Source organism: Pleurodeles waltl, chromosome 2_2, assembly GCF_031143425.1.
Source record: "Pleurodeles waltl isolate 20211129_DDA chromosome 2_2, aPleWal1.hap1.20221129, whole genome shotgun sequence".
NCBI lineage: Eukaryota > Metazoa > Chordata > Amphibia > Caudata > Salamandridae > Pleurodeles > Pleurodeles waltl.
This window is the reverse complement of record NC_090439.1, coordinates 557,043,300-557,187,478: the sequence shown is the minus strand read 5'-3', so window position 1 is coordinate 557,187,478 and position 144,179 is coordinate 557,043,300.

Below are 144,179 nucleotides of genomic sequence, written 5' to 3'. Positions count from 1 at the left end.
CACTGCCGGAGTCAGTGCCCAGGAGGGCCCAAGTATTGTCACTGGTCAGGAGACCACCGCCACCGCCGGAGTCATTGCCCAGGAGGGCCCAAGTATCGTCACTGGTCAGGAGATCACCGCCAGAGTGATTGCCCAGGAGGGCCCAAGTATCGTCAATGGTCAGGAGACCACCGCCACCGCTGGAGTCAGTGCCCAGGAGGGCCCAAGTATCGTCACTGGTCAGGAGACCACCGCCACTGCCGGAGTCATTGCCCAGGAGGGCCCAAGTATCGTCACTGGTCAGGAAACCACCGCCACCGCCGGAGTCATTGCCCAGGAGGGCCCAAGTATCGTCACTGGTCAGGAGACCACCGCCAGAGTCATTGCCCAGGAGGGCCCAAGTATTGTCAATGGTCAGGAGACCACCGCCATCGCCGGAGTCAGTGCCCAGGAGGGCCCAAGTATCGTCACTGGTCAGGAGACCACCGCCACCGCCGGAGTCAGTGCCCAGGAGGGCCCAAGTATTGTCACTGGTCAGGAGACCACCGCCACCGCCGGAGTCATTGCCCAGGAGGGACCAAGTATCGTCACTGGTCAGGAGACCACCACCAGAGTCATTGCCCAGGAGGGCCCAAGTATCGTCAATGGTCAGGAGACCACCGCCACCGCTGGAGTCAGTGCCCAGGAGGGCCCAAGTATCGTCACTGGTCAGGAGACCACCGCCACCGCCGGAGTCATTGCCCAGGAGGGCCCAAGTATCGTCACTGGTCAGGAGACCACCGCCACCGCCGGAGTCATTGCCCAGGAGGGCCCAAGTATCGTCACTGGTCAGGAGACCACTGCCAGAGTCATTGCCCAGGAGGGCCCAAGTATCGTCAATGGTCAGGAGACCACCGCCACCGCCGGAGTCAGTGCACAGGAGGGCCCAAGTATCGTCACTGGTCAGGAGACCACCGCTACCGCCGGAGTCAGTGCCCAGGAGGGCCAAAGTATTGTCACTGGTCAGGAGACCACCGCCGGAGTCAGTGCCCAGGAGGGCCCAAGTATCGTCACTGGTCAGGAGACCACCGCCGGAGTCATTGCCCAGGAGGGCCCAAGTATCGTCACTGGTCAGGAGACCACCGCCACCGCCGGAGTCAGTGCCCAGGAGGGCCCAAGTATTGTCACTGGTCAGGAGGCCACCGCCGGAGTCAGTGCCCAGGAGGGCCCAAGTATTGTCACTGGTCAGGAGACCACCGCCAGAGTCATTGCCCAGGAGGGCCCAAGTATCGTCACTGGTCAGGACACCACCGCCACCGCCAGAGTCAGTGCCCAGGAGGGCCCAAGTATCGTCACTGGTCAGGAGACCACCGCCAGAGTCATTGCCCAGGAGGGCACAAGTATCGTCACTGGTCCGGAGACCACCACCAGAGTCATTGCCCAGGACGGCCCCGGCAGCCACAGCCCCGCTGGGCAATGAGGGACCGTCATGCCACACACCAATGTCCAGTCCAGAGAACGTCATGCCACACACCAATGTCCAGTCCAGAGCCGGCCATGACTAAGCACCGCTGAACAGTCCAGAACCGCCATGGCAAAGCACCGCTGAACAGTCCAGAGACCGCCATGGCTAAGCACCGCTGAACAGTCCAGAACCGCCATGGCTAAGCACCAGTGAACAGTCCAGAACTGCCATGGCTAAGCACTGCTGAACAGTCCCGAACCACCATGGGTAAGCACCGCTGAACAGTCCAGAGACCGCCATGGCAAAGCACCGCTGAACAGGGCATGCACTGCTGAAGAAGGAAAAGACCGCCACATCAAGCATCATTATCCCATGTGCAGCTGGGACAGTGACGGGACAGGAACTGTCACGGGGAGACTAATCCAGTCTGGGCACCAGTCCCCCTCCAGAACCAGTGGTGGCTGTTATCTACTTGAGAGACTGTGGCTTTGCACTCCCCAGGATGCTACAGTGGGCAAACCAACCACTGTAGAGACTTGTGAGACTGTGGCTTTGCACGCCCCAGGATGGTACAGTGGGAAAACCACCCACTGTAGAGACTTGTGAGACTGTGGCTTTGCACTCCCCAGGATGGTATAGTGGGAAAACCACCCACTGTAGAGACTTGTGAGACTGTGGCTTTGCACTCCCCAGGATACATCAATGGGCATGGAGCCCCGTCGTGGATCTGCCTTTGCACTCATCCGGCTGAGGTGCCCCCCCCTGCCCTTCCCCCTGAGGTGCCTGTTGTATTTCTCTCTGATGCCCCGGCAGTGTTCTCTCCGTTTGTGGACAGGTATCTTGTGTGGGCCTCACCCATGCATTTTTGGACTAGTGGTGCACGGACATTGATATGTGCATATCTGCACTGCTTCTCGTAATGTATATACTTTTGAATGATTTTATCATATTTCTGTATATATTTGAGACATGTATATTGAAACATTACAATGTTTGAACTGATTTCGTTTTGTGTTTGCATTCTTCCGGGGGGGTTGTGGGTTGTTACTGTGATGTTTGTGAATGCATTGGTGTGTGTGTTGTAGTGGGTGAGGGTGGGGGTGGGGGTGGGGGTGTTTCGTGTGTGTCCCCCTTACTTTTGCCTCCCCCCTCCCCTATGTCGTAGGTGCAGTACTCACCGTTGTCTTCGCCGGCGCTGGCGTTGCTCTTCGTAGATGAGTAGGAATACAAGGGCCGGTAGGATTTGTAATTACGGATCCATGGAGTCCTCCTTCCTCGTGGGATGTGTTCAGGTGAGCGTTTTCCCATTGCAGAAACTGTTTCCGCCGTATTTTTATCCACGGTGAATCCGCCCCGGAAAAGGTGGCGGATTGGCAGATTGTGATACTATGGGCGGTACATTGTCTTCCTCCTGTCTGTTGGCAGTGACCGCCGCGCTGCTTGTCTGTACCGCTGTGGCGGGCGGGGTGTTAAAGTGGCTGTCTTTATTGGCGGTTTCCACCAGGGTCATGATTCCCTTTTTTGGTCCGCCGGCCTGTTTGCGGTATTACCGCACCTTTAACACCGTCTGCCAGGGTTGTAATGACCACCTATGTCTAACCCACTACGGGTGACACCTGTCGCTCCAATCCGGGTTTTGCTCCGGCTTACTAGCAGTGCCTCATCTCTACCCAAGGATAGTGATGACTGGGCAGCCTAGCGCATTACATACTTGGCTTCTCAGTGAAGTTGTGGTCACTCAGGTCTCATCCATTTCTCTCATTTACAATTCAGTCTCATATATAAATGACAAACAGAAGCAGTATATATTTCAATAATGAGTTTAATAAAATGACTGCATCTTAGATAGCAAAGCGTGAGCTGCAATAACCAGGATGACACAACATGACAGTATTAAAATTGTGACAAGAAGAGTGAAGCATAAAAACAACGTTATCATATTGTCACTATTGTCGATGGACTAATTCCTACCTAGGTTATGATTGGGCAAAGCATGTTAAGCTCTTATTCTGCCCTTCAGGTTCCCCTGGGAAGACATCAACCCCCATACCTGAGCAATTCTCTGTAATTCTCCAGTGCCCTAACCAAGAAGAACAAGTATTCGCGTTATTGGTTTGTGGAGCCAGTGGGATGTTCCTAGATGAGAAATGGGCTAAGGAAAAAGGAATACTTCATGTTCCTAAAGAGATCCCTGAACATGTTCAAACAGTAGATGCCTCTCCTTTAACTTCCGGACCAGTGGTGGATACTACTCCTACCCTTTGCCTGCAATTTGGAAGACATAAGGAATACGTTGCCTTTGACTTGATATCTTCTCCTAACCATACTGTGATTCTGGGTATTCCTTGGCTAACACTACATAATCCATTTATTAATTGGGAAGCATGGACTAAATCACTCTCATCCCACTTTTATCAATTACATTGCTATTCCACAGATTCCTATTGGTCTCCGAAAGGGTCAATTTTCTCTTCCAATAAAGCAAGCAGTACTATTAATCTGATTCAAGGAATACCCAGATGCTATCAAGGATACTCCGATGTGTTCCAGAAACCTCAAAAACCCATTTTGCCTCCTCATCTGGATTATGACTGTGCTATTCCTTTGATACCTAGGGACGTAGTTCCATTCGGAAGAATGCATTCCTTATCAGAGCAGGAAAGAAAAGTACTTAAGGAATACATAGATGAAAACATGCAAAGCGGATTGATTGTTCCCTCTTCATCACTCCTGCCAGGGCCCATCTTTTCTCTGTACCAAAGGAGACTAAAGATATCCGCCCCTGTATTGACTTTCGAGAGTTGAATAAAATTACCATAAAGAATAGGTATTCCCTACCTCTTATTAATGATATTTTGGAAGCAGTCAAAGGAGGCAAGATATTCATTCACCAAGTTAGATCTACGGGGTGCTTATCATCTTTTATGGATTAAGGAAGGTGATGAATAGAAGACCGCTTTTCATTCTCCATTAGGCCATTTTGAATACCGCATCATGCCTTTCGGTCTGACTAATGCACTTTCCATATTTCAAAGATTTATAAATTTGGTTTTCTCTGATCTTTTGAACCAAACTGTTGTCATCTATCTAGACGACTTTCTGATATATTCTCGATGTCCTGAACACTATACTAAGCATGTTCTTCAGGTACTGGAAAGACTCTAACAAAACAATCTGAACTGTAAGCCTATAAGTGCGAGTTCAACAAGACCGAGGTTCAATATCTTGGTTTCCTTATCAACCAAGTGGGCATCGCCGTGGACCCAGAAAAGGTACAAGCTATCATAGATTGTCCTTCTCCTGCTTCTGTTAAGGACACACAGTGCTTTCTAGGGTTATCCAATTTCTATAGACAATTTGTAAAGGACTTTGCCCAACAACTAAGTCAGATAATCCAGACCATCATAAAAGAAAGTCTAAAGAAGGGTTTCATTTGGACAGAAGAAGCAGAAAGAGCCTTTCAGAGTCTAAAACTCCGATATTATGTCATCCTGACACTACAAAGAAATTTATAGTGGTCACTGATGCTGACGCGTGGGCTCTCATTATCCTAAATGAGACTACTGGATTTCTAGGTAGCAGGATCATTCACAGTGTGGGGGACTGAGTCGGACCCACTTGGAAGGACCTCTGTCACCCTAAATCTGGTTTTGCTCCGGCTAACTAGCAGTGCCTCATTTCTCCAAAAGGGAAGAGATGATTAGGCAGCCGAGCGCATGACATCTTTGGAACTTCTCAGGGAAGTCGTGGTCACTCAGATCCAAACCAACTCTCTCATTTACAGTATGATCTCATATACAAATGACAAAGGCAGTGTAAGTTTTATATAATGTTTTAATAAAACGACTGCATTTTAGATATTAAGGCGTGAGCCGCAATAACCAGAACCATACAACACAGTAGGATTGAAATAGTCACGAGGAGAGTGAAACATAAGAACAACGCTATCATGGTGTTTAACAATTTCTACTCTCCCTTAGCTAGTTCTATTTCGAGCACAGCATGTTAAGCTTCTAACTCACCTTTCTGAATCCCTGGGGAGACATCAGCCCTCATACCTGAGCAAAGGCCTGTGATCTGGTTCAGTATCTGCAACGAGGCAGTCAGCGTCTAGTTGTGGTTCCCTGGTCGGAATTTCCCTCTCTCGTGTATTGGGACAAGGAAGTGTTTTTATAACTAACATGTCAGCGTGATCACAAAATGTCCCTACGCAGGAATGCCAAAGACTAAACTCTTACCACGTCTATTGGCAATGTACCAGACTGTATCCTTGACTGAAGCACAGAGTGAACAGGAATGTGTTATGGAGAACTTCAGTGCTGAAGTAGTCTAAACAGTGTGATATGAAATATAAAACAAGACCGTAGAACTGGCTATTTGAAAAATAACAGTAGGAAGCCGAATAAAAGCATTTAGAGCAAAGTGCACAGAGGCTCTAGGCTGGGCACAAAGGCCTAAAGCCCGAAGCTAATGCGCAAAGGATACGTAAAACTGACCACACTACACCCTCCCCTTGTCGGTAGCAAGTGGTTCTAATGATATAAAAGTATGCCCCAGATATAAACAAGACATAAAATATACATTTCGACAAGGTCAGAGGACAACAAAGTCATAAATTTGGGAAGCATGTGACGATAAAGCCAAATTCAATATAATGTCAATTTTTCTTTTATTTAAAAAAAAAATCCAATCGTCAGACAGAAGCAACAGAAAGCAGGAGTTCCTCCACTTCGATATATGTCAATATCGGAAGATCCACGCCAAAACGTACCATGGAGCAGGTGTGTTCCAATGCCCCAAAATCATTCAGGGCGGCACCCCGTGCAGGGCCTATGAATGAGACAATACCATCTTCCTCCAGGAAGGGAATCTCATAAACTGCCTCACGAAGCAAATGCAACCGCAGTGCACAAGTCTGGGAATGAGCCCTTATCGGGAACATCAACAGATCAGCATCGACCACCGGGGGGCGCTGCAGTGAGAGACAAAGAGCCAGTGCATGTTCAAACGAGCACCAGAGGCACCGAAACACGGGTTGCACACAATCCAAAACCGGTCGGAATGTCAGAGACTAGTCACACTCCAATTTTTCAATATTTAACATAACATATGTCGCTTCCTTTTTAGCCATCAGCTGTTGTTGACGAGTCAAATTAAAGGAAATAAAAATCTCCCTGGTACGAATGTGCTGCCATGGAACGCGACCTGCCTTCAAGGTCTCTACAGTCCAACCCAGCTGCATGATGGACCGCGTCTGACTCTGCCCATGATATAAAGAAGACATATCCGATTTAATAATGTCTATAGCAGAGGAAACGATGTTGTCAATTGTATAAACACGGTCTGAAAGGGTATGCATCCCATTATCCACAACAGACAAAGCCTGTATCAAATTTTCCTGATCAATTTGTCTCAACCGGGCCGCTGCCGCTTGTTGTGAAAGTTTCCAAATTTCATTATATACTTCATATAGAAAACGCTTCTTCCGCGGCATTCGTGGTCCTGACAAAAAATCTTGTAAGTCAGTATCATTAGACAGTAACGTGAGATGTGACTTAACTGCATCCAGCGTGGATGATTTCAACCATTGCTGACAAAGCTTCCCCACGCTGTATGTAGTAATGATATCAGCATGTTCTGGTGATATGTAGCGAGGGTCTGCCCTACTAGTCCTGAACCCCCCTGAAGAGGTCACAAAACGCTGATGACACCCATTAGTGTCTATGGGCCATAATAACCACCCGCCCGGATGTATCAATGAAGTGTTAAGCGTACCATTCTGGACCCAGTGTGTAAGCTCACTAAATGTGGCATTAACATATCGCTGCCAATTGTTCAATTTGGAAGGGACAGGAATACCAGTCAAATTCAAATTTCCAATCGTTGCTAAGCCCAAACAACTAGTCTGTTGCACAGTGTCATTGAGGAAAATCATTTGGACAGGAATAATACATGCCCTAAATAAAGTGTCCCTGCCTCGCATTTGCCAATTTTTCGTTCCCCAGACACTTTTCAAGTCAACAGTCTTAGACCAATATTCATACCCCTCAACCGAAAGTTTAGATACAAACAAATTTGAATACAGTATCGGTCAACAACATTTGCTTATTAGCATACGGAGTAATTTTAAAATAGTAAGACTTAGCATTCTGTTGATTATGCCCAGAAAAATATGCAAATTTATCATAATACGTTTTAGAACTCCCCTGTGGAGGAGTCGGGCAATGTTCCCATTGCACATATTCAAATATCGATTTAGGGCTACTCGCTTTATGAATAAAGTGGTGTTTATAATAATTGTAGCAAAACATGTCACCATGATTATCTCTAAATAGGTAAGCATCTTCATCGTCATAGACAGTATAATATTGTAATTCTGTCAGCATAGAATCTACTGTCTTCACATCACAATCATCAGAAACAATGCCTGGTATAACGATATCATTCATTGATAACTTGAGAACATACGGTATTTGAATCAATTCAGTGGGACCATATATATCAAACATCACTTTATCCCACACAATCCCATCCGGAATCGGTATTGCAGAAATGTTCACATAGGACAAGTCTCTTCGAACCATATGAGACAAAAAATGTGGTCTCAACACCGTCTCCACGTGCTCAATGTCAGATCGTTCAGGAAGAAAATGACCATGTATTACCAAAAAAAAGGTAACCACAAATCCCAACCACAAGAAAATAGTCATTACAGTCATAAAAAGCCACAAATAGTTCCAAGGAAAAACAAAATATGTGCATTTAAGCCAACACAGCAGCTTACGTGGACCGTGGGCTGAAGATAGAGAGGACGTGGAGTCAGACCCGATAACATCAGTGTCGTTGAAGCAGCCAGAGGCAGTTCGTGCAAAAGGTGCAACCGTGAACAAAGAAGCAGATGGTGGCTCTCGCCTTGGCACACTATAAACCACATGTTCAGACATATCATTAGAACGTACAGCCACTTGATCAAAAGATTCCAAATTAATCGTCGTCTGTGGAACAATCGCAAGATCAGCTTCCACCCTCCCCAAGCTCGGAGAGGAAACAGCATCAGTGCAAATCACCTGCAGCGGGACTTCTTCCCCAGTAGTGAGAGGGATTCCGGAACTACTGGGTGTCCCTCTTGGTCTGCTGTGCAGAATCGGCCACATGTTGTAACTTGACATTATCAATGGAAACAAAGCGATTTCCTTTGGCCCCGTGCACCGGCGGTAAAATTACAGTTCTCGTGCCGCTAACCCCTAATACAGGGACTGGTGCTCAATAAGAAGGACCAAATTCTTTCTTAACTGCGACCTTTTCACGCACAAGATCCCCAATCCTGGGTATCCAACCAGTAGGCGTTACTGGCTCATCCTTAATTCCTGTGGAGGCAGCACTCGCAGAAGAGTTATCTTCACGGAATTGTTGTAAATCCTGCAAAACAGTGACATGATCATTTATGTCAAAGGGCGTATCTGCCGTCTCCACACCAGGACCATCTAGATCAGGAACATACATTTGTGTTCCAAACAGGCACTCATATGAAGTACGACCCCCCAGGGACCATCTAGGCAAGTTATTAAGTGCTCTCTGTACTCCATACAGGTGGGCTAGCCAACTACGACCCGTACCTATAACTCTGGCCGTTAAGGATTGATTTAAATCACGATTTAAACGCTCCACAACAGAATTTCCCTCAGGATGAAATTGAGACGAGAATTGGAGTTGGACCCCCAACAAAGCCATGGTGTCCCTGAATACCTTAGAGGCAAAAGCAGGGCCCTGCTCCAAATGAAAAGCCGCAACTGCAAATGTATCGACAAAGATGCGCAAATCTTTAATAACAGTCCGAGCGTCAGCTGAGCGCTGTGGCCAGACCCACACAAATCTGGAGCACGCATCTACAGCAACCAATATATATTTGTATGCACTATCTGGCGTCAGTGGACCACAATGATCCAGGTACACACACTGTAAAGGTTTATTTGAAATCAGAAGGGGCGTCTGCGGCGGGCGTCTAGCCGTTGAAACTTTAATTTATTGACAGACATCACAACAAAGGACATACTGCTTCGTCTCTTTATAGAGACCAGGCCACCAGTAACGAGCCTGTAAGAGCGAAATCGTGGCAGCCACACCAGCATGTGCAGATGCCGGCCCCTCATGTGCTGCAGATATTACTCGAGGTCTCTCAACTTTATTGGGCACTTCACGTACACCAACGCCTGGGATTTTAACTACAGCGTTTAGCATACCACCCATGCAGTAACTATATTTAGAAGGGAATCCTTTAGGAAATGGGGTGCCATCAGCCGTAGCCTTTATGGCAGCCGAAATCTCTGTGTCTGGTTTGGAACTCAAACGAGTCACTGCGGCCACAGTGGCAACCACCACTGCCGATTTCGCGGCTTCATCAGCCAAAGAATTTCCAGCAACGTGTATTCCAACGCACTGGTGCCCAAGTGTATGTACAACATGGACTTTAGGAAGCGTTATTTTCAGATTCGCAACCTTCCCCCACAGCAATTTGTGTTTAATGGTGTTGCCTTTAGAATCTCTGAAGCCATTCAACCTCCAGTAGTGTAAATATTCATTGAAAAACTGAACACAGTAGTAGGAGTCACAGACCAGCAAGGTTAGTATCACCGGATCCGCGTGTTCCAAGGCTTACAATAGAGCTTTGAGCTCAGCCAACTGTGCTGTACAATCACCCAAGGTCTGCGTATAAGTATGTTGGGGGCAGAACACTTCCCCCTCCATAGTGCCGCTCACCACCGCACATGCAGCAGAATACTGTTGTTTAGTCCCAACCGCTGGTTGCGCAGAGCCATCGGTGTACATGACCACCTGATATTGATCAATAGGCAATGTGCCAGCGGGAACTTGGTACTCCATTTCATAGTGAAGAAATTCTTGAGTCTGCAGTTTAGGGTCAAAGATGTAATCTACATCAGTGGCTGTCAAAGACGTAGCCCATTGTATCCATCGCAGGTGTAAAGCTTTCGAATTAGGAACACTCGCTTTAGTAACAGCCTCTAAGGCCGGAATCGGGGAAACGACAATGATGCGTTGGCCCTGGGCCAGAGGTCTTTCTTTAATCACAGCCATCTGTACAGCAGTTAGTATTTTCTCAGTTTGTGCAAATCGTTGTTCTGCAGCAGAATACAAGTGGGACTTGTATGCTATCGGGACTGTCTCACCCTCATTAAAGGTGACATATGTAAACCCAACGGCACCAGGTATCACCCTGATGACCAGATGCGTTTTATTGTCCCTAGTGTGTAAATGTTTAACAGCTAAGAGATCAGTTTGTAGATCTCGAAGAATATGTGTATGCTCAATCGTTCAAAACCTACTCGAAAAATTTGGGCGAATCAACTCGTATAAGGGTTTTATACTCATAGCATAATCAGGAATGTAAGTTCTGCCAAAATTCAGAAACCCGAACAATGACTGGAGCTTCCGAACCGTATTAGGAGGCTGCAATTGAGCACATTTCTCCAAAAAATGTGGCGCTAAGCTCTTGCCCTCATTCGACAACTCATATCCCAGGAAAATGACGCTGAGGAAGGCAATCTTCGATTTCTTAAAATTAAACTTATAGCCAATTTCAGCAAACCCCACAACAATGCGTGCTACACGCCTTAGATGTTGCAGAATTTCATCGTCTGTCAAACATATGTCATCAACATATGATAACGCTTCAGGGTCCAACTCGTGCAGAATTTCAGTTACACGAGCCGAAAATAGTCCTGGGCTATTCTTATACCCCTGAGGCAAACGACAAAACTTTTTCTGAGAGCCAAACACACTGAAACTGGTATAGTCCCGACTTTCGGGCGCTATATTTTGGCAGAAAAATCCATTCAAGATATCTAATGTTGTTTTGTATTTTTTACGCACAATATTATTCATAAGCGCTGTGCTGTGTGAATTCTGTATTGCATATGTGCGTGTATGTCCATTTAAGTGTCTGTAATCCACCACTATCCTATATGAATAGTCCGGTTTAGCAACTGGAAATAAGGGATTATTCATCGGCGAGACACAGGGTTCAATTACACCCTGGTACTCCAATTGTGTAAGAATTTTCCTAACCGATGCCCTTGCCTCAAATTTGATAGAATACTGCGGCTGCGGCTGAGGTTTGCCCTTTATTGGAATTACATGATATTGTGATTGTCTATCCCACCCCACATTATTTCTATATAGGGCGGGGGCCTGTGCTAGAGCCCATGATTTACTATAGGACTCCGCTAGTTCTCTCGGAACAAGTGGTGAGAACGAAGGTGTAATAACCTCCTCCCCAACCGGACAGTCGCGAACAAAGTCAGGCGGGCAATCTTGTTCGGCCAGCAGAACGTCATACAATTGTACCATATGGTCCCAACAGATGGCCTGTACAATGCGGTCAATGTCCCCTTCTAATTGCAAAGTTACTTTATATACTCTATCGGGATCAGAGACACGCATATCTGCCATTTCGACTTGTATGAAGTCATCAGCTCTAGAAGACTCTGGCGAACTATTGTGACCTCTGCCACGCTGTCTAACAGTGCTAATGCCCATGTCTTGTTCGTCAAGAGAACTCTCTTCTTGAGCGGCATGTCTAACTGAGACTGCTGCCACTTTCTTCTTTTTAAATTGTTGCTTTTGTTGGAGCGGTTTCTCTTCCTGTTTAACAGAAACCTCCGTTGAGCGTTGTGATTCCTGTCTCGGTTTCACGTACTCAGTTCTCCGCTCTGACCGCCCACCTCTCTCACTTCTTTTGTCCGAGGAGTCCTGAAAGGAACGAGATTGGCGTGTATCAGTATTTTGATATCTATCAGGCGTTTTCAAATTATCCCTATTCCTGAGATTATACCTATTCTGCGGGGTCTCTGGCTCTTTCTTAGGTGTCTGTTGCTTTTTCTCCCAGCGCTTCTTAGTACCCTCAGGCTGCTGATTTTTAGCATTATCTTTACTATTTTTACCCAGTAATTGGGGTTTTTGTGGTCTAGCCCCTAGGCTATCACGACCAATACTGGAATATGTTTCTGCTATTATTCTCTGGAGTTCCCGCTCTTGATTAAGTTGTGGAACGTCTCGAAGACGCAAACGCACGGCAAACGCCACTGCTTCTCCCTTGAGATTACTCAAAATAATAGAAGAAACTGCGGCAAAATTGCCCATCAGCTGCATGCCTAAATCTAAGGCTGGGGCAGCCCCATATTCATCTTGAATTTGTTTAAGCACTTCCGGTAGATTATTAGCCAATGTTGGTGTACCGTGTGCTGTAGTGTAGAGCGCGGCAAATACCGTGCCCCAGGTATTACAATGGTCCACTGTGGGAACCATTCCATACGGCAAACACATCGTCAATATTCTATGTTTATCCTGAGGTCCCGTATGGGGAAACACTGCTTCCCGCGTATTAATTTTTTGCGCCAGCCAAAATGGAGTTTCCTCACGTTTAGCCGGTACCTTACCCATAACTGAGTGTACAGTGGCCGGATTGATACCCAGAACCACTGCCTGTGGGTGTGCCGGAGCAGCACGCGCTGCATTAGTATTTAAAGTCTGCATTACAAACTGAACCAGTCTTCTGTATGTAGTTGCTAAGTCTATATATAAACAATGAACGTCAGCCACTGCCAAGTTAACAACCGCAGGATATGGTGTATATGTAGCCAATAAAGGCCAGGTAGGACCATCATTACTCAGTGGACCTAACCTAACTTGTGCTACTGTGTGTGGGAGGGCGCCATCAAGCCAATTATGGTGTTCTTGATAAGATAAAGGTATTTCTAAGTATGCATATGCCCTGTACTGACCAGGGACATTCGCAACAGCGTAATCGGGAAAAGTGTTGGTACCCCCATCAACTGCTGGAAATACGACCCAAGAATAAAAAAGCTATGTCCTATAGGCTGCATGGGCGTCCACCACAAATGTGACAGGACCCCCCTGGACCGTCAGTCCATGTGCTATCAGATGTCCCGTGAGCGGTTGGCGCATATTAAGCGCTATGTTTACTACTTGAGGATTCGCCATTATAAAATAGCACTAGGGCAGAGAAGGCACACCAATAACGGGGTTTTCCTTTCAAAGTTCAAGCTTGAACAACCAACCGCTATTAACAGGATCTACCTATATTGCGATGGCGGAAGTCCTCAGTGCCACGGACGTCTCCGTATACGAAACGAGGAGTCAATATATATATGAGACCGAGAGAGTCAGCCGGACCCGAAAATTAGAGCCAGACCAATCGTTGGCGGCACCATGTTGCGTGGGCTCTCATTATCCTAAATGAGACTACTGGATTTCTAGGTAGCAGGATCGTTCACAGTGTGGGGGACTGAGTCGGACCCACTTGGAAGGACCTCTGTCAACCTAAATCCGGCTTTGCTCCGGCTAACTAGCAGTGCCTCATTTCTCCAAAAGGGAAGAGATGATTAGGCAGCCGAGCGCATGACATCTTTGGAACTTCTCAGGGAAGTCGTGGTCACTCAGATCCAAACCAACTCTCTCATTTACAGTATGATCTCATATACAAATGACAAAGGCAGTGTAAGTTTTATATAATGTTTTAATAAAACGACTGCATTTTAGATATTAAGGCGTGAGCCGCAATAACCAGAACCATACAACACAGTAGGATTGAAATAGTCACAAGGAGAGTGAAACATAAGAACAACGCTATCATGGTGTTTAACAATTTCTACTCTCCCTTAGCTAGTTCTATTTCGAGCACAGCATGTTAAGCTTCTAACTTGCCTTTCTGAATCCCTGGGGAGACATCAGCCCTCATACCTGAGCAAAGGCCTGTGATCTGGTTCAGCATCTGCAACGAGGCAGTCAGCGTCTAGTTGTGGTTCCCTGGTCGGAATCTCCCTCTCTCGTGTATTGGGACAAGGAAGTGTTTTTATAACTAACATGTCAGCGTGATCACAAAATGTCCCTACGCAGGAATGCCAAAGACTAAACTCCTACCACGTCTATCGGCAATGTACCAGACTGTATCCTTGACTGAAGCACAGAGTGAACAGGAATGTGTTATGGAGAACTTCAGTGCTGAAGTAGTCTAAACAGTGTGATATGAAATATAAAACAAGACCGTAGAACTGGCTATTTGAAAAATAACAGTACGAAGCCGAATAAAAGCATTTAGAGCAAAGTGCACAGAGGCTCTAGGCTGCGAGCAAAGGAATAAAATACATCCAGGGCAAAATGCACAAAGGCCTAAAGCCCGAAGCTAATGCGCAAAGGATACGTAAAACTGACCACACTACAATGCATCAGATAGAGCTATTGGAGCCGTGTTACTACAAAGACAAGATGATGATGGCCTCGAACATCCTTTGTTTTATCTATCCCATGTGTCAGATGCTGAACAAAACTATTTTGTGTTGAAGAGGGAATTACTAGCATTAAAAGCTGCTTGCAAGGAATGGAGACATTTTCAAAGGGTTCACAGGAAACTTTTGAAGTTAGAACAGATCATCACAATCTACAATGCCTCCCCAGTTTTCAATGCCAGAACAGTCGGCAAGCCAGAAGGGCTTTCTTTTTTAGCCAGTACTATTTTCTAGTAACATACATACCTGGATCCCAAAATGTTGTAGCAGATGCTTTATCCCGCCGATATCCGGAGAGCACAAATACTACTTATCCACACAACATAGAGCCATGTCGAATAGTGGGAGTCGGGCAATCCTTTCTTGACCATGTGAAAGCAGAGTATCAAAATTTACCCATGGAAGAATGGAACACTTTAAGTTCCCACTTACAGAAGTATCAGGAGTATTACTATCATAAAAACACCTTCTTTTTGCCTACTAAGATTGTGCAAACTGAAGCCATGCAAATGTGTCACGACTCCCCTATTGCTGGACATCATGGAATTAGGAATACACAGGAACTGCTCCTTCACTCCTTTTGGTGGTGCCACATTGAAATCTGATGCTGAAACATATGTAAGATCTTGCCCAGTACGTGCTCGAACTAAGACACCTCGGACTAAGCCAGCAGGTTTATTCATGCCCTTGCCTGTGCCATCCGTTCTATAGCATACGTTGACCACAGATTTTATATGTTCATTGCCATCCCCTGCGGGTTATCAGGTCATAATGGTAACGGTTGACTCTTTTACTAAGATGGCTCATTTTTCTGCCCTAAAGAAATTACCCACCACTGAGGAAATTAGTCAAGTCTTTCTACAAGATATATTTCGATTGCATGGCCTCCCTCAAGTAATCATTTCGGATCGAGAACCTCAATATGTGTCCCATTTTTGGAGAACATTTTGTACGTTTTTATATATTCAGGTGGCTCTATCGTCCAGGTTCCATCCTCAGACCAGTGGTCAAACAGAATGCCTAAATTAAGGATTACAACAATATCTACGCCGCTTTTGTAATGCAATTAAAAGTAATTGGTCTTCATATCTACCACTGGCTGAATTTTCCTGTAATAATACAGTCCATAGTGCAACAAAGCCCACACCTTTTTTTGGACATATGGTTTACTGCTACGTACCAATCTCTCAGCTACAAAACGTTACATGAAGAAGATAGTTGATACTCGGCATAGTCCTGCACCATCTTACCAGCCTGGGAACAAGGTCTGGCTTTCTTCTAAGTTTTTGCCTTTTCACCTGAGCCAGAATAAGTTCGAACCCCGTTACTATGGCCCTTTTAGAATCCTGCAAGTATTAAACCCAGTCTCATTTCAACTTCGTCTACCAGTGTCTTGGAAGGTTCATCCTATTTTTCATGTAGCTCAACTCAAACCTTTTGTTCCTGGTCCCTACAAGAGAAATGCTGATTGTTCTCTGCCTCTTTTGGTTGATGTCCATCCTGAGTATGAAGTAGAAGAGATATGGGATTCTCAAATTTTTCGGAATCGTCTCCAATTCTTGATTCACTGGAAAGGATACCACATTAGTGATTGTTTATGGGAGGATGCTTCCTCAGTCCCTGTTCCTCGCTTTGTCCAAACATTTTTTCAGCATTTTCTAGACAAGCCTGAGACCGGCGGCCTCCCACTCGCATCTCGGACGGCTGTTTCTGCCACGGGCCGCATTTCCACCTGAAACTTTCTCTTTGGCCTCTGTTTCACACTGTGCCCACCTTTTACCCCCCTAGTTTTACTTACCTGTTTTTTTACTGTTTTTCTTCTTTTCTTCTTTTTTCTCTTTTTCTTTTTTTGTTTCTTCTTGGCCATATTTTCTCTTTCCCAGGAGTCTGTGTTTCCTTCCCTGCATGCCTTGCTCCCTACTTTTTATACTACGGCTATTTTTCCATTTGCATTAATGTTGCTTTTCCCAATCCAAGATGGTGCCTTCATTAATTCCTGCATGTAACTTTCTGTTTGTCACTATATCTTCTGTTTCTTTCATTGCAAACACTTGTGTTCCAGTTGTGCTCCTCAAGCCTGTATCATGTGACTTTGGACTTCACCTGCTCTTCCCTGTCTGCAGTTTTTGTTCCAGACTTTTTGTGCCTTAGTTTTTTTCTTTTATTTATATTTTTTTCAGGAGTTCCTTGATCTGAGGTTTTGCCCAAGTTTGTTTTTATTTCCTTTGGTACTCCTTCTGGAGGTTACGGCCTGCTTGGTGTTCTATTATCAGCAGTACCGGGGCTACTGGAAAGGGGCGCCCCTACCTTGATCAATCCAGAACAAGCTAAAAACCTGGTGGTGCACAGAGACTGGCAAATTACAGCAGTAAGAAGCGTTCAGGTCGTGACAGAGGGTGAGTGATGGTTCAATATATAAAATATTATTATCAAGAGATTTCACAAAAACGAAATGCACTGTTTATAATTGAAAGGTCAAAAAACTGTACCAATGACTCACAGCGCGTAAGCTGTAAAGTTGTGACAAGCACCAACCGCATTACAGGTCATTCACACTCCTTTCATACTTGACACACACAAGACCATTCACACCGCCAGGCAGGGGCCCAGCCCATTACAACATTCACAACAAGAGACAAATGTAGAGACAATGTACACCCTGGCAGAGAAAGACAATTATTACTGCACAACCATATATTCATCAAGGACACATACATACTGGTTGGATTTGGCACGAGGGTGAGTGATGGTTCAATATATAAAACTTTATTAACACGCGTTTTCACAAAAATGAAATGCACTGTTAATAGTTGAAAGGTCAAAAAACTAAGCCAATGTCATACAGTTGAGGGTTCTACATAGAGCATATTACTCTAGATCACTCTTGCATGGAATGGGCCGTACTGAATCTGACCTGTGTACACAAGTTTGTGACGCAGTGGGATCCTTTTTTCATACTATGTGGGGATGTTCGGTGATTCAGGATTATTGGAGAAAAGTGATAAAAACCATTGGTAAAGTAACCTGGGCTACACATACCACTTTAGGCAAAATGGTTGCTCCTGGGCATTACGGGAGACAAAGGGTGGCCTCAACATTCAAAGATTTGGCTACAATTAGCGGCTGGCATTGCTAAGCAAAATGTTGCACAGGGGTGGGGAGGGAGAGACCCTCCGTAAATTTCAGACTTGGAGAGGGACCTGGACTGGTGCCAAATGGCGGAACAGGTGATATATAAGAGCAGGGGATTTATTCAGAAATACGAGAAAATATGGTCAAAATGGGTGGCATACAGAGACACAGTAAGATAATAAAGGAGGAGCGGGTCACCATTCCAGACCCTTGGGAGGGGCAAGGGGAGAGGACAGGGGTCTTGTAATGTTGGCTAGTTTCCAAATATTATTGTGAACTAGGTATGAGCGTTTATTGAAACTAATTTGTGCTCCAACTGCATGATGAGATTTGTTTGTAATAAAAAAGAACTTAAAAAAAGAAAACTGAGCCAATGACTCACAGCTCATAAGCTGTAAAGCTGAGTCAAGGCTGCTTTACAGTCCATTCACAAACCTTTCATACCTGACACACACAAGACCATTCACGCCGCCTGCCATACGCCCAGCACATTTCAACACTCACATAAACAAACATCGCCATTCAAGGGTCTATCACTTTCATACACCTATATGCCTGACACAGAAATCGCACTGGCTGAGGGAGTGTGTGGACTGGGGTTTGGTTAGCAGTGTGTGTAGTGACCAGCAGCAAGTCACTACTCACACACTGCCAGCCAAGTACCAGCTCACACACACTGCCAGCCAAGTGCCAGTGCACGCACGCTGCCAGCCAGGCGCCAGTTCAAGCACACCGCGAGTCAAGCACCAGTTCACACACACAGCCAGCCAAGCTCAGCTACACAGACACCGCCAGCCAAGCACCAGTCCACACACACGGCCATCCCATTTTTTAAAGAAAAAATAAAACACAAACTAATTGTAAGTAAATAAAAAACAACAAACACAAAAGCTCTAACTAAATGCATGACATTAATGCCAACCTTGAACCTGAACAAAAAATATATAACAACAAACAACATACAACAGGCAATTCACTTTTATGCTCATGCTGGCTCCCAAAAATTATTTTGGGTGTGGTACATTCTGAAACAAGTGGGCACACACAGACTAGGATTAGAAGGACTGGGGCAGTCCATATGACTCTCCTTCCACACATCTCTTTGGATACAGACTACATCCCCTACTGGGAAAGTCTTTTTTGGGTATGGGAGGAATGTGATCAGGAAAGTGGTGATCTTTCAACCTAGTCACATCTTCCACTAATCCAACTCTAGGAATACTTGCCTGTTTCACCACAACAATGCTGCCTATCACATACTCCTGAATCTGAACAAATGTCATCTTGGACTCTGGAGAACAATCCTTAAATACTACAAACGTATTAATGGTACTTTAGTAGAAAAGATGGATAGCCAACTTCTTATACCAAATGCAAGCCTTACGAACAGCAGTGTAACGTTCCAATCTCCGATCTACTATATCAACACCACCCATGTGCCTATTATAGTCTAAAATGCACACAGGCTTGTGCACTTTAGCAACCTGATCCCAAACAGTCACAAGTGAAGTACTTTCATCATGGATGGTAGTCAGCATGTAGATATCTCTTCTGTCTGCAAATGTCACAGCTAGATGGTCATCGTTATGCAAAGCACTACATGTCCGCTCTCAAGTTTTTTTTTACAAACAAGCTCTCTTGGGTAACCAATACAGACCAGAATTTGCTACAAGCAATAGTGTCCACTTTGACTAATTCCAAGAACAATTGCACACCAGTGTAGAAGTTATCTACCTATAAACGATGACGTTTGTTAAAAAGTCCTCTACCAAGTTCCCACACAATCTTCTCACTAACTCCAAAAGCGGACGGACAATCAGGGGGTCAATACTAGAATCCCTACCAGTGTACATTGGGAAATTATAGAAATATCAAGTCCTACTCTCAGACAGCATATGCATCTTAATTTCATAGCGTTCTCTCATGTTAGGAATGTACTTCCTAAAAGCCAAACGGCCCTTGAACAGGACCTAAGACTCATCAACAACTATTTCTTTCCCTGGAACATAGATCTCTGAAAACCTGATCTAAAAGCTGGTCAAGGATGGGCTGAATCTCAAAAAGGTGGTCACAATCAGGGTGATCTATTGACAACAGTACAGCATTATCAACAAAATGCAGTATCTGATGCAGAAGCAAATACTGATCTCGACTCATGGTTGCAGGAGATATAGTCGTTGCCATCAAGGGACTAGTAGACCAATATGAAGACAGTGACAGCTTCCTTATGGAGCCTATCAAAAAAGTTAAACCCAAGAATTTCTTTAAGTCATCTAGATTTGTGGGAGTCCACTGGGTAGCTCTAGAGTGGGGCTTAAACCTGGAGCTGTTGTCCTTCAAATACTGTTTAGCATACAAATTAGTTTGCTCAACAAACTCATCCAAAGCTACATCATCCATAAACAACTGTAAGAAATTTATAGACAAAAAGTCTTCAGTATTCACTCTACACTTTGCGACACCAGTAAAGGCAGGCAACGCCAGCTGTACCATGTTTGAGGCAACCCAGAGTTCAGCTCTTCCAGTGGTGAAGCCTTGCAGCCCCAGGCTCCAATCCAGTTGCCTCTCTCTGCATTATTGACACATCAGTGTCCTCCTCTAAAAGAGGCACTTTCTCTAAACTGAGATTGGCCTCATCATCAGATGATTCCTCTTGGACATAAACTTTGCTGCCAGAATCGTGTGCTTCCTCATCTGTCTCAGATGCAGAGTCAGTCTCATAATCATGGTCAGAGGAAGATTAAAAAAGAATACCAACAACCAGCTGAGTGGTCATCTTCCGGCTAGCCATAATCCTTACTAATAAAAATTAATTGACAAATAAATCAACAACAACCAGCACAGTGTAAAATAAGTAATAAACAAAGTGTGGCTTTATCACAAAGACCGATATACTCAAAAACAATACCACTCACTTTCTAAAGACAGCTAGACTCACCAGCACCTACTCTGCACAGAAACAGCAAGCACCAACAATATCCCACTAGAAAGGAAAAACAAAACAAAATGGCACAAAGGACAACACAGTACACAGTGACAAACTCAAAGATAATTTCGCACACAATCAAACAGAAGCTAAATATGGTGTTATGATTACAGCATTTACAAAAAATGCATTTATAGAGGGCAATGATACTCATTTGGATTAAAGAGTACAAAAAAAGTTTTCTTACCAAACACATGCAACTGCAGATCAACTAGTGCCAGATCCACAAGCAGCAGTTGCAGCAAAGGAAAACAAAAGCTTTGCACTAGAAACATGGGAGAAATAAAACATAACAACTACAAATGATGACAAGAAATAAAACAGTTAACAATATAATATAGTCCAGATAACACACATACTCATGGTTTTCTGCCCCCCCCCTAAAAAATGGCAAATCTGCAAAATATGTTCTATCTGCCCCCAGAGGAGGCAGAAAATGGCAAAACCAATTCTCCAATAAAGGGGAGCAACCCTTGCCCAAGGTACCACTCCCCGACATACAACAATAAAATCCCTAGTGTCTAGTGGCTGTCTGCACCCTGTGGGGGCAGACGGGCATAACATTTTGGCCAATCTGCCCCCAGGGGAGGCAGAAAAATGTCAAAATGTTTCCCAATAAAGGGGAGTGACCTTTGCCCAAGGGGCCACTCTTCAACATACAATAATGAAATCCCTGGTGTCTAGTGGCCTTCCACTCCCCCAGATGTTAAAATACATTTAAAAAATGCCCCCCAAGGAGAGGAACCCTTGCCCAAGGGGTCGGTCCCTGCAATCAATAACAATATAAATGTGCCCTGGCTTCTAGTGAATTTTAGCCCCCCGGGTGGCTGAGTGGTCTAAAAATGGCCAAATCAGACCTGGGGGGCATGGGACAAAACTCAGATACATTTTTGCCCCTGGGGATAGACCCTTGCCTAAACGGTAGCTCCCCCAGATATCACAAAAGAAATCACTGATTGCCCAGTCCTGTGGATTCCTTCTCTGTGATCATGGTACAACTCACGATAGTGGAGCAGGAATGAACTGTTTACAAGTGCATGGGGAAAGACCTTTCCCCCCTGCATCTGTAAAACCTAACCCGCCCCACAGGAAAAGAAGTCACCTTTGTGTTCTCTCCCTGGATGTGCTCTTCACCGTTTACCTGGCTGCATGTGATGATGTTGGAGCACTGGGAGCGGGCCAACATCATCAGATTGCCGACAGGTGGTTGGGGGTGCCATCCCCTGTGGGGGGATGAAAGTGGACTACTCACAGTGGAGCATCAGCACTTCCCCCATGGGCAGATGCGAGAACAAATGGCTCCATCCTCAGTATACGCCAACCATTGCTCATGATGGAACCATTATATCATGAGCATTGAAAGGGTTAAATCTTCAGTATATTTCAGATTTGGCCAGGTTAGCTTCACTTATGCTCAAGCACAGTATTTGGACGAACCCAAAGGCTAGCTTGAGTAGGGATATCATCTTAGACTGCCTTAAACTTCGGAAAGGGTTTATGCAGTCCTTGGTTCAAATATGTCTTCAAAATTCTGAATGAACTGAGTTTGCCTGATATGTTTAAGATACCCACCAACCTCACTAAAAGTGATTAACTGAAAGTTAGTAAGGATGAGTCTGGAGCTTACTAAAAGCTCTGGGAAAGACTGTTATATCCATCTGGGTCCAGACAGCTTTGTAATATATTTAATTTTTGCTAGTTCCTGTTGGGAGAGATCTCTTTTGTTTCGTTTTACGGCAGGCATGGTGTTGTATCTTTTTGTGCTTTTACCAAGTCATATGGTACTCTATGCATTCAAGAGGCTTGTCTATGTGATGGGTTGTTCCAGCAAAAGCTACTGAAGTTTATTTTTTTTTGTAAATTGCTAGGTAGTGTTGATGTCTGCCATTGTGTTTGCTCATCCCTTAAAACAGCTGTCAGGAGACGAATATGCATGTAGGTTAGACTTCAGAAAGCAGTGTTGCAATTGCTGTATATTTTGATATATGTTGCTAGTCATCTGGGCATACTTGGCATCGTCATGTATACAGTGCTTACGGGACTGTAAAGTGATTGATATATTTATGCTTGTTGTTTTAAAACTAGCACTTTATAGCTCATTGCACTTCACATTGTTTATGCTACTATTTTGGATGTTATTTTTTACTGTGTGGTGTATTTATGATTCTTTTATGGCCTTCTTGAGCAGAATAAAGTATATTAATTGATTGAATATGATACCATGGGCCAGATGTAGCAACCGGTTTGCATGTCGCAAACTGCGAAAAAAGCAGTTTGCGACATGCAAAACGGCCATTGCGATGCTCATCCTCAAATTGCGAGTCGGTACCGACTCGCAATTTGAGGATGCGACTCGCAAATAGGAAGGGGTGTTCCCTTCCTATTTGCGACTCGCACCGCGATGTAGAATTGCTTTGTGACCGCGGAGCGGTCGCAAAGCAATTCGTAGTTAACACCCACTTGAAGTGGGTGGTAACTCATTTGCAAACGGGAAGGGGTCCTTTGTGAATGTCGCTGAAAATATTTTTTCAGAGCAGGCAGGGGTCCAATGGACCCCTGCCTACTCTGAAAAAATGAAACCAAATGATTTCATTATTTTTCTGAACAGCAACTCGTTTTCCTTTAAGGAAATCGGGCTGCAAAAAAAAAAAAAAAAAACTGCTTTATTAAAAAAGCAGTCACAGACATGGAGGTCTGCTGTCTTCAGCAGGCCACCATCCCTGTGAATGCATGGACTCGCTATGGGGTCGCAAAATGCGACCCACCTCATTAATATTCATGAGGTGGGTCTTTGCGACCCCATAGCGAGTCGCAGAAGGTGTCTGAGACACCTTTCTGCATACAATTTTGCGAGTTGCAAATTGCGAGTCGGTATGACTCGCAATTTGCAACTCAGCAAAAAATGTTTTGCTACATCTGGCCCCATGTTCATTAAAAAACAAAACACAGAGAGACCTTCAGATTTGAATGAAAGCATCCCTATATTTTGCAGCAAAATCATAGCTTTCAAATCTCATAACAACTACAGGGGTAAAATAACAGTGAGGGAAGCTGTCCGGGACAGAGTGGTGGAATTTGACTACCTAGAAAACTTTTGTTTGGTGCAAATTTCACAAAGAACAATTTTCCTGAATCATATATCATCAGCGATACTTTGATTTGTAAGACATGAACCCTGGAAATTGAAATTTAGAGACCCTGGGATGTTAGTGTCGCTTTGGATGATTCTGAGTTTATGGGACCTTACAACAGTGAGGCTCTTGGTAAGGCAGAGAATAACTCATTCCTGATAAGGAAATTCGAATTTAATTTCAATCATTCTTCAACTAGAACGCTGTATATGAAATCCAGATTGGACATTCTTGCATTAGCTTCCTTCGCTTGCATGTTTTCGGCTTCCACACCTGAAAGCAAGTACTACATTGCTTCCTCCCAAACTGAGGAATCAGCATGGCAGGTTTCGATGTTTACCAAAGCTTACTGTGGGCCGAGAGCTGGGAGGATTGTACCACAATGCTGTTCCCTGGGAATAAGGCACTATCAAGATGCAATGCAATATCTCTTTGGTATATCCTGTCTCGAAATATGTGTAGACAGATTGCTCTGAAACTGGGTGAGTCCTACAAGAATTGGCAGCTATGTAACACTGTTTGATAGTGAATTATTAACTTTTGGTTTTATTCAGTTTGATCATGTAAATGTTAGGTTTTTTAAGAAACGTAAGTTTTGATTTTATTGTGTGTGTGCTAATGGATTTTGCTATCATATCTGATAATACGTTTTAGAATAGGTCTTTGTGATTTAATGTAGCCCATTTTAAATGTCAAATTTGTTAACTAAATGAATGAGAAAAACGCTAGATTTTATTAGTTTTGATTGTAGCAATTTACCTTTTCTGCGGGGTTTCCGACTGACTTTCCACCTTTTACAGACATTATTTTGATGCTTTAACGACTCTGTGAACTGTAGCACGGCAATTCAGTGCCACAATGTATGTGTTCTGCCGCTACATTTGTAATTATCGAAACCCAATTAGATTATATACATTTCTGATAAGGCCATTTTTAATTTGGCAAAATAAATGCACCAGTGGTGTGAATTTAACCGTCAAGTATTATCTTCACTGCGTCTTTATACCACATACATTTAGCACTAAAGTACATGGCTCAAGAAAACAGCACCATTTTACTCTTGCTAGACTTAGAATTTAAAACCACTGCAGTGTCACATGTCAGCCGCAAGCAAAATAGTAATGGAAAATATGTCCCCACAGCGTGTAGGTGCAGAGAGCTTTTTGCCACGGTGTAGGTAAATCTAGATTTTCCATGAACAGGAATGGTTATTAAACATCTCATGCAATGGTGAAAGGAGAGTTTTCATAAGTTTAGTGGAAAAGCAACTTTCATAAACTGTACTTTGTGGTACCTGGGAACGAACTAGTTTGCACAAATGCCCTGTTCCAGAAACTGGCAAAGATATCCTAGTGTAGGTGTCAATGGCTGGTCTCTTGGAAGACAACAGAGTTGCCTCTGAGGGAAGAGAAGCTGTGTGGTGTCCACAATAATGACTTGACAGGGATCTTAGAGTGGAATAAAAACAGATGGCAACAGAAAGGGCTGATTTAGCTACCTTAACGTCTATCCCTTTAACAAGAACTCAAACTCCAAATGGGGATAGCTAGAAAGGAGGGAAAGGCTTTTGAAGCGGGAGAAACCCGGAGCCATTTTGGCTGATGGTTTTTAGTAAGTTGTGGTAAAAGTGCTAAAAAAGGAGATGCGGTTTCCATGGGAAAATTGGCATGATTAATTGTAGGAAATTCTAAATCATTGGCTAGGGCAAGCTATAAGACTAACTACTCATTGCAACCTTATCAAAATATTCATGATTCTTGGAAAAAAAACATTTAGGTAAAAAAAGATAATTCCTCCTGAATGGTGAGTAAAGGAGACTGAAACACTACTGACATATTTTGTCACCCAGTGAGTGGAACTATTCTTAAATAGTCAAGAGATTGCTGTTACAGAGACATATATGGCAGAGGGGCTCCATGCTCTAAAGAAGTTCAGAGCGACTGCTTGGAACCGGACAAGGAGCGTGTCTTGGATAGTTGCCAGAAGTCAGTTCTTTTTTTGTTGTTGTAATTATTTTTATTGGTAACAAAAACTCTAAAGGAAACCAATGGTGACAATGTCATGTAAGACTATCATGGGTACAAAAGAGTTGGAAGATCATTAAAGGCAAGGCATGCATCCCTAACAATCGGGAGTGTAACAAAGTTAACCATGTGGGGACGACATGAGTGATGGATGGCACAGACGGAGAAGACGAGAGAGAGAGAGAGAGTAGAGAGGGAAGAGGAAGGAGAGAGAAAAAATGGTGCAAGATCAGTGGAAAGAGGGGGAGGTCGGGGGCAGGGGACGGGTGGGCTGTGGGGGCAGGTGGTATGTGCAGATGACCAGGTGGGAAGGAGAGGACGAGAAAGAGAAAGGTGAAGCGTTCAGGAGGGAAGGAGAGGGAAGGAGGGATCGGACTCAAAGTACCTGAGGAGAAGGACAGGGCCTGATTAGTCCTCCCCCAGGAATGTGTACCATAGAAGGAGAAACAGGTTAGGTTTATCCATCAAGTGGTTGTAGATTATTCTTTCAAAGGAGGTGGTCTTATACATGACTGCGAGCCATTCACATTGCATTGGCAGTTGCAGTGAATGCCAATGTTACAGGATGCATACCTTGCCTGTCGCAAGGGAAGTGGTGAGTAGGCAGTGAGCATGATGTGCCAGCTGGGGAAGGTTCTTCATGTTGTGTAGGATCAGTGGGATCAGTGGGCCCAGGAGAGGCATAGGTACATCCTTGGATTCTCAAAACTTGGATCCCACTGTGGGGAGAATGGTGGGGCATTTGAATAGGATATGGACTATGCCACAGGACACTCTGTTGGACAAAGAGTCAGGTAGCAGTCCTGCTACAATGGTGTCCAGTGCCAACCATGGAGGATTTTAAAGAGTCTAAATTTATTTTAACACAAGCTTTGTTCGGTCGTAAACCATCAAAGCAAAGAGAAAACACATAGGCCCTCATTACAACCCTGGCAGTAAATCCCGCTGACTGCCGTGCCGACGACCGCCAACATACAGTGTCCGCAGCGGAAATCCACAACGGGTATTATGACCCACACTGAGAATTCTGCCACTATACAGACACCCACACAAGTCCGCCACACCAAAAGTCAGTGATGAACTGCTGATTGCAAAACCCACACCGTTATGCCATCAGGAATACGCCCACAGTATCACGACCCACGAATCAACGTGGCGGTCATTCAACCGCGGTAAACCATTGGCGGTACACACATGTTAGAAATGGGGTCTTTGGTTGACAGTCCGGTTAACCCCTGTTCAAGTAAGGACCCTCACTCTAGTCAGGGTAAAAGAAAATCACCCTCAGCTAACCCCTGCTTACCCTCTTGGTAGCTTGGCAGAGCAGTAGGCTTAACTTCAGAGTGCTAGGTGTAAAGTATTTGTACCAACACACACAGTAACTTAATGAAAACACTACAAAATGGCACAACACCAGTTTAGAAAAATAGGAAATATTTATGTAAACAAAACAAGACCAAAACGACAAAAATCCACCATACACAAGTCAAGTTATCAATAAAAATGCAAAAAGAGTAGCGTGAAATTGTAACTGGTGTGTGTCAAAAATAACCCCGCACTGGCGGGTGTGCGTCAAAAATAACCACGCACGGTGGTACGTGAGTCGGAAATCCAGCTGCACGGTGATCCAAAAACCCCACAGCGCAGGTTGTGATCTCCCAGCCTCCGTCAGGAATGCTGCATGTCGTTTCTCCTGCTCTGTGCGTCGATTCTTCGGTTGCGTTTCCTGCGAGCGTCGTTTCTCAGCTGCGGAGCCGGCGGTGCATCGTTTTTTCAACCGCAGATCGGAGTTGCGTTAATCTTTTCCCCGCACGGCGCTCTGTGCGTGGATTTCCTTGTCTTTAGGCTGCCAGCTTCTCCTTTCAGGGTCCCAGGAACTGGATGGGCACCACAGGGCAGAGTAGGAGTCTCTCAAGAGACTCTAGGTGCTGGCAGAGAGAAGTCTTTGCTGTCCCTGAGACTTCAAACAACAGGAGGCAAGCTCTAGATCAAGCCCTTGGAGATTTCTTCTCAAGATGGAAGGCACACAAAGTCCAGTCTTTGCCCTCTTACTCTGGCAGAAGCAGCAACTGCAGGATAGCTCCACAAAGCACAGTCACAGGCAGGGCAGCTCTTCTTCCTCAGCTCTTCAGCTCTTCTCCAGGCAGAGGTTCCTCTTGATTCCAGAAGTGTTTCTAAAGTCTGTGGTTTTGGGTGCCCTTCTTATACCCAATTTCTCCTTTGAAGTAGGCCTACTTCAAAGTAAAGTCTCTTTTGAATGTGAAATCCTGCCTTGCCCAGGCCAGCCCCCAGACACTCACCAGGGGGATGGAGACTGCATTGTGTGAGGGCAGGCACAGCCCTTTCAGGTGTGAGTGACCACTCCTCCCCTCCCTCCTAGCACAGATGGCTCATCAGGATATGCAGGCTACATCCCAGCTCCCTTTGTGTCACTGTCTAGTGTGAGGTGCAACCAGCCCAACTGTCAAACTGACCCAGACAGGGAATCCACAAACAGGCAGAGTCACAGAAATGGTATAAGCAAGAAAATGCTCACTTTCTAAAAGTGGCATTTTCAAACACACAATCTTAAAATCAACTTTACTAAAAGATATAGGGGGTCATTCTGACCGCGGCGGACGGCGGTCGCCGCCCGCCACGCGGTTCCCGCCGAAAGACCGCTCCGCGGTCAAAAGACCGCGGCGGTCATTCTGGCTTTCCCACTGGGCTGGCGGGCGACCGCCGAAAGTCCACCCGCCAGCCCAGCGGGAAACACCCTTCCCACGAGGACGCCAGCTCAGAATTGAGCTGGCGGTGTGGGAAGGTGCGACGGGTGCAGTTGCACCCGTCGCGAATCTCAGTGTCTGCTAGGCAGACACTGAAATTCTTTTTGGGGCCCTCTTACGGGGGCCCCTGCAGTGCCCATGCCACTGACATGGGCACTGCAGGGGCCCCCAGGGGCCCCGCGGCACCCCCTACCGCCATCCTGTTCCCGGCGGGAGAACCGCCAGGAACTGGATGGCGGTAGGGGGTGTCAGAATCCCCATGGCGGCGGAGCGCGCTCCGCCGCCATGGAGGATTCTCAAGGGCAGCGGAAAGTCGGCGGGACACCGCCGACTTTCCGTTTCTGCCCGCGGCTGAACCGCCGCGGTCAGAATGCCCAGCGGTGCACCGCCAGCCTGTTGGCGGTGCTACCGCCGACCTCCACCATGGCGGTAATTACCGCCAGGGTCAGAATGACCCCCATAGTTTTTAAATTGTGAACTCAGAGACCCCAAACTCCACATGTCTATCCGCTCCCAAAGGGAATCTGCACTTTAATCAGATTTATTGGGAGCCCCCATGTTAAGGTATCAGAGGGACAGGCCTTGCAACAGTGAAAAACGAATTTAGCAATATTTCACTGTCAGGACATATAAAACACTTTACTGTATGTCCTACCTTCACCATACACTGCACCCTGCCCTTGGGGCTACCTAGGGCCTACCTTAGGGGTGTCTGACATGTAAGAAAAGGGAAGGTTTAGGCCTGGCAAGTGGGTACACTTGCCAAGTCGAATTTACAGTTAATACTGCACACACAGACACTGCAGTGGCAGGTCTGAGACATGATTACAGAGCTACTTATGTGGGTGGAACAACCAGTGTTGTAGGCCCACTAGCAGCATTTGATTTACAGGCCCTGGCACCTCTAGTGCACTTTATCAGGGACTTACTAGTAAATCAAAATATGCCAATCATGGATAAACCAATCACATACAATTTTACACAGACAGCATATGCACTTTAGCACTGGTTGGCAGTGGTAAAGTGCTCAGAGTTGAAAAGCCAACAGCAACAGGTCAGAAAAAATAGAAGGCAGGGTGCAAAAAGACTGGGGATGACCCTGCAAAAAGGACCATTTCCAACAACACACACTTACAAAAATACACCAAATTGGACAATTCAAGATACACACACCTGACACACATACCCACACCACACCCACACACTCACACCACTATAAAACACACACCCACATTACCCACAACCCCTTACAACGATAGGTTTTGAAGAAGCAGAGAGAGAGAGAGAAAAGCGAAGACCACACCAGCATACAGAGGCACACAACACCATCACACATACACCATCCACGCACATCACACCACACACCCCAACACATCACCTCACACATCACTCACACCACATCATGGCACCTCAAAGGCACCTCAGGTTTTATGAGGAGGAGCTCAGGGTCATGGTGGAGGAAATCATCCGGGTAGAGCCACAGCTATTCGGATCACAGGTGAAGCAGATGTCCATTGCAAGGAAGATGAAGCTATGGCGGAGAACTGTCGACAGGGTCAACGCAATGGGACAGCATCCAAGAACAAGGGATGACATCAGAAAGAGGGGGAACGACCTACGGGGGAAGACACCAGGTAGCCGTACAGAGGACTGGCGGTGGACCCCCACCTCCTCCCCCACAATTAACAACATGGGAAGAGCAAGTCTTGGCAATAATGCATCCTGAGGTCCTCGCAGGAGTAGCAGGAGGTCTGGACTCTGGTAGGTCATATCTTTACTATTATATCCCCCACCCTACCTGCATGCCATCACTTACTCCCACCCTCACCCTTACTCCCATGACTCCACCATCTCCCACACACCCCACCATCACGCCCTACCACTCCCACAACCAAGCCCTGCATGCCACAACAATGCATGGACACCCATCACAGGCATGCAAGGACACCCATCACAAAAGCAAGTCCAATAGAGAGACTCACCGAGGGCACACAATCACCGCTCACACAAGAGCCAAGGCGATAGTGCAAGCACAGTAATAGAGGGAAACACACCCATTGCACAAGATGGCACACACAGATAACATAACAATGCATTTACACCCCAACAGGACTCCTACCCAATGTCAATGGACAGGAGGTGCCAGCTATATCCAGTCCCCCCACAGAAGAGGCCACAGTGATGACAGCATCTCTGCACGCTTGGATCAAGCTGACCAGCCTGGCCCATCAGGGACCTCTGAACAGTCGGTTCCCCTGCCACAGTCTCAAGCCACCATAGAACCTCCCCCCTCATGAAACACCACCACAGCACCCACCCAGCGGGCCCATGCCACTGTTCCCAGGACACGTCAATCAGCAGTGTGTCCACCACTACAGGGACCCCAGGCAACTCCAAAAACCCAGGACGATCAGGGACCTGGGGTCAGTGGCAGTGGTCACACGGTTCAGGGGACATAGGCACAGGACAACAGGGAAGCTGGGAGGACTGCTGTGAGACAGGGGGAGGACAGGCCCAGGGAACCGATCCTCCACGAGGCACTATCAAACATCATGGGGACATACCAGCATTTTCAGGAGTCCATGGGCACGGTATTGGCCAAGTTTCAGGAGACCCAGGGGCTGCAGGAGGGACAATACATGGGGATCAGGGAGGACCTCACCAACATATACATCATCTTGGTCACCATTGCAGGGGTGCTGGCTGACATAGACAAGACCACGAGGGAGGCAGTGGCACAACAAAGGGCCCCTGACACTAGCCAAACCGAGGAACAGCCGTCCAAGTCCACCGGCGCTAGTGGACAGGAGGCCCCACCACAGGAACAACAGCCCACCAGCACCCCATCCCCTGCAGGAGAACCACCCCACAAACGGTCCCTGCGATCCAGGCAGAAGACAGAGAACATTGCCAAGACCCACGCCAGGAAATAGGACCCTCCTGATTATCACCCTTCTGTCCCACTATGTCATCCTGTCCACCTTTAACTGCCATTCCTCCCCTTCCTATGCCCCATTGGACAATGCACCTGTGATATCAAGAGACTGGACTCTACCATGGATCTTCCTCCACTATCACCCAAGCCCCTTCCACATACCCCTATACACATTAGGTCCTAAATAAATACCCTTGAATCACACACCAATCTGGAGTCAGTCTGTTCTTTCACAAATGTATCATTACAACATCACCAACAAATATCTATGTAAATGTTCATTTGCTCATACCAATGTATGACAGTTGTTGGGCAGCAGTACATATAGCAGAAGGCAGAATGAGGTACTCGGATCTGTATAATGGAAAGCCAAAGTGAACTGTCAGTGTCCATAGACAGAGGTGAAGAGGCTGATTTATACAATGTCCTACAGTATACAGAAATGTGAGGAGCAGTGACAGTCTCTTACCTGTGTGTCACTGTAAGTACTGCATGATGATGTTCATTCGCTTGTCAATATCTTCTTCCTCTGCCTCCTCTTCCTCACTGTCCACAGGCTCCACCGCTGCCACAAGACCATCATCAGGCCCATCCTTCTGCAGAAAAGGCACCTGGCGTCGCAATGCCAGGTTGTGCAACATGCAACATGCCACGATAATCTGGCACACCTTCTTCGGTGAGTACTATAGAGCCATCTGTTAGATGTAGGCACCGGAATCTGGCCTTCAGGAGGCCGACCGTCCTCTCAATAATACACCTAGTTCACCCATGTGCCTCATTGTAGCGGTCCTCTGCCCTTGTCCTGAGATTGCGCACTGGGGTCAGTAGCCATGAAAGGTTGGGCTAACCAGAGTCACCTGCAAATATCGAGGGATACCTGTTAGACACACACTAACCCTTAGGACTACCCCATACCCAGACACTTACTCATACTGTGTGGGGACCTTGGGCTCACTTATTAGCCCCACCCGTTGCCTCTGGAATTGGCCCATCACATAAGGGATACTGCTATTCCTCAAAATGTAGGCGTCATGCACAGAGCCAGGATATTTGGCATTCACATGAGAGATGTACTGGTCCGCCAAACACACCATCTGCACATTCATCGAATGGTAGCTCTTTCGATTTCTGTACACTTGTTAATTTCTGGGGGAGGACAAATGCCACATGTGTACCATCAATGGCACCAATGACGTTGGGGATATGTCCCAGGGCATAAAAGTCAGCTTCCACTGTGGGCAAATCCTCCACCTGTGGAAACACGATGTAGCGGTGCATGTGTTCAGCAGGGCAGACAACACTCTGGTCAACACGTTAGAAAACATTGGCTGAGACATCCCAGATGCCATGGCCACTGTAGTTTGAAAGGAGCCACTTGCCAGGAAATGGAGCACTGACAGGACCTGCACTAGAGGGGAGATTTCTGTGGGATGGCGGATAGCTGACATCAGGTCTGGCTCCAATTGTGCACACAGGTCTTGGATTGTGGCACGATCAAGTTTGTAGGTGATAATGATGTGTCTGTCTTCCATTGTCGACAGGTCCGCCATCTCATCATCTACCCCAGCGGATTTGCCCTATGGAGGAGAATGGTGAGCAGAGTGTCATGTACCACATAGGTTGCACAAGTGTGTTTGCAGTAATGTGAGTAAATCAGTGTATTGCGTAGTTTGTCCGTATATCTGAAAAATTGTGCTGTGACGTAGTTAGGTGCCATGCCATGTGCCCCCCTGAAATGGCTGCTGCCTGACCTGCGAGGAGGGACAAGGGGAAATGAAGTAACTGCGCTGGCGTTGTACAGCGTCAAGGTAGGCAGTCGAAGACCACCGCGCAATTCAGCATTGGTTATCATTGGGCCCTATGGGTTCCAGGAGCCAATGACGATGTACACCGGCAGTGACGGTATGCACCGCCGCGGACGTGACTGCCATTTCCTATCTGTTCACTCACTTGATACCTGACCTTCAACAGGAGAGGACCTACACTGCAAGTGCTGCTGTGACCTGAGTCTGGAAGAGACAATGGCTCGAGTGTCTGGGGAAAGGGCCCCTGCCTTCACTGCTGAAGAGTTGGACAAACTGTTGGATCGGATCCTCCACCAGTACACGCTAATCTACGGTCATTATGCGTGGGCAATGCCTCTTTTGGAGTGGTGTGGATGGAAGATACATGTGGGCGGGGGGCCTGAGGCCTGCATGTGAGGATGGTGAGTGTATGTGCGTCAGGGCATGGGTGGGAACTGGTGGTCAATGAGTATGACGGTCCGGATGGGTGAGTAATTTCCTTTCCTCCTGTACCTTTCCTCTAGGTCAGCGCCCACCAGAAGAAAGGTATTTGGTGTGCCATCACCAAGGAAGTGCAGACCCTGGGGCCCTATTATAGACGGAGCACCCACTGCCGCAAGAGATGGCGAGGACCTGTGCTGCTGGAGCAAGAATACGGCGGAGGCCCAGCTGGGGCTGGCCTCCCAACATGGAAGGGGTGCCCGTTGCAACATGACCACCCTGATGTTCTGGATCCTGCCGGTGGCATATCCGGAGTTGGATGGGCGCTTAAGGCCATCACAGCAGCCATAAGGGGGTGAGTACAGTGTCATTAAGCTGACTCTGAGCGCTTTACGAAGTGTCTGGGTGGGGATGTGGGCTGTAGGTTCCCCTAGGCCAGGGTGAACTTGGTAGGGTAGGTCCCTTGTTGGGCAGGCTCTGAGGCACTCCAACCCCAATATTTTTAGTCGGCATCTATAACTGGGCGGGCTCCTGTGGGTTCCAGGTGTGCAGCAAATGGTGTAAGGCATAGTACCCCATGGGCTGGTGAATTTCATACTAACTGGTAGTGCATGGCCTAGTGCATAGGGCTGCTCCCTGTGTGTTGTGTTCGCCAACGGTAGTGGTGTTGCTGGCATTGATCATGTGTGTTTTCTGTCTTTCCCCCTTCATGTTTTGTCACCCTGTCCTTGTGTGCATTAGCATCATATGGCAGAGGAGCAGAGGCACCGTCGACGGAGGGAGCTGCATCCTACATGGCCCTGGAGGGCAAATCTACGGATGGTGAAGGCACCAGTGGGGCGGAGGGCAAGAGGAGCTCCACGACGGGGACAGGAGGGGATACCAGCGACAGCAACTCCTCCTCTGATGGAAGCTCCCTGGCGTGGCAGACACCTCTGTGCCCACCCTAACAACAGGTACAGCTGCCACCCCCTCTACCAGCACCGCCCTCCCAGCAGACCCTCAGCGTGTTTCCCGTGCCCGCTCACCCAGGAGGGTGGGCATCCCCTTCGCCCCAGGCACCTCAGGCCCTGCCACAGTCAGCCCTGCTGCCCTCAGTGAGGAGGCTATTGACCTCCTGAGATCCCTCACTGTTAGGCAGTCAACCATTCTGAATACCATCCAGAGTGTTGAGAGGCATTTGCAAAAAACAAATGCATACCTAGAGGGCATTCATTCTGGCGTGGTGGCCCAACAGAGAGCATTTCAGGCTCTGGCCTCAGCACTGATGGCAGCCACTGTCCCTGTGTCCAGCCTCCCCCTCCAACTTCCTCTACCCAGCCCCAATCCCCTCTACCTCAGCCTATCCCAAGCACACCATCAGACCAGTATGCACACACATCAACACACAAAAGTAGCTCAGGCAAACATAAGCACCACACATCCCACAGGCACTCACACAAGCACCATAGCCATGCACACATACCAACATCCACTTCCTCCACTGTGTCCCCCTCCTCCTCGTCATCCACCTCCCTCCCAGTCTCATCTCCACTCACACCTGCATGCATTACATCATCAGCCACTGCCTCCATCACCAGCACGCCCATCACTACACACCGCTCATGTGCAATCACCTGCCCCACTACCATTCACACATCCCCTGTGTCTTCTCCCAGTGTGTCAGTGAGCCCTCCTCCCAAAGTACACAAACTCTGGCACATACCCACTCAACAGCCATCCACCTCACAACAGCCTCCAACCCATGCACCTTCACCCAAACTCAGCAGACGTACACCTCCTACAACCACTTCCTCTTCCTCCACTCCCACACCACCTCCATCTTCCCATCCCAGTGTGTCAAAAAAACTTTTCCTCGCTAACATTAACCTCTTCCCTACACCCCCCCGTCCTTCCCGTAGGGCCAGGATGTCTAGATCCCAGCTCAGCACCTCAGCCACCAAATCTGTATCTGCTGTGGTCCCTGCTACTCCAGTACAATCTAAAGGGGCACCGTCAGAGCTGCCAGTGTGCCACCGACAGAAAAGAAGGACCACTCTATTCCACCATGTGCAAAGGTCAAAAAGGGGCCGGCTTCCAGCAGGGGACAGTCACACCACCCACCCAGCAAGGCCTCACCCAAACACCGAGTGGACAGTGCCAAGGTCCGTGCAGCGACTGTCAAGATGGGGAAGGGCCACAAGCCAAAGGGCACATAACCTCTGGGCACAATGTCTCCTGGCGAGGGGCTGGTGACCACAATGTCATCAGGGATGGCAGCCACATGCACCACAGTCACCACCGCCGCTCCAACCGCCACCTGCACCGCCACCTGCACCGCCCCCTGCACCGTCACCTGCACTGCCGCTGCCACAACGTCAGTCTGCAGCATCCTCCCCAAAGATCAGCCAGCCGAGGCTGCCGGAGACGTCATGGTGTCTCCATCCACCACAACAGTCACTTGCACCATGGCCAGCACTGGCAGCATCTCCGCTGCATACACCACCACCTGCACCAGCATCAGCACCGCCATGTGCCCAGCCGATGCCACTGTGACAGACGTAAGCCTCATCCCCAGTGTGCAGCCATCAGAGTCTGCAGGTGACTTACTGGGCCCTGGACACTCAACTTGAGACACCACATCCAGCACTGACACGAACCAGCAGTTGGCAGCCTAAGTCGCCGCAGGATGGAGTGCGGCTCTGCCTCCATGTAGTATCATGCTACCTGTTCCAGCTACATTGCGAGGCTGAGACACCCAGGTGAGACTAAGGGGGTCATTCCAACCCTGGCGGTCGGTGATAAAGCGGCGGCCAACCCGCCAACAGGCAGGCGGTCCAAAAAATGGAATTCTGACCCTGGCGGGAACCGCCAACACAGACCGCCACTTTAACACTCCGACCACCACGGCGGGACAGACAAACAGCGCGGCGGTCACCGCCAACAGGCAGGCGGCAGCCAATGTACCGCCCACCCTATCACAACTCACCAATCCGCCACCTTTTCCGGGGCGGGAGCCCCACCGATAAAAACACGGTGGAAACAGACTACGAACGGGAAAACGCTCACCTCTAAACACTCCACGAGGAATCTGGACAGCATGGAACCCAAATTAAACATCCTACCAGCCATTGTCTACCTGCTTATCTACCACGAGTACGAACGCCGGCACAGACGACAACGGTGAGTACTGCACCTACGACATAGGGGAGGGGGGAGGAGGAAGGGTTACGGGCACACGCATACGCGATACACCCACCCCCCCACCCCCCCTCCAAATACCTACACACCATTGCCGAGCAACAAGTCAGAGTCACATCCCCCAAACCCCCAGGAATAATGAAAAGTCAAAATATAATGAACGTTGAAATTGAAGTATTTAATAGCACAAATTAAGTAATGTGAAATATGAAATGAGAAAGATACAAAATAAGGAATGAACATAGTAAAAAATATTTACATATGCAATAAGTCCTGCCCATTCTGTCAAAGTTCCATAGTCCGTGGGCCAATGTGCACAAACACAGGGGCAAAGCCCACACAGGAGACACAAATCCATTGGAGAGAACACTGCTGGGGCATCAGATGACAAAACTACAGGCACCTCAGGGGGAAGGGAGGGGGGGCACCTCAGCCACATGAGTCCACGACGCCAGATCCACGAGGGGCCTCCATGCCCACTGCGCCATCCTGGGGAGTGCAAAGCCACAGTCTCACAAGTCTCTACAGTGGGTAGATTGCCCACTGCGCCATCCTGGGGAGTGCAAATCCACAGTCTCACAAGTCTCTACAGTGGGTGGATTGCCCACTGCGCCATCCTGGGGAGTGCAAAGCCACAGTCTCACAAGTCTCTACAGTGGGTGGATTGCCCACTGTGCCATCCTGGGGAGTGCAAAGCCACAGTCTCACAAGTCTCTACAGTGGGTGGATTGCCCACTGCGCCATCCTGGGGAGTGCAAAGCCACAGTCTCACATCCTGGGGAGAGCAAAGCCACAGTCTCACAAGTCTCTACAGTGGGTGGATTGCCCACTGCGCCATCCTGGGGAGTGCAAAGCCACAGTCTCACAAGTCTCTACAGTGGGTGGATTGCCCACTGCGCCATCCTGGGGAGTGCAAAGCCACAGTCTCACAAGTCTCTACAGTGGGTGGATTGCCCACTGCGCCATCCTGGGGCGTGCAAAGCCACAGTCTCACAAGTCTCTACAGTGGGTGGATTGCCCACTGTGCCATCCTGGGGAGTGCAAAGCCACAGTCTCACAAGTCTCTACAGTGGGTGGATTGCCCACTGCGCCATCCTGGGGCGTGCAAAGCCACAGGCCATCAGATGGATTATTGACTCCACTGTCAATGGAGGAGGCACGGTGCCCAGAGTGCTACGTGAAGCCCTGCTCGACACAGACCCGGCACTGTCAATGGGCCATCGGTGCTTGAGACGGCGTTGCCCAGCGGAGCGGTGCCTGAGACGGTGGTGGCCAGCGGAGCGGTGCTTGAGATGAAGGGCCCACCGGAGAGGTGCCTGAGACGGCGGTGGCCAGCGGAGCGGTGCTTGACAGGAAGGGCCCAGCGGAGAGGTGCTTGACAGGAAGGGCCCAGCGGAGCGGTGCTTGACAGGAAGGGCCCAGCGGAGCGGTGCCTGAGACGGCGGTGGCCAGCGGAGCGGTGCTTGACAGGAAGGGCCCAGCGGAGCGGTGCTTGACAGGAAGGGCCCAGCGGAGAGGTGCTTGAGATGAAGGGCCCAGCGGAGCGGGGCTTGAGATGAAGGGCCCAGCGGAGCAGTGCTTGACAGGAAGGGCCCAGCGGAGCGGTGCTTGACAGGAAGGGCTCGTGTTCAGCGGTTCTTCTCACTGCGGGCCCCTGTTCAGCGGTTCTTCTCACGGCGGGCCCCTGTTCAGCGGTGCTTCTCACGGCAGGCCCCTGTTCAGCGGTGCTTCTCACGGCGGGCCCCTATTCAGCGGTGCTTCTCACGGCGGGCCCCTATTCAGCGGTGCTTCTCACGGCGGGCCCCTGTTCAGCGGTTCTTCTCACGGCGGGCCCCTGTTCAGCGGTTCTTCTCACGGCGGGCCCCTGTTCAGCGGTTCTTCTCACGGCGGGCCCCTGTTCAGCGGTGCTTGTCCTGTGTTTCTAGGGAGCCAGACCTGGCCAAGACTCCCCGCTCACTCGGCATCCGACGGTGCGGTCGCGGGGCCCTCCTGTGATGGAGTCCTGGGCCCGTCGGTGTCGTCCGTCACACCCGGAATGGGGCTGGTGGGGCCCTCCTGGGCAGCTCAGCTGCTGCCTGACTCCTCCGCCCTGCTGCCCTTGACCTCCTTCGCCGAAGCTCTGTGGCCCTTGCCTCCCTTTGATGATGTGGCAGGTGACGGGGCATGGCTACTGTCCTTGGTGGCAGCCGTCTCAGGCTTGTCGCGCCGGCCCTTATTCTTTTTAGTCCTCTTCCCAGGGGGTGGGCTGGCTGTCCCCTTGCTGCTGGGCGATGTTCCTGCCCTAGGAGCTGGTGGACTCCAATAGCCCGGCACTATGGTCACAGTAGATGCAGGGCTGGTGGTGGCTGAGGTGCTCTTTGGACTCTTACCAGGTGGAGGGGGTGGATCAGGTGAGGCAAAGAGGTCAATTTTGGAGAGGAAAAGTTTTTTAGGAGCCATGGGAGGGGTAGGTGCAGTGGGTATGGTAGTGGAGGAAGAGGATGTGGTTGTAGGAGAGTCAAGTGTGCTGTCTTTGGGTGCAGGTGCTTGTGACGGAGGCTGTCGGGAGGTGGATGGCTGTTGGGTGGGTGGCTGCCTGCGTTTGTGTGTTTTGGAAGAGGGGTGACAGACACACTGGGAGAGGACACAGGGGACGTGTAAATGGCAGTGGGGGTGGTGATTGCACGTGTGCGGACTGTAATGGATGGTGTGCTGGTGATGGAAGTACTGGATGATGGTGGTGTGCATGCAGGTGTGAGTGGAGACGTCACAGGGAGGGAGGAGGGAGATGAGGAGGTGGGGGACACAGAGGTGGTAGTGACTGTTGGCATGTCTGCATCTGGATGTTGCTTGGGTGAATGGTTGTGGGATCTGTGGGGCTTATGTCTGGATGAGCTGCCCTTGGGTGTTGAGGTGTGTGCAGGCTGGTCTGATGGTGTGGATGGGACAGGCAGAGGAACAGGAGACTTGGACTGGGTGGAGGGAGTCAGAAGAGGGAGGCTGGAGACAGGGACAATGGCTGCCGTCAGTGCTGAGGCCAGAGCGTTGAACGATCGCTGATGGGCAGCCTGACCCGAATGAATGCCCTCCAGGTATGCATTGCTCCGATGCACCTCCCTTTCTACACCCTGGATGGCATTCAAAAGGGTAGACTGCCCAACAATGAGCGTCCTCAGGAGGTCAATGACCTCCTCACTGAGGGCAGCAGGGGTAACTGGGGCAGGGCCTGAGGTGCCTGGGGCGAAGGAGATGGCAGGCTTCCTGGCCGAGCGGTCACGGGGCGAACGCTGAGGGGCTGCTGGGAGGGCGGGGCTGGTGTGCTGGGTGGCGGCTGTACCTGTTGTTGCGGTGGGCACGGATGTTGCCGCCACCACAAGGGAGCTCCCTTCCGAGGAGGTGTCGGTGTCGCTGATGTCGCCACGGGTCCGCGTTGTGGAGCTCCCCTCGCCCTCCGTCTCACTGGTGTACTCGGATTCTGTTGCATGGCCCTCCGGGGCCATGTGAGATGCAGCTCCCTCGTGCGCCGATGCCACTTCTCCTCCGCCTGATGATGCTAATGCACACATGAACAGGAAGACAAAGAAAATGGGGGGGGGGGAGAAATGAAGACAGGTTGAGTGCCTGCATTGGCGGCACCGTTGGCGGAGAGGACAGACACAGAAGCCCCCTGCACTATGCCGCGCACTCGGGGTACACTACTCAGTTATTATGACTAGGCCTACAGGTCAATGGACGACAAATGCACACATGGATGAGGCCGGACCATGGATAGCTGTACTTGGCACCCTACAGAGGTGGGGGGCGGGGACACAGGGCCATGCCTAACGGAGGGACCTAGCCTACAGAATGCGCCCTGGCCCAGTGATAGCCCCAGCCCTCCTCCCCCACCCAGACACCTTCACTGCGCGCAAAGATAGCAGATTGTGCTAATACTCACCCCCTTGTGTCTGCTGTGATGTCCTCACGCGCCCATCCAAATCGGGGTAGGCCACCGCCAGGATCCGGGACATCAGGGGGGGTCAATTGGCGGCTGGCACCCCTCCTACGTTGGGAGGCCATCCCCAGCAGAGACTCTGCGGTCTTTCTGGTCCTGCGGCGGATGTCCTCCCGCCTCTTTCAGCAGTGGGTGCCCCATCTGTTGTGGACCCCCAGGGCCCGGACATCCTTGGTGATGGCACGCCAAATGTCGATCTTCTGATGGGCGCTGACCTATGTGACATGTACAGGGTTGAAACATAAAAATCATCACTTTTCTGCCTGGTCAATGTGAGTGGCCCCCCCCTCCCCAACCTTGCCATGTGGCACATGCTCTCATCTTTCGTGCGTTGCACTCCTCATTCGCTCCCATCCCCACCATCTTACATCCACCCCACTCAACACAGGCATAGCCCATTCAATGTGCACCCTGTGTACTAACCTGTTGGTCTGGAGGACCGTAGAGTAGCGCATACTGGGGGAGGACCCCATCAACAAGTTTCTCCAATTCTTCAGAAGTGAAGGCAGGGGACCTTTCCCCAGTCGCAGCAGCCATTGTATCTCCCAGACCGAGGTCACAGCAGCACTTGCAGTACAGGCCCTCTCCTGTGGATGATCAGGTCCCGAGTGATTAATCAGATAGAAAATGGCGGTCACGCCCGCAGCAGTGCGTACCACCGCGGTGTGTACCGCGACCGCCGGCGCACATCGTCATTGGCTACTGAAACCCATAGGGTTCAATGTTAACCAATGCGGCTTAACCCCGCGGTCTTCGACCGCCTACCGCCACGGTGTGCCACACCAGCGCATTGAACTCACATCCCACTGTCACACTTCACAGGTCAGGCAGCCGCCATTTCAAGGGCCCACATGGCTTGATTTCTACTGCGTCACACAGGCCTAGGCCTTGCATCAATACTCATACAAGCCTTTCAATGCATAGCAAATCGTGTACTGTGCAAGCTGTGTCAACGAACCTGTGGGTTGCTTGACTGTGTGCTCCATGTTGTCCTTCCTAGGCACCGTCCGCTGGGACTTGCGAGGAGAAGGAGGAATCCTCCCGTGTACCGACCGCTGGTGGACCTGTCGACAATGGAAGAACGACATATCATTCTTACATACCGGCTTGACAGAGCAACTATACATGAACTATGTGCCCAGCTGGAGCCAGACCTGATGTCTCCCATCCGCCAACCCACAGGGATTCCCCCTCTGGTGCAGGTTCTGTCAGTACTTCATTTTTTGGCAAGTGGGTCTTTTCAGACAACAGTGGCCATATCATCAGGGATGTCTCAGCCTATGTTTTCCAAGGTTTTGTCCAGAGTGTTGTCTGCCCTGATGAAATACATGCGGAGCTACATTATTTTCCCTGAGGTGGGCGAATTGGCTACAGTGAAGGGTAATTTCTATGCCCTTGGACATATCCCCAACATCATTGGTGCCATTGATGGGACCCATGTGGCTTTGGTTCCCCCCAGTGACAGTGAGCAGGTGTACAGGAACAGAAAAAGTTATCATTCGATGAATGTCCAGGTGGTCTGTTTGGCTGACCAGTACATCTCCCATGTAAATGCCAAGTTCCCTGGGTCAGTGCATGACGCGTATGTCATGCGAAATAGCAGCATCCCGTATCTGATGGAACAGCTACAGAGACACCGTGTGTGGCTAATAGGTGACTCTGGTTACCCCAACCTGTCGTGGCTACTGACCCCAGAGAGGAATCCCCGGACCAGGGCAGAGGAACGGTACAATGAGGCCCATGGGCGGACTCGGAGGATAATAGAAAGGACCTTCGGCCTCCTGAAGGCCAGGTTTAGGTGCCTGCATATGACAGGGGGATCCCTTATGTACTCACCAAAGAAGGTGTGCCATATCATCGTGGCCTGCTGTATGCTGCACAATCTTGCTTTGCGACGCCAGGTGCCTTTCCTACAGGAGGATGGTCCAGATGGTGGTGTTGTAGCAGCTGTGGAGCCTGTGGAGAGTGAAGAGGAGGAAGACGAAGAGGACGACACAGACAACAGGGATACAGTCATACAACAATATTTTCAGTAGCACACAGGTATGAATCAACCACGCCATTTTACATTTACTTAAGGCCTCATGCGTCTCTACTGTCTGTGTTTCCCCCCAGTTCCAGTTAACTGATTTGTGACTTTCCCTTCCCTTTTCAGAGCTGTATGACCCACTGCGTGACTTCTGCTTTGTTTTCCCATGGACTAAAGCTTATTGAAATTGGTATGTTGTCGTCACAAAGTTACTGGACATTATTGCACCGTTATGTGTAATACATTTGTTGAGAATACACGCAGACTCTTGTTAATTTAAGTGCAATAAGTGATTTATTTGAAGTGCTACATATTCGTACATGATTGTAAAACGGTGATGGGTGGGGGTGGAGTAATGTCCATGGCAGAGTCCTGTTCTCAGTCGCACAGGTGCATTGTCCATATGCCTGTGGAAGGATGGAGCAGGGGCAGTTCAAGGTTGGACAGGGTGACAATGTGGGACAGTGGGATGACATCAGGGGGTATCTTATGCTGGCGGGGGTCTTGGCATCCTACTCTGTCTTCTTGTGAGATCTCAGGTTCCGCTTGCGGGGTGGTTCTTCTTCAGCAGGAGGTGGGGTTCTGGTGGCCTGTTGTTGTGTGGGGGCCACCTGTCCACTAGCGCCGGTGGAGGTGGTAGGCTGTTCCTGGCCTGGGCTAGTGACAGGGGCCCTTTGTGGTGCCACATGGTCCCGCAATGTGGTGACTATCTGGTTAAGGGCCAGGACGATGGTCCCCATTGCGGAACCGATGTTCCTCAGTTCCTCTCTGAACCCCATGTACCGTTCCTCCTGCTGTGCCGGAATCTCCTGGAACCTGGCCAGTACCGTCGCCATCGTCTCCTGGGAGTGGTGGTAAGCTCCCATGATGGAGGAGAGGGCCTCTTGGAGAGTGGGTTCCCTGGGCCTGTCCCCCCCCTCTCGCACAGCAGCCCTCCCAGTTCCCCTCTGTTCCTGGGCCTCTGTCCCCTGGACGGTGTGCCCACTACCACTGCCCCCAGGTCCCTGTTGTTGTTGGGGTGGTGGGTCAACCGGGGTGCCCTGTAGTGGCAGACACACCGCTGATTGACGTGTCCTGGAGACAGAGGCATGGGCCCGCTAGGTGGGAGCTGTGCTGGTGTTCCCAGAGGGGGTTGGGTCTGGTGTAGCCTGTGGCTGTCTGTGGGGAACCGACTGTCCAGAGGTCCCAGATGGGCCGGGCTGCTCATCTGGGTCCAGGGAGACAGAGCTGCTGTCATCGCTGGGGGCCTCTTCTGGGGGTGGGATGGACATCTCTGTACCCTCCGTGGTGGTGTGGTGGCGTTCGGGTCCTGCAGGGGTATGAAGGTATGGTTATTGCTTCTGTGTGTGGCATTTCGTGTGATGGGTGGGTGTCCGTGTACCCAAGTGCAGACATTCCCTTGTGGGGGCTTTTGTGAGGGTGGATTGTGGGGGTGATGTGTGTGCGCAGTGGGCATGCTTTGGTGATGGGTGTCCATGGTTTGGGGACGCATGCAGGGCTAGGTTTCGGGATGGGTGGGTTGTGATGGTGAGCCATTTGCAAGGAGTTGGTGTGATGGGGGTGGGGGTGTGGGTGGGGGTATGATTTGGCATGCAGGTGGGGTGGGGGTGGGAAGAAGTAGTTAAAATTTGCCTTACCAGAGTCCATTCCTCTGCCTACTCCTGCGAGGCCCTCAGGATGCAGGATGTGCAAGACTTCCTCCTCCCATGCTGTGAATTCTGGGGGAGTAGGTGGGGGTCCGCCGCCAGTCTTCTGCACCGCGATGTTGTGCCTTGATACCATGGAACGCACCTTCCCCCATAGGTCGTTCCAGCGCTTCCTAATGTCATCCCGATTGCGTGGATGCTGTCCCACCGCGTTGACCCTGTCCACTATCCTTTGCCATAGCTCCATCTTCCTGGCAATTGTGGTATGCTGGACCTGTGCCCCGAAGAGCTGGCGCTCTACACGGACTATTTCCTCCACCATGACCCTGAGTTCTGCGTCACTGAACTTGGGATGTCTTTGGGGTGCCATGGGGTGGTGTGGATGAGATGTGGGGTGGCGTTTGTGGTGATGAGTGTGGTACGTGTGGTGGTGTGTGGTGTTTGGTGCGTGGATGTTGTGTGGGTGATGGTGTTGTGTGCCTCTGTGTTGTGTGATTGTCTATTCTGTGCTCTCTCTCTAGCCTTCGTCATTAATTTTGGGTCGTAGGGGTTTGTGGGTGATGTGGGTGTGTGTTTTGTATTGGGTGTGTGGGAGTGGTGTTAGTATGTTTGTCAGGTGTGTGTGTTTCAAACTGACCAATGTGGCTGAGTTTTCTATGTGTGTGTGTATTTTGACCGCGGCGGTGTGTACCGTACTTTTGTGGATGTCGGGTTTTTGGCGGTTTGGCAGTAGCGGGTCAGAATGACCGTGGCGGTTTACCGCGGCGGTGTTATGGCGGTCTTCTGACCGGCAGTTAGCGCCTTTTACCGCCGAGGTCAGAATGACCCCCTAAGTCAACTGCCACACCCCAGGTGCAGCATCACTGGGCAAAAAGGCACCTCCAGAACCAGTGGAGAGGTACATCCACTCACCCAGTCCTTGGCAGGATGAAGCACTCTGGGCACAAAGGCACCTCCAGAACCAGTGGAGAGATACATCCACTCACCCAATCCTTGGCAGGATGAGCAACTCTGGGCACAAAACCCCCTCCAGAACCAGTGGAGAAACTGTCGCTTTTCACTCCCCAGGACCAAGCAGTGGGCAGTGAACCCACTTGAGAGACTTGAGAGACTGTGGCTTTGCACTCCCCAGGACCAAGCAGTGGGCAAAGCACACACTTGAGAGACTTGAGAGACTGTGGCTTTGCACTCCCCAGGACCAAGCAGTGGGCATGGAGCCCCCTCAAGGAGCAGTGGCATTGTAACATCATCCGGCTGAGGTGCCCCCCCCTCCCCTTCCACCTGAGGTGCCTGTTTTTTCTTCCACCTGATGCCCTTGCAGTATTTTCTCCGTTTTGAGGCAGGTGTCATGTGTGGGCTTCGCCCATGCTTTTTGGGACCACTGGTCCACGGATATTTCATGGGACAGTGTACGGACTTGTGTACTTGCTGTAAATATTTGTGTATACTGATTATTTGCTGTTCTCTTGGTCTATCTGATTATTCGAATATTACACTGGTTAAACTCATTTTGTTTTGTCCTTGTGTTCTTCCAGGGGGTGACGGGGTGTATCTGTAATGTTATTGGATATGTGTGTGTGTATGTTATTGTGAGTGGGGGTGGGGGTGGGGGTGTTGCGTGCCTCATGTGTGTGTCACTCTCTTTTCCCTCCTCCCCTCCCCTGTGTGCTAGGTGCAGTACTCACCGTCATCGCCGCCGCCTTCTTTCCACTTCGTAGTGTATTAATAGATACAGAAACATGGGTAGGATCTGCAATTCGGGATCCATGGCGTCCTGGTTCTTCGTGGAATGTCGAGAGGTGAGTGGTTTCCCTTCAGAGTACTGTTTCCGCTGTGCTTTTGATGGCGTTGGTCCCGCCCCAGAAAAGATGGCGAGTTGGTGCCTTGTAATAGTGTGGGCGGTACATTGTCTTCCGCCTGTCTGTTGGCAGTTACCGCCACAGTGTTTGTTGTTACCACCGTGTCGGTCTGAGTATTAAAGTGGCTCTCTGTTTTGGCGGTTTCCGCCATGGTCGTGATTCAATTTTTTTTACCGCCGGCCTGTTGGCGGTATTACCGCCACTTTGACACCGACCGCCAGGGTTGTAATTAGGGCCATAATTCATATAAATACATGTACAGTAAAATCCATGAAAAATAAGTAACAACAATAAAACATTATTCATTATTAACAATAAAAAACAATAAAATCTATCAGAGCGTTACCCAGAGCATACCTAAAATAAAACTACAGCAGTTTTAAAAAAATGCATTTGTATATACCATGCAGCCTCAAGAAACTTGCTAACTGTATGAATCAGAGTAACAGAAGTATTGCTCTTTAAAATCCTGAGGACTGTGACAAATTGCCTAAAACCCAACGTCTGACAAGCTGGGCGAATCTACTTGCGACGAGGAAGGGTGTACGCTGAACAGAAGAATATAAAGGGGGTAATTCCAACTTCGGCGGGTGGCAGAGGCCGCCCGCCAATGTTCCCCCGCCAGAAGACCGCAAATGACCGCGGCGGTCATTCTGACTTTCCCGCTGGGCGGGTGGGCGACCGCCAAAAGGCCGCCCGCCCGCCCAGCGGGAAAGACCCAGCAACGATGAAGCCGGCTCCGAATGGAGCCAGCGGAGTTGCTGGGGTGCGACGGGTGCCACTGCAAGCAGACACTGAAAATCATTATGGGGCCCCCCTCATATGGCATGGGCAGTGCAGGGGCCCCCAGGGGCCCCACGACATCCGTTCCCGCCATCCTGTTCCTAGCGGTTAGAACCACCAGGAACTGGATGGCGGGAAGAGGGTCGGAATCTCCATGGCGGCGCTGCGTGCAGCGCCGCCATGGAGGATTCCTATGGCCAGGGGAAAACAGGCGGGAAACCGCCGGTTTCCCTTTTATGACCGCGGCTTTACCGCTGCGGTCAGAATTGGCCAGGAAGCACCGCCAGCCTGTTGGCGTGCTTCCGCGGTCGGGTCAGAATGACCCCCAAAATGTTCAACTGTTTCCGGAACAGTTTTACAACATGGGTATAATCTAGTTTCTGTCGATAGCCTCCTGCTATTAACAAAAGCCAGTAGCGGTAAACACCCATAACGAACATACAAACTCTTCCCCAAAATATTGGGGATGAGATCTAAAAAGGACTCAAACTCAGGGTACCATTTAAAACCAAGAAAGGTATTGGTCAATCGTCAGTGTGATAAAATGAAGATGTAATTATTTCTGGCATAAGACTAATATGTTTTTTTCAAAAACAATCTATGGGCCTTCTCTAAATCCTGTGGGTTCTCCCAATAATTCCTAAGTCCCAGGGTACAAAACCATTCAAAAACATGCCTGAACCATGGGATTGATGTCACATTGGGTCTGTTTAAAAGATCAGAAAGGGAATCCCTGTAGATAACTAGCTGCGGAATAGTCACAATTCTTACCCAAAAGAGTAGTGGTTTCAAAGCTATCACGTCAGAGATGCGATTGAAACCAAGATTTAAAAAAATGGGTATCAAGTGGGTACTGCCCGGGCACGCTAGTAATGCTCCGGCAAAATTGTTCTCACCCACTGCCAATTTAAAAGTCTTACAAGAGCCCCACACTTCAGCGCCATAAATAGCAGCCTTCTGTGCTTTGGCAATATAAATCTTAATGGCCGGACAAACCACTTTTGTAGTTATACTATTATAAAAATGCAGAATGGCCCCAGATCTATGTTGAAGAAGGGATACACTCTTGTTGATCTGATTTTCCCAAAGCAGTTTGTTAGAGATCCTCACACCCAGGTAATCTATTGAATTTACCTCCCCCAGAGGAGCCCCAGCTAAAGTAATAGTGCATCTCTTAGCTGAGCAAGATCTAAGTACCATTAATTTGGTCATACCAACGTTTAGTTCCAGCCCATAATCATTGCAGAAGGTCGTGAACTTGTCCACCAGGATCTGGAGACCCATTGGGGTCTTAGAAATAAGGAGAGAATCATCTGCAAAAAGCAATATAGGAATCTTCTGATTATTCAAGGATGGAGCGTCGTTTTGGCAAAAGGACACAGCTTGTACCACCTCATTTATATATAACGTAAATAAGGGGGGTGCCAAAACACACCCTTGGTAAACCCCCCGTTGAATAGCAATATGGTCTGTCAATTCACCCTGGTTTCCCCACCTCACCTGAGCATATGTGCCCTCATGTAATCTTTGTAAGAGATGGATTATGTTTGGTGGAGTTTTGTATAAAACATCCCATAATTTCCTTCTAGGGACCATATCAAAACAGACCGTAGATCTACGAAGGCAACATACAATTTTTGTTTGGCAAGCGTTACATATTTCCAATATAGGAGTGCCAACCTAAGAACCTGATCCATAGTGCTAGTTTTGGGGCGAAAGCCTGCCTGAAGTGGGGACATCTCGTAACAGGAATCAACCCAATCTGTAAGCCTTCCCAGAAGTTGATTAGCAAAATTATTTTGAAGGTTATCAATAAGGCTAATCGGTCTAAAGTTGCCAGGTGAACTCACCACTCCCTTTTTATAGATAGGAACTATTTCGGTCCCTTTCCATGAACTGGGTATTAAACACCCCCGCTGCTATTGCATTGCATAACATGTTTATATAACTAGACCAAATTACCGGCTCAGACTTACTTAGGTCCCCTGGTATCTTGTCTGGCCCTGGATCTTTAGAGGATTTCAAATAATTAAGTGCAGCTATTGTATCCTCTAAGGTAAAGATTATGCAGTCATCTTGTTTACACTCATCCATCCCCCGATTGCCAAATGTTGAATTCACTACAGCAAGCTGTTGGGAATGGAAATTACAAGGAGAAGAATCACATGGCATAGTAAAAAGTTTAGCAAAATGGTTGACCCAGCTCTCAGGTTGAATGTGTGTGCAAATTATATTCTTGCCCCCTCTCTGTCTATCAGACAGTACTTTCCAAAAGGACATGTTATTATTCAATCCGGCAGCATTCTATAAGTTCTGCCAAGTTAATTCGTCCTGACTTTTCTTGGCCTGTGCTATGGCTTTATAATAGGCTGATCTGGCTGTTCTAATCGCCCCTTGAGAGCGGGACACAATAGCTTGTTTCAATAGGTATTTGGCCTTTGAACAACCTTTGTTAAACCATTCTTTATTCTTTAATATGAGAGCAAATGATTTAGTGGAAGTTCTTTTGTAAAAAAAAAATGGTAGCTAATATATCAATACCTCATGGATGGTAAGAATTGGAATATCAGCAACCTTGTGTGCCTCATAATCTGCCATAACACCAATGAACAATTTATAAACCTCCCTGATCATATATGGGTTGGACAGAACTTTTGGCCAGCTAACACGGGTAAGACTACTGTTCAATTGTGGCTCAGGGACAACAGTATGATGGGTATTCAGAGACCTCCTGAAATCAACACTACATAAAGAATGAAGCAGAGGATTATGATCACTATCATGGCGGAATTCCACTTTCATATCCTCCAATGTTGGCCATAACCTAACGTCCAGTAGAAAATAATCAATAACCCTAGACGATTCCCCTCGTTTAAAGGTAAATGCAATGTCTGTATCAGAAGATGTTCGACCATTACAGTCCCTTAGACCATACTTAAAACACAATTAAGTCAGCTGTAAAGCCACACAAGAACGACTACAAAATTGCTCATTAACCAAGAGAGGAATACCCCATTGCTCGTCCTCTTCATCAGCTAGGTCACTACTTAAATAGGAGGGTTTGAATGTGCAGTTCATATCTCCTGCAACTACTACCTTAGTATTAGGTGTCAGGGTATCAAAATATTCAAATAACTGAGTTATAGTCTGAGATTCCTGTACCCGCGGCACAGACCTTGTGTAAACGTTAATTATCACAATCATAAGACCTCTGTTGAATGCCAGCTGCACACCTCCAGGGAATACATTTTTAAAAGCGAATGGCTGCACTGTAATCTCTTATTAAGAAGTACCAATAAACCTCCTTTGGCACGACCACTATTTCCATCCGCAGGTAGGGCCATCACTTGGTAAGATAGGAACACATCCAGGCAAACAGGGTCCATAGCCCATGTTTCCTGGAATAAGCATATATCCTGTTTCTTTATATAATTAGCTCAATCAGGATCCAGCGGTTTCCTACCCAGCCCAGCCAGATTCCAAGACATAATAGAAAGGCCAGCTTTGGTTCCCATATCGCTAAGCTCAAGGCCTTGAACTTCCCCATGGTCATCAGACTCAATACTCAAATCCTCAAACCAACCTGCTAAACCCCTACTAGGAGTGACCCAGTCAGAGCCAGGACACTGGGATTCCCCATGGCCGACTGAGTTATTACACACCCCCAGCCCACCCACCGAGCTCCAAGTAGATGTTATTATCTTGGTATCGGTGGATAGTCAGTACCCTAAATTAAATCCAAGTTTTTTCCTGTCTGAGTCGGATCACATCTGCGGCTAATGTTAGCCTTCCTGCCATTTGCATCTTCATAATTTGTGAGAGGGCCTACGGAGGGTGGAAAGGATTTGAGTCTAATACCAACTTCACTGGACTCTCTAAAATGACAAGTACGCAATTTGAAGTCAATAAGATTATTCACTAACAACCTGTCCACAAAACAAATAGAGATGAAATCAAATTGATCCAGGCTGACAACGTCGGTCAACCTCCACAATATCTGTACAGATAACAGAAAGACATTTCCACTGGACTCTCAACCACAACCAATATATAACCTTGTTTAACAGGGAATCCCAAGTTTCCACAACCCCTTTGAGACAGTTTGGATACTTTAACCAAAAACAATGTCTCTCCTTGGTTCCCAAAAGCTTGGACCTGCTTCTTGGGTGCAGCCCATTTCATCGCAACCGACTGTGAAGCATCATAAGGTAATTTTTAATGATGAGTTGTTGAAGTGACTGCTCCACTCAACCTGTGGGCCAGTTTCCCCTAATTGGTCCTTATTGTTATCATTAGATGTCATTTTACCAAAACTTCCAAGTCTTCTAGAACCCTGATCTTTAACATTAGTCACACGTTCATGCTGAATAACCGCGGGAAAAGCCTGTCATCCTTCAATATGTGGAGCTGGTGGAATAGAGGTGGAAATAAAGCTCGGTTGTAGAGATTGATTATCTACTTGAAGCCGAGGGTTACATTCAGCTGCAATAGTGGATGTGCCTCTCGTGACAGAATAGGGTGCATCCAATCTTGATTGAGGACAGTTACAACCACATGCCATCCTGGGATCCCTCATCAATAATTTGGTCGATGGCAGCATCAAATTCTTCACCTCATCTAATTCATGGTGAACAGAGGACAAGTCAAGGTTGTCATGCAGTCTCAACGAACTGTCCAAGGCCGGAGGTGGATTAGTACCAACACTGCCTTCCGTGCATGACCCGGTATATTTATGGGTAATAACATTACAGAGTCCTTCATTATTCCCCAGGGGCCCAAACCGATTAGAACATGAAATCATATGTATTACCACAACCTCAGGGCTCAGGGGTAAATGGGGAGCCTCGTCCCCTACTGTGAGGTCACCTGTAGTGTTCACCACTGTATCCGACCCACTACAGGGCATTAGGGGTGATTCCAACCCAGTTGTTGCGATAGTCCTTTTTGGTACAATATCCTTGGCGGAGTTAGGTTGCTGTTGCTTTTTCTTAAATATGTCTGGTATTTTTGTAACAGGGGGGCCTACAGTCTAAATTGCAACCGGGCTTCCTTAACCCTCCTGGCTAGGTTCTCCAGGAGCTCTGTCCAGTCCTCTTCGTCATACTCAAATTGCAGATGGGTATGTCAGGTCATCCTGATGCTCACTGTTTGTGGTTGGGAGTCCAGATGGTGAATCAGGAGGCTGTAGAGTCCTGTCATCCTGCCCTGGAGTTGACCCCAGGTACTGAGGAATGCAAGCACTGAGGAGTGGGGAATGGACCAGAGCTGCTGGCCAAGTTTGCCTGTCAGGCAATGGCGCAATTGTGAGTAACACCACTGCTGTGCAGACAGCAGACCAAATTCATCATGTCACGCCGCAAAGGTTTTAAGTTTGCCTCAAGACATCAGGTGAGCAAAGGTGTTGATCCTCACCGCTCATCAGGAACCCCAGTTGAGCATGTCCCCCAATGCAGATGGCATGATTGTTTCATATGGGTTATTTGTCATGCATCCATCGAGAGGAACTTGGAGGCTTACGCCCAAGTATTCTACATGGCCTGCAACAGGAGGTTTGGAGTCCCAACATTGGAGGCGTGGGGAAGACAGACGGAATAGAGTCCCGGTGGGCTTCCCACAAGTCGGTTCTCAATCGTGACCCACAAAGGGGGTTCCCATACCCGGGTATATATGTACACCAATTGTGCTAGGAGGAGGGCCATGCATAAATGTTCCACAGATGAGAGGCTCATACCTCCATGGAACTATGTGTATGGACCTTCCTGTAGGCCAGGCATGGCCTTATCAACCAGCATATTAAGTTGTTGATAGCTCTGTCTACTACGCGGAGCACTGAGAGAGGTGTCAACAATGGGAGCATGCCCAACACATATGCAAGGGTCACCATCTTCCCTGCCTCGGTCCAACGCCACAGTGAAAGGTTCAGATGGGACCACATCACCAAGTCCAGCTGCATGCCCTTGATGTGTGGGTCCAGATTGTCCGCCACCATGTGCTCAAGGCCCATGTTAACGGGGATGCCCAGGTATTTGAGATGAGTTGTTTTCCAATGGAATGGTTACTCGCCTATGGCTGCGCACGTAGTGACCCTCAATAGAGGGAGCATCTCACTTTTTCCCAGATGGCTTTGTAGCCTGATATGACTGCAAAAGCATTAATTATCTTCAGTACCACGGGGATAGAGGAGGGCAGGGCTGAGCGAGTGAGCAGAATATCATATGCATACAGGTACAATGTCAAGGGAACCCTGGGCATGGCCACAATCTTTTCCGAATGGCGCAAGGCTGCTGCCAGGAACTCCATGGAGAGTTGAAAGGGGGAGAGCAGACATCCCTGGTGTATGCCCCAGCGGACTGGGAAAGGGTCATAGAGGAAGCCAAAGCAGTTAACCTGCATCATGGGAGTGCCATAGAGCCATCATACTCTGGAAATGAAGGGCTCACTGAGGCCAAATCTCCTTAGCAAGGTGACAGATGTTCCCATTCTCTCCTGTCGAAGGCTGTCCAGAGACAGTGCCAAGTCCTCCTCCAACAGGTCTGTCACCATCCAGACTGCATGAGCCAGTGTCTGGATATGGTTACACGATGAGCTGCCCAGGAAGAACCCCACCTGTGTATGGTGGATAAGGGAGGAGAGGACTAATTTGAGAAGAGTCACCAGCATGCTGGCTAGAATCTTAACATTCCACTTAAGAAAAGAAATGGGGTGGAAAAAATTGGATAGGACAGAGTCCTTCCCCAGTCTGAGGAAGACCGATATCAGGGACTCTTTTAGAGAGAAGACCTAGGGAGCCTAAAGGGTCTGCAGCAGTGAAGGCATCTTGGAGGATGTTCACAACCTCGGAGTTAGTACACCTTTAGAATTCTGCTGGGAAGTCATCCCCTCCTGAAGCCTTGTGTTAGGGTGAGTTCAAGATGGCCTGGCCTGCGTGATCTCCTCCTTGGTTATTAATCCCTCAAGCAGTGCCAGTCCCTCATCATTGATGCAGGGTAAGTGAACGCTGCACAGGAAGGTGGCGATTTGTGCCACCTCAGAGCCTATTTTAGGGAGTAGGGAGCCCTATACTAGAAGTCAAAGGTGTCCACAATGCCCTTGGGCTTGGTGACCAGGACCCCCTGTGTCAGTGGTGATGGAGGGTATTACCATCCCCACTTCATGCTGTCTCAGCAGCACTGCCAAGAGCCTGTCCACCTTCTCCCTCTGCTAGTAGTGCCTGTACCTCAGTTTCTGCAGTGCATATTCTGCCTTGGAGGTAAAGAGGTAGCTGAGATACATGTGCACTCTCTATGCTGTATCTATCGGCATCAGTGGGGTTGGTTGTCTAGGCACGTGTGAGACAGGCTATGTCACCTTCCAATGCCTTTTGCCATTCCTCTCTTTGCTTTTTGGAGAGGGCAGCATCTTTTATCAACTGACCTCTGCTGGTTGCCTTCACCACCTCCCACAGGGTCAGGGCTGATCCTACCAAACCCTTATAATGTTCGCAGTGGGAGCAGAAGTGGGATTTGAGTGATTTGTGCATACTGGATGATTGTAGCAGAACAGATTAAGGCACTAGGGCTTCATGATTAGTTGTGCCAGTCCCAGGTCCACCTGCAAGTCGACAAGGGAGTGGTCCAAAAGGGTGTCCACCAGGATCAAGGCTTCACATACAAGGGGGATCAGTTGATGGGTCATCAGACGGGAGTCCAACCATGACTGGCTGCCATGACAAGGGACAGGTGTGTATATTCCCTGTCCATCGGGTGCTGGAGTCTCCCTACATCCTGAAGGCCATAGTCCATTCTAATGTTACCCAGGAGGGCCTGATCTGCATTATTGATCAGGTGAATGGGGCCAGTGCAGTCCAGAATAACATCCCAAGCCAGGTTCCAGTCGCCGTAAAACAAAAGCACAATGTTTACCTTTGTCAGGATCTGGGCCAGCTGCATGAAAAAGGTGCATTTAGGGTCCGTCTGAGCTTTAACAGAACCAAAGCAAATCACCTTCCTACCTACCTTCAGTTTTGAAAACACATATCTGACCTCATGGATGACCCATGTTTTCAGCACATGAGGCAGGGACCTACGTATCAGGATGGACATTTCAGGTTTCCATTTTGAGCCGTTTTCCACTTGGGGAGGGCAGCAACAATGAATACCCTTGCCCACCCAGTTGCCCCAGAGCTTCTCTGTCACTGTGAGGCGCATCTCCTGGAGGAGGGCTAAGCCTGCACGTTTGGAGTTGAGGTATGTTATTACTTTTTTGTGCTTCATATGATGCGTGAGGGCATTAACATTACAGGAGAAGATGTGGAGGGCTGAGTGTAGGAAAGTACCATCTTGCCTGGCATGTTACCCTCATTTTTACTTGTGTGTCAGTTTGTTTTTGCCTGTCTCACTGGGATCCTGCTAGCCAGGACCCCAGTGCTCATAGTTTGTGGCCTGAATGTGTTCCCTGTGTGGTGCCTAACTGTGTCACTGAGGCTCTGCTAATCAGAACCTCAGTGCTTATGCTCGCTCTGTCTTTAAAATTGTCACTGCAGGCTAGGGACAATTTTCACCAATTCTAATTGGCACACCGGAATACCCTAGTAATTCCCTAGTATATGGTACCTAGGTACCCCGGGTAATGGGGTTCCAGGAGATCCCTATGGGCTGCAGCATTTCTTTTGCCACCCATAGGGAGCTCAGACAATTCTTACACAGGACTGCCACTTCAGCCTGAGTGAAATAACGTTCACGTTATTTCACAGCCATTTTACACTGCACTTAAGTAACTTTTAAGTCACCTACATGTCTAACCCTCACTTGGTGAAGGTTAGGTGCAAAGTTACTAAGTGTGAGGGCACCCTGGCACTAGCCAAGGTGCCCCCACGTAGTTCAGGGCAATTTACCCGGACTTTGTGAGTGTGGGGACACCATTACACGCATGCCCTACATATAGGTCAATACCTATATATAGCTTGACAATGGTAACTCCGAATATGGCCATGTAACATGTCTAGGATCATGGACTTGTCCCCCCATGCCAAATATGGTATTGGGGTGCCAATCCCATGCATCCCCGGGGCTCCATCATGGACCCCGGGTACTGCCAAACCAGTTCTCTGGGTTTTTTACTGCAGCTACCCATTCTGCCAACCCACAGACAGGCTTCTGCCCTCCTGGGGTCTGGGCAGCCCAGTCCCAGGAAGGCAGAACAAAGAATGTCCTCTGAGAGAGGGTATTACACCCTCTCCCTTTGGAAATAAGTGTTAAGGGCCTGAGAGGAGTAGCCTCTCTTGGCCTATGGAACAGATGGTGCCCTCCTTGCATAAACCAGTCTACACAGGTTTCTGGATCCCCCAGCCCCTGCTCTGGTGCGAAACTGGACAAAGGAAAGGGGAGTGACCACTCCCCTGTCCATCACCACCGCAGGGGTGGTGCCCAGAGCTCCTCCAGTGTGTCCCAGACATCTGCCATCTTGAATCCAGAGGTGTGAGGGCACAATGGAGGCCTCTGAGTGGCCAGTGCCAGCAGGTGATGTCAGAGACCCTTCGTGATAGGTGCTTACCTCACTAGGTGGCCAATCCTCCTCTGAGGGCTACTTAGGGTCTCTCCTGTGGGCTTCTCTTCAGATAACTAATGTAAGAGCTCACTAGAGTTCCTCTGCATCTCCCTCTTTGACTTCTGCCAAGGATCGACCGCTGACTGCTCCAGGACGCCTGCAAAACTGCAACAAAGTAGCAAGAAGACTACCAGCAATATTGTAGCACCTAATCCTGCCGGCTTTCTCGACTGTTTCCTGGTGGTGCATGCTCTTGGGGTTGTCTGCCTTCACCCGGCACTGGAAGCCAAGAAGAAATCTCCTGTGGGTCGACGGAATCTTCCCCCTGCTAATGCAGGCACCAAACTTCTGCTTCACCGGTCATCTGGGTCCCCTCTCATCGTGACGAGCGTGGTCCCTGGAATACAGGTGCTGGATCCAAGTGACCCCGACAGTCCAGTGGTCCATCTGTCCAAATTTGGCAGAGGTAAGTCCTTGCCTCCCCTCGCCAGACAGTAATCCTGTGTACTGCGTGAACTGCAGCTACTAGGGATTCTGTGCAATTTTGCAATGAATCCTTCATGCACAGCATAGCCCGGGTCCCCAGCACTCCGTTCAGCATTGCTCAACTCACTGAGTTGACCACCGGCTCCATGGGACCCTCTTTTGTAGTGTTGAGATGATAGCTGTGCTCAGTTTTCTTGAACCTGTGTTCAAGTACCTCTGCAGGTGCTGCCTTCTTCTGCATGGGCTCTCTGTGTTGCTGAGTGCCCCCTCTGTCTCCTCTTCCAAGTGATGACCTCCTGGTCATTCCTGTGCCCAGACAGCACCCTTTTTCTTCAACCGCATCCTGTGCAGCTAGCAAGGCTTGTTTGTGGTCTTTTTCCAAAGAAACAGCCTTGCATCCTCCAGCATTCCGTGGGACATCTTCTGTGCAATGGAGAAGTTTCTGTTGTTGCAGAATCTTCAGCTTCTTCCACCCGGAGGCAGCCATTTTGCACCTTTGTCTGGGGTTTAGAGGGCTCCTGCCCCCCCCCCCCGGATGCTTGTGTGACTCTTGGACTTGGCCCCCTTCCTTTGCAGGTCCTCAGGTCCAGGAATCCGTCTTCAGTGCTTTGCAGTCAGTTGTGGTCTTTGCAGAATCTCCTATCACGACTTTAGTGTGTTTCTGGGGAAGTAGGGTCACATTACTCCTACTTTTCAGGGTCTTGGGGTGTGGTATCTTGGACACCCTTAGGCCCATATTTATATTTTTTTAGCGCCACATTTGCATCATTTTTTTACACAAAATCGTCACAAACCTACATAATACAATGGTATTTTGTAAATTTGCGCCGACTTTGCGTCAAAAAACTACGCAAATGAGGTGCTAAAAAAGTGTAAATATGGGCCTTAGTGTTTTCCGACACTCCCAGAGACCCTCTACACAATACACTAAGCCAGGGGTCCCTAAGTGGTTCGCATTCCACTTTCTTAGTATATGGTTTGTGTTGCTCCTAGGCCTATTGCATTCTACAGTGTTTGTACTACTTTTCTAACTGTTTACTTGCCTGATTTTGGTTTGTGTGTATATTTTGTGTATTTTATTTACCTCCTAATGGAGTATATCCTCTAAGATATTTTTGGTACATTGTCACTAAAATAAGGTACCTTTATTTTTAGTAACTCTGAGTATTGTGATTCTTATGATATAGTGCTATATGATATAAGTGATATAGTAGGAACTTTGCATGTCTCCTAGTTCAGCCTAAGCTGCTCTGCTATAGTTACCTCTATCAGCCTAAGCTGCTAGAACACTACTAATCTACTAATAAGGGATAACTGGACCTGGCACAAGGTGTAAGTACCATCAGGTACCCAGTATAAACCAGGCCAGCCTCCTACACTGAGCTAGAGTATATTGGCAGCTGCAGGGCCCAGAGGAGTGGGGCAAGGACCCACAAGGGACTTGGAGGATGAAGCCTGTCGGTCCCCACATCCTGACTCGGTGGGAATGAAACAATGAGGACTGAGGGGTGGGGCTCTCACTGGTTTTGGGTGTAGGGAAGAAAAGGCTGTTGTTGGAGGTCGGCGAGGGGGATGACATACCCATCCGAGGCTAGGTAAAGGGATGAGACTAGAGAAAGGATAGGAGAGGTGGGGGAGGGGAGGGGAAAATAAAATAGAGCCAGTCACACGTGGGCACAACAATGAAGATGAAAACCAAGAGCACTTGTAATATCTAAAGGCAATGCATTCTAAAACTGTAATCAATGGGTCTGAGCCTGGGGTCACCATATCTGCATCTGGAAGCCCAAGGTCACACAAAGAAGGAGAGAGAGCGAGGGAGGGAAGTGGCCGGAGGGGTCATCAGAGAGAAAGGTGGGGCAGTTAGCAGCAAGATGGGATCGAAGAAGAGGGAGTGAGAAGGGGAGAGCCTCGGCCAACAGCGGGAAGATAGGGCTGTATCAGGCCAGAGGGAGCAGACAGAGGAAAGAGAGGAGGTCAAGGGTAGTCCTACCCATAGCTGAGACAATGACAGGCAAGAGAGGATCTGTGGGGTTCTGCAAAACTGGTCACTAGTCTGCTGTTCACAAGGGATATAGAGGGGTTGCAGTGGTGTGCCTGGCAGTGTGACAGCGGGATGTGCAGCAGGGGAGATGGGGTGTGTGGTCCCTTATGGCAGCCCATGTTGCAGACAGGCAAGTCCTATCAACTAACAGCAAGCCATAAGACATTGAGTCAGCAACATCTATAACAAACATGAACATAATAAACATGTAGGCGTTACTCAGCCTTCAGGCCAGGGTTACACTGCCTAACATTTGGGATAGCATCCTTCAGTCAGTAGGTGGCCCCAGCTTCAGTGGTGAGTGAGATCTGTCACACCTAGCCCCCCTGTTTGAGTGTGCTCCACCACTGCTTTCAATGCATTCTCCCTGCCACTCTATATGTGGTGCACTGTGTCCTGATCCCAGGGTCTTGCATCAGAGTCCATGGATGTTGCATGAGAAGACCCACAGCAACACCCATGAAATGCCCCTTTCACACAGAGTAATTCTAGAAAGTGGGCCATATTTACAAGGGCATGAAAGGTCATGCAAGGTGGCTTTGCATGGCCTTGCAAATATGTGCCGGCACACTGAACCACCAGAGCGTCAAAAAAAGTGTTGCTCCGATGATGCTAAGGGCTTGTAAATATGCCCCCTGGAGTCAGACTGAAAGTAATACCCAAGAAAGAAATGGCTGCAGAGTCCTGATTGATGACCTGTACTCTAGGAGAAGTCGGAGACATAAGTAAGTCAGTAAGAACTGAGTGAAATGAAAGTAGGTGGAAGCATATTACACAATTTAGAAAGTAATGAAATTAAGTCTTAATAACAACCTTGCCCAAGAAATCACAATGTAGTTTGCCACATACCAACACAGACTGTGACAGTTGCAATTGACCAGAAATGAAACAAGAAGATTGCTCAGAAAAAAAAATATAATCTGAGGGTGATACTCTGATGCATATCTAGGGAGGACATCAACATGTTACTTGATAAGCAGTGGGAAATTAGTGAGGCTCCTAAACAAAACAAAACCCTGAAAAAACAATCTGTAGATGGATGTTGGGACTAAGGCCCTCATTATGAGTCAATGAAAACTTACACTGGCATTTATCACACCTAATGAAATCTGACACTGCTGGGTCAGAATTCATTGGATGCAATAATTGGCACCCAAATATAAATTTGTCCCAAATAATAGTCAATGACAGTCTGATTTTAGTGCTTACAGCATCAAAAATCATAATGTCCTGGCAATTACCTGATAAATTTCAACAGGTTTAACCTGCTGAAATTTCTCAGGGGGAACTGGGGAGTGTGGTGTTTGTATTTAACTTATAATTCTGGCACGTGGGATAACAGCTGTTAATGCACATACAAGAAATATCTTTGCCACTCATGAAGACTCAGCAGAAGAAGCTTACAACCCAGTACACAAGTGGGTATGCTGTGCCATATATTGTGGTTTTACCATATTAAAGTCCAGATGGTTGAACCTATAGTGGCACACACTTCCTTAAAACCCACGTTTGTCTTGACATGATAGGTATGGGTTGCATATTAAACAACCTACCTATACAAAGTGAAATGCCAGCTGATGAATATACAGGTAGCAATGTGCAACCACAAGAGGACAACACCAACACAGGCTATAATACAGACTCATAGGAGGAATGAATGAAGGACAGGAAATCATGCTGAGATTCTTTACTTGTAAGTAACATAAAGAGAGAGAAACCTTAGCTACTTGTATCACAGTGCAACTTTGGTATCTCTATGCTGTGGCACCTCAATATATCCATAGTAATAACAAAGTACAAAATGAGAAAGAAATAACCGATGAGTATAACATATGTTATGTTATGTTATGTTATGTTATGTTATGTTATGTTATGTTATGTTCTGTAGATTTGTAGAGCGCACTATCACCTGGGAAGATATCCTGGCACTGAGCAGGTATGAGCCTACTCACACCTACCACCTAATAGAACTAATGGAAAAGCCAGATCTTCTGCTTCTTGTGGAATTCCAGAAGTGAGGATGAGGCTCTTATGTGTAGCTGCAGGTAGTTCCATGCTTTAGGAGTTATGTATGCAGTTTGAATGCAGATCTGATTTTCCATATACAATACAGAGCATGCAGCTACTCAAACTGATTTTGCTCCCACTCAAGTTGGTTTTCCACTCGAGTAGCAGCCTTCTAGCTGCAAACAGTCTTGACAGCCTGTGTTACAAAAAAGTCACCAGATGTCCTCTTAGTGACTGGAAATCTCAATAGGGGTGACAAAATCTAGCTTGCACTCACCGACACAGGCTTCTGAAGCCACATGTGAGAAAAGATTACCCCATGCAGTAACTGCACATTACAAGGGCAACACAGAGTCACCAATTTTCAACCAATTCTGTGAGCAGAACGGAATGTACCACCCACCCTAATTTATATTTACTCATCGGAAGTAATTTTACCATCCATGTCACCTATGTCCACATCCTCAACTCTGCAGAGTAATGCTTGTGTCATTGCAGTGAGGCCTTCATAGGTGTCTGGTCTATCGTTTGTTGCCGTCGCCTGTTGCTAGTGCTGCCCTCCGGTTCTGTACAAGGTTTTCATAGGTTTGTCAATTTGTTTAGTGTCACACTTTGTAGTTTCATCCACTATTTCCTTAGTGGGTGCCATGGCTTTAATTTTTCCAAGGATTTCATTTCAGAGAGCAGGCCTACTTTGCAGGAACAATATTGGCCTACACAAAGTGTTTGTTTTGGTGTGTAGCACCTTCATTAATAAGCATGTAAGCCTATGATTTTGTATACATAATTGTATCCTCCCTGTCATCTCTGACCTCAACTTACTGGGTCCTTTTGTGTTCCGGTTTTCACTGGTTTTCAAAATCTGTCATTTTTTGATCCCTGACATGTTCTCTTCATTTAATCCATGTAGGAAAACAGTTCATCATACTTTTGACAGGGTGCAATCCCACAAACTTGTAATTCACACAGTGCAGGATTCTTTGCAAGTCTCCGGGCAATTTTATCAATGCCACGCAACACACAATAAATTTGGCTAAAATGTCAGTTTACCGAACTTGAGGGCGTATTTACCAGAAATGAATCATCATTGCATTGCATGAAAACAGCTTACAATGCCATGGATGTGTCATATTGGCAATACAGAGCACCATGGCATAGGGTCTCAAGGATGCCTCAGCTTCCGCCCAAAAAATGACGCATTGATGAATTTGGGCTTAGAACAAGTGCATCTTCAGCAATGTGTAAAAAAATAGGCACTGTGTCAGTTCTGACGGACGCAAGTACCCTAATGTGTGTGGCCCTATGTAATATACTGTAAAATGGTGGAATAGTCACCTTGTACACTATTACATTGTTCATGGATGTAATGCAGACAAGAATGGAATATAGCTATGTGTCATATAACAGTGCGCATAGACTACTTATGTGATGTAGTTACCTAAGTATGTGTGACATGTGAGTGAATACAGGTATATGATGTAATGTGAAGTGGCAATAATGTGTTTCCTACCTTATGTGTGTACTTATCTGTTGTTTGTTGGAGTATGCTTGGCTTGGGGATCCATTTATATATGGAGATGTGGCAATCTTGGCCTGTCCTTTCCATGGTGTAGACAGTGTCACATTGCATTGCTGCAGTAGATGATGATATCTCAGGTGCCATGGTCCTAGGTTGGTCAAGGGGTCCTAGTACAAAATTGTTACATGTGTAGGCCTCCTACTGGTTGAGGGGGTGTGATTTTATAAGTTATTACTGTGTATAAAGTGACTTCAGCTGGTCAGATTCCTATTAAAAAGCCACTGTGTCATTTTCTATTCCTGGGTTAAAGAGGCATAGGAATTTTGATGCATTCCAGACTAAAAGTGACAAATCTCAAAGATGAGTCACACATTGGAAATATCACAGTGTTAGTCCTAAGTGAGTTTTTACTAAGGGACGCCTAGACTGCATTCATTATAAACTGTGCGGCACAACTGGTTCCAATGCAGGTATTGTTTGACTCATGCCATCAAAAACTGACACATTGGGTCCAGTTCATCATATTGTAAATATGGGGCAACATGGAGCAGAGAATGTGCTGCCAACTCATTAAAAAATTATGCAACTGCGGCACAAGCTCCTTGTAAATATGCCCCTGGGTGTTTATGCCCCAGGAAGAGGTGGGCAGGCAAGTCAACAGATTAACAGGCAGAGACAAGCAAGAGCCGAACCAAGGGTCTGGCTTGAATCTTACAGCCCATGCATGAGCTGAGCCCTGAAAATATTTGCTATGTACCTCACGCAACAAACGACGTAAAACATGATAAAGTCTCTTCCACATTAAAAAAAAAGTGCTTTTCTTTAACATGTGAAAGCTTTGACACTAATGGGGCACATACATAGCACTGCACTGATAAGTATTTACTAAGCGTGTTATTTTTTTAATAAATGTATGTTTAAACTCATATTTTAAAGTGCTTTCATACACCCTAATGAAGGAAAAGAGCTTTAGTGAAATAAATGAGTTGCCTGACAACACAATATAAGCAAAAAAGACACGGTGTATCCAGGTTTTCTAGTGTTACTTTGTACAAATCAGCTAAACAATGGGTATTTCCTTATGCGAAGGCTTTGTTTTCCCCTCAGTGCACTTTTCAAAATATAGCACAAGCTCAACCGAAGGTTCTTGAGTCGCCCTATAAGAGCACCAGTTACTTTACACAAGGTCAGGTGCATTTTTTATGGGCATGGGAAGATAAAGTGATTTGCCCGGAATCACAGGATGTTGAGCAGATGAGAAACTCAAATTCTCGAACCTGGTTCCCCAGTTCCACAGCCAGCAGCTCTGGCCATAAGGCCACATTTTGGGTTCAGGAAGGCAGGAAGACACAACATGAAAGCTAGCTCATAATGGATATGGGCACCTGGTTCCAAAATGACCTCGAGCCAAACCAGAGCCAGGCTTTAGGCATAAGCCTGGCTCGAGCTTTCAGTGACTGTACCCCAGTTTGTATTCTCTGTTTACTAACTGATTAGAACTGGGCATTTAGGGCCAGATGTATCAAAGGGTTTTACCCATTCTGTGTCTATGGGAAATAGTGTTCATACATATGGCCGATAGTACAGTACAAGCATATAGTGGTAAGAATATTGTCTGATGAATATTGTGTCCTAAATATTATTTACCATAGAAAACACAGATTTTTAGGAACAGGAAATCTATACTCAAGGGGCAATATTTTTGGTGAATGATATTTAGAATATAATATTTATGTCAGAGGATATTTCTGTACACAATATTCAGCAATTTGTATTCCTCTCAGAGTATCCCCTTGTTCAGCCTAGGCATATCTGTGACATTCAGAAGTGTCAAGGACAGGGGGATAGCTTCAGGGGGTGTTTGTGGTGTTATACCCCTCTAATAAATGTGTTTTGTGATAGAAAGTTGGATACAGGTGCTTTCAATCAGGTATGGTGAGGTATCTGTTGAACTTCACCAGGCATTTGTACACACAGAGACAAAAACACATGCACACACTCTCCCTCTTTCTGATTGGAATGACTTCAAAAATGTTGGTTATTTCACAAAACAATATGCTTTCTCTTAGTACCTGTGAGAAATTGGGTTTCTGGTTTGCAGAGGTATGCTCCCTGTCCAAGCAGGAACCACAACCCTAGTCAGGAAAAGTCATAGACACACCATAAATAAATCTGTGTTCACCCTCCAGTAGCTTGGCACAAAGGAGGCAGGCTTAACTTAGGAGGCAAAGTGTAAAGTATTTATGTGAGAGCCTCAAAACAGTAGCGCAGTGAAAACACCAAAAAAAAACTCCACAGCAAGTTAGAAAAATGGGTTATGTTTTTGCGAGTAAAACAAGACAAAATTGACAAAAATCCAGTAAGTAGAAGTTGAGATATGAAGTTTTAAAGATTATCTGCAAATATAGTGCTTAGAAGCTTAAAGCATCAACCGTGGCTATCTGGTCATGCTGGACAGGGCCAAATCTGAAAAGTCAGTGACCAAGCTTCTCCCACTGTAAAAGTACCTTTAGATGGAGGATGCGTCTGCGTTGAAGACCTGATGAGAGGAGCAAAGGAGGTGATGCACAGGCAATACATCAGTTCTAATCCATGCAGTCAGGGATGCGTTGTGGGCGAGTCTTTTGGTGATGAAGGCAAAGCGTCATCATCGAGCCATGCAGCTGTGTGTCAATTCCGACTGGGGCAACAGTGGCAATGCTTGGATTTTGCTGGTTCAGTGCAGGGAAACAATCTTCCAAAGGCCCAGGACTGGATTGGCACCACTTGGCAGGGAGGACTCACAGTTGACAGAGGCCAGATGCTGGTGTAGAGTTGCTGGAAATCTGTGTCTTTGTCTTGGATGTCCCTGAGACTTCAGAAAAGGAGGCAGTCACTTTTGGTTCAAGTTGCGTAGGTGAAGTCCTTCTTACCCAGGTTGAGAGGGTAGCAGGCAGGCCAGCAGAGCAAAAAAGCAGTTCTCTCAGAGCAGCAGTCCAGCAGAGTTTCAGGCTAGGTAGCAGCATAGCAGTCCTTCCTGGCAAAGTGTCCACAGATCCAGAGGTGTACTGTTTTGGTAGGGTCAGATGTCCATTTCTTACACCCAGTGGTGACTTTGAAGTGGAGGAGCCTTCCTCCCCTGATTCCAGACACTCTACAAGGAGTTAAGCAGTCCTTTGTGTAGGAGGAGGACACTGCCTATTCAGGTGTGTCAGCTCCTTCCTCCTATCCTGACCAGGATGACTTATCAACATGCAGATGGCACTCAGTCACACCTACCATTCCTTTGTGTGGGGCTGTCTAGATGGAATGCAGAAAAACAGCTTTCACCCCCTCCCAGACATGTATTGGACATAGGCTGAAGGCACACAGAGCTAAGAGTAGGAAAATGCCAACTTTATAAACGTGGCATTTTCACAATCAAATCAAATCAAATCAAATCAAAAAACATTTATAAAGCGTGCTACTCACCCGTGAGGGTCTCAAGGCGCTAGGGGAAGGGGGTTACTGCTGCTCGAAGAGCCAGGTTTTGAGATGCCTCTGGAATGCAGGGTGGTCCTGGGTGGTCCTGAGGTTGGCGGGAGGGAGTTCCATGTCTTGGCCGCCAGGTAGGAGAAGGATTTCCCACCTGCCGTGGTGCGGCGGATTCGAGGGACGGCGGCGAGTGCGAGGTTGGCGGAGCGAAGTTGCCGGGTGGGCGTGCAGAAACTGAGGCGACGGTTGAAGTATTCGGGTCCCTTGTTGTGGAGGGCTTTGTGTGTGTGGGTGAGGAGCCAGAAGGTGATCCTTTTGCTGATGGGAAGCCAGTGCAGGTGTCTCAGGTGGGCGGAGATGTGGCAGTTGCGGGGTATGTCGAGAACGAGGCGGGCGGAGGCGTTTTGTATTCGCTGCAGACGTTTCTAGAGTTTAGCTGTGGTTCCTGCATATAGGGTGTTTCCGTAGTCCAGGCGGCTTGTGACGAGGGCGTGGGTCACAGTTTTTCTGGTGTCGGCGGGGATCCAGCGGAAGATCTTTCGGAGCATGTGGAGAGTGAGGAAGCAGGAAGATGATACGGCGTTGACTTGTTTGGTCATGGTGAGAAGCGGGTCCAGGATGAATCCGAGGTTGCGTGCGTGGTCTGAGGGGGTTGGTGCGGTGCCTAGGGGCGTGGGCCACCAAGAGTTGTCCCAGGTGGACGGGGTGTTTCTGAGGATGAGGACTTCAGTTTTTTCTGAGTTCAGTTTCAGATGGCTGAGTTTCATCCATTCCGCGACGTCTTTCATTCCATCTTGCAGGTTGGTTTTGGCGCCAGTGGGGTCCTTGGTGAGGGAAAGTATCAGCTGAGTGTCGTCGGCATAGGAGGTGATGTTGATGTTGTGTTTGCATACGATGTTGGCGAGGGGGCTCATGTAGACATTGAAGAGAGTCAGGCTGAGCGAGGAGCCTTATGGGATGCCGCAGATGATCTCGGTAGGGTCTGAGCGGAACGGAGGGAGGTAGACTCTTTGGGAGCGGTTAGAGAGGAAAGAGGTGATCCAGTCCAGGGCCAGTCCTTGGATACCGGTGGAGCGCAGGCGGGATGTTAGGGTTCGGTGGCAGATCAAATCAAATCACAAGCATTTATAAAGCGCGCTACTCACCCGTGCGGGTCTCAAGGCGCTAGGGGGATGGGGTTACTGCTGCTCGAAGAGCCAGGTCTTGAGTTGCCTCCAGAATGCAAGGTGGTCCTGGGTGGTCCTGAGGTTGGTGGGGAGGGAATTCCATGTCTTGGCCACCAGGTAGGAGAAGGATTTCCCACCTGCCGTGGTGCGGCGGATGCGAGGGACGGTGGCGAGCGAGAGGTTGGCGGAGCAAACTTGACGGGTGGGCGTGTAGAAGCTGAGGCGACGGTTGAGGTATTCGGGTCCCTTGTTGTGGAGGGCTTTGTGTGTGTGGGTGAGGAGTCGGAAGGTGATCCTTTTGTTGATGGGGAGCCAGTGCAGGTGTCTCAGGTGGGCCGAGATGTGGCTGTTGCGGGGTATGTCGAGGACGAGGCGGGCGGAGGCGTTTTGAATTCGCTGCAGACGTTTCTGGAGTTTAGCGGTGGTTCCTGCGTATAGGGTGTTGCCGTAGTCCAGGCGGCTCGTGACGAGGGCGTGGGTCACTGTCTTTCTGGTGTCGGCGGGGATCCAACGGAAGATCTTTCGCAGCATGCGAAGGGTGAGGAAGCAGGAGGATGATACGGCGTTGACTTGTTTGGTCATGGTGAGAAGTGGATCCAGGATGAATCCGAGGTTTCGTGCGTGGTCAGAGGGGGTTGGTGCGGTGCCAAGGGCTGAGGGCCACCAGGAGTCGTCCCAGGCGGACGGGGTGGTTCCGAGGATGAGGACTTCCGTTTTGTCCGAGTTCAGTTTCAGACGGCTGAGTTTCATCCATTCCGCGACGTCTTTCATTCCATCTTGCAGGTTGGTCTTGGCGCTGGTGGGGTCATTGGTGAGGGAGAGAATCAGCTGAGTGTCGTCGGCGTAGGAGGTGATGTTGATGTTGTGTTTGCGTACGATGTCGGCGAGGGGGCTCATGTAGATATTGAAGAGAGTCAGGCTGAGCGAAGAGCCTTGTGGGACGCCGCAGATGATCTCGGTGGGGTCTGAGCGGAAAGGTGGGAGGTAGACTCTTTTGGAGCGGTTGGAGAGGACGGAGGTGATCCAGTCCAAGGCCTGTCCTTGGATCCTGGTGGAGCGGAGGCGGGATATTAGGGTTCGGTGGCAGACGGTGTAGAAGGCAGCCGAATGGTCGAGGAGGATGAGGGCGACTGTTTTTCCGTTGTCCATCAGAGTTCTGATGTCGTCTGTGGCTCAGATGAGGGCGGTTTCTGTGCTGTGATTGGCTCGGAATCCGGACTGAGAGGGGTCGAGTAGGTTGTTGTCTTCAAGGAAGTTGGTAAGTTGCTTGTTGACGGTCTTCTCTATGACTTTGGCAGGGAAGGAGCGAGATGGGACGGAAGTTCTTCAGGTCGCTGGGGTCCGCCGTAGGTTTCTTCAGTAGGGCGTTGACTTCAGCGTGTTTCCAGCTCTCGGGGAAGGTGGCAGAGGCAAACGAGCTGTTGATGAAGGTCTGGAGATGCGGGGCGATGATGACGTCGGCTTTGTTGAAGATGAAGTGTGGGCAGGGATCTGAGGGGGCACTGGAGTGGATGGAGTTCATGGTGGCTTTGGTCTCTTCCGTGTTGATGTGAGTCCAGGCGTTGAGGGTGGTGGCTGGGGTTGCAGGTTCTGTGGTGGTTGGCTGGGTCTGGTGTCCGAAGCTGTCATGAAGGTCGGTGATCTTACGATGGAAGAAGGTGGCGAGGGAGTTGCAGAGGTCTTGTGAGGGCGTGATGGCGTTGGCGTTGGGGTTGGAGAGCTCTTTGACAATGTTGAAGAGTTCTTTGCTGTTGTGAGTGTTCTTGTCCAGTCTGTCTGTGAAGGAATTTCTTTTGGTGGAGCGGATCAGGTGGTGGTGTTCGTGGGTAGCGTTCTTGAGGGCAGACATGTTCTCTGCGGTGTGGTCCTTGCGCCAGGCTTTCTTGAGGGTGCGGCAGTTTTTTTTAGATTCCTTGAGGGTGTCTGTGAACCAGGGAGGTTTTTGGGTGTTAGTCTGTCTTGGGAGGTGTCTGAGGGGAGCGAGGTTGTCTGCGCAGTTGGTGATCCAATGCGTGAGGCTGAGGGCTGCGTCGTTGGGGTCGGTGGAGAAGGTGGGTTGGTTGTCGCTGAGAGTGGAGAGAAGCTGTTCCGCAGGGATTTTGTTCCAATGTCGGCGTGGGATGGATTGTGTGCGGAGGTGGCGAGTCTCGCGTTGGAAGGTGAAGTGGACACATCTGTGGTCGGTCCAGTGTATTACGGAGGAGTGGCTGAAGGATACGTGGTTGCTGGCGGAGAAGATGGGGTCGAGCGTGTGTCGAGCGATATGGGTGGGGGTGTTCACCAGTTGCTTTAGACCGAGGTTGGCGAGGTTGGCGAGGTTGTCGAGGAGGGCGGTGGTGTTGGGGTCGTTGTTCTGTTCCAGGTGGAAGTTGAGGTCACCGAGGAGGATGTAGTCCGGCGAGGCAAGGGCGTGCGGGGAAATGAAGTCAGTGATAGAGTCGCTGAAGAGGGCGCGTGGTCCAGGGGGTCTGTAGATGAGAGTTCCTCTGAGGGTGGTCCTGGGGTCGGTGTGGATCTGGAAGTGCAGGTGTTCGGCGGCGAGGGGGGTTTCTTCGGTGGAGGTGATGACGTTGATGGAGTCCTTGAAGACGATGGCGATTCCTCCACCGACTTGGTTGGAGCGGTCTCTCCTGGAGATCTTGTAGCCGTAGGGGATGGCTATGGCGATGTCGGGGCCGAAGAGGCGTTCATCCAGGTCTCAGTGATGAAAGCGACGTCCGGTGTAGTGGAGTCTAGGAGGTCCCATAGTTCAACGGCGTGCTTGTGGACGGAGCTTGCGTTGATCAGGATGCATTTGAGGTGGTTGTTGGCACGTGGGCTGGCGGCCGGGGTGGTTTCGCGGTGGAAGGTGAGTTTGCAGGCGAGGCATGCGAAGGGTCCATGGGTGCGTTTAGGGTTGGCTTGGAAGCAGGTACTGGAGCGCTCTGGGTTGAGGGCGTGGAGGGTGTAGGGGTCGTAGCGGTGCTGTGGGGATTGGGAGTGCTGGGGGCCAGGGATCGTGGCGCTGGGCGCGGTCCAGGCGCGGACGGGCGCAGACGGGCGGCCGCCATAAGAGGGAGGAGGGGGGGAGGAGGGGTCAGCTGGGGGTGGGGGGCAGGAGGGGGGCGACGAATGGGAGCAGGGGGGGGTGGGCCGGGCAGGAGGTGGCGGCGGGAAAGCGGATGGTGGGGGGGTCAGGTAGAGGGGAGGGGAGAAAAGATAGGGGAGGGGGGGTTAAAGGTGGAGGGGAGTAAGGAAGAAAGATAGGGGAGGGGGGTTAAAGGTGGAGGCGGGTAAGGAAGAAAGATAGGGGAGGTGGGGTTACAGAGGTGGAGGGGAGTAAGGAAGAACAGAGAGAAGAGTCAAGAACAGAAGAACAGAGGAACAGAAGAGAGAAGAGTCAAGAACAGAAGAGCAGAAGATAGAAGAGTCAAGAACAGAAGAGAGAAGAGCCAAGAAGAACGGTAAAGAAGAAGAGGAGAGAAGAGTCAAGAACAGAAGAACAGAGGAGAGAAGAGTCAAGAACAGAAGAGAGAAGAGCCAAGAAGAAGGGTAAAGAGGAAGAGGAGAGAAGAGTCAAGGAAGAGGAGTCAGGCAGCAGAGGAGAGACCAGAGAAGCAGAGGGGAAAGAAAGAACACGCAGGACGGGGTGCAGGAAGAAAGAAGAACACAGATGAAGAACACAGATGAAGAACACAGATGAAGAACACAGAAGAAGGACAAAGAAGAAGAGAAAACATGCAGGATGGGGTGCAGGGAAGAAGGAGGAATACAGATGAAGAACACAGATGAAGAACACAGAAGAAGGACAAAGAAGAAGAGAGAACACGCAGGACGGGGTGCAGGGAAGAAGGAGGAATACAGATGAAGAACACAGACGAAGAACACAGAAGAAGGACAAAGAAGAAGAGAGAACACGCAGGACGGGGTGCAGGGAAGAAAGAAGAACACAGATGAAGAACACAGATGAAGAAATAAGAAAGAACACGCAGGTCGGGGTGCAAAGGACAAAGAAGAACACAGGTGAAGAACACAGAGAAGAGCACAGAAGAAGACCAAAGATGAAGAAAGAAACAGGAAGAGAACGCGGTGAGGAAGAGGAGCGGGCCGAGGAAGAGCAGAACACGCAGCAAGAGGGCTGCAGAAGAGGAGCAGAGAGCGAAGGGAAGAGGGACAGCAGAGGTGCGGAGAGAGGTTGGAGGAGAGAGGGAAGGCAGAAGACAGAGGTACAGGAGAAGAGAGGTGAGTAGCGCGGGGCTGGGCGAGGGGCTGGGCAGGGGGAGTACTTACTGTTTTTAGCAGGTCTTGCTGGGAGGTGTCAGGAGCCTGGGCTGGTGGAGCTGCAGCGGCAGGGGGAGCGACCTACCCTGCAGACGGTGTCGAAGGCAGCCGAGAGGTCGCGGAGGATGAGGGCGACTGTTTCTCCGATGTCCATCAGAGTTCTGATGTCGTCTGTGACTGAGATGAGGGCGGTTTCTGTGCTGTGATTGGCTCGGAATCCGGACTGAGAGGGGTCGAGTAGGTTGTTGTCTTCAAGGAAATTGGTCAGTTGCTTGTTGACGGTCTTCTCTATGACTTTGGCAGGGAAGGGAGGAGCGAGATGGGGCGGAAGTTCTACAGGTCGCTGGGGTCTGCCGTAGGTTTCTTCAGGAGGGCGTTGACTTCCGTGTGTTTCCAGCTCTCGGGGAAGGTGGCAGAAGCAAACGAGCTGTTGATGATGGTCTGGAGATGTGGGGCGATGATGTCGTCGGCTTTGTTGAAGATGAAGTGTGGGCAGGGGTGCGAGGGGGCACCGGAGTGGATGGAGTTCATGGTAGCTTTGGTCTCCTCCGCGCTGATGTGAGTCCAGGCGTTGAGGGTGATGGCTAGGATAGTAGGTTCTGTGGTGGTTGGCTGGGTCTGGTGTCCGAAGCTGTCGTGTAGGTCGGTGATCTTACGATGGAAGAAAGTATTGAGGGAGTTGCAGAGGTCTTGTGAGGGCGTGATGGAGTTGGAGTTGGCGTTAGGATTGGAGAGCTCTTTGACGATGTTGAAGAGTTCTTTGCTGTTGTGAGTGTTCTTGTCCAGTCTGTCTGTGGAGGAAGTTCTTTTGGTGGCACGGATCAGCTGATGGTGTTCGAGGGTGGCGTTTTTGAGGGCAGACATGTTTTCTGCGGTGTGGTCCTTGCGCCAGGCTTTCTCGAGGGTACGGCAGGTTTTTTTGGATTACTTAAGGGTTTCTGTGAACCATTGAGGTTTCCTGGTGCTGGTCTGTCTTAGGAGGCGCCTGAGAGGTGCGAGGTTGTCCGCGCAGTTGGTGATCCAATGAGTGAGGCTGAGGGCTGCGTCGTTGGGGTCAGTGGAGAAGGTGGGTTGGTTGTCGCTGAGAGTGGAGTGAAGCTGTTGCGTGGGGATTTTTTTCCAATGTCTATGTGGGATGGGTTGTGTGCAGAGGTGGAGAGTCTTGCGTCTGAAGGTGAAGTGGACACATCTGTGGTCAGTCCAGTGTATTACGGAGGAGTGGCTGAAGGATACGTGGTTGCTGGTGGAGAAGATGGGGTCGAGCGTGTGTCCGGCGATGTGGGTGGGGGTGTTCACCAGTTGCTTGAGACCGAGGTTGGCGAGGTTGGCGAGGTTGGCGAGCAGGGTGGTGGTGTTGGGGTCGTTGTTCTGCTCCAGGTGGAAGTTGAGGTCACCGAGGAGGATGTAGTCCGGCAAGGCAAGGGCGTGCGGGGAGATGAAGTCTGCGATGGATTCGCTGAAGAGGGCGCGTGGTCCAGGGGGTCTGTAGATGAGAGTTCCTCTGAGGGTGGTCCTGGGGTCGGTGTGGATCTGGAAGTGCAGGTGTTCGGCGGCGAGGGGGGTGTCTTCGGTGGAGGTGGTGATGCTGATGGAGTCCTTGAAAACGATGGCGATTCCTCCACCGACTTGGTTGGTGCGGTCTCTCCTGGTGATCTTGTAGCCGTCGGGGATGGCTATGCGATGTCGGGGGCCGAGGAGGCGTTCATCCAGGTCTCAGAGATGAAGGCGACGTCCGGTGCGGTGGAGTCCAGGAGGTCCCATAGTTCAATGGCGTACTTGTGGACGGAGCGTGCATTGATCAGGATGCATTTGAGGTGGTTATTGGCACGTGGGCTGGCGGGCAGGGTGCAGTCGCGGTGGAAGGTGAGTTTGCAGGTGCGGCATGCGAAGGGTCCATGGGTGCGTTTAGGGTTGGCTTGGAAGCAGGTTCTGGAGCGGCCCGGGTTGAGAGCGTGGAGGGAGGTGGGGTCGTAGCGGTGCTGCGGGGTTTGGGAGTGCTGGGGGTCAGGGGTCGTGGTGCTGGGTGCGGTCCAGGCGCGGAAGAGCAGAAGAACACAGATGAAGAAAGAACACGCAGGACGGGGTGCAGAGGAGGAGAAGAGCACAGAAGAACACAGATGAAGAAAAGGAAGAAAAGAACACGCAGGACGGCGCGCAGAGGAAGTGCAGAACACGCAGCAAGTGGACTGCAGAAGAGGAGCAGAGAAAGATGGCTACCGGAAGCAGGAAGGAGGTGCAGGAAGCGAAGGGAAATGGGCAGCAGAGGTGCGGAGAGAGGTTGGAGGAGAGAGCGGAAGGCAGAAGACAGAAGTTCAGGGAAAGAGAGGTGAGTGGCGCGGGGCTGGGCGAGGGGCTGGGTGGGGGAGTACTTACGGTTTAGCTGGTCTTGCTGGGAGGTGTCAGGAGCCTGGGCAGGTGGAGCTGCAGTGGGGGAAGCAACCTACCCTATTGTAATAGTAAATCCGACTTTACAATTAAAGGGGATTTGCCACTACATTTCTGAAACATGGCAGGTCTACCTCTTCTCAATCAGGAATTAGACTTTATTAAATTCTGTTCACCTACGAAATGCCCTCTCCTGTTCTTCTGCATCGTGTACTACTCTGACACAAGTAGAGGCCAGGAGGGCACTGCTGCTGTTGAGGGCTGTTGCGAGTGGCGGCATGGCCTCCCTTTACGGAAGGCTTTTTTGTCTTGGTCGGCAATCCTAGCTCTCCGAGCACCGAGGCAATCAGCTATACCAGCCGGCCACGTTTGCCTGTGATAGCTCAACTCTGCCCTCAGCCAGCGCTGTACACAGTGCATCACATGCCATGTAAGGTAGATGTGTGTAGCATGCAGGCCAAGACTGCATACGATTCCTGCAGACCTTGAACAACGAGAACCACTGCTCTGGGTAATGAATTTAGAACTGACGAACCAGCGTGGTATGCACTGCAATAAAGCACGGAGCCACGTATAAGATAGATAGTTCTCTATGGACTTCCGTAATACACGCTGAGCCGGGGCTTGAAATATCACTTGGCCCGAGGAAGTACTTCCAGGCTACTTCAGACGTCAGAACTCTGTACGATTGTACTGCAGGATACGTCTGACATGTAGATCTGAAATTGATTTTTAGTGGGTGTTTCTGACATCACAGTGCAGCTATAATCACTTGATATGCCACTCTGACAAGAATCCCCTCCCCCCGAAATGATAAAAAGCATGTGGTGACGTCAAAAGTAAGCTGGCAAAATACGAGTCGATCTATAAACTAAAAGAATTGCCATGAATCTGTTCCGTTTTTGCTCTGCATCAAGTGGTTAACATTATTTAAACCGGGGAAACATTTCCGGAAGAGTGTTTTTGCTGGCCTCTGTTATAAATGAGGTGCTGGAGGGAAGGTCAAAAGGAGATTCAGTGAGCAGGGGTAGCTTCTTCATATTTCTAATCTATGTTACCTGCTGCTCAAGGACTAACTCAGAGAATTTCCGAGTTCGGGGTATGCTCTATGAACAGAGCAATGTCATTAAATAGCTGTACAGCTCTGACCTGCCCCAATACACATGTAAATGACACGGTAGGTGGAGAGGCAAACACTGCTCTCTCTAGTCGAGCTGTAGCATCTGCGGGTAAAGCACTTACTCTTAGATTTTTCAAGTTAATGATTGTGCTCTAGACTGGCCACTTGCAGGAAAAAAAAATACCGGGACCTGTTCTGAGTTGGCTCCCTGCACTGAATTGGGATAATACAGTCCCCGAATTGTACAAAGTATACAGTAATTTCCCTGTGACACGACAAATATAGGAGCTTTCAGTCATTATATAATGTACCACTTGGTGTGCATAGCTTATTTCCTCTACTACTTAACCGCTGTCTTGCACTTATCAGCATTACTTCAGGCGTGCTGTACATTTATTAAGTAACCTATACATTTATATGACGCAGGGCAAATGCAAATAAAATCCCAAGAATGGCAACTCGCTTATGATAGGTTAAACAGAGCTGTAGATTTCACTCACCCGTCTGCTATGGGAACTTTTACTGAGGAAGTTGAGGGTGGAAGAATTTAATTGTTCTGGGAGCATACCTGACAAACAGATGCAGTTCCACACCACAGTCCCACAATAATTCTTTTACCGGCACACCTAAAATGCTGTTACGTCAGTAGATGTTGTTTTTGTATGGATTACAGAAGTCCAGGATGAGGACGTCGGAAGTAGGGCGTTACTGATTGATAATCTCGCTTGCGACCTTTGCCCTCATGCAATGGATGAAGATAGATACTTCCTCATAGTTTGGCGTGGTTACTAAGCTTTGTTCTACGAATCTGTGTGGAGAAGCATAGAACGTCAAGGGCTGTACCACGATTGACTGTGCAGGCGCAAAGCATAGCCCCTGTTACATGCTCCTGCAATGTGTAAACTGAATTCATTTAACCGGCGGCGGCTCCTCTGCTATGGTCGAGGAGCATCACCCCTCCTCCCCCAGCCAGCAGCAGCAGCTGCAAACCTTTTACAATAAAATGATAAGAAACTATGTTTATTATTGTTTTATTGTAAAAGGGGCGGGCTATGGGGCGTGACAGGGACTGAGGAGGAGTGCACAGAACTCCCCTCAGTTTGCATGTATGTTTAGCCGGCTGTTTTGGGCCGGCAAACACACATGCTCAACCCGGGTTGGAGACAGCAGGTAGAGGCTCCCACTCAGCATCAAAGAGCAAAGCCTGGGCGCTCCAGCCAATCCTAACACTGCTTTAATGCTGCCAGCAACATGAAAGCAGCGTTAAGATTGGCCGGAGGGCAGGCTGGGAGCCTGTGCCTGCTGTGGGGACCGAGAAGCGGAGCGGCGCGTCAGAGGCAGCAAGGAAGGTAAGTTTTTATTTATAATTTTTTTAGTTTGTCCTCGCCCCCATGCGTAACGCCGCCCCTTTCCCCCATCAAGCCACGACTATCCTGCATTTAACCTGACATTTCTCTGAGTTAGTGCTTCATTTTCAGAAAGTGCAACTCTATAACAGTGAGCAAGGTCTGTCTCTTTCGATTCCTGAGCATTGTTGTCTGAAAATAAAGCCCAATGTCGGAGAAATACCGGATTCAATTAATTCACTTTACACCCTCCAGGCACATAAATCAGTGACTTGGCTCTGCACTGTGCCGAGAAAGCTCATCACGATAAGAACTCAAGTCTGTTTCCAACATTTAACACTATAGCCCATTTAATATAATTTTGGCCTAGTTGTGGTCCTTTCCTTGTATACCCTGCAAATCTATGCTACGAACACCTTGTGCAAACCTTTCATTTGTCCTCTATTGAATGGTCTTCCTTCTTCCAGAGAGCTGTTTTATAGCACATTGTGGAATACGCTGTGTCTAAATGAGTCCTAATTACAACAAGTAATTTAATATTGTCTATCATTTAGTTTTAATTATGTGAAATATTCTACAGCTTCTCTCATGAATAATTGTTGCTCGATGGCAACATATTGCAAAACTAATGAAATCGGAAATAAATAGTGAACGGTCTTCTAACTTCCAGAATGTTATCCCTTTTTTCGCCAGTTCACCAAATTTACAATTAATCTGACAATATTTAAAATAGCCATTGTGAAATAATAAATATTTAGTAGAATTTAAGTCTCTAGATGGCATTGCAGGCCCTGCCAAGGACCGTCATGCTAGTGGCCACACACATATTATAATGTTTACTAATGGCTCTCTGGAGGCCCCATATTTCCATGGCAACAAATGAACTATACTAGCGAGATTAATTATTTTTTCATTATCTGTGTACAGTTTGCAGTAAAGCAACATTTTGTTGTTTGGTAATTGCAAATCCGGCGTCGTCCTTCATTACGAGATGATTAGCATAAACACTTAGGACTATGAAGAATGCTTGTAAGAGAGGGGGAACATTGAACTTCATCAGTATAATATTAAAAACGATACCATCAGGGCAATACTCTTCAATCAGTAGAGCACTACACGTACTGTACTCCTTTTTTACATTGTGAGAACCATCAAAGAATAGCACAAATGATCTTTTGATTAATGAAGGGAGGATTGCAAACTGAACGAGGGCCCGTTGAAAATTATTCATATCTCCTCCTGAACAAAGAAGATTCATGTCAATTCCCCTTTCTCGAGAGACACATAGTTTGGAAAGCCTATTGGTGCTGCGAATGTGACACTACCCTTGATCTACACACGTTATCATTTTAACAATAAATATTCACCTTCTTTACACACACTACGTGCGCTGTTGCAGCACAGCAAAATGTCTGCTCAGATCTTAGCGGAGGCGCGGGAAGTCCTTTCTTTGCACGTCTTGAATATTAATGAGACCCTTTCCCATGCATAGTTCTGCAGCAGGTTATCCATTTGCAGCCCTGTCAAGAGGTGTAAATAAGAATTGAAAAATTGCCTGCAAGCATTTTCTTTCTATGCACCCACGTCCTGGAATCCCATATCCATCAGGAAAGCCCAACGCTGCTCCAATTCAGGGAAGAGTTGAAGATTCACCGCATTAAAGAACATTAATATAAGTAGAACCTCAACGGATACTCGTACAACAGTCAGTGCTAGCATAATGGCTCCTAACCGACGTGTCATCTTGCCACAATATCTTCATGCGGATAGTTGAATACTTTCTTTGACTTTACATTGCTTTACTTTCAGTACTATCACCAGCTCTTTGAACAAGATGTATACAAAAAAAGTCATAAATAGTTTGTATTGCATGAGGTCTGTAAAACCCTTGCCCAGTCTCAACATGTCTGTTTTAGCCTGTGCATACAGTACAGGAAAGCTAAAATTAGTGATGCTTGCTGTTATACAAGACTCATCTTCATTGAGTAGGATTAAAGAATCTATGTACTTGTGTTCTTTCAGTTCTATCTGTTAGCTCAATTGTCGGGGGAAACAGCCTTACCAAAGAAGGCTAAGCAACAAGATGCTTTTACAGGGAAAAAACCTTTACCACTGATGTCTTTTACCACAAAAATCATAGTAAATGTAAGTATTTTGCAGGTAAGTAAAAAGTATATATATATATATATCTATATATATATTTTTTGTCACTTCAAAAAACAAAGGTTACAGAGACGTTATAGTTAGGCACACATTTTAAATGTACAAAACCATAGAAATACACCTGTTTAGAAGTTATCTCAAGTAACTATAACTAGTGCCATAAGGGAACTATAACTCACACCCCGCAATGCTCAGTTTTTTGTCAAACATTTTACTGCAAATATTTCATTGATATTATCAATGATGTTATCAAAGATTTCACGAGTGCCATAATTTGTGGGGTAATTAGTAGTGTGTGGTGAGGGTGCGAGTTAAAGCTACCTTAGGTGAATTTGTATGTTTTTTTAGTTCTATTTCCCAACTATAACTTCCCTGTAACATTTGTTTGTTTCAGTGAATTTCTGTGTATTTTTTAATGTATAGTACTTTGTATTACTATACGTTACCCCAACCATCTATGCGCACAGCCAAAAGCAGTGCATGGCTGGGGTTGGCTGCAGGGCCTGGCCTATGGCAAGTCCAGGTGGCCAAACCCTATAACCACCCAACCCAGCAAGGCCCTCCCTCCTCAGGCCGATATCCACCAAGGGGACCCCAACCCCCTCCGGTTCAGCATAAATAATATTTTTTTTTGTGGGGGGCTGCATGCCACCACAGGCCGGTCTCAGCCTGGGGATCATAGCCCCCAGGGCCTGGGCTAAATGTTTCATTTTTTTGTGGGGGGCGTCGTGCCGCCTCCCACCCTAGGCTAATCTTGGCCTTGGGTACCCATTCCTGGGACCCAGGCTAATTTTGTTTTGGGCGGAGTGGGGCCACATGGTCCCCCATCCCGTGGCAGATCTCAGTCCCAGGGACCCCATCCCCCAGGGCCTGGCAATGTGACCTGGTAGCTCCCCAGGGCACCCAGTGACAATGTTGGGGATGGTGGGGAGAGCCGCAAGGTCCCACGGTCCCAGTCCGCTCCCCACCTCCTTTGGGAGCCATCATTGCTGTCACAGAGAGCAGTTACCTCTGTCTACCTGCCTGCATCGTTTCAGGCATGGAGACAGAGGAAACCTCTGTTTGCAGTGAGGGAGATCTGTTTTACATAGCAGGAGCCGGCCCTGTGGACTGGTGGTCCCCAGGTCCTATGTGGGCTCCACGAGGGGAGCCGAATGGCCCCCCTCCAACTAAAATAGCCACAGGGAGGTTGTGTTCCAGGGACTCGGGGGTCCACATCGGACCCCCTTCAGTTTTGTTTGTTTGCCCCCCGGATGAAGTGGTCCCCAGGACTGTGGTGGGCCATGTGCCCCCGCATTGTATAAGATTTTACCCTCAGGGAAGTGGTGGTTACCCGGGCTGTGCAGGGAGCTGTGCGCCCCCCTCCACAATCTATTTGAAAAGAGCCCCAGGGAGGTGGTGGTATCTGGGGCTGCTGGGAGGGCGGGCCTTCAGCAATCTAGTTGAAAAGTATCCGAGAAGGTCGTGGTCACTTGGCCTGCAGGGGGGCTGTGCAGCACCCCTCATTGTGTTAGTCATTAGCCCCTGGGAGGTGGGGGTACCTGGCCCACCCGGGAGCTTGTAAAAAACGCACACAGGAACAAACGCTTCCTATTTTTTTAAAAAAAATCCACTAAATTGTGATACTGGCACAAAATTGTGGCTAAAACTGAAAAAGGTGCTTTTTAGCCCGGGGGGTCCCTCTAGACTCCAGCACCAGGGCTAAGGGGCCAGGGGGAATTTACCTTGGCCCCTTGTCTTTTTAAAAAACATTTTTTGAGGAACTTTTCTGAATCTGAGTCCCAAGATGGCCACCAAGACTTTCTGGTTTGAAGTGTTGGCAACCAATCAGAGCTCTGCGCACAAGCTTTTATTATTTGTAAAGTAATCGACGAGGATCCGTGGCCGTAGATATATACATTTATTTTCCCTTTAATATCTCAAAACCTACTAGATGGGTTTACACCAAATAAGCAAAAGCACCATCCCCATACTGAAAGCTAGCTTTCTGACAAATTTGGTCTAGTTACGTAACATGGGAAACACAGCTTTTTGACTCCCCCACTTTTTCTTGGCCCCCACTTGATGGATCACCCTGAAACTTTCAGTGTGCAGCAATAATCAAGGCACATATTTTTGGGGAAAATGTCGTTAAGATTTGTCCAACAATTCTTAAGATATAGGCAAGTCAAAAATGCTTTTTCTATGGAAACATTGTCCGACCGCTGCTATGTTTTATGTGTATATATATATATATATATATATATAAAACTTGCACACCCATAATGCACTGCTTGTAACCCCCTCCTATGACATCACTCATGACATGGTCAGTGACATCATTATTACACCTAATGTAGGAAGTTGGCTCTGTATATACTATTTCAAAGTAAGAAATAGTGTACAGAGAGTCCAAGGGTTCCCCTTAGAGGTAAGATAGTGGCAAAAGTAGATAATTCTAATGCTCTATTCTGTGGTAGTGTGGTCAAGCAGTAGGCTTATCAGAGGGTAGTGTTAAGCATTTGTTGTAAACACACAGGCAATAAATGAGGAACACACACTCAAAGACTTACTCCAGGCCAATAGGTTTTTATATTGAAAAATATATTTTCTGAGTTTATTTTAAGAACCACAGGTTCAAGATTTACAGTTAATACTTTAAATGTAAGGTACTTCACTTAAGATACTTTAGGAACTTTGAATGAAAACAATATTATGTACAGTCTTTGTAAAGATGGCAATAAGCTATTTTCAAAGTGGACAGTGCAAACATCAACAGTTCCTGGGGGAGGTAAGTAAAGGTTAGATAAGGGGGTAAGTAAAACACTTACAAGTCTCAGTCCTGGGGCATAGGCAGCCCACCATTGGGGGTTCAAGGCAACCCCAAAGTTACCACACCAGCAGCTCAGGGCCGGTCAGGTACAGAGGTCAAAGAGGTGACCAAAACACATAGGCACCTATGGAGAATAGGAGTGCTCCGGTTCCAGTCTGCCAGCAGGTAAGTACCTGTGTCCTCGGGGTGCAGACCAGGGGGGTTTTGTAGAGCACTGGGGGGGACACAAGTAGGTACACAAAACAAACCCTCAGCGGCACAGGGGCAGCCGGGTGCAGTGAGCAAAGAAGGTGTCGGGTTTTGTATAGGTTTCAATGGAGGGACCCGGGGGTCACTCTAGTGGTGCAGGCAGGCACAGGGGGAGCTTCTCTGGACAGCCACCACCTGGGCAAGGCAGAGGGTCGCATGGGGGTCACTCCTGTGTCGAAGTTCGGGTCCTTCAGGTCCTGGGGGCTGCGGGTGCAGTGTTGGTTCCAGGCGTCGGGTCCCTTGTTACAGGCAGTCGCAGTCAGGCGGATCCTCTGTATTCTCTCTGCAGGTGTTGCTGTTGGGGCTCAGGGGGGTCGTCTCTGGTTACTCACAGGCTCGCAGTCGCTGGGGAGTCCTCCTTGAGGTGTTGGTTTTCTGCAGATCGAGCCGGGGGCGTCGGGTGCAGAGTGTAGAGTCTCACGCTTCCGGCGGGAAACGTGAAGTCCTTGGAAATTGCTTCTTTGTTGCGTCGCTGGAGCAGGTTTTCAAAGTTGGAGACAGGCCGGTAGGGCTGGGGCCAAATCAGTTGTCGTCTTCCTCCTTCTCTGCAGGCTTGTAGGTCAGCAGTCCTTTTTCTTTCTTCAGGTTGCAGGAATCTGATTTCCTGGGATATGAGGAGCCCCTAAATATTGAATTTAGGGGTGTGTTTAGGTCTGGGAGGGCATGGCTACTGTCCTTGAGGGTGGCTGCACCCTCTTCATGCCTCCTCCCTGCAGGGAGGGGGGCAAATCCCTAATTCCATTGGGGGAATCCTCCAAACTCAAGATGGAGGATTTCTCAAGACAGGGGTCACCTCCTCTCAGGACACCTTAGGGGCTGTCCTGACTGGTGGGTGACTCCTCCTTGTTTTTCTCATTATCTCTTCCAGCCTTGCCGCAAAAGTGGGGCAGTGGCCGGAGGGGCGGGCATCATCACTAGCTGGGATGCCCTGGGGCACTGCAACAAAAGGGGTGAGCCTTTGAGGCTCACCGCCAGGTGTTACAGTTCCTGCAGCGGGAGGTGAGAAGCACCTCCACCCAGTACAGGCTTTGTTCATGGCCACAGAGTGACAAAGGCACTCTCCCCATGTGGCCAGCAACATGTCTGGTGTGTGGCAGGCTGGCAGGAACTGGTCAGCCTACACTAGAAGTCGGGTAGGTATTCAGGGGGCATCTCTAAGATGCCCTCTGGGTATATGTTACAATAAATTGCACACTGGCATCAGTGTGCATTTATTGTGCTGAGAAGTTTGATACCAAACTTCCCAGTTTTCAGTGTAGCCATTATGGAACTGTGGAGTTTGTGTTTGCCAAACTCCCAGACCATATACTCTTATGGCTACCCTGCACTTGCAATGCCTGAGGTTTTACTTAGGCACTGTAGGGGCATAGTGCTCATGCACATATGCCCTCACCTGTGGTATAGTGCACCCTGCCTTTGGGCTGTAAGGCCTGCTAACGGGGTGACTTACCTATGTCACAGGCAGTGTGAGGTTGTCATGGCACTCTGAGGGGAGTGCCATGTCGACTTAGTAATTTTCTCCCCACCAGCACACACAATCTGTGAAGCAGTGTGAATATGCTGAGTGAGGGGACTCTAGGATGACATAAGACATGCTGCAGCCCTTAGAGACCTTCCCTGGCAACAGAGCCCTTGGTACCAGGGGTACCAGTTACAAGGGACTTACCCGAGTGCCAGGGTTGTGCCAATTGTGGAGACAAAGGTATAATTTAGGAAAAGAACACTGGTGTTGTGGCCCAGTTAGCAGGGTCCCAGCACACTTTCAAATCATGACTTAGCATGAGCAAAGGCAAAATGTTAGGGGGTAACCATGCCAAGGAGGCATTTCCTTACACCTAATATCTAGAAATAGAAGGTGCTTATTGGGGCCACATTTTACTCATAGATCAGAGAATTTTAAAGATAATGCATTTATTTTTAGTAATGGAGTATTAATGAGTCATAAAGCTGTGAGCAATATGACCTAAACTAATGCTGGATGTTAACATTTGATGACTAATTACATTTTAAATGTTTAGTTGAGGCGCTATGGTGTATTGAGTGTCTTTGCTGTTTTTGGGCACTTTACCACTGCTAACCAGTGCTAAAGTGCAAGTGCTCCTATGTAAAATGTATGTGTAAACGGCTATCCATGATTGACATATTTGATTTACTAATAAGTCCCTAGTAGAATGCACTAGAGGTGTGCAGGGCCTGTATGTCAAATGCTATTAGTGGGCCTGCAGCACTGGTGGTGCCACCCACATTAGTAGCCCTCTAATCATTGCCCGACCTGCCACTCCAGTGTCTGTCTGTGCAGTTTTAAACTGCCAATTTGACTTGGCAAGTGTACCTTCATAAGTAAGGCCACAAGGAAGGCCTTTGGTGCCCCTAAGGCAGGGTGCAGTGCAAGTTAAAGATGGGGCATGTACTGATGAGAGTTACGTGTCCTAACAGTGAAATACTGCTAAATTCAGTTTTCACTGTGCAAGGCCTATCTTTCTCATAGGCTAACATTGGGGTTGCCTATAAATATCATTAAAGTCAGTTTCCCTTTGAGAGCAGATAGAGATTTGGAGTTTGGGGTCTCTGAACTCACCATTTAATAATCATCTTTCAGTAAAGATGGCTTTTAGATTGTTAGTTTGAAAATGCCACTTTTAGAAAGTAGGCATTTTCTTGCTTAAACTATTCTGTGATGCTGCCTGTTTGTGGATTGCCTGCCTGGGTCAGTTTGATAGTTGGGCTGTTTGTGAATCCCCTTTAGACAGTGAGACTGGGTTGGGAGCTGGGTGTTGAGCCATCTGTGTTAGAGTGGAGGGAGAAATGGTCACTTACACTTGAATGGGCTGTGCCTGCCCTCTCACAATGCAGTCTCCAACCCCCTGGTGTGTGTCTGGGCCCTTACCTGGGCAAGGCAAGATCTTGTGAACAATAGAGACCTTCCTTTGAGGTACCAAGAGGAACCTCTGCCAAGGAGAAGAGCTGAAGAGGAGTGCTGTTCCTGCCTCTGACTGTGCTTTGTTGGGCTATTCTGCAGTTGCTGCTTCTGTCTGTGAAAGGGGAGATAGGCTGGACGTTGTGGTATATTCCTGCTTGTGAAGAATCTCCAAGGGCTTGAATTGAGCTTGCCTCCTGTTTTGAAGTTAAAGGGCCATCAAAGACTTCCTCTGCTAACATCTGGACTCTCTGCTGAGACTCCTGCCCTGCCAAGTGGTGTCCTATCCAGTCCCGGGGCACTTGAAAGGTGAATTTGTCAGGACAAGAGCTGAAAATCCATGCACACAATGCCGTACTGGGAAACATTCGACACACCATCTGCAGCACGCCTGAAAAATGAATTAGTGGCTAAAATTGATGCTCCACCTGTATTGTGGCTCGGAGATCGGTGCATCGTGGCTGGAGAAACGATGTTCAACACCAACTTGTGGCTGATGATAATGACGCAAACCCCATGCAGCGCAGTTTTTTAACACAGCGTAATCGGATTTTCCATGCATCGTTCCTGGGTGTCAAAGTCAACCTGACTCTGCGCTGATCCGAAGTGCCCCATCCGAAAATTGACCCATCGCTGTCTTGCGAGGGAGAAAAACTACATATCCCCGACCTGACCTTAGAAGAAACGATGCACCTCCTTCCTTGCGAGGAAGAAATCAACTCAGCACTGCCTTTTCCAACGCACGCTTGCCAATGCAGCTTTATTTTTGACAGTAACCAGGTACTTTGTCAGCGTTTCCATTGTTTTCTATTGAGTAAGACTCTTATTCTTTTGAAAATTTATATTTTAACTGGTGTATGTTGGGTTTTTGTCATTTTGGTCTTGTTTTATTTAGACAAAAAATTGCCTAGTTTTCTTAACTGGTGTTGTGTCCATTTTGTAGTGTTTTCACTGTAATACTGTTGTGTTGGTACAAAAACTTTACACATTGCTTCTGGGATAAGCCTGCCCCCTTGTGCCAAGCTACTAAGGTGGTGAGTGGAGGTTAACCAGGTGTGTTTCTCCTTTGCCCTGACTAGATTGAGGGTCCTTGCTTGGACAGGGGGTAACCTCACTGCCAACCGAAGACCCAATTTCTAACATTGGTGATCAGCTATGAGGATTGGACTTGTATTTGTACTTGACATACAGTGATTAAGGTCCTCATTTTAAGAACAGCGGTAAATACCGACTACCGCTGCAGCGACGACCATCAAAAGACCATCGCCGCAGCTACCAGCTGTCCACCATATTATGACCACAGCTGGATTCCTGCCGCAAGAATGACAGAAATCCGGCTGTGCCCATACTTGTGGTTGGTGGCAAGGTGGCGCTGCTACCACTAGCAGCGCTATGCCAGAAGACCGCCGCCAGCCGTATCATGACACAGGATACGGCCTGGCGGTGCTCTGCTGGCAGGCGCTGCTGGCGGTAGCAGCTCCCAGTCCTGTCTCCTGCCGGAGGAGCCCCTGGTTCCAGGTAAGTCGGGTCTCCGACAGGGGAGGGGGAGGGAGTGTTGTGTGTGTTTGTGGGGGGGTGAATGTATTTGTGTGCATGAATGAGGGTGTGTTTTGAGTGTTGAATGCGTGTGTGCATGTACGGACGTGTGAGTGTGTGTATGTTGTGAAATGTGTCTGCGTGTATATTTGGAAGTGTGTGCTGATGTGTATGTAATAGGATGTATGCATGCGTGTATGTATGTGTGAATGAGTGTGTGTATGTGTGTGTGTGTGAAGGGAGTGTGGATGTAGGGGGGTGGGGTGTTATCTGGAGAGGTGAGGAGGAGACCCCTATCAGTGACAGAGAAGGAATTCCCTGTCACTGACATGGCCTACCACCATGGTTTTTGTGGTGATACGAACGCCACAAAAACCATGGCGGTAGGCAGGGTCATAATCCCACAGGTGGCACAATGGCAGCCGCCGGGCTGGAGATTGATATCTCCAGCCCGGAGGCTATTACCGCCGTGGCAGTCGGAGTTGTACATTGGCGGGTTGGGTTTAGCCAACCGGCCAATGTCATAATGTGGCAGTAAGTACCGCCAGCCTGTTAGCTGTACTTATCGCCACATTATTGTCCACTGCCGGGGTCATAATGACCACCTAAGTGTACACTACTGTTTTCAGTGCAGATTATTATGTTACCACATACTACTTGTTTTGCTTTTGTTCTTTTTAGACATTTTCCTGCTTTCATAGTTTTGGTGATCTTTTTATTGATTCTTGAATTCTCACTAGGGGACTATTTTTTCTGCCTTGGAACTTTGCACTCATGTCTCAATCTGGAAATGCACCAGCTAGAGTTCTTTTTGAATTAGGGAAAATGGAAAGCTTTACAGTTGCTCAATTTAAACAGTTCTGTAAAGATCTTGTCTGTCCCATTAAGAGCTCCACCAGGAAGGAGGAGCTGCAAAATGCACAGAGGGCCTGGGTGACAGCACAAGAGGCTGGGGGGAACACCAAGGAGGCAAATGAGGATGAGGAGGTGCAGAGTATATACAATGGTGCAGTGGGTGGACCTCTTATGCCTGGGGGCGGGGTCTCCAGGGCAGGTAGCAGTGTGTCATCCAAGAGTCTGACTCCTGAAGAGTTACAGGACAGACAGGTGGAAAATGTTCACCAGTTAGAGGTGGAGAAGCTTAAAACGAAAATGGAGAGGGAAATGAAGGAGAGGAGAATGGCCATAGAAGAGAAAAAGTTACTCCTAGCTCATGAGCTCAGTTTGAGGGAGCTGGATCACAGGAGCTAGTCCAGTAGGCATTGTGGCAGCAGTAACTCAGTGTAGTCTGAGTGAAGCCTATGCATTCCTAAGGACTTAGTGAAGGACTATAAGAGGGAGGGTGACATATACTTGTGGTTCAAGGGGCATGAGCCTGCTTTCCATATGAACCTCGTCCCTGAGGCCCATTTCGGGGGGTCAGTGGAAGCACTTTGAGGTAGAGAGGAGGGACATTCTGATCTTTTCAGGATCCTCGGTGTTTCACCTACACCATAATGAAGAATGCCCTACTTACAAGATATGGTCTTGTCGTGTAGGTTCTCATTATCCTAATGAGACTACTGGATTTGAGAAGCAGAATCACCTGTACTACGGGGGACTGAGTCTGTTCTCACACCATGTGACGCCTGTCGGCCTAATCCGGGTTTGTTCCAGCTAACTAGCAGTGCCTCATCTCCACCTAAGAGCAGGGATGATTGGGGCAACCGGGCGCATGACATAAATGACTCCTCGGGGGAATCGTGGTCACTCAGATCTCATCCATTTCTCTCAGTTACATTAGTCTCACAAATGCAAGGACAATCAGAGGCAGAGTATAGTTCAATAGGGTTTTATTGAGGTAACTGCAACAGATAATGAAGCATGCATAATAACTAGGACGATGAAGCACAACAAGATTAAACGTGTGACAAGGAGAATAAAGCACAAGAATAACACTACCATATTGTCACAAGAGTTTGTAGAGATAGTTACTGCCTAGGCTTCGTTAGAGCACAGCATGTTGAGCTCTAATTCTGCCCTTCAGGTTACCCCTGAGAAGACATCATCCCTCATACCTGAGCATGAGGCCTGTAGTCTACATAACTAGCTTTAGCAAAGCAATCAGTAATCAGCATACAGTCGTGGTCTTCTAGCTGGAATCTTCCTCTAACATACATGGGTCAAAGTAGTGTTTTTACAATAAAACAGTTGATGTTCCAAAAAGGGATCCCCACTTAAGAGTGTGTATGTTTCTGTGAACATTGGAGACAAAATGTAACACTTTTGTCGACAACCTATCTTACTGCAGCCTTGAGAAAAGCACAGAGTGAAAGAAATGTCTTGTTTAAGAAAGTAGTGCTGACTTAGGCGAAGAACAGCTAGATAGAGAAAATAAAACTAATGTTAAAATAATATAACAAAGCTAAAATAAAACATATCTAGGTTAAAGTTAACAGCGGCAGGCCTAGTTTACTAAAATATCATGTATAAAATTATAGCTAAAATGGCTACACAACATCCTCCCCTTGCCGGTTCAAAGGTGGTTCAAAGCCTAATGATATATGTGAAAGCTACAAAAATTCATCCTAAGGTATATATATATATATGGGAATGTCAATAATGACAAGTTAAAAGACACTTTAGCATGTATTGAAAGGATAATTAAAATTGTTAATTGTGGCATCAAGAAAAGCCGAATTTCAAAAGTTAGAGTCATTTTTAAAATCGCCAATTGAATCCGGGGTAATTGAAGACAGGAACTCTTCCACTTCGGCAGGTGGTAAAATAGGAAGTTCATTGCCAAGGAAAACTAAGGAACATTCATGTGCCAAAGCCTAAGCTCCAGCTGAGGCAGCAGCATTCCGTGGTGTGTCCAACAGTGAGTTTAGAGCTGCTTGGTCCACAAAGGGCAACTCATAAACAGCTTCCCGTAGCAAACGCACCCTCAACGTGCATGTCTGTTAATGAGCCCTCACTGAGAACATCAACAGATCAGCATCCAATGAAAGCAAGTGCTGATTAGCAAGGCAAACTTTCGGTGCACATGCAAAAGGGCACCAGAGGCACTGAAACGCAGGCTGCACACAATGCAAAACCAGTCTGAATGACAGAGACCAGTCGCACTCCAATTGCTCCAGGAGTGGTGCTCCAAAGTACTGCATCATGCATTCACAACACAGCTGTGCTGGTGGAAGTGCTTTCGGTCCTCTTTGTTGTAACGGGACAGCCATTATGCATAAAAAGTAGCAATGGCAAGATGCCACCTATTATATCAAATCTCCAGAAAGTACTGGAAAATATTGAGTGAATGGCTGAAGGTAGTAAGCCAAATATAGAGAAGAAGTTGAAAACTAAACCAGAACCAACAGCTTTAAAGAAATTTGCGATCCCAGTAGTACTGGACGTGTTACATATCCGTCCCACGAGCTCACCAAAGTGTCTCAGAAAGTTAGTATTTAAAAGGGGCTGCATCTAAGGACAACCTGAGGCGCATAGGTCTCATGTGCAGATGTAAGCGCCACATGTTTTTGAAACAATTAAGCCTTGAGTCCGCTCAACATGTCAAAATTCACATGTGAAGTAGCAATATGGGGCAAATTTCAGCTACTTCCCTATGTCGTGTAGGAAGAAAAAGTCCATTCCAACAGCATGTAACAATTTTGGAGACCGAAACGACATAAACTATTTCGGCTCACATCCCACAAGAGCTCTCACTATTAAGGAGCACAGAGCTGCCATTCGAGAGCACCTGGAACGCAGGTCTAATCAAAGGTTCTGGGACTCCCTTCAGATAACAAGCCAAGTTTGCTGCCGAAGCGTTGCACGCCCCATGCAAGGACAGCTGTTTACAAACCATTGAATGTCTGACAGAAGTCTTGCATTCACTACCACTAAGAAACACCTCTTTCATGCCACTGAGACATTTATACGGGAATGGTAGCTCCCACACCTCGTGTATGTAACCATCTCCTAGCCTTTCATATCTGCCCACTGGAATGTGTTTTAAGCAGGATGTGAATTCAAGTGTTGAAATAGGCAAATTGATGAACCCATTTATTAACCACTTAGCAGATGGTATTTCAGCCACAGTAAAAAGCCACTTTTCTAATTTCTCAATATTTAACATGACATGAGTTGCTTCTTTTTCAGCCATTAGTTGTTGTTGTCACATTAAATTAAAAGTGGCAAATATGTCCCTCAGACTAACTTGTTGCCAGGGAACGCGACCTACCTTCAGTGTTTGTAGTGTCCAACATAACTGCATAATGGATTTAGTTGACTCTGTCCATGGTGTAAAGAGGACATGTCACTCTGTACCATGTTTATTGCAGAGGAAACAATGTTGTTTAAGGTGCATATTCTGTCGGACAGGGTATTAATCCCATTATCTACAACTAATGCCTTCTGTAAATTTTCCTGATCTTTTTGCCTTAACCGGGCAGCAGCCTCTTGTTGAGAAAGCTTCCAAATTTCATTAGAGATTTAGAGATTAGAGATTATAAGAAGTGTTTTCTGCATTGTTTTCTTTGGCCTAAAAGGAAATCCCTGTAAGTTAGCATTATTAGATAGGAGCCTAAGGTTTTATTTAACAGCATCTAGTGAGGAACCCTTCAACCATTGCTGGCATAGTTTCCCTACACTGTATGTTGTCACTATACCCTCGTGTTCAAATGACACATAGCGAGACTCAGGCCTACTTGTTCTAGATCCCCCTGAGTTTACAAAACGTTTATGACACCCATTGGTATCCACTGGCCAGAATAACCACCCACCAGGATGTGAAAGTTAAGCATTAAACGCACTGTTTTGGACCCATTCATCAAGCTGATCTTCTGTTGCATTGATAAACGTTTGCCATTTGTAAAATTTTGAGGGGCAGGAATACTTGCCGCACTCATATCCTTGATTTTTCCTAACCCTACACAACTTTTCTGTTGTACAGTTTCATTCAAAAATATCATTTGAACAGGTATTAGGATCGCCCTAAACAAAGATTCCTTTCCCCTTATTTGCCACTTTTTTGTTCACTGTACTCTTTTTAAGTCAATCGACTTCAACCAATATTCATAGCCTTCTATAGCCAACCAGGAAACAAAGGAATTGGAATAAATGAATTTTGTATCTGTCAATAGTATATGTACATTTTCCATCAATGGCAATTTGAAATAATATGACTCAGCATTTTCAACACTGTACCCAGAAAAAATGTTCAGAATATGTTTTAGAACTCCCTTGCGGTGGAGTCAGGCAATGCTCCCATTGTGTGTAATTAAAAATTGTTTTGGGGGTACTTGCTCTGTGAATGAAATGGTGTCCATAAGAATTATAGCAGAACATGGCTCCATAATTCTTTTTGATTGATAAACATCCTCACTTTCAAATACCATAAAATACTGCAACTCAGTCATCGTAGAATCAACTGTTTTCACATCCCAGTCATCAGAAACAACTCCTGATATTATTACATCATTCATACAAAGTTTAAACACAGATGGTATTTGAATGACCTGAATCAGGCCGTACATATCAAATGTGACTTTATTCCAAACAATCCCATCAGGTATTGGTATAGTGGAAATGCTCACGAATGATAAGTCTCTGCGGACCTTGTGAGAAGAAAAATTGGGTTTCAGGACCTCATCCAACAGTTCCACTGTTGAAAGTTCAGGAAGATAATGACCATGTATTAGTAGACAAGAGTAATAACAAAGCCAATCCAAAGGAGGAATGCTAATATAGTCAAGAAAAGCCGCAGATAGTTCTATGGGAAAACAAAGTAATTTGTTTTGAGTCAAATTATCAACTTCCCTGTTTTTGAGAGTTCAGATGCGGAAGAGGCAGATGAGTTCGAAAAGGTGTCAGTGATGTCGGCAAAGTATCCAGAAGCAGTTTGTGCAAAAACTGAAACCGTATTTTCAAGAGGAGAACCATCACTGGTCTCCCATGGTGGTTTGTAATAGATGATGCAATCTGTCCGTGTAGAATTTGAGAGTGATCGGTCAACACTTTCTGTGTTGCTTATTGTAAGAGATGTTAGTGAAACTAATGAAAAATTATTTTCCACCCTCCCCAAGCTCGGAGAGGTGTCAGCGTTGCTGCTCAAAACTTGTAGAGTGATATCTTGACCAGTAGAGAGAGGGATTAGGGTACTACTAGTTGTTCCTCTTGTCCTGCCTTGCAGGATCGGCCACATGGTGTAACCTGACATTGTCGATGGAGACAAAGCGGATTTCTTTAGAGCCAGGCAGCGGTGGTAGAACAACAGTTCTGCTACCGTGTATTCCCAGGACTGGAACCGGTGCATGATAGGAAGGACCAACCTCCTTTTTCACTGCAACCTTTTCACATACTAGATCCCCAACCTTTGGAATCCAGCCAGTAGACGTTATTGGTACATCCTTAATTCCTAAGGAGGCAGCACTAGCAGAAGCATTGTCATCACGGAACTGTTGTAATTCCTCCAAGACAGTGACACGTTCATTTATGTCACAAGGTGTTTCTGCAGCCTCCATGCCAGGACCATCAATATCTGGAACATACATTTGAGTTGCAAACAGGCACCCATATGAAGTACGACCCCCTAGGGACCTTCTAGGCAGATTATTAAGTGCTCTCTGAAATCCATACAGGTGATTAAGCCAACTACAACCCATACCTGATACTCTGGCTGTTAAGGATTGCTTTAAATCTTGCTTTTGTAGCTCCATGACACTATTTCCCTTGGGATGAAATGGAGATGAGCAATGGTGTTAGACCCCTAATGAAGCCATGGCATCCCTAAATGCCCTTGAGTCGAAAGCAGGGTCCTTATCCAAGTGGAAATGTGCATATGCATATGTGCCGACAACAACTTGCAACTCTTTAATAACAGTCCGAGTGTAAATCGAGCGTTGGGGCCACACCCATAGAAATCTGGAGCAGGAGTCAACAGCAGCTAATATGTATTTATATGCACTGTCAGGTGTCAGAGGACCGCGATGTTCCAAGTATACACATTGTGATGGTTTGTTAGAAATTAGTAGGGGTGTCTGCAGTGGGCGTTTGACAGTGTACCCCTTAATTTGTTGGCATATATCACAACAAAGGACATACTGTTCGGTCTGTTTATATAGACCTGGCCACCAATAATGAGCCTGCAGTAATGATATTGTAGCTGCCACACCTACATGGGCAGAAGCAACCCGCTCATGCGCTGCTTTCATCAACTCTGGTCTCAGGTCTTTATTGGGAATTACTCAAAGTCCCACGCCTGGTATTTTTACTTCTGTGTCAAGCATGCCTCCCATCCGGTAGGAATATTTAATGGGTATCCTTTAGGTAAGGGTGTGCCATCAGCCGAGACTTTCACGGCAGCCAGTATTTCATTGTCTGGTTTAGTTGTAGAACGAGTTACTGCAACAACAGAAACCGTAGCTACTGCTGATTTGGCTGCTTCATCAGCCAATGTATTTCCAGCAACTTGTATTCCAACGCACTGGTGTCCAAGTGTATGTACAACATGGACATTTGGTAGAGTTTCCTTCAGATCCGCTACTTTTCCCCGCAGAAGTCTGTGTTTGATGGATTTACCCTTGGAATCTCCGAACCCATTCTGGCGCCAATAATGCAGATATTCATTGAAGGACTGGGCATAATAGTAGGAATCACAGACAATCAGCGTTAGCAGGTCAGGATCCATATGTTCCAGTGCCATCACCAGAGCCTTTAGCTCTGGTAGTTGTGCAGTGCAATCCCATAGGGTTTGCATAAAGGTATGTTGTGGATAGAACTTACTACCTTCCATATAACCACTTACAGCTGCGCAAGCAGTGGAGTATTGATGCTTTGTGACTATAGCAGGTTGTGCTGCGCCATCGGTGTACATGATTCTTTGATATTGATCAATAGATAATGTATCTGCCAGAACTGGGTATTCTAGTTCATATTGTAAAAAGTCTTGAGTTTTTAACATTGGGTCAAAAATATAGTCAACATCAGTGGCTGTCAAATATGTTGCCCTTTGGATCCAAAGTGGATGTAATGCTTTAGCGTTTAGAACGCTGGCTTTGGTAACAGCCTCCAGGGCTGGGATTGGAGATACAACAACAATGTGTTTCCCCTGGGCTAATGGTCTTTCTTTAATGACAGCCATCTGAACAGCAGTGAGAAGTTTCTCAGTGGGAGCAAAACGTTGTTCTGCTGTCGAGTACAAACGTAATGTGTATGCAATCTGGACTGTCTCACCCTCATTGAATATTATTCTGCTGTCGAGTACAAATGTAATGTGTATGCAATATGGACTGTCTCACCCTCATTGAATGTTACGTAGGTGAAACCAATGGCACAGCAATTTCTGTGATGACCAGATGTTTTTCATTGTCCCTTGTGTGTAGGTGTTGTGCTGCAAGCATGTCTTGTTGCAATGCTCTGAGGATGCGTATGTGTTCAACTGTCCAGAATTTACTGGAAAATTCAGGACTTATCAAATCATATAAGGGTTTGATGTGTGATGCATAATCTGGAATATACGTTCTGCCAAAATGTGGAAAACCCAATAGTGATAGGAGTTTTTTAATGGTATTTTGAGGTTGTAACTGTGTGCATTTTTTAAGAATTGTAGCGGCAGGCTCTTTGCTCCACTTGATAATTTGTATCCCAGAAACAGGACACTAGGGAACGCTATTTTTGTTTTTTTTTAAAGTTAAATTTAAAGCCAAATTCGGCAAATCCTACAAAAATGTGGGCCACCCATCTTAGATTTTGCAGTAATTTATTGTCTGTAAGGTATATATCATCTACATAGGACAATGCTTCAGGGTCAATGTCATGCAATATTGAAGTCACACGAGCCGCGAACAGTCCTGGACTGTTCTTGTACCCCTGTGGTAAATGACAGAGACTAGTGCGCTGAAACTTGTTAAGTCTCTACTTTCAGGTGCTATATTTTGGCAGAAGAAGCCATTGGAAATATCCAATGTTGTTTTGTATTTTTTGCGCACCATGTTGTTCATAAGTTTTGTATAGCATATGTGTGTGTAGGACTGTTTAAGTGTCTGTAGTCTAAGACTATTCTGTATGAATGGTCCGGTTTAGCTACAGGGAATAAAGGATTATTTATTGGTGAGACACAGGGTTCCATTACACGCTGGTACTCTGGTTGCGTGAGGATTTCCCTCTTGGGTGCTTCAGCATCATGTTTTATTGGGTATTGGGGTTGAGGATGGGGTTGATATTTTATTGGAATTACATGATAGGTGGAATCATTATCCCACCCTATGTGGTTGCGATATAACACGGGTGCCTGCACCAGTGCCCAATTAGGATTCTGAGAGCTCATCGGGAATAATAGGTGAGAAAGAAGGTTAGATAACCTCTTCCCCATATGGGCAAGTATGGACAAATTCAGGTGGCCAATCCTTTTCTGCCAGTAAAATATCATAAATGTTAACAATCTGGTCCCAAAGGATTGAGTCAATTGTATGTTCAATGTCTCCTTTTAGCAATATTGTTACTTTGTACACCCTGTTAGGCGTGGAGACATGCATGTCCGCAGTTTCAACTTGTAAGAAGCCATCAGTTGCTTTCACCTCCAGATGCTCTTGAAGATTCCTGTGAACTATTGTGACCTCTGCTGCGCTGTCTAGCAGAGCTAGCGCCCAGGTCTTGTTCTTCAATAGAGCTCTATTCTTGAGTGGCATGGTGAATTGCAACTGCTGCCACTTTTTAAATTGGGGTTTGTGTTGGGTAAGTTTCTCTTCTTTTTTAACAGAAACTTCTGTAGAGTGTTATGATTCTTGTCTCAGTTTCACGTACTCACTTCTTCGCTCTGACCATCCACCTCTCTCACTGCCTTTTTCCTGTGAGTCCTAAAAGGAACGAGATTGGCGTGTATCCGTATATTGATATCCGTCAGGCATTTTTATATTATCTATATTTCTGAGTTTATATCTATTCTGAGGGGTCTCCGAGTACGGAGATTCTCCCCTTTCTTTTTAAAGTGTTTGTCCTTTTTTATTCCAGCGTTTTTTAGAACGCTCAGGTGCTTGCTTGGTAGAATCTTTATTAGATTTACCCTAAAACTGGGGGTTCGTGGGTCTAGCTCCCAGACTATCTTGACCAATACTAGAGTAGGTCTCAGTGATAATCTTTGCAGCTCACATTCTTGACCCTGTGGAGGAACGTCCTGGAGCCGCTAGTGCAACTGCTTCTGCTTTAAGTTTACTTAATATAATTGAAGATACAGTGGCAAAATTACCCATAAGTTACATCCCTAAATCTAGGGCCGGGGCAGCCCCATATTTATCTTGAATTTTTTTTACACTTCCGAAAGATTAGCAATTGTCAGTGTACTGTATGCGGTAGTATAGAGCGTGGCAAATACCATGCCCCAAGTATCACAGTTTTCTACAGTGGGAACCATCCCAAATGGAAAGCACATAGTTAGTATACTATGTTTATCCTAAGGTCTTGTATGGGGAAATTCTGCTTCCAGTGCATTTATTTGTTTAGCAAGGACAATCAGAGGCAGCGTATAGTTCAAGAGAGTTTTATTGAAGTACTGCATCTTAGATAATGAAGCTATTATCGCAATAACTAGGATGATGAAGCACAATAAGATTAAAAGTGTGACAAGGAGAGTAAAAGACAAGAATACCGCTACCATATTGTCACTAGAGTTTGTAGAGATAGCTCGTACCTAGGCTATGTTAGAGCACAGCATGTTAAGCTCTAATACTGCCCTTCAGGTTCCCCCTGGGAAAACATCATCCCTCATACCTGAGCAAGAGGCCTGTAGTCTACATAAGCAGCTGTAGCAAAGCAATCAGCAATCAGCAATCAGCATACAGTTGTGGTCATCTAGCTAGAATCTCCCACTAACGTCCATGGGTAAAATGTAGTGTTTTTATAATAAAAGAGTTGATGTTACAAGAAAGGATCCCCATGCAAGAGTGTGTATGTTTTTGTGAACATTGGAGATGAAATGTAGAACTTTTGTCGGCAACCTATCTTATTGCAGCCTTGAGAAAAGCAGAGAGTGAAAGAAATGTCTTGTTAAGAATGTAATGCTGACCTAGGCGAAGAACAGCTAGATAGAGAAAATAAAACAAGACCGCAAATGTGGCTAATGTTAAAGTAATATAACAAAGCTAAAATAAAACATATCTAGGTTAAAGTGCACAGCGGCAGGCCTAGTTTACTAAAATAACGTGTATAAAACCATAGCTAAAATGGCTACACAACAGTATGACCCCTGAGCAGTATAAGGACAAGTTTAGGTCCTACAAAAAAAAAATGCCCAAACTTGGTTGGAGTGTGTAGATTCCTTTTGCAGGTTACTGGATGGTTGGGTGAAGGGCAGCAAGCGTATGAGGGGCTTTACAATTTGATTGCTTGAGAGCACTTTTACAGTCTTCGTTTTCCAGATCTGCGCCAGCACCTGATTGACAGCAAGCTGACTGACCCCAGGAAGCTTACACAGGAAGCAGACCATTGGGAGAGCACGAAGGTCCACAAGAGGTATGAGGGAGACCACGCCAAGGGTAGTCAAGGTCCCTCTCAGAAGAAATGGAGGGTGAGGGTAAACAGGGGGAGTTCTCTTAAGGGCCCCAACCTAGTTTCCAGAGTAAGGATTCCCAGCCCCCCAGTGAGAAGAAGCCATGGTTCACAAAAGGGAAACCTGCAGAGGCGGGTCCCCGTAAATGTTATGCATGTGACCAGGTGGGTCACATGTGAGGGGATCCTAATGTCCCAAGGGGACACCGGCACCCACTGGTGCTCAGTCACAGGGTTTGGCCAGTGTAGCCCTTGGGGAGGAGTTGGTTCCAGGTGAGTGGGAGCCAGCTGAGATGACCTTTGTCTCACTAGGTGACAGTGTGATGGTCCAGAGAACCCTGGTGCCTGAAAACATTAAGATGTACAAGCAGTGGGTGACCATTATTGGACAGGGGGTGGAGGCTCTGAGAGACACAAAAGCCAGTGTGACTACAGTGAGGAATCACCTTCTCAAGAGCAGATAGATCCCTGTGTACTTCACCAAGTAGTTGCAGTGGACAACTCAGAGCGCCTGTGCAGAATGGCACAGGTTCCCTTTGAATGGAGGGCTTCTCAGGTCCCTTGAAAGTAGCTATGAGTCCAAACATGCCTGTGGATTGTTTGCTTGGCAATGACCTGGAGGATTCCGCTTGGAAGGAGGTGGAACACAGGTCACACTTGGAGATGTTGGGTCTGCCTCGGTGTGTGTGTGTGTCTACCCGGTCAAAGGGAGGCCTGCCTGGGTGGTCAGAAGCCTTTGGAGCCTGAAACAGTGGCCAAGGGGTCCCCCAGTAGGAGGAAGGGCAAGGGGCACGGGAAACTGGCCCCAGAAGTTCCCACGGTCCAGGAGGAGGCTGCGCCTGAGGGTGATGCCCCGGAGTCTACAGGGGAACAGGTGGCTGAGCTGGGGAAGGCCCCTGAGCTGTTACAATGGCAGCAGGAGGGGGGGACTAGGGAGGCATTCTGTGAGGCACAGTGAGTATGCCATATTCTGAAGAGTTAGCAGAAGCAGGCTGCAGACCAGGCGGCTGACAAGGAGCCAGGATCACATCTGATCTATTGGGAGGATGGGCTCCTATATATGAGCCTAACGTTGCTGAGCCTGGGTCTGCCCATATGATGGTGATACCCCAGTGCTTCAGAACCTTCCTACTAGTTCTGGCTCATGATGTGCCTTTAGCTGGACATTTGGGGCGGGACAAGCCCTTTGGGTAGCTTGTCACTCACTTTCACTGGTCACTAATGCACATGCACTTAGATTCACATTGTAGGTCCTGCCAAAACTTGTCAGGCAAGTGCCAAGAGTAGGGGAAAATGCAAGGTTCCCCTCCAACCTTTTCCTGTGGTTAGTACCCCCTTTGAGAGTGTTGGTATTGACATTGTGAGGCCTCAGGATCCCAAGACATCCATGGGCAACAATTTTATCCCGTTCTTTGTGGACCATGCCACCCGGTACCCAGAATCCATACCTCTGAGGTCAATCACCTCTGCTGTGGTGGGATGTGCTTTGATGGGGGTTTTTGCCCGCATGGGGGACCCCAAGGGAGTGGTATCTGATAGGGTACCAACTTCATATATACTTAAATGCAGTTTCTGTGGCAGGAGTGTGGAGTAACGTATAAGTTCACCACTCCTTACGACCCCCCAAAGCAATGGTCTGCCAGAGCCCTTGAGGCATGAGTGGGACATCCTCTTGCCATGCCTTCTGTTCGCATATAGGGAGGTACCTCAAAAAGGGCTTGGATTTAGAATAAACCCCTCCAGGATGTATTCAGTTACATGCTGGCTCTCAGGAACCAGACTGCCCACTTTAGGGCTCTTGCACATGAGAACCTAGAAGAGAGACAGGAAGACATAAAATGCTGGTATGACCAGAATGCCACTTTGGCCGAGTTTCAGCCTGACCAGAAAGTGTGGGTAATGGTGCCAGCAGAGCCTAGGTACCTCCAGGACAAGTGGATTGGGACATTTGAGGTGGTGGAGTGCAAGAGCAAAGTTAAGAACTAGGTGAACTTGCGGACTTCCAGGAACCCCTTAAGGGTCCAACATGTGAACTGCCTCAGGCCACACTTTGAGTGGACTGAATTGTCCATGCTCCTATCAACAGATGACGGGGTGGAGGAAGAGAGTGAGCCTCTTCCTGACCTCCTATCTGCTACAGAGAAGGATGGGTCAGTGAAGGGTATGAAACTCTCCCCCTCCCTGACCTCGGAACAACAGAGGGACTATCGCCAAGAGTTGGGTAAGTTTGCCTCCCTGTTCTCCTTCATTCCAGGGAGCACACGCTTGTGTACACATGAAGTGGACACTGGGGACAGTCCACCTGTAAAAACAGAAGGTTTACAGGGTGACTGATAAGGTCAGGACTAGCATCAAAGAGGAGGTATCAAAGATGTTAACCCGAGGGGTAATTAAGTTTTCCATTAGTCCTTGGGCCAGCCCAGTGGTCTTGGTACCAAAGGCTGCTGCTCCTGGTGCCACTCTGATTCTGTGTGGATTACTGGGGTCTCAATGCGGTCACTAAAACTGACTTTCACCCCATCCCCAGAGCTGATGAGCTCTTTGATCGATTGGGAGCTTCCAAATACCTTAGCACCTTTGACTTGAAGTCTGGATATTGGCAACCTGATTCAACTGAGGGGGCCAAGGGGAGGTCAGCATTTTCTATCCCAGATGGGCACTAACAGTTTAAAGTAATGCCTTTGGGATGAAAAATGCAACTTCCACCTTTCAGAGGTTGTAAACCAGGTCTTGGCTGGACTGGATGATTTCAGTGCAGCCTACCTGGACGACATTACTGTGTTCATCTTCATTAGGAGGAACACCTGTAGCACCTCTGCAAAGTGTTGGAGACCCTGCAAAAGGCAGGCCTCACTATTACAGCTACTAAGTGCCAAATAGTGCAGGGTTCGTAGGAGCATCCCAAAACCCATATAGGGTGAGTGCCTTTTTAGGCCTCACTGGCTATTGTAGAAGGTTTGCTAAGGGGTATGGCACCATTGAGCTCCCTTGAATGAGTTGACTTCCAAGAAGCAACCAAAGAAGGTGATCTGGACAGAGTCTTGCCAGACAGCTTTTGATGCCCTGAAGGCAGCCATGTGCACAGCACCTGTGCTGAAGGCACTTGATTTCTCCAAGGAGTTTGTTGTGCAAACTGATGCTTCAGAGCATAGCATAGGAACAGTCTTATCACACTTAAATGAAGAGGGCCTAGATCAACCTGTAGCCTTCATTAGCAGCAGGTTACTCCCTAGGGAACTTAGGTGGGATGTAATTGAGTGTGAAGCTTTTGCTGTGGTCTGGGTGCTGAAGAAGCTAAGACCCTACTTTTTTGGGACTCACTTTCGGGTTCAGACAGACCACAGGCCCCTCAGATGATTAATGCAGATAAGGGGTGTTAGAAATGGGGTCTTTGGTTGGCAGTCAGGTTACCCCCTGTCCAAGCAAGGACCCTCACTCTAGTCAGGGTAAAAGAGAATCACCCTCAGCTAACCCCTGCTTACCCCCTTGGTGGCTTGGCACGAGCAGTAGGTTTAAATTGAGAGTGCTAGGTGTAGAGTATTTGTACCAACACACACAGTAACTTAATGAAAACACTACAAAATGACACAACACAGGTTTAGAAAAATAGAAAATATTTATCTAAAAAAACAAGACGAAAATGACAAAAATCCACAATACACAAGTCAAGTTATCAATTAAAAAGCAAAAAGAGTCTTCATGTATTTTTAAACACACACTAACACTGTTAGCGTGAAAATGTACCTGGGGTTTGTCAAAAATAACCCCGTACGGGTGAGTGTGCTTCAAAAAGGGCTTGCGATGCGTCGATTTCACTCACGAGTGAGACCTTACAATGTTCCTCCTTTCTTCGGGTCAGGCGCGATATTTCTTCTCTCTGCAGGAGAGCGATGCGTCGATCCGGTCAGCACTATCGGTTCCAGGCAGGCCTTGTGTCGTTTTTACACGCCCAGCGGTACTTGTGTCAGAAATCAAGCAGCACGATGATCCGAAAACCACGCAGCGCGGGTTGCGATCTCCCAGCCTCCGTCAGCGATGCTGCATGTTGTTTCTCCAGCTCCGTGTGCCGATTCTTCGGTCGCGTTACAGGCGAGTGTCGATTTTCAGCTGAGAAGGCGGAGGCGCGTTGATTTCCCAGCCGCAGTTCGGAGTCGCGTTGATCTTTTCTCCACATGGCGTTCTGTGCATGGATTTCTTCCTCTTAGGCTGCCAGCTTCTCCTTTCAGGGTCCCAAGAACTGCATGGGCACCACAGGGCAGAGTAGGAGTCTCTGTCTCTCTAGAAGCTCCAGGTGCTGGCAGAGAGAAGTCTTTGCTGTCCCTGAGACTTCAAACAACAGGAGGCAAGCTCTAAATCAAGCTCTTGGAGATCTTCACCAGATGGAAGGCACACAAAGTCCAGTCTTTGCCCTCTTACTCTTACAGAAGCAGCAACTGCAGGATAGCTCCACAAAACATAGTCACAGGCAGGGCAACTCTTCTTCCTCAGCTCTTCAGCTCTTCTCCAGGCAGAGGTTCCTCTTGGTTTACAGAAGCCTTCTAAAGTCTATGATTTTGGGTGCCCTTTTTATAACCAATTTCTCCTTTGAAGTAGGCCTACTTCAAAACAAAGTCTCTCTTGAATGTGAAATACTGCCTTGCCCAGGCCAGCCCCCAGACATTCACCAGGGGGATGGAGACTGCATTGTGTGAGGGCAGGCACAGCCCTTTCAGGTGTGAGTGACCACTCCGCTCCTCCCTCCTAGCACTGATGGCTCATCAGGAAATGCAGGCTACACCCCAACTCCCTTTGTGTCACTGTCTAGTGTGAGGTGCAACCAGCCCAACTGTCAAACTGACCCAGACAGGGAATCCACAAACAGGCAGAGTCACAGAAATGGTATAAGCAAGAAAAGCTCACTTTCTAAAAGTGGCTTTTTCAAACACACAATCTTAAAATCAACTTTACTAAAATATGTATTTTTAAATTGTGAGCTCAGAGACTCCAACGTCCACATGCACATCTGCTCCCAAAGGAAATCTGCACTTAAATCAGGTTTAACGGTAGCCCCCATGTTATCCTATGAGAGGGACAGGCTTTGCAACAGTGAAAAATGAATTTAGCAATATTTCACTGTCGGGACATATAAAAAAACATTACTATTAGTCCTACCTTAACCATACACTGCACCCTGCCCTTAGGGCTACCTAGGACCTGCCTTAGTGGTGACTTACATGTATGAAAAGGGAAGGTTTAGGCCTGGCAAGTGGGTCCACTTGCCAAGTCGAATTTGAAGTTAAAAACTGCACACACAGACACTGCATTGGCAGGTCTGAGACATGATTACAGAGCTACTTATGTGGGTGGCACAATCAGTGCTGCAGGCCCACTAGTAGCATTTGATTTACCGGCCCTGGCACCACTAGTGCACTTTACTAGGGACTTACTAGTAAATCAAATATGCCAATCATGGATAAACCAATTACATACAATTTACACAGAGAGTATATGCACTTTAGCACTGGTTAGCAGTGGTAAAGTGCTCATAGTTCAAAAGCCAACAGCAACAGGTCAGAAAAAATAGGAGGTAGGAGGCAAAAAGATTGGGGATGACCCTGCATTAACTCAAAAGTCTAACAAGGGGTGAGAACCCAAAACAGTGGAGGTGGTCCAATTCCCTACAGGGGATGGACTGTACAGTGGAACACCACCCTGGCACAGCACATGCCAATGCTGATAATCTGTCCAGATTCTTCCACCTTAGTGATGAGAACTCTCATGAGGTTGGGTAGTTTCTCCCCACTTTGAGCTGGGGGACACAAGTGTTAGACTTTGCATCCTTGGCATGATCTACCCTAACTTTTTTGCCTCAGCTTCCCAGGTTGTTGATCTGTGCTGGACTCCGTTTTTGCTGTTTTTGATACACTGGGCACTTTACCACTGCTAACCAGTGCTAAAGTGCAAGTGGTCCTATGTAAAATGTATGTATTATTTTCTATCCATGATTGACATATTCGAATTACTAGTAAGTCCCTACTAGAGTGCACTAGAGGTGCCCAGGGCCTGTAAATCAAATGCTACTAGTGGGCCTGTAGCACCGGTGGTGCCACCCACATTAGTAGCCCTGTAAAAATTGCTCAGACCTGCCACTGCAGTGTCTGTGCAGTTTTAAACTGATAACTCAACTTGGGAAGCGTACCTACTTGCCAGGCCTAATCCTTCCCTTTTTATACATATAAGGCACCCCTAAGGTAGGCCCTAGGTAGCCCCATGGGCAGGGTGCAGTGTATGTTAAAGGTGGGACATGTACTGATGGGTGTTACATGTCCTAACAGTGAGCTGTGAACAATTTGTGTGCATATATGTATATTCAGATGATGTTGTATTTGTTAATGGAGCTTGGAGAGTAGTATGCTCACATTTTGTCCACAAAAGGTGGAGCCTGATGCTTACTATGCTTATGTTTGTGCCACAAAAGGTGGAGCAGGCATTCACTGCCTCACATATATTCCACAGAAGCTGGAGTCTGGCACTTACTAAGATTCCATACAAGTTGGAGGCTGGCACTTATTAACCTACGCTCACATATATGTATAAAGAAGAGTGCAGCAAGAACCAGGCCCTAACCTTTGTGACATAAATGTGTACACAGTTAACACCAGTTCCACTTTCTATGGATTAAATATGTATCTTAAGCGCTGTTAGAAATGGGGTTTTTGGTTGGCAGTCAGGTTACCCCCTGTCCAAGCAAAAGCCCTCACTCTAGTCAGGGTAAGTCACACACAATCCAAGATTATCCTGTGTCCACCCTCTGGTAGCTTGGCACGAGCAGTCAGGCTTAACTTAGAAGGCAATGTGTAAAGTATTTGTGCAATAAATCATACAATACCACCATATAGCACTACAAAAATACACCACACAGTGTTTAGAAAAATATATAATATTTATCAGGATAATTGTAGGTCAAAAAGAATAAAGTTGCAATGGAAAATTGTAGAGATATCACTGAAAAGTGATATAAAGGGGGTCATTCTGACCTCGGCGGTAAAAGGCCCTTACCGCCGGTCATAAGACCGCCATCATACCGCCACGGCCGCGGTAAACCGCCACGGTCATTCTGACCTCCAACTGCCAAACCGCCGAAAACCCGACATCCACGGAAGGCCGCCTCATCAGCGGGCAGCGAAAAACTGGAGATGACCAAACCTCCACCGCCACGCCAACACAAACACGCTCATGCCATTACGACCCACGAATCCACGCGGCGGTCTTTCAACCGCGGTATTCCATTGGCGGTACACACCGCCGCGGTCAAAATACACATACCCTTACAAAACACAGCCACATTGGACAATTCGAAATACACACACCTAATACACATACACACACCACTCCCACACACCCAATCCAATATAAAACACACACCCACATCACCCACAAACCCCCACATATCGAAATTCTGAGAGAAGGCGCAATACACAGATAGAGAGCACAGGGAACGCAAACCACTACACACACAGGAACCCAACATCATCAACCACACCACATCTACGCACACATCACCACACACCACCACTCACATCTCCACAAACACCACCCCACACCTCATCCACACCACCCCATGGCACCCCCAAGACACCCCAGGTTTTCGGACCAAGAACTCAGGGTCATGGTGGAGGAAATTATAAGGGTAGAGCCCCAGCTCTTCGGCACACAGGTGCAACACACCACAATAGCCAGGAAGGCGGAGCTATGGCAAAGGATCGTCGACAGGGTCAACGCTGTGGGACAGCATCCCAGAAACCGGGAAGACATCCGAAAGCGCTGGAACGACCTACGGGGGAAGGTACGGTCGATGGTCTCAAGACACAACATCGCTGTGCAGAAGACTGGCGGCGGACCCCCACCCACTCCACCCGAATTCACAGCATGGGAGCAAGAGGTCTTGAACATCCTGCATCATGCGGGCCTCGCTGGAGTAGGCGGAGGAATGGACTCTGGTAAGTCTAATCTCAACACCCCCCCCCAACCACCAGCATGCCAACCCACACCCCCACCCTTACCCCCAACCCCCCAGCACACATCCTCCCTGCCAATGTCTCACCAGCACAACCCACCCAACCCCAAACCAAACCCTGAATGCCAACACAAACCATGGACACACATCACCTATGCATGACCACTGCACATACCCATCCCCCCCCACAAACCACCCTCACAACTCCTCCCACAAGGGAATGCCAGCACTGGGGGACAAGGGCACCCACAAATCGCATGCCATGGAACACACAGAAGCAATAACCATACTCTTTTACCCCTGCAGGGCCCGAACGCCAACACACCGGCCAGGAGGGTCCAGATTTGTCCATCCCACCCCCAGAACAGTCCCCCAGTGAGGACAGCAGCTCTGTCGACCTAGAACCTGATGACCAGCCCGGACCATCGGGGACCTCTGGACAGTCGGTTCCCCACACACAGACACAGGCCACAGCAGACCTAACCCCCTCTGGGAATATCAGCACAGCTCCCACCCAGCGGGCCCATGGCTCTGTCTCCAGGACAGGTCAAGCAGCAGTGTGTCCGCCACTACAGGGCACCCAGGCTGACCCAACACCCCAACAACAACAGGGACCTGGGGGCAGTGGTAGTGGGCACACCGTCCAGGGGACAGAGGCCCGGGGAAACAGGGCAACTGGGAGGGCTGCAGTGCGACAGGGGGGGGAGGACAGGCCCAGGGAACCGACTCTCTAAGAGGCCCTCACCACCATCATGGGAGCATACCACCGCTCCCAGGAGACGATGGCGACGGTACTGGCCAGGATCCAGGAGATCCAGGCACAGCAGGAGGAACGGTACATGGGGTTCAGAGAGGAGCTCAGGAACATCGTCCTGGCCCTCAACCAAATAGTCACCACATTGCGGGACCATGTGGCACCCCAAAGGGCCCCTGTCATCAGCCTGGACCAGGAACAGCCTACCACCTCCGCCGGCGCAAGTGGACAGGAGGCCCCCACACAACGACAGGCCACCAGAACCCCACCTCCTGCTGAAGATCAACCACCCCGCAAGAGGAACCTGAGATCACAAAGGAAGACAGAGTAGGATGCCAAGACCCCCACCAGCATAAGATACCCCCTGATGTCATCCCACTGTCCCACATTGTCACCCTGTCCAACCTTGAACTGCCCCTGCTCCATCCTTCCACAGGCATATGGACAATGCACTTGTGCGACTGAGAACTGGACTCTGCCATGGACATTACTCCACCCCCACCCATCACCGTTTTACTATCATGGACCTGTATGTAGCACTTAAAATAAATCACTAATTGCACTTAAAAAACTCAGGAGTCTGCTTGTATTCTTAACAAATATATTACACATAACGGTTCAAAAATGTTCAGTTACATTGTGATGACAACATACCAATGACAATAAGCTGTAGTCTATGGGCAAACAAAGCAGAAGTCACGCTGTGGGTCATACAGCTCTGAAAAGGGAAGGGAAAGTCACAATTAAGTGTAAAGGAACTGGGGGGAAACACAGAAAGTAGAGATGCAGGAGGCCTGAAGTAAATGTAAAATGGCGTGGGGGATTCTTACCTGTGTGCTACTGAAAATACTGTTGTATAATTGTGTCCCTGTTGTCCGTGTCGTCCCCGTCGTCTTCCTCCTCTTCACTCTCCACAGGCTCCACAGCTGCTACAACACCACCATCTGGACCATCCTCCTGCAGGAAAGGCACCTGGCGTCGCAATGCAAGATTGTGAAGCATACAGCAGGCCACGATGATCTGGCACACCTTCTTTGGTGAGTACATTAGGGATCCACCTGTCATATGCAGGCACCTAAACCTGGCCTTCAGGAGGCCGAAGGTCCTTTCTATGATCCTCCTAGATCGCCCATGGGCCTCAATGTACCGTTCCTCTGCCCTGGTCAGGGGATTCCTCACTGGGGTCAGTAGCCACGGCAGGTTGGGGTAACCAGAGTCACCTATTAGCCACACACGCTGCCTCTGTAGCTGTTTCATCACATAAGGGATGCTGCTATTTCGCATAACATACGCGTCATGCACTGACCCAGGGAACTTGGCATTTACATGGGAGATGTACTGGTCTGCCAAACAGACCACCTGCACATTCATAGAATGGTAATTTTTTCTGTTTCTGTACACCTGCTCATCGTCTTTTGGGGGGACTAAGGCCACATGGGTCCCATCAATCGCACCAATGATGTTGGGGATATGTCCAAGGGAATAGAAATCACCCTTCACAGTGGCCAAATCACCCTCCTCAGGGAAAACAATGTAGCTCCGCATGTATTTCGTCAGGGCAGACAACACTCTGGACAAAATCTTGGAAAACATAGGCTGAGACATCCCTGATGACATGGACACTGTTGTCTGAAAAGACCCACTTGCCACAAAATGGAGTACTGACAGAACCTGCACCAGAGGGGGAATCCCTGTGGGTTGGCGGATGGGGGACATCAGGTCTGGCTCCAGCTGGGCACACAGTTCATGTATAGTGGTTCTGTCAAGTCGGTATCGCAGTATTATATGACGTTCCTCCATTGTCGACAGGTCCACCAGCAGTCGGTACACGGGAGGATTCCTCCTTCTCCTCGCAAGTCCCAGCGGACGGTGCCTAGGAAGGACAACATGGAGTACAGAGTCAAGCAACCCACAGGTACGTAACTACAGCTTGCACAGTACACGAATCGCTATGCATTGAATGGCTTGTATGAGTGGCAATGCAAGGCCTAGGCCTGTGTGACGCAGTAGAAATTAAGCCATGTGGGCCCTTGAAATGGCGGCTGCCTGACCTGAGAAGTGTGACAGTGGGATGTGAGGTCAATGCACTGGCGTGGCACACCGTGGCGGTAGGCGGTCGAAGACCGCGGCGCCAAGCCGCATTGGTTAACATTGAACCCTATGGGTTTCAGGAGCCAATGACGAGGTGCGCCGGCGGTCGCGGTACGCACAGCCGCGGTACGCACCGCCGCGGGCGTGACCGCCATTTTCTATCTGATTAATCACTCGAGACCTGATCATCCACAGGAGAGGACCTATACTGCAAGTGCTGCTGTGAACTCGGTCTGGAAGAGACAATGGCTGCTGCGACTGGGGAAAGGGCCCCTGCCTTCACTTCAGAAGAGTTGGAGAAACTTGTGGATGGGGTCCTGCCCCAGAATGCTCTACTCTACGGTCCTCCAGACCAACAGGTAAGTACACTGGGTGCACGTTGAATGGGCTATGCCTGGGTTTTGGATGGTGGATGTAAGATGGCGGGGTGGGGAGAGAATGAGGAGTGCAAGGCACGACAGATGAGAGCATGTGCCGCATGGCAAGGTTGGGGGGGGGCAATCAAATCTAACATGCAGAGAATTAATGATATTTACTTTTCCACCCTGTACATGTCAAATAGGTCAGCGCCCATCAGAAACTCGACATTTGGCGTGCCATCGCCAAGGACGTCCGGGACCTGGGGGCCCACAAAAGACGGGGCACCCACTGCCGAAAGAGGTGGGAGGACATCCGCCGCGGGACCAGGAAGACCGCCGAGTCTCTGCTGGGGATGGCCTCCCAACGTAGGAGGGGTGCCAGCAGACAATTGACCCCCCTGATGTCCCGGATCCTGGCGGTGTCCTACCCCGATTTGGATGGGCGCGTGAGGACATCACAGCAGACACAAGGGGGTGAGTACCAGTACATTCAGCTATCTTTACACGCAGTGGAGGCATCTGGGTGGGGGAGGAGGGCTGTGGGTGACATTAGGCCAGGGCACTTTCTGTAGTGTAGTCCCCTCCTTTAGGCATGGCCCTGTGCCCCGCCCCCAACCTCTGTAGGGTGCCAAGTACAGCAATCGATGGTCCAGCATTACCCATGTGCGCATTTGTTGTCCATTGACCTGTTGGCCTAGTCACAAGTACTGAGGAGTGTACCCCGATTGCGCGACGTAGTGCATGAGGCTACTGTATCTGTCCTCTCCGCCAACGGTGTTGACAATGCATGCACTCAACCTGTCTTTATGTCTCCCCCACCCTTTTTCTTTATCTTCTTGTGCATGTGTGCATTAGCATCATCAGGCGGAGGAGAATTGGCATCGGAGCACGAGGGAGCTGCAACTCACAAGGCCCCGGTGGGCCATGGTACAGACACCGAGGTCACCAGTGATACGGAGGGCGAGGGGAGCACCACAATGGGGACCCGTGGTGACACCAGCGACACCGACACGTCCTCGGATGGGAGCTCCCTAGCGGTGGTGGCAAAATCCGTGCCCCCCGCCTCAACAGGTACAGCCGCCACCCAGCGCACCAGCTCCGCCCTCCCAGCAGCCCCTCAGCCTTCGCTCCGTGCCCGCTCGCCCAAGAAGGCGGGCATCTCCTTCGCCCCAGGCACCTCAGCCCCTGCCCCTGTTACCCCTGCTGCCCTCAGTGAGGAGGTCATTGACCTCCTGAGGACCATCATTGTTGGGCAGCCTACCCTTTTGAATGCCATCCAGGGGGTAGAGAGGGAGGTGCATCGGAGCAATGCATACCTGGAGGGCATTCATTCGGGCCAGGCTGCCCATCAACGATCGTTCACTGCTCTGGCCTCAGCACTGACGGCAGCCATTGTCCCCGTTTCCAGCCTCCCTCTACTAACTGCCTCCTCCCTGTCTCTGTCTCCTGTTCCTCAGCCTATCCCATCCACACCATCTGACCAGCCTGCACACACCTCAACACCCAAGGGCAGCTCATCCAGACATAAGCACCACAGATCCCACAAGCATTCACCCAAGCAACACCCAGTTGCAGACATGGCAACAGTCACTACCACCTCTGTGTCCCCCTCCTCCTCGTCTCCCTCCTCCCTCCCTGTGACATCTCCACTCACACCTGCATGCACGCCACCATCAGCCAGTATTTCCACCACCAGGACACCCTCCAGTACAGTCCGCACACGTGCAGTCACCACCCCCACTGCCATTTACACGTCCCCTGTGTCCTGTCCCAGTGTGTCTGTCACCCCTCTTCCAAGACACACAAACGCAGGCAGCCACCCACCCAACAGCCAACCACCTCACCACAGCCTACGTTACAAGCACCTGCACCCACAGACAGCACACCTGACTCTCCTACAACCACATCCTCTTCCTCCACTCCCATAACCACTAAACCTACCCTTTACCTTGGTCCTAAAAAACTTTACCTCTCCACAGTTAACCTCTTTGCCCCACCTGACCCACCCCCTCCATCTGGGAAGAGTCCCAAGAGCACCTCAGCCACCACCAGCTCTGCTTCAAGTCTCAACATTGTGCATGGGTTTTGGAGTCCACCCTTTCCCAGCACTGACACTTCGGCCAGCAGCAAGGGGACAGCCAGCCACCCCCCCCTGGTAAGAGGACCCGTAAAGCCAAGGGCCACCGCGAGAAGGCTGACACGGCTGCCCCCAAGGAGCAAAGTCCTGGGCCGTCACCTGCCACAACATCCAGGGGAGGCAAGGGCCAGAGAGCCTCATCTAAGGAGGGCAAGGGCAGCAGGGCGGAGAAGTCAGCCAGCAGGGGCGCGGAGCAGGAGGGCCCCACAAGCCCCATTCCGGGTGTGACGGAGGACACCCACGGGCCCAGGACTCCGTCACAGAAGGGTCCAGCAACTGGACGGTCGGAGGGTGACTAAGCAGGGAGTCCTGGCCAGGTCAGGCTCCCTTGAAAGACACGACAAGCACCGCTGAAGAGGGCCCCGCCGTGAAGATAGGCACCGCTGAAGAGGGCCCCGCCGTGAAGATAGGCACCGCTGAACAGGGCCCCGCCGTGCAGAAGGGCACCGCTGAAGAGGGCCCCGCCGTGAAGATAGTCACCGCTGAAGAGGGCCCCGCCGTGAAGATAGTCACCACTGAAGAGGGCCCCGCCGTGAAGATAGGCACCGCTGAAGAGGGCCCCGCTGTGCAGAAGGGCACCGCTGAAGAGGGCCCCACCGTGAAGATAGGCACCGCTGAAGAGGGCCCCGCCGTGAAGATAGGCACTGCTGAAGAGGGCCCCGCCGTGCAGAAAGGCACCGCTGAAGAGGGCCCCGCCGTGAAGATAGGCACCGCTGAACAGGGCCCCGCCGTGAAGATAGGCACCGCTGAACAGGGCCCCGCCGAGCAGAAGGGCACCGCTGAAGAGTGCCCTGCCGTGAAGATAGGCACCGCTGAAGAGGGCCCCGCCGTGAAGATAGGCACCGCTGAACAGGGCCCCGCCGTCTCAAGCACCGCTCCGCTGGGCCCTTCCTGTCAAGCACTGCTCCGCTGGGCCCCGCTGTCTCAAGCACCGCTCCGCTGGGCCCTGACGTCTCAAGCACTGCTCCGCTGGGCCCTTCCTGTCAAGCACCGCTCCGCTGGGCCCTTCCTGTCAAGCACCGCTCCGCTGGGCCCCGCCGTCTCAAGCACCGCTCCGCTGGGCCCTGCCGTCTCAAGCACTGCTCCGCTGGGCCCTTCCTGTCAAGCACCGCTCCGCTGGGCCCCGCCGTCTCAAGCACCGCTCCGCTGGGCCCTGCCGTCTCAAGCACCGCTCCGTTGGGCCCTGCCGTCTCAAGCACCGCTCCGCTGGGCCCCGCCGTCTCAAGCACCGCTCCGCTGGGCCCTGCCGTCTCAAGCACCGCTCCGCTGGGCCCAGCCGTCTCAAGCACCGCTCCGCTGGGCCCTGCCGTCTCAAGCACTGCTCCGCTGGGCCCTTCCTGTCAAGCACCGCTCCGCTGGGCCCCGCCGTCTCAAGCACCGCTCCGCTGGGCCCTGCTGTCTCAAGCACTGCTCCGCTGGGCCCTTCCTGTCAAGCACCGCTCCGCTGGGCCGCGCCGTCTCAAGCACCGCTCCGCTGGGCCCTGCCGTCTCAAGCACCGCTCCGCTGGGCCCCGCCGTCTCAAGCACCGCTCCGCTGGGCCCCGCCGTCTCAAGCTCCGCTCCGCTGGGCCCTGCCGTCTCAAGCACCGCTCCGCTGGGCCCCGCCGTCTCAAGCACCGCTCCGCTGGGCCCTGCCATCTCAAGCACTGCTTCGCTGGGCCCTTCCTGTCACGCACCGCTCCGCTGGGCCCCGCCGTCTCAAGCACCGCTGGCCCATTGACAGTGCCGGATCCGTGTCGAGCTAGTGTTCACGCTGCACTCTGGGCACGATGCCTCCTCCAATACCTGTGGAGTCTGTAATCCACCTGATGGCCTATGTGTCTGCACTCCCCAGGATGGCACAGTGGGCAGCCCACCCACTGTAGAGCCTTGAGAGACTGTGGCTTTGCACTCCCCAGGATGGCACAGTGGGCAGCCCACCCACTGTAGAGACTTGAGAGACTGTGGCTTTGCACTCCCCAGGATGGAACAGTGGGCATGGTGGACCCTTCGTGGATCTGGCGTCGTGGACTCATGTGGCTGAGGTGACCCCCTTTCCATTGTGTCTTAAGTCTTTAGAATATAAACAAAGTCTCTTTCAAGCACAAGTACCTGGTTTAGCGTGTAAAAATCTCCTTAGAGGGCCACAAAAGAAGAGGTGCGTGGAAAAAGGGTGTGTGCGTCGATTTCTCCTCAGCACACACGGACTTGCGTCGTTATTTTCCACGCGGGGAAGTTGTGCGTCATTTTCCGGCGCGCGGACAGTCTCTTTCTGTGGATCGCGGGGATTACCAGATGTCCCGGGTCTGTGCGTGGATTTTCCTGCTTGTTTTCCGGCTGCGCGTTGTTCTGCGGGGCTGCACATTGAAATTACGATCTCACAGCAGGCATTGCGTCGATTTCTCCTCTAGAGGTCGGGCGGCGTTGTCCTTGCGAAGCCGTGCGTCGGATTTCCGGTCGTCCCCAGAGCGTCGCGTTGATCAGCGTCGGTGTGCGGCGTTTTTCTCGCCGCGGCACAAGCTGTGCGTCGAAATTTTCAGCGCACGGAGCGTCCAAGTGAAAAAGGGAAGTCTTTTTGGTCCTGAGACTTCAGGGAACAGGAGGCAAGCTCTATCCAAGCCCTTGGAGAGCACTTTCACAGCCAGACAAGAGTTCAGCAAGGCAGCAGGCCAACAGCAAGGCAGCAGTCCTTTGTAGAAAGCAGACAGGTGGGATGTCTTGCCTGGCATGTTACCCCCATTTTTCAATGTATATATGTTGTTTTAGTTGTATGTGTCACTGGGACCCTGGTAACCCAGGGCCCCAGTGCTCATAAGTGTGCCTGAATGTGTTACCTGTGTAGTGACTAACTGTCTCACTGAGGCTCTGCTAATCAGAACCTCAGTGGTTATGCTCTCTCATTTCTTTCCAAATTGTCACTAACAGGCTAGTGACCATTTTTACCAATTTACATTGGCTTACTGGAACACCCTTATAATTCCCTAGTATATGCTACTGAGGTACCCAGGGTATTGGGGTTCCAGGAGATCCCTATGGGCTGCAGCATTTCTTTTGCCACCCATAGGGAGCTCTGACAATTCTTACACAGGCCTGCCACTACAGCCTGAGTGAAATAACGTCCACGTTATTTCACAGCCATTTTACACTGCACTTAAGTAACTTATAAGTCACCTATATGTCTAACCTTTACCTAGTAAAGGTTGGGTGCAAAGTTACTTAGTGTGAGGGCACCCTGGCACTAGCCAAGGTGCCCCCACATTGTTCAGAGCCAATTCCCTGAACTTTGTCAGTGCGGGGACACCATTACACGCGTGCACTACATATAGGTCACTACCTATATGTAGCTTCACAATGGTAACTCCGAATATGGCCATGTAACATGTCTATGATCATGGAATTGCCCCCTCTATGCCATCCTGGCATAGTTGGCACAATCCCATGATCCCAGTGGTCTGTAGCACAGACCCTGGTACTGCCAAACTGCCCTTCCTGGGGTTTCACTGCAGCTGCTGCTGCTGCCAACCCCTCAGACAGGCAGCTGCCCTCCTGGGGTCCAGCCAGGCCTGGCCCAGGATGGCAGAACAAAGAACTTCCTCTGAGAGAGGGTGTGACACCCTCTCCCTTTGGAAAATGGTGTGAAGGCAGGGGAGGAGTAGCCTCCCCCAGCCTCTGGAAATGCTTTGTTGGGCACAGATGTGCCCAATTCTGCATAAGCCAGTCTACACCGGTTCAGGGACCCCTTAGCCCCTGCTCTGGCGCGAAACTGGACAAAGGAAAGGGGAGTGACCACTCCCCTGACCTGCACCTCCCCTGGGAGGTGTCCAGAGCTCCTCCAGTGTGCTCCAGACCTCTGCCATCTTGGAAACAGAGGTGCTGCTGGCACACTGGACTGCTCTGAGTGGCCAGTGCCACCAGGTGACGTCAGAGACTCCTGCTGATAGGCTCCTTCAGGTGTTAGTAGCCTATCCTCTCTCCTAGGTAGCCAAACCCTCTTTTCTGGCTATTTAGGGTCTCTGTCTCTGGGGAAACTTTAGATAACGAATGCAAGAGCTCATCCGAGTTCCTCTGCATCTCTCTCTTCACCTTCTGATAAGGAATCGACTGCTGACCGCGCTGGAAGCCTGCAAACCTGCAACATAGTAGCAAAGACGACTACTGCAACTCTGTAACGCTGATCCTGCCGCCTTCTCGACTGTTTTCCTGCTTGTGCATGCTGTGGGGGTAGCCTGCCTCCTCTCTGCACCAGAAGCTCCGAAGAAATCTCCCGTGGGTCGACGGATTCTTCCCCCTGCAACCGCAGGCACCAAAAAGCTGCATTACCGGTCCCTTGGGTCTCCTCTCAGCACGACGAGCGAGGTCCCTCGAATCCAGCGACTCTGTCCAAGTGACCCCCACAGTCCAGTGACTCTTCAGTCCAAGTTTGGTGGAGGTAAGTCCTTGCCTCACCTCGCTGGGCTGCATTGCTGGGAACCGCGACTTTGCAGCTACTCCGGCCCCTGTGCACTTCCGGCGGAAATCCTTTGTGCACAGCCAAGCCTGGGTCCACGGCACTCTAACCTGCCTTGCACGACTTTCTAAGTTGGTTTCCGGCGACGTGGGACTCCTTTGTGCAACTTCGGCGAGCACCGTTTCACGCATCCTCGTAGTGCCTGTTTCTGGCACTTCTCAGGGTGCTATCTGCTTCAGTGAGAGCTCTTTGTCTTGCTCGACGTCCCCTCTCTCTTCAGGTCCAATTTGCGACCTCCTGGTCCCTCCTGGGCCCCAGCAGCATCCAAAAACGCCAAACACACGATTTGCAACTAGCAAGGCTTGTTGGTGTCCTTCCGGCGGGAAAACACTTCTGCACAACTCTCCAAGGCAAGAGGGATCCGTCCACCAAAGGGGAAGTCTCTTGCCCTTTTCGTTCCTGCAGAAACCTCAGCTTCTTCTGTCCAGTCGAAGCTTCTTTGCACCCGCAGCTGGCATTTCCTGGGCATCTGCCCATCTCCGACTTGCTTGTGACTTTTGGACTTGGTCCCCTTGTTCCACAGGTACCCTAGATTGGAAATCCACAGTTGTTGCATTGCTGGTTTGTGTCTTTCCTGCATTATTCCTCTAACACGACTTCTTTCTCCTTAGGGGAACTTTAGTGCACTTTGCACTCACTTTTCAGGGTCTTGGGGAGGGTTATTTTTCTAACTCTCACTATTTTCTGATAGTCCCAGCGACCCTCTACAAGGTCACATAGGTTTGGGGTCCATTCGTGGTTCGCATTCCACTTTTGGAGTATATGGTTTGTGTTGCCCCTATCCCTCTGTTTCCCCATTGCATCCTATTGTAACTATACATTGTTTGCACTGTTTTCTAAGACTATACTGCATATTTTTTCTATTGTGTATATATATCTTGTGTATATTTCCTATCCTCTCACTGAGGGTACACTCTAAGATACTTTGGCATATTGTCATAAAAATAAAGTACCTTTATTTTTAGTATAACTGTGTATTGTGTTTTCTTATGATATTGTGCATATGACACTAAGTGGTACTGTAGTAGCTTCACACGTCTCCTAGTTCAGCCTAAGCTGCTCTGCTAAGCTACCATTATCTATCAGCCTAAGCTGCTAGACACCCTATACACTAATAAGGGATAACTGGGCCTGGTGCAAGGTGCAAGTACCCCTTGGTACTCACTACAAGCCAGTCCAGCCTCCTACATTGGTTGTGCAGTGGTGGGATAAGTGCTTGAGACTACTTACCACTCTTGTCATTGTACTTTTCATAAGAGAAAAATATACAAAACAAGGTCAGTGTATATACACATAGCCAAAAAGTTTTGCATTTCCTCTTTTCACTCTTTTCTAAGTGCTGAAAAGTACTCCTAAACTTTCAAAAAGTTCTTAAAAGTTAAAAAAGTTTTTTTCTGTCTTTTCCAAAAAGTTCTGAAAACTTTTTTCTCTTTTTCTATCACTTTAACTCTCTCTAAAAATGTCTGGCACAGGCCAAAGTGTTGATCTGTCCAAACTTGCATATGACAACCTTAGCTGGAAAAGAGCAAGGAGTCTCTGTATAGAGAGAGGTTTGAGTGTAGGGAAGAATCCTTCCTTGGAACTGTTACTTAACATGCTTAGAGAACAGGATAAGGCCATAGGTGCCCCATCTGTTGAAAAAGTACCTAATAGTTCCCAATCTGATTCAGGGACTCCCCCAGGAAAAGATTCAGGAAAGAAACTTCCTAGCCTGCCCATTACTAGACAATCTAGCATAGATGGTAATGATGATGAGCCACACCAAATAAATGGTGTTGTCTCACATCATAGCAAAAGCATATATTCTCACCATACTGGTAGTAATGTTTCTGTAAACCAAGCTGTTAGGGTGCCTTCTGTAAGGGACAGGTCTCCTTCTGTTCATTCCCATCATAGCTCTGTTTCTAGAAATGTCCCTCCCACCAACCCTGATGACAGAATGAGAGGAACTCAATAAGTTGAGGGTGGAACAAACCAGACTGAAGCTTAAAAAGCAACAGCTGGATTTGGATAGACAGTCTTTTGAATTAGAGAAGGAAAGACAGAAGTTGGGTTTAGATACCCATGGTGGCAGCAGCAGTATTCCCCATAGTCATCCTGCAAAAGAGCATGATTCCAGGAATCTGCACAAGATAGTTCCCCCTTATAAGGAGGGGGATGACATTAACAAGTGGTTTGCTGCACTTGAGAGGGCCTGTGTTGTACAGGATGTCCCTCAAAGGCAGTGGGCTGCTATCCTATGGCTATCATTTAGTGGAAAAGGTAGGGATAGGCTCCTTACTGTGAAAGAAAATGATGCTAATAATTTCCAAGTTCTTAAGAATGCACTCCTGGATGGTTATGGCTTAACCACTGAACAGTACAGGATAAAGTTCAGAGAGACCAAAAAGGAGTCTTCACAAGACTGGGTTGATTTCATTGACCAGGCAGTGAAGGCCTTGGAGGGGTGGTTACATGGCAGTAAAGTTACTGATTATGACAGCCTGTATAACTTGATCCTGAGAGAGCATATTCTTAATAATTGTGTGTCTGATTTGTTGCACCAGTACTTGGTGGACTCTGATCTGACCTCTCCCCAAGAATTGGGAAAGAAGGCAGACAAATGGGTCAGAACAAGAGTGAACAGAAAAGTTCATACAGGGGGTGACAAAGATGGCAACAAAAAGAAGGATGGTAAGTCTTCTGACAAGGGTGGGGACAAATCTAAAAATGAGTCTTCATCAGGCCCACAAAAACACTCTGGTGGGGGTGGTGGGTCCAAATCCTCCTTTAATCAGAACAAGGAAAAGAAACCATGGTGCTATTTATGTAAAATAAAAGGCCATTGGACAACAGATCCCAGTTGTCCAAAGAAAGGCACCACAGCTCCTACCACTACAACCCCTACTGCTACACCTAGTGTCCCTACTAATAGCAGTGGTGGTGGGAGCAAACCTACTAATAGCCAATCCAAGGGAGTAGCTGGGCTCACTTTTGGTAATTTAGTTGGGGTTGGTCTGATTAGGGAGACCACAGAGGCTACTTTAGTCTCAGAAGGGGCTATTGATTTAGCCACTTTGGTTGCTTGCCCCCATAACTTGGAGAAGTACAAGCAACTAACCCTAATAAATGGTGTTGAGGTCCAGGCCTACAGGGACACAGGTGCCAGTGTCACAATGGTGATTGAGAAACTGGTGCACCCTGAACAACACATACTTGGACACCAGTACCAAGTAACCGATGCTCACAACATAACACAAAGCCACCCCATGGCTGTTGTAAATCTCAACTGGGGGGGGGTAACTGGTCCAAAGAAAGTTGTGGTAGCTTCAGATTTACCTGTAGACTGTCTATTAGGGAATGATTTGGAGACATCAGCTTGGTCAGATGTGGATTTGGAGTCCCATGCAGCAATACTGGGCATCCCAGGGCATATTTTTGCTTTGACAAGGGCTCAGGCCAAAAAGCAAAAAGGACAGGGAAGCTTGGATCATGGAACAATGGACCAAGTGCTCCCTAAAGCTAGGGCTAGTAGAAGCAAACCACTTCCTACTACCCCTCCCTCTACAGTGGATTCTACTTCTGGGATATCCTTCTACCATGCCTCCTTTTTGCCTACAGGGAGGTACCCCAGAAAGGAGTGGGCTTCAGCCCCTTTGAACTTCTTTTTGGACACCCTGTTAGGGGTCCACTCACACTTGTAAAGGAGGGTTGGGAACAACCTTTAATAGCTCCTAAGCAGGATATTGTGGATTATGTACTTGGCCTCAGATCAAGGATGGCTGAGTACATGAAAAAGGCCAGTAAAAACCTTCAGGCCAGCCAAGAGCTCCAGAAGCAATGGCATGATCAGAAGGCTGTTTTGGTTCAGTACCAACCAGGGCAGAAAGTGTGGGTCTTGGAGCCTGTGGCCCCAAGAGCACTCCAAGATAAATGGAGTGGACCCCACACAATTGTTGAAAAGAAGGGTGAAGTCACCTACTTGGTTGACTTAGGCACTGCCAGGAGTCCCCTTATGGTGCTCCATGTCAACCGCCTGAAACCCTACTATGACAGGGCTGATCTCACCCTGCTCATGGCAACAGATGAGGGACAGGAAGAAGACAGTGATCCTCTACCTGATCTCTTCTCTTCCACAGATCAAGATGCTCTTGTGGAAGGTGTAGTTTTGGCTGATTGTCTTACTGCTGAGCAGAAAGACAATTGCATAAATCTCCTAGGACAATTTTCAGAACTCTTCTCTACTGTGCCAGGCACCACTTCTTGGTGTGAGCACACTATAGATACTGGAGACAGTTTACCTGTCAAAAGTAAGATCTATAGGCAGCCTGACCATGTCAGGGACTGCATAAAGCAAGAAGTTCAGAAAATGTTGGAACTAGGAGTGGTTGAGCACTCTGACAGTCCATGGGCTTCTCCTGTGGTACTGGTACCAAAACCCAATTCTAAAGATGGAAAGAAGGAAATGCGGTTTTGTGTAGACTATAGAGGTCTCAACTTGGTAACCAAAACTGATGCTCACCCTATACCCAGGGCAGATGAGATCATAGATACACTGGCATCTGCCAAGTATCTAAGCACTTTTGATTTGACTGCAGGGTATTGGCAGATCAAATTGTCAGAAGATGCTAAACCTAAGACTGCATTTTCTACCATTGGAGGACATTACCAGTTTACTGTAATGCCTTTTGGTTTGAAAAATGCACCTGCCACTTTTCAGAGGTTGGTGAACACAGTCCTGCAAGGTCTGGAAGCTTTCAGTGCAGCATATTTGGACGATATAGCTGTCTTTAGATCCAGCTGGGATGATCACCTGGTCCACCTATGGAAAGTTTTGGAGGCCCTGCAAAAGGCAGGCCTCACTATCAAGGCTTCAAAGTGCCAGATAGGGCAGGGTAAGGTGGTTTATCTGGGACACCTTGTTGGTGGGGAACAGATTGCACCACTTCAGGGGAAAATCCAAACTATTATTGATTGGGTTCCCCCTACCACTCAGACTCAGGTGAGAGCCTTCCTAGGCCTCACTGGGTATTACAGGAGGTTCATTAAGAACTATGGCTCCATTGCAGCCCCTCTCAATGACCTCACATCCAAGAAAATGCCTAAAAAGGTATTATGGACAGCAAACTGTCAGAAAGCTTTTGAGGAGCTGAAGCAGGCCATGTGCTCTGCACCTGTCCTGAAAAGCCCTTCTTACTCTAAAAAATTCTATGTCCAAACTGATGCATCTGAATTAGGAGTAGGGGCAGTCCTATCACAACTTAATTCTGAGGGCCAGGATCAACCTGTTGCTTTTATTAGTAGAAGGTTGACCCCTAGAGAAAAGCGTTGGTCTGCCATTGAGAGGGAGGCCTTTGCTGTGGTCTGGGCTCTGAAGAAGTTGAGGCCATACCTGTTTGGCACTCACTTCATTGTTCAGACAGACCACAAACCTCTACTTTGGCTAAAACAAATGAAAGGTGAAAATCCTAAATTGTTGAGGTGGTCCATATCCCTACAGGGAATGGACTATACAGTGGAACATAGACCTGGGAGTAGCCACTCCAATGCAGATGGACTCTCCAGATATTTCCACTTAGACAATGAAGACTCATCAGGTCATGGCTAGTCTTATTGTCCTTCGTTTGGGGGGGGGGTTGTGTAGGAAAGTACCATCTTGCCTGGCATGTTACCCCCATTTTTCACTGTATATATGTTGTTTTAGTTGTATGTGTCACTGGGACCCTGGTAACCCAGGGCCCCAGTGCTCATAAGTGTGCCTGAATGTGTTACCTGTGTAGTGACTAACTGTCTCACTGAGGCTCTGCTAATCAGAACCTCAGTGGTTATGCTCTCTCATTTCTTTCCAAATTGTCACTAACAGGCTAGTGACCATTTTTACCAATTTACATTGGCTTACTGGAACACCTTTATAATTCCCTAGTATATGGTACTGAGGTACCCAGGGTATTGGGGTTCCAGGAGATCCCTATGGGCTGCAGCATTTCTTTTGCCACCCATAGGGAGCTCTGACAATTCTTACACATGCCTGCCACTACAGCCTGAGTGAAATAACGTCCACGTTATTTCACAGCCATTTTACACTGCACTTAAGTAACTTATAAGTCACCTATATGTCTAACCTTTACCGGGTAAAGGTTGGGTGCAAAGTTACTTAGTGTGAGGGCACCCTGGCACTAGCCAAGGTGCCCCCACATTGTTCAGAGCCAATTCCCTGAACTTTGTGAGTGCGGGGACACCATTACACGCGTGCACTACATATAGGTCACTACCTATATGTAGCTTCACAATGGTAACTCCGAATATGGCCATGTAACATGTCTATGATCATGGAATTGCCCCCTCTATGCCATCCTGGCATAGTTGGCACAATCCCATGATCCCAGTGGTCTGTAGCACAGACCCTGGTACTGCCAAACTGCCCTTCCTGGGGTTTCACTGCAGCTGCTGCTGCTGCCAACCCCTCAGACAGGCAGCTGCCCTCCTGGGGTCCAGCCAGGCCTGGCCCAGGATGGCAGAACAAAGAACTTCCTCTGAGAGAGGGTGTGACACCCTCTCCCTTTGGAAAATGGTGTGAAGGCAGGGGAGGAGTAGTTCCCCCAGCCTCTGGAAATGCTTTGTTGGGCACAGATGTGCCCAATTCTGCATAAGCCAGTCTACACCGGTTCAGGGACCCCTTAGCCCCTGCTCTGGCGCGAAACTGGACAAAGGAAAGGGGAGTGACCACTCCCCTGACCTGCACCTCCCCTGGGAGGTGTCCAGAGCTCCTCCAGTGTGCTCCAGACCTCTGCCATCTTGGAAACAGAGGTGCTGCTGGCACACTGGACTGCTCTGAGTGGCCAGTGCCACCAGGTGACGTCAGAGACTCCTGCTGATAGGCTCCTTCAGGTGTTAGTAGCCTATCCTCTCTCCTAGGTAGCCAAACCCTCTTTTCTGGCTATTTAGGGTCTCTGTCTCTGGGGAAACTTTAGATAACGAATGCAAGAGCTCATCTGAGTTCCTCTGCATCTCTCTCTTCACCTTCTGATAAGGAATCGACTGCTGACCGCGCTGGAAGCCTGCAAACCTGCAACATAGTAGCAAAGACGACTACTGCAACTCTGTAACGCTGATCCTGCCGCCTTCTCGACTGTTTTCCTGCTTGTGCATGCTGTGGGGGTAGCCTGCCTCCTCTCTGCACCAGAAGCTCCGAAGAAATCTCCCGTGGGTCGACGGAATCTTCCCCCTGCAACCGCAGGCACCAAAAAGCTGCATTACCGGTCCCTTGGGTCTCCTCTCAGCACGACGAGCGAGGTCCCTCGAATCCAGCGACTCTGTCCAAGTGACCCCCACAGTCCAGTGACTCTTCAGTCCAAGTTTGGTGGAGGTAAGTCCTTGCCTCGCTTCGCTGGGCTGCATTGCTGGGAACCGCGACTTTGCAGCTACTCCGGCCCCTGTGCAATTCCGGCGGAAATCCTTTGTGCACAGCCAAGCCTGGGTCCACGGCACTCTAACCTGCATTGCACGACTTTCTAAGTTGGTCTCCGGCGACGTGGGACTCCTTTGTGCAACTTCGGCGAGCACTGTTTCACGCATCCTTGTAGTGCCTGTTTCTGGCACTTCTCCGGGTGCTACCTGCTTCAGTGAGGGCTCTTTGTCTTGCTCGACGTCTCTTCTCTCTTCAGGTCCAATTTGCGACCTCCTGGTCCCTCCTGGGCCCCAGCAGCGTCCAAAAACGCAAAACGCACGATTTGCAACTAGCAAGGCTTGTTGGCGTCCTTCCGGCGGGAAAACACTTCTGCACGACTCTCCAAGGCAAGAGGGATCCGTCCACCAAAGGGGAAGTCTCTAGCCCTTTTCGTTCCTGCAGAAACCTCAGCTTCTTCTGTCCAGTCGAAGCTTCTTTGCACCCGCAGCTGGCATTTCCTGGGCATCTGCCCATCTCCGACTTGCTTGTGACTTTTGGACTTGGTCCCCTTGTTCCACAGGTACCCTAGATTGGAAATCCACAGTTGTTGCATTGCTGGTTTGTGTCTTTCCTGCATTATTCCTCTAACACGACTTCTTTGTCCTTAGGGGAACTTTAGTGCACTTTGCACTCACTTTTCAGGGTCTTGGGGAGGGTTATTTTTCTAACTCTCACTATTTTCTGATAGTCCCAGCGACCCTCTACAAGGTCACATAGGTTTGGGGTCCATTCGTGGTTCGCATTCCACTTTTGGAGTATATGGTTTGTGTTGCCCCTATCCCTATGTTTCCCCATTGCATCCTATTGTAACTATACATTGTTTGCACTGTTTTCTAAGACTATACTGCATATTTTTTCTATTGTGTATATATATCTTGTGTATATTTCCTATCCTCTCACTGAGGGTACACTCTAAGATACTTTGGCATATTGTCATAAAAATAAAGTACCTTTATTTTTAGTATAACTGTGTATTGTGTTTTCTTATGATATTGTGCATATGACACTAAGTGGTACTGTAGTAGCTTCACACGTCTCCTAGTTCAGCCTAAGCTGCTCTGCTAAGCTACCATTATCTATCAGCCTAAGCTGCTAGACACCCTATACACTAATAAGGGATAACTGGGCCTGGTGCAAGGTGCAAGTACCCCTTGGTACTCACTACAAGCCAGTCCAGCCTCCTACAGGTGAGTCCTTTGAGCAGCCAGGCAGTTCTTCTTGGCAGGATGTAGTTTCTGGTTCAGGTTTCTTCTCCAGCAAGTGTCTGATGAGGTAGGGCAGAGGCCCTGTTTTATACCCAAATGTGCCTCTGAAGTGGGGGAGACTTCAAAGAGTGGCTAAGAAGTGCACCAGGTCCCCTTTCAGTTCAATCCTGTCTGCCAGGGTCCCAGTAGGGGGTGTGGTAGTCCTTTGTGTGAGAGCAGGCCCTCCACCCTCCCAGCCCAGGAAGACCCATTCAAAATGCAGATATATGCAAGTGAGGCTGAGTACCCTTTGTTTGGGGTGTGTCTGAGTGAATGCACAAGGAGCTGTCAACCAAGCCCAGCCAGACGTGGATTGTAAGGCACAGAAGGATTTAAGTGCAGAGAAATGCTCACTTTCTAAAAGTGGCATTTCTAGAATAGTAATATTAAATCCGACTTCACCAGTCAGCAGGATTTTGTATTACCATTCTGGCCATACTAAATACGACCTTCCTGCTCCTTTCAGATCAGCAGCTGCCACTTCAACAGTGTATGAGGGCAGCCCCAATGTTAGCCTATGAAGGGAGCAGGCCTCACAGTAGTGTAACAACGAATTTAGGAGTTTTACACTACCAGGACATATAACTACACAGGTACATGTCCTGCCTTTTACCCACACAGCACTCTGCTCTAGGGGTTACCTAGGGCACACATTAAGGGTGACTTATATGTAGAAAAAGGGGAGTTCTATGCTTGGCAAGTACTTTTAAATGCCAAGTCGAGGTGGCAGTGAAACTGCACCCACAGGCCTTGCAATGGCAGGCCTGAGACAAGGAAAAGGGTCTACTTAGGTGGGTGGCACAACCCGTGTTGCTGGCCCACTAGTAGTATTTAATTTACCAGCCCTATGCACATAAAGTGCACCTTACTAGGGACTTATAAGTAAATTAATAGTCCAATCAGGTATGATTCAAGGTTACCATGTTTTGAGGGAGAGAGCATATGCACTTTAGCACTGGTTAGCAGTGGTAAAGTGCGCAGAGTCTAAAAACCAGCAAAAACAGTGTCCACAAAGTGGAGGGAGGCAGGCAAAAAGTTAGGGGTGACTACCCTAAGGCTGTCAGGTCTAACATGTGTCCCCCCCAGCAGAAAGTGGGGAGAGCTACCCGACCTCCTGGGAGCTCTCATCGCTAAGGCGGAAGTACCTGGAGAGACCATCAGCATTGGCGTGGTCAACCCCTGGGCGATGTTCCACCGTTAAGTCTATCCCCTGTAGGGAAATGGACCACCTCAAGAGTTTTGGATTCTCACCCCTCATCTGCATGAGCCATCTGAGGGGCCTGTGGTCTGTCTGGACCCGGAAGTGAGTCCCAAACAGGTAGGGTCTTAGCTTCTTTAGTCCCCAGACCACAGCAAAAGCTTCTCTCTCAATAGCACTCCACCTCTGTTCCCGTGGTAATAGCCTTCTGCTAATAAAGACTACCAGTTGATCTCGGCCCTCCTCATTTAGCTGTGCTAGGACTGCCCCTATGCCATGCTCTGAAGCGTCTGTCTGCACCATAAATTCCTGGGAGTAGTCAGGGGCCTTGAGCACGGGGGCCGTGCACATGGCTTCCTTCAGGGCGTCAAAGGCTTTCTGACAAGCCTCTGTCCAATTCACCAACCTAGGTTGTTTCTTGGAAGTGAGCTCTGTCAAGGGTGATACAATGGTACCATAGCCCTTGACAAATCTGCGGTAGTATCCTGTGAGGCCTAAAAAGGCTCTCACCTCAGTCTGCGTTCGCGGTGGTTGCCAGGCCTTGATAGTTTCAATCTTGGCCTGGAGTGGCTGCACCTTGCCACCACCCACTAGGTGTCCCAAGTACACCACGGAACCCTGCCCAATCTGGCACTTACTAGCCTTGATGGTCAGGCCTGCCTGTTGCAGGGCCTGAAGCACCTCCTTGAGGTGAAGCAGGTGTTCCTCCCAGCTGGAACTGTAGACAGCTATGTCATCCAGGTAGGCTGCACAGAAGGCATCCTTGCCAGCTAGGACCCCGTTAACCAACCGTTGGAAGGTAGCGAGGGCATTTTTCAATCCAAACGGCATCACCCGGAACTGGTAATGGCCATCAGGGGTTGAAAATGCGGATCTTTCCTTAGCCCCCTCAGTCAGGGCGATCTGCCAGTACCCCGAAGTAAGATCAAACGTACTCAGGAACTTGGCAGCGCCCAGCCTGTCAACGAGCTCATCAGCTCGGGGGATGGGGTGAGCATCAGTCCGTGTGACTGAGTTGAGACCCCGGTAGTCCACACAGAACCGGAGTTCTGGCTTTGCACCTGGGGCAGTAGCCTTAGGGACCAACACCACTGGGCTGGCCCAGGGACTACTGGATTTCTCGATAACCCCTAGAGTCAACATCTTGGAGACCTCCTCCTTGATGCTGGCCTTCACCTTATCCGACAACCTGTAAATTTTGTTCTTCACAGGGAGACTGTCACCGGTGTCAATATCATGAACACAGAGGTGGGTCAGTCCAGGAGTAAGGGAGAACAGGGGGGAGAACTGCTCCAACAGCTCATAGCAGTCTCCTCTCTGGTTTAGAGTCAGGGAGTCAGAAAGAATGACCCCGCTTACTGACCCATCACCTTCTTGGGCAGAGAGGAGGTCGGAGAGAGGTTCACTCTCCTCTTCCATTCCTTCATCTGTGACCAGAAGCATGTTGATCTCCGACCTCTCACAGTGAGCCTTTAGTCGGTTCACATGGAGCACCCTTAGGGGATTCCTAGGGGTTTGGAGGTCCACTAGGTAAGTGGCCTCCCCTTTCCGCTCCTTGATTTCAAATGGGCCAGACCAGTGGTCCTGGAGAGCTCTAGGCTCTACTGGCTCCATTACCCACACTTTGTCTCCAGGTTGAAACTCTACCAGAGTGGCCTTCTGGTCATACCAGTGTTTCATTACCTCTTGACTGGCCTCAAGGTTACTTTGGACCTCTTTCCAGAAGCGGGTCATCTGGTTGAGGAGGGCCAACATGTAGCTGACCAAGTCCTGAGGGGGTGCCTTTGGAGCTTTCTCCAATCCCTCCTTGACAATGCTTAAGGGTCCCCTGACAGGGTACCCATAGAGAAGCTCAAAGGGACTGAACCCTACCCCCCTCTGGGGGACCTCTCTGTAAGCAAAGAGAAGGCATGGTAAGAGGACGTCCCACTTAAGCCTCATGGCCTGAGGGAAGCCACCAATCATGCCTTTCAGGGTCTTGTTGAATCTCTCCACAAGACCATTAGACTGGGGGTGATAGGGTGTGGTGAACTTGTAGGTTACACCACACGCATCCCACAGAGACTTCATGTATGCAGACATGAAGTTGGTGCCTCTGTCAGACACTATCTCCTTGGGGAATCCCACACGGGTAAATATCCCCATCAGAGTCCTGGTCACCACCGGTGCAGTTACGGTCCTCAGAGGGATTGCCTCTGGGTAACGGGTGGCATGGTCCACCAAAACCAGGATGAACCTGTTGCCTAAGGCAGTTTTGGGGTCCAAGGGACCAACAATGTCGATGCCCACCCTTTCAAAGTGGGTGCCAACGACAGGAAGTGGAATCAGGGGGCTTTTACCCCTTTTTCCTGCTTTACCACTGGCCTGGCAGGTAGGACAGGATCTGCAGAATTTATCTGAGTGTGTCCTCATTTTGGGCCAATAAAAGTGGGTGACAAGCCTGTTAAAGGTCTTGCCTTGCCCCAAATGTCCTGCCAGGGGAATGTCGTGAGCCAGACCCAGTAGGAAGGTTCGGTAACATTGGGGGACCACCAGCGTACGTACTGCCCCAAAGGCCGGAACCTTACGCTCACTGTAGAGGAGATCATTCTCCCAATATAGGTGGTGATCGCCAGAGGTGTCACCTGCCGCCTGGTTTGAGGCTTGTTTCCTCAGACCTTCTAGAGTGGGACATTCTTTCTGTGCCTTGCAGAATTCCTCCCTGGTGGGTCCACCCTCAACTTGCCAGCCAGCAAGCTCAGGTAAGTCACCTAGGGTGGCAATGTCTTCCCCAGTTGGCTCGGGAGCCTCCTCCTCAGGAGCCCCGTCAGCCACTGCGGGAGCTTCTGGGACCGGTTTCCGGTGCCCCTGGTCCCTCCTCTTGGCAGCTCTCTGGGCCATCGTTCCAGGCTCCAGATGCCCTTGACTTCCCTCTCGGTCAGCAATGGACCGTGTGGTCATGCAGACCCACTCAGGTAACCCTAACATCTCCAGGTGAGACTGGAGCTCCACTTCTTTCCAAGCAGTATGCTCAAGATCATTGCCTAACAGACAATCTACAGGCATGGCAGGACTCACAGCTACTTTCAGAGTACCAGAGACCCCCCCCCACTCAAAGGGAACCAGAGCCACCGGTAGGTGACTCTCGCGATTGTCAGCGACTATGACCTGGTGGAATGTATTAGGTACTATCTGCTCTGTGGACACCAGCTGACTCTTGATAGTAGTCATACTGGCTCCTGTGTCACGCAGAGCCTCCACCTTCTGCCCATCAATGGTGACCCACTGCCGGTACTTGGAAGTATTTTTGGGCATGTGGACCTTGGACACCATTTCTCCTTCTCCCAGGGACACTAGGGAAATCTCTACCTGTTCCCCAAAGCTATCTGGGTCCATCTCCCCCCCCGAGCGCTACACTAGTCAACCCAGGTGCCTGTCCGGTAGTGGACGGTGCCCTCTTGGGGCACTGGGGATCGCCTTTATAGTGATCATACTGGTAACACTCCATGAATTTGGGGTTAGGTTTCCCTGACCTGTCATATGTCCCTGGCTTTTTCCCAAATTTGGAAAAGGAAGGGTTGCCACCCCCTCCCTGGGGATTCTTTTGGGGGCCTTTGGAGAGTTCCTTATCTGCAAGTTTATCTCCCCCCTCTTTCTTCTGTTGGGAACCCTGACCACCTTTGTGGGAGTCCCCCCCAGGTACCTTCTTGGACACTCTGGTGCTAAGCCAGAGGTCCGCCTCCTCAGCAAGCTTCCTGGGATCAGTCAGCTTGCTATCCACTAAGTGCTGGCGCAACTCTGTATAAGTAGTATTAAGCATATGCTCTCTTAGAATCAAGTCATATAAACCTTTATAATCAGCTACTTTGTTGCCCCGCACCCATCCATTCAGTGCCTTACTGGAGAAGTCAAAGAAATCTACCCATGTTTGTGTGGTTTGTTTGGTGCTGTCCCTAAACCTCTGACGGTATCCCTCAGGGGTCAGCCCAAACTTGGCAAGTAAAATGGCTTTCTGAAGTGGGTATGTGTTTTGATCAGGTTGATCCAATGTGAGGAGTGTATCCCTCCCCAATGGCGGTACATAACCCCACACAGCTACCCCCCATTGCCCTTCAGGAACCTCATGAGCCCTTAGTGCAACTTCATAAGCAGCTAACCATTTATCTATGTCATCTCCCACCACAAAACTGGGCACTACATTTTTGGGTGTACAAACCTTCTTTTCTCCAGCAGGTCCTGTCAGTATGCTGCCACCATTATTGCTGGATTCAGACTGTCTTGCCTTGATCTCCAGCTCCTTGAGACTCAGTTCATGAGCCAACAATAGTTTCTTTTCAGCCAAAGCTCTTTCAGCTTCCACCTGTTTGGCTGCTCTTTCAGCTTCCGCTTGTTTGGCTGCCCTTTCAGCTTCTGCTTGAATCTGTTTAGCTGTTCTTTCAGCTTCAATCTGTTTGGCTGCTCTTTCAGCCTCAGCTTGTTTGGCTTCTCTTTCTGCCCTTCTCTCCTCCTGTTGAGCCTCAATTTTCAGTTTTGCCATTTGCAATTAGAACTCCCTTTCTTCTCTCCTTTCCTCTGCGGTCAGGCTTTGCAGAGAGACACTGCTCCCTGGTCTGGAAGGGTGCACAATTGCAGTGGTAACACCATCCACAGATAGTGAAAATTCCTCTGAGGGGCCATTTTCTGGCTCCTCTTCCTCATCATCCTCTAAATGGCCCTCAGCGCCACTTGAAAGTCCTCCTTTCTGGAGGCCCCTTGGGTGGGTACCCTCAATGCCCTGAAGAATCCTCTTAGTTGTTTGACCGTATATGCATCCAACTGGACTAGGTCAAAGTCCCCTGTCTGAGACCCAGTCAGAGACAGGTTGAGTGAGGATTTAGTTTTTGAAAATTGTCAGGAAAAAAAAACGGATTTGCAAAAAGAGATAAAAACCAAGTTGACCTTCAACTGTGGGTAGGTAGTGAAATACTTAGCTACTGTATGTCACTGCACACATACAAGTCCTATCCTCACCGCAGATCACCAATGTTAGAAATGGGGTTTTTGGTTGGCAGTCAGGTTACCCCCTGACCAAGCAAAAGCCCTCACTCTAGTCAGGGTAAGTCACACACAATCCAAGATTATCCTGTGCCCACCCTCTGGTAGCTTGGCACCAGCAGTCAGGCTTAACTTAGAAGGCAATGTGTAAAGTATTTGTGCAATAAATCATACAATACCACCATATAGCACTACAAAAATACACCACACAGTGTTTAGAAAAATATATAATATTTATCAGGATAATTGTAGGTCAAAAAGAATAAAGTTGCAATGGAAAATTGTAGAGATATCACTGAAAAGTTATATAAAGGGGGTGATTCTAAGTCTGGCGGGCGGCGGAGGCCGCCCGCCAGACTTCCCCCTCCAAAATACCGCTCCGCGGTCGGAAGACCGCTGAGGGTATTCTGGGTTTTGCACTGGGCTAGCGGGCGACCGCCAAAAGGCCGCCTGCCAGCCCAGTACAAAAATACCTTCCCACGAGGACGCCGGCTCCGAATGGAGCCGGCGGAGTGGGAAGGTGCGACGGGTGCAGTGGAACCCGTCGCGAATTTCACTGTCTGCAATGCAGACAGTGAAATTCTTTGTGGGGCCCTCTTACGGGGGCCCCTGCAGTGCCCATGCCACTGGCATGGGCACTGCAGGGGCCCCCAGGGGCCCCACGACAACCCATACCGCCATCCTGTTCCTGGCGGGCGAACCGCCAGGAACAGGATGGCGGTATGGGCTGTCAGAATCCCCCATGGCGGCACAGCGAGCTGCGCCGCCATGGGGGATTCAAATGGGCAGCGGAAAACCGGCGGGAGACCGCCGGTTTTCCACTTCTGACCGCGGTCAAACCGCCACCGTCAGAATGCCCAGCGGGGCACTGCCAGCCTGTTGGCGGTGCCCCCGTCATTTTAGCCCTGGCGGTCTTGGACCGCCAGGGTTAGAATGACCCCCAAAGTGTCTTAAGTCTTTAGAATATAAACAAAGTCTCTTTCAAGCACAAGTACCTGGTTTAGCGTGGAAAAATCTCGTTAGAGGGCCACAAAAGAAGAGGTGCGTGGAAAAAGGGTGTGTGCGTCGATTTCTCCTCAGCACACACGGACTTGCGTCGTTATTTTCCACGCGGGGAAGTCGTGCGTCATTTTCCGGCACGCGGCCAGTCTCTTTCTGTGGATCGCGGGGATTACCAGATGTCCCGGGTCTGTGCGTGGATTTTCCTGCTTGTTTTCCGGCTGCGCGTCGTTCTGCGGGGCTGCGCGTTGAAATTACGATCTCACGGCAGGCGTTGCGTCAATTTCTCCTCTAGAGGTCGGGTGGCGTTGTCCTTGCGAAGCCGTGCGTCGGATTTCCGGTCGTCCCCAGAGCGTCGCGTTGATCAGCGTCGGTGTGCGGCGTTTTTCTCGTCGCGGCACAAGCTGTGCGTCGAAATTTTCAGTGCACGGAGCGTCCAAGTGAAAAAGGGAAGTCTTTTTGGTCCTGAGACTTCAGGGAACAGGAGGCAAGCTCTATCCAAGCCCTTGGAGAGCACTTTCACAGCCAGACAAGAGTTCAGCAAGGCAGCAGGCCAACAACAAGGCAGCAGTCCTTTGTAGAAAGCAGACAGGTGAGTCCTTTGAGCAGCCAGGCAGTTCTTCTTGGCAGGATGTAGTTTCTGGTTCAGGTTTCTTCTCCAGCAAGTGTCTGATGAGGTAGGGCAGAGGCCCTGCTTTATACCCAAATGTGCCTTTGAAGTGGGGGAGACTTCAAAGAGTGGCTAAGAAGTGCACCAGGTCCCCTTTCAGTTCAATCCTGTCTGCCAGGGTCCCAGTAGGGGGTGTGGCAGTCCTTTGTGTGAGAGCAGGTCCTCCACCCTCCCAGCCCAGGAAGACCCATTCAAAATGCAGATGTATGCAAGTGAGGCTGAGTACCCTGTGTTTGGGGTGTGTCTGAGTGAATGCACAAGGAGCTGTCAACCAAGCCCAGCCAGACGTGGATTGTAAGGCACAGAAGGATTTAAGTGCAAAGAAATGCTCACTTTCTAAAAGTGGCATTTCTAGAATAGTAATATTAAATCCGGCTTCACCAGTCAGCAGGATTTTGTATTACCATTCTGGCCATACTAAATACGACCTTCCTGCTCCTTTCAGATCAGCAGCTGCCACTTCAACAGTGTATGAGGGCAGCCCCAATGTTAGCCTATGAAGGGAGCAGGCCTCACAGTAGTGTAACAACGAATTTAGGAGTTTTACACTACCAGGACATATAACTACACAGGTACATGTCCTGCCTTTTACCCACACAGCACCCTGCTCTAGGGGTTACCTAGGGCACACATTAAGGGTGACTTATATGTAGAAAAAGGGGAGTTCTAGGCTTGGCAAGTACTTTTAAATGCCAAGTCGAGGTGGCAGTGAAACTGCACCCACAGGCCTTGCAATGACAGGCCTGAGACAAGGAAAAGGGGCTACCTAGGTGGGTGGCACAACCAGTGCTGCAGGCCCACTAATAGTATTTAATTTACCAGCCCTATGCACATAAAGTGCACCTTACTAGGGACTTATAAGTAAATTAATAGTCCAATCAGGTATGATTCAAGGTTACCATGTTTTAAGGGAGAGAGCATATGCACTTTAGCACTGGTTAGCAGTGGTAAAGTGCGCAGAGTCTAAAAACCAGCAAAAACAGTGTCCACAAAGTGGAGGGAGGCAGGCAAAAAGTTAGGGGTGACTACCCTAAGGCTGTCAGGTCTAACAAGCACCATGCTATAAAATCCATGAAATAAATGTGATCACAATAAGCACCAAGCTCCACTTTCTCTGGAATAATTATGAGCACAGGAAGCACCGGGCTGCAAATTTCCAAACCCTAACTTCTGTGTAACAAATGTGAGCACAGTGAACACCAGGCTGCAATTTATGTGACACAAATGTAAGCACAGTTCAAGCCAGGCACCACCTTTGTGAAATAGATAGTGAGACTAGTAAGCGCCACCCTCTATATTCTGTGAAATAAATGTGAGCACAGATAGAGCCAGGCTCCAGTTTCTGTGGCTTAAATGTGAGGTTAGTAGACACCAAACTCTAGCTTCTGTGGAATGCCACAGAATGAGGAGCCAGGCACTTACTACGTTCACATTTATTCAACAAAACATGGAGCCTGCATTTACTTTACTCACATTTGTGTCACAAAGGTTGGGACCTGGTGCTTACTGTGCTCACACTTATACCACAAATTGTGGATCTGGGCTTTTACTGTACTTAAATTTATTCCACAGAAGTTTGAGACCAGCGCTTAGTGCCTCACTTTTATTCCACAGGAATTGCTCACTGCTGTTTTGCGTTCTGCAGCACACATAGAAACAGCAGATGACCACTGAAGATTGTCTTTATGCAGGAAGGTGTCCCTTCATGCACAAAAACAATCTCCCCTGCACTGCAGCCATCCTTGCACCATGGCACAAGGGTGGCTGTGCTGGCACTCGGAAGCAAATGTACCGCCTGCTCAGGGGGAACACAAGGGTGTACCACATTCTTTTTAATACAGAGCATTCCTGTGTTTCCATACTGGTGGAGAGCAGCACTGCTAGTTTTGGCAAAGCACTGTGCTACGCCAGTTTATTGGGAATCTGGCCGTTTGTGTTTTGTATGTGCTCAGGTTTAAGTGCACCGAACTTCCAGCACCACCGTGCACTGCACTGCTTTAGTCGCCTGTCCGTCTAAAAGTGATGTGCTGTATACCGGTTTTTACAAAATAGCCACTCCTAAAGGGTTCTAAAAAAAACACATTGTTCACTTACCTGTTATATGCCCTCTGTAAATAAGTGCATATGCACAATGTTCACCCCACATGGACACATAGTGTATCTTATAAATGCATGTGTCCACATTCATGAATAAACACATTGTGACTTGTTGTGTGCATATGTGTATCCCAGCATCAACGGGTTGTACCCCATGTGTGCCTATGTTTACATCTGCGTACAAATGTCTACCGATTTACGAGGTGCACGCCTTGCACTCACATATGCATAGCTGTACTCTGTTGCAGTTCTCATGTTCATGTGTGTACATATATCTACATGAACTGTTCACCTCCTGTATGCAACTGTGTGCACCACAGCGTACATTGCACACACACGCATTCACAGAGGAAGTGTCCCTCTTGTATGTTCATGTGTACTTCTGTTTATAAATACAATGCACCTTATTTACGTATGAGGGTACAAATGCAGTGCACATTGTGTGGTTGTGTCTACATATCTGGGTAATTCAGAATACATCGTGTATGTACGTGTGTACATCCGTGATTCTATTCAGAGGATCTCGTCTATTACATGTAATTTCTTATACTTAACAAAACATCTTGTGACTAAACGTGGTTTGTTCAGACAGCAGCTTCTGGGTGCTATAAACAGTATCTCAGTGAACTAGTACTCAGTTTATCGACTTCGAGATTAAGAAGGCTGACTAAACTGTACCTAGACCCCTGCTCATGACCTGTGGGTTGCCTGCAGGTCACACTAGGTGCAGAGAGAGCTCTCTCGTGGCCTACGTTTATAATGGTTCATTTTAAAAGAGCCCCTCCAGCGTGTACACGTGCTCACCGATGCCTAGTAGTACAAAGCCTTTGTTTGACTTTCTCTGCCTTTCTCTTTGTAGCCATGGTTGTGTGGGCTCGGCCTTCGTTTTAACATAAGGCATTTTTTCGTGTTCACGGTTTGGTACCCCAGTTTTGCCTTAAGCATTACACTGTATGCACACCTACAGGAGACAACGCCGCCTCATCTGTTCAAGAACATATTCACATAGACCAGCAATGCGTTCCATACACCCCCTTTACTTTATTTAAAAGTACAGACACATTTCCCTGCACGGATTTGCTCCTAGTCTGTAGCTGTATTCGGCTTTCCAAACAGCAGAACAATATTGCTGTAAAAAAGCAATAAAGCGCGCACATAAACCAGAAACGTGCTCTATGAAAACACGTCAACTATTAAAAGCAGAAGCATGACCTAGTAGATCACAGTGGTATGTGTGCTATATTTCATATGAATACCCTTTAAGCACAGGTCTAAAAAAGAGTGCAATTAATTGGCATTTAAACCAGAGAGGAAGAGTACAAACACGTATAGAATATATGCCATGGCCTTTCCATGCCATCTCGATGGGTTTTGTTGACATTACCAACAAGGCGACCTTCACAACAAACGTCACTATATTGCTTCATGGTAGCGCCTTACGAAGCAGCTATTTCATGCATAAAATCCATGTTTTCGAAACCTCTAAATGGCATTAGATTAAATTAGGTAAAGCCACGTACGTCAGTGATTACGCCTACTTTTATAATGCACACTGCTGTTCACTTTCCAGATGTACCTACAGCAAACATGTTTTTTGTTACCACACTGTGTAACTCATATTCTGAAATGTAATGAACATGTTTTTCAATAACACTGCTTTTCCTCACGCTCTAGTTTACAGGGATTACGGCACAATACTGCACACCCACACCCCATCATAATTCCACATTAGAAACCGTATGGCCCAAAGAGTTATTCTAAACGTTGTGCCCCATACAACATCGTAGAAGCACGGTTTCAACGCATTGTTTCAAGGGCAGGTTGCTGTAAACCCAGATATAGCATGGAAACTCTCCCTTTTGGAAGACGGGTCTCTCTTGAAATATACAGTAAGAAAATGAACACCAGCACCCCATGTCCTGCAGGCTGTTGGATTGTACACGCATTTGTGGGGTGGAGGTAGTCACGCAGATGTAACAGCACTTACACTGATTGCTCCTCTTAAAACCGGTCTGGTTGATTCCTAAAGTGTTGTTTTGCAAGATGGACGCTTCTTCAGCCAGTGTCCTTTTAACGCTCAGTCAGACCTTTTCTCTCAGTCAGACCCGTGGTTGGCTCTTGGTGCAGATGTGCAACGGATAGTAATATATAGCCTGGAGAGGTGTTCTTGCAATATTGCTTCCACTCTGCTGCAGAGTTGTTGCAGTTCCGGGACTCCTGCGTTGCACGACAGCGGTTTTCTTACTCACTATAATATATGATCTGATTTATGCTTTTTTCACTGTTTCTACCTCGTGCCCTTTGCTTGTGAGCAGTATTGAAACACATGCACATGATAAGCGTTTCACTCTTAATGTAAAACAAGCATTTACAATGCAAATGGTCTCGGGTTTGCTCATGTTAGAGCTAATCGCGTTGTAAACTCCTAACCAGACTTTTCACCTATCGGGCAAAAGTGCATTTGTGTACACAACCTGAAAAAGTGAAATTAACTATGTAAAGCGCTCGACTTCTGCCAAGCGAGATCCCGCTTGTAAATTAGAGAAAAAGAAGTCCACGAGCCCGATGGAAAACAGCGAGCCTCGCATGTTTTCTGTACTTGGTCGTTGCGCTCGAGGTGGGCTAGCCACCTGAAAAGGCATGAATTATGCTTGCCTTCGACTAATGAAAGCAAGCAGATTTTATTAGGCAAGCCCACGAACCAATAAAAAACACTGACGTGAAGTTGACAGGGCTCCGAGCCCTTTTCTAAATACAAAAGCGTCTCGCTGTGATACGCATGTGCGAGCGCATGCAACGCAGGCTTGACCCTAAAAATAGCTAGAGAAAAGACTGGAACATACTTTCCTAAGCCATCACTGGACGCTGCCACCTAACTATGAAATGCACTTTCCATTCACACAAATAGGATGGTCACACATTATTGTATTCTCATAGTAATATTTGTATAATTGCAATTCGAGCATTTTGCCTGCTTCCCTTTGTGGAACCCTGGACAGGTCACTCTTCTGGCCGCAGCATTTGGACCGGAATTTGGGGTCATATTTTAAGTTCTGCCAGAGATACGATTCACATCTAGTTTCGGGCCTCGATTACTTTGTGAACTGTGTAATGTCGCTGGCGCTGTGCCGAGCGACACTGAAACAAATGCACAGAGACATGGTAAGTGTTGCTGACTTACGCGCGTACATGTGCGCATCCTGTGGGCTTGAACACAGTGCACCTTTTCCTCTCCGTGCCGTCGTTCGCGCCCTCTGGACCCACGCATGGCCACACCTCCTTTATTTATACATCCAGCCCCGTAAACGTGGGCCGTACTATGATGACAGATAACACGGGTGAGTCAATTAGGAAATGGTTCAAGACACGCGGACAGGAACCACCCTGCGCTGCACCCCTCATCACTTGGGGGTGTCCGAGGGTCAGTTGCGTCACCAACCTAGGACACCGCAAACTGCCTATAGGAAATAAATAGAAAACCGAGTACAATGTTGTTAGTAAATGCGTCAAGTTAGCCTTTCGCGGCTGCACACAAGCATGCAGTGTGAACATACAAACACACATACTCTTGTTTCCTGCTTTCAAATAGTGAGATTTTAAATAGGAACATTGCTTGCAAAACAAGCACAATTACCAAGTACACCTGTAGTTCATGGATAACCAGCAGGAGAGTTGAATTTACACAACCCACTTTTACGTTTTTCCCATTACATAAACCTATTTTCCCCATTCTACTGGCCATAAGAATGTGCTAGGAGGCGGGCCCTGTGTGCCTGGCTCAGCTGGGGGCTTTAATATAACAAGTGCGGGAAAGCGCATTTGTTTTTTAAAAATTTTTGACCACAAATTCGCAACAACGTCGGGAATTCACAGTAAAATAAAATTAAAAGTGTTTTTTTTTTGCTCTTGTGGGGTCCCTCTGGGACCCTAGCACCAGAGCTGAGGGGGCAGAGAGACCGTTCCCTGGCCCCTTTTCCTTTTTTTGTGTTTTTTGTTGGGATTCGGCTGAAGTCAAGCCCCAAGATGGCTCCCAACACTTCCTGGTTGAAGTGTTGGCAGCCATTCAAAGCTGTGCATTTCCCTGAAGGAGCTCGTCATTATTCGTGCAATGGATTCACCGGTCCAGATACATACATTTGTTTTCCCTTTAATATCTCCAAATCTACTAGACAGATTTACACCAAATAAGCAAAAACCTAATCTGCGTATTGAAAGTTAGCTTTCTTTCAAATTTGGTGTAATGCCGTCCAGCAGTTCAGGCTGTAGTTATGTCTAAAGGTCAAATGGGAATTAACAAGAGAAACACATGCTTTTTTACTCCCCCCCTTTCCCAGTCCCCGCTTGTATTTCTGAGGTCATGACAACTTTGCGAAGATTAAAAGCTTGTGCACAGCAAATGCAGAGCTCTTATTGGCTGCCAATACTTCAAACCAGAAAGTGTTGGCAGACATTTTGGGACTTGGCTTCAGCCAAGTCCCACAAAAAAAGTTAAAAAAAAGAATAAGGTGCCAGGGTAGAGACACCCTGACCCTTAGCTCTGGTGCTGGGTCCCAGAGGCAAATTTGTGAAATTCACAGCAAAAAATTGAATAAAAGAAGCGCTGGGTACCATGCTTGTTTTTTAATGAGCCCCCTGGGTGGGTCAAGTCTGAGGGGCATTGTTATTTTTAAATGGAAGGTACTCCTGGACAAGGGCACGAGTTATAGTTACATTAGGGCACAAGTAATAGTTGCTTGAAAAAACACTAACTATAATTGCTGAATTTCTGTGGTTTTGTAGAAGTAAATTTAGAACCTATAACTATAACAATAACATCCCTGTAACCTTTGTTTTTTTTCAGTGACTATTTATATTTTCACTGAAAAAAACAAAGATTAAAGGGATGTTATAGTTAAGCTCTCATTTCAAATGTACAAAACCAGTGAAATTCAGCAGTTATAGTTAGCTCAGCTAACTACAACTTGCGCCCCCGCAATGCACTATTTATGACCTCACATATTACATCACTTATGACATGGTCACTGACATCAGCAATGACATCACTGATGACATCTCAAATGACAGCACTGATGACATCATCCAGTGAGTGTAAGTGGTTGTCCAGATGTGTGAGAGGGAGTGTGACTAGCTGTTCAGCTGACTGTGTGTTTCTTTGCTTGCATGGGTGACTGACGTAATGTGTTTGTGATTGCATCAGTGAGAAATTAAATGATTTAAAACTTGTACAGGAGAGTAAATGGATGTATAAGTAGCTTTTTGCATATGTCTGTGGATATGTGAGTGAATTTATAGGACAGTGAATGGATGTCAGAGTAGCTATTTCTGTTAGTAAGTGTATGTGTAAGTTTGTGCATTATTGAGTGAGTTGGTGTATGAGCTGCAGCATGGGTGAGTGAGTAGGTGTGTGAATGGTTGTATGGGTGACTTAGAGGATGTGTTATTTATTTTATTGTGTGTGAGTAGGTGAGTCAGTGACTGTATGGGTGTCTAAGTGGGTGTATGAGTGACTATATACATACTTGACAGCCTGCATAAGTGTCTCTGTGCGAGAGTAACTGGATGTGTGAGTAGATTTTAGTATGTGAGTTGGTGTGTCAGTGTCTGAATGAGTATCTGACTGTGTATCAGTCACAGTAGGGCTGAGTGAATATGTGTGGTACTTGTTCTAGAGGTGATGTACTGTGTGTGTTACTGTGTGATTTAGAGAGTGAATTGTTGCTTCTTTGACTAGATAATTCAGTGTGTGGGTGAGAAAGCGTAGCTTATATAATCTATATTAACATGAAATGTTTATGAATTAATGTGTGATCATGCCGCATAGAAACTGTAATAGTAAATTTTGCTTAAACGTGCACTTGAAATGTGACCACGGGGAGTGGCTGCCAATGTATACGTAGACTAATAATGATGACTAAAATGTTTACAAAATGTTATATTGAATAGGTTCTATACTAATTATTAATCATTGTATTATTGAATTTGTGCTGAAATCCTTGTAGGCCTTAAGTTAGCATGAGCCGAAGCTTAGCTGCTTGGCTCTCATATTAAATGTATTTTTCCTATCTTGCAGTGTGCTGCCTCCCAAAAGGACATGACCTCTTGTTTTCTTCAAACTAGAAGCCGAATGTACCCATACTAGATCCTTTCTCACGAATTCTTCATTGCTGGTAGGGTGATATTAAACAAAACGAAACAGTGTAGATTAATGTAATGTACAAGGTTGTTCAAACCGGTGAAGACAATGGAGCTACTGACCAAAAGATGTGCAAAGAATTACAGAAAGATGAAATCATACCGGACGTGCCACCGCTGAAGACATCGAACAGGAGAACCAATGAGAGACTTGTAAAATAATATGGGGTGAAAGATTAATGACCTAATGTATTTTCTGATAGGTTAAAGATAGTGGGGTATAAACACGGACCAATCAAATATTAGGGGAATGTACAACGATAAAGGGATAAAAACCCATGACACGGGGAGCCATTTAGGTGGGTTAGGGAATGCTATTGATTTTATCCAGAAACTTTGTCACTCTGTCTGGTGACTTATTGGTTTGCTTAGAACCATCCTCGTCCTTAGATTGCCCATTTTACACTTTACCTCCTTATGAGGGAAGTGCCCATTATTGCCCCGGAGATGAGCTCTGACTGATGGCGATTTGACTGATGTCCTGAAGACGATGACTGAACCTGTGCGCTGACCTAAACTTTGGAGGGTAATTATGACAATGCATTTGTGATTTGTCTGTTTGCTTTTCCTTTCTAGGTACCAACTGCTTACTTTTGACAGAGACCATAGTTAGATGTTTTCCAAAATGGTGTTCTAAATCGTTTTTCATGAAGCCCAACATGCTAATGCTAATCAGTGGTTAGGACAGGTGTTCACTAAATTGACGCAAATAGACAAACGACTGAATCTATGCTTTGTTGAAATGACGCGTTATTGACACTCTGCTAATTGATCTATGTTCATGCCGTGCTATGTTCTGATGTTTGTGATTCTCGCCTTAATGAAATCTTATCAAAGTTGCCATATCGTGACTATGCTATTATGTTTCTTGGTTTTGAGATTAACGCATCTGCTTTTAGAATTGTAATCAATAGGAAATAAACCTCATAAAATTCTACTAAACTGGTGTGGTTATTCATGACTGAGAGGTCATGGTAGTGTCTTGAATTAATTGATGACTTTGACTAAAGTGAAATGTATTGTTGTGATAAATATTGATGGCATTATTGACGTATTGATTGATGTATTGATTAGCTATCTCCTCCTAAGGTGTCTCTCAACTGGGTCAAAAGATTCATTTGCCTAAAACGAGTCCTGAGGTGTAATAAATTATCATAAAGGGAAGTGTTAACAGTTCTGGTAGCAGAGCGACGGTTTGGCCCTTTGGGGCCCTAGGACGGAGAACTATTGTTTAAATTGTTTTTCTGAGATTATGCAAATTGGAGGTATGATGTGTTTCTAAATTCACCATGACTTTCCTGGGATCTCGGAGCCTGCCTAAGTGAGTTGGTGATGTTCTCGGCGTTTTGGTATGTGTGGTGTAGGATTTGCGCTTGCTCAGCTTATACATTTTGCATGTGATTTGTGAAGATTGTGTGTATTTAGGCCAGGTAAATGTTGTTTTAGTAGGATTGGGCGTACTCCGCAATATGAGAGTAGGGAAGTCGGCGTACTTCATATGAGTGTGGCGCTTTGTGCTCAAAATTATCCACGTGGTTGGTTGTTAATGCACGGACCTGTCGTGGTCTAAGACTCTGGAGTATATTGATAAGTGTAGGAGACACTTGGGTTTATGTTGTAATTTGTGCGGTTTCATTAGGTCAATCGGGCGTGGTTGACAAGTCGAGTTTGAGTCAAATTGTATGTTTGAAACCTTCGATTGGAGATTTGGCAAGTTCTAAAGTGCACTAGAGCAAACCATTGACAAGTCGAGAGTAGGATTTGCGGGTCGAATTCTGCTTGCGTATGCGGGAACTGAGAACAAAAGAGTAGCGGCCAAGGCTTCAAGTGAAATCTCTGTAAAGTTCTGAAGCAAATGTGTTAACCTTCCTGTAGTAAACCGGCAAATTTGTGTTGTTGTTGGTATTAAAGGTGCTCGCAGTAATTTTGCATTAGTTTGGTATGAATCTAGTGAGGGGCGGACAAGCCGCAAGACTTTGTCAGCTGCATTGTGTGAGTGTGACGTCAGTAGTGCTGCGCTGAGATAGGTCAGTTGCCGAGAGGGGTCGCGCACGAATTGGCTGCCATCCGTGAGAGGCAATAGGTTGAGAAAGGTGGGTGAAGTGTGTCATGGGAATTAAAGTCACTTTCTGATTAAATACAACAAAAGGAAAGACGTAAAGATGAATTTTATCAAAGCTTTTAAGAGCGCTCTGAAAGGAGACGCATACATTATGGCGAGTGAAGGGGAGCCTACACTGCCTGAGGGTACTCCAGCTTATATAGTCATGGAGGAAAAAGGTGTTGCGCCTTGTTCATGGATGAAACAATGGCACAAGTTGATGGAAAAGGAGGGATGTTTGGCGTTTCCGGAACACGGAACGTTCAATACAAGAGTTCTAGAGAATTTGAGGTGGATGTTAAGTGTACAGAAGCCAACTCCGAGGCCAGCTCAGTATGAGGCTTTAGCAATTTGGGATTTAATGGCTATTAAACAGAGACAAGAAAAATTCCAAAGGAGAATAAAAAGGGCAGAAAAGACTTTAGCGGAAGCTAGGTGGGATAATGAGAGCAAAATGTGGAGATGGGGAATAGTTGACGGACTCAAATTATTCCCAGCAAGAGCACAGGGAGACGAGACGCAGGGGAAGAAAACCACCTGTAAGACAGACAAGGACTCTAATAAGCCTAAAGAGACCAAGAGGTCTTTGATAGACGAAGATGATTCAGACAAGGAAGAGTTCCTAAATCGGATATTGCATGATTGCCCGCCACCTTATGCAGTAAGCGACAATGTCCCGAGCACTAGTGCGGGTCCTGGGAACCAGACGCAGGAGAAGGGAGTTACTGATACAGCACAGACTAGTGATACGACATTGACACAAAATGGTGTCAGTGTACCCACTGCGCCAGACATGCAGATACAGTTGCAACCTCCACCGCAGATACAGAGAATCTATCCAGACGTCCCAGTACTAGAGATTACTACAAATCTGATACTGCCGCCAGACCCGATATATACAAAGTCGAGGTTAGTGCAGATTGAGCCAACTCCACAATTGCTGCCCCAGCTGCAGCAACAGCTGATACCAGGGTATTATCCAGCAGCAGGTCCTCTATTCGTACCTGCACCGGCTTCAGAGAATCAAACCTTTGGAGTTGCTGCTCCACGGAGTTTTGGACCAGGTCAGACACCTGCTCCCATATCGTTACCAATTACTGTTGGTCCACCGGTGCCATTATATACACAAGATAAGCCTGGTATGTGTGATCAGGAAGTAATGACCCAGGATGCAATAAGAGGAGGGTCCATAGGAACTCCCCAGTTAATGGCTCCGGGAGAACAAGCGGTCGAAAGACCAAGGTCTTTGTTAGACCTTAGCCCGGTTGAAGCACCGTTGGAGGCAATGAGACAGGCAGGGCTAGGTGTGCTAACCCCACAGACAATAAGTACGAATGCTTCACAGTTGTCAATGATGCATGCAGGGAATATTTCACTGCAAGGTTTTACGGTGCAACAAGTGAATGAGTGGATAGAAAAAACTTACGCTCCAAAAGCCGCAGCAACTGTTGAAAAGTTGGAAAGGTCTGAGAAGGATGAATACTTGAACTTTGTGAGACTG